The 144,179-nt window shown below is 38.7% G+C and overlaps 6 protein-coding genes across 17 annotated transcripts in view; 3 read left to right on the top strand and 3 right to left on the bottom strand.

Moving 5' to 3' along the window:
• The window catches only part of ppp1r12a (protein phosphatase 1, regulatory subunit 12A), a 55,053-nt gene extending 35,969 nt beyond the window's left edge, over nt 1-19,084 (bottom strand). For 4 of the 5 annotated variants that reach the window (XM_043236772.1, XM_043236770.1, XM_043236771.1 and 1 more), the window contains exon 1: nt 18,760-19,084. In XM_043236772.1, coding sequence (XP_043092707.1) covers nt 18,760-18,996 — 237 coding nt within the window. In that variant the 5' untranslated portion in view covers nt 18,997-19,084. The remainder of the gene's footprint in view (nt 1-18,759) is intronic. The other variant, XM_043236769.1, reaches the window with a different exon arrangement.
• A 20,707-nt stretch (nt 19,085-39,791) lies between these two features.
• Nucleotides 39,792-41,734, bottom strand: rps16 (ribosomal protein S16). The gene is made up of 6 exons (XM_043236210.1): nt 41,603-41,734; nt 41,462-41,513; nt 40,743-40,844; nt 40,209-40,305; nt 40,056-40,103; nt 39,792-39,982 (listed from the first exon to the last, which is right to left on the bottom strand). The coding sequence occupies exons 2-6, from the start codon at nt 41,507-41,509 to the stop codon at nt 39,837-39,839; spliced, it is 441 nt and encodes a 146-aa protein (XP_043092145.1). The 5' UTR covers nt 41,510-41,513; nt 41,603-41,734; the 3' UTR covers nt 39,792-39,836.
• A 26,394-nt stretch (nt 41,735-68,128) lies between these two features.
• On the top strand, nt 68,129-70,189 carry myf6 (myogenic factor 6). The gene is made up of 3 exons (XM_043236205.1): nt 68,129-68,685; nt 68,822-68,915; nt 69,315-70,189. Exons 1-3 carry the CDS (start codon nt 68,176-68,178, stop codon nt 69,428-69,430), a joined length of 720 nt encoding a protein of 239 aa, XP_043092140.1. The 5' UTR covers nt 68,129-68,175; the 3' UTR covers nt 69,431-70,189.
• A 4,851-nt stretch (nt 70,190-75,040) lies between these two features.
• Nucleotides 75,041-77,952, top strand: myf5 (myogenic factor 5). Its single transcript, XM_043237576.1, has 3 exons — nt 75,041-75,624; nt 77,083-77,158; nt 77,255-77,952. The coding sequence occupies exons 1-3, from the start codon at nt 75,172-75,174 to the stop codon at nt 77,446-77,448; spliced, it is 723 nt and encodes a 240-aa protein (XP_043093511.1). The 5' UTR covers nt 75,041-75,171; the 3' UTR covers nt 77,449-77,952.
• Nucleotides 77,953-81,836: 3,884 nt separating this feature from the next.
• lin7a (lin-7 homolog A (C. elegans)) lies at nt 81,837-119,758 on the bottom strand. Of its 2 annotated transcripts, none has more exons than XM_043237566.1 (6): nt 119,606-119,758; nt 103,561-103,679; nt 95,186-95,257; nt 89,457-89,666; nt 86,999-87,210; nt 81,837-83,720 (listed from the first exon to the last, which is right to left on the bottom strand). In XM_043237566.1, exons 1-6 carry the CDS (start codon nt 119,643-119,645, stop codon nt 83,696-83,698), a joined length of 678 nt encoding a protein of 225 aa, XP_043093501.1. In that variant the 5' UTR covers nt 119,646-119,758; the 3' UTR covers nt 81,837-83,695. The 2 variants fall into 2 exon arrangements, with proteins under 2 accessions (XP_043093501.1, XP_043093502.1); XM_043237567.1 differs by having other exon boundaries at nt 86,995-87,210; nt 119,606-119,757.
• A 9,867-nt stretch (nt 119,759-129,625) lies between these two features.
• acss3 (acyl-CoA synthetase short chain family member 3) overlaps nt 129,626-144,179 on the top strand; it is a 30,098-nt gene continuing 15,544 nt past the window's right edge. For 5 of the 7 annotated variants that reach the window (XR_006250736.1, XR_006250737.1, XM_043237631.1 and 2 more), the window contains exons 1-8: nt 129,626-130,144; nt 131,212-131,356; nt 131,515-131,703; nt 131,802-131,936; nt 132,866-133,006; nt 135,991-136,071; nt 136,652-136,747; nt 139,926-140,077. Coding sequence is in view for 5 of the 7 variants with exons in the window: in XM_043237631.1 (XP_043093566.1) it covers nt 129,744-130,144; nt 131,212-131,356; nt 131,515-131,703; nt 131,802-131,936; nt 132,866-133,006; nt 135,991-136,071; nt 136,652-136,747; nt 139,926-140,077 (1,340 nt within the window). In the remaining 2 variants the exon portion in view is untranslated. The remainder of the gene's footprint in view (nt 130,145-131,211; nt 131,357-131,514; nt 131,704-131,801; nt 131,937-132,865; nt 133,007-135,990; nt 136,072-136,651; nt 136,748-139,925; nt 140,078-144,179) is intronic. The other 2 variants (XM_043237633.1, XM_043237635.1) reach the window with 1 other exon arrangement.

Consider the following 144,179-nt stretch of genomic DNA (forward strand, 5'->3'; position numbering starts at 1 on the left):
TAGAGCTTGAGACAAAAGTCAATATTTGGAATGTTTTGACAGTGTTTGATATCTCAAGATATAAGTATTTGCTCTGAAATGTCAACTGTGTTTTTAATCAGTGAAGCCATCATTTAACCAAAGTATATGCAAGTTTCATTTAGTAACCGTTTTAAATCAAAAAGTCACAATTACACAATGTCATTCTCTAAATGAACACTAGGAAGATTGATATTAAATCAATAGTAATATTAACCAGCAAATAATCCCTGTGTAGTGAACAAAAAACTAATAAGTAAAAACCTTTTGAACTATCCTTTGAAAAATAGAGATGCTTTTTAAATCTACAATATTCGCCAAATTGGTGAATTATTACACTGTCATCAAAAAATAAAAAATAAGCTTGAACATCCGATGTATCGTCCGGTCCTAGTTTGAAGACCCGAGCACTTCCTCTTCACTGTATAATGACGATTATAATAAAAGTGGATGTGGACAATATAATCTAGTCTAAAAGGTCTACAAAAGCCACCCTGTTTTTCAGAAAATGCAGTTAGCATCTCTGACCCTGGACATAAGGGAACTTCCCATCACTAAGAGAACAGACACTAAGCCCCCATTTCCCATAAGGCACAGGATTCATAAGAACTGAAGATGCATTAGAAGGTTTGCAACCACTCAGGAAAGTGCATTTAAAACAGACGAGCGTTTTAAACCCTATTTAATCAAATACGCTACGATGTGAAAATCAGCAAGACATGGGCCTGCGATCGCGAGACAGGCCGCTAAAGTGCCACATTACAGCCAAAAAGAGGAAGCGATGCTTTAGAGTAGCACCGAACCCTAATGAAACCTGATGCTACGCAGACCGCCAACTTCTACAAGGCCGACCACATTGAATGTCAGTAAGTTAAAAGTGAAGTGTGTAATATGCAGAGACAGCTAAAAGTAAACCATTAGTAGGATGATTTCCCAGAAGAGTTTAAACACCGTGACGCTATCAAAACATCGTCCTGTTTGTTTGAGCATCATGACGAGCCTGACGCAGGCACACTGCCTCATTCAATACATTCATTTCAGAGAAGGACCAACGGAGGATGATGAAAGTTCTTGGAACACGTGTCTGAAAAATAACGATTAATACAAAGAAATTAACAGAAATAGAAAGGATAAGCTATTAATATAAATACTTGATGATAAACTGTTGCAATAGAAATAAAAAAGAATAAATATTTTTTCATCTCATAATGCAATCCGGTATAGTTACTCATGAAACAAAATTAGACAAATGTACTGAAATGAATGAATGAAAACGTATAAAATTATTTTTGCAATTCTGACTGAGCGTAGAGGCATCAGTAAATAAATGCTACACGTTTTTTTGTAATTCTGTAGACAGATGGTGGACGGTGGACATGGGATGATGATAAGTCCCTGACAAACTCCAAACAAGAAACCCCGCTCTGAATCTCAGAAACAGAAGATGGGTCACGACCCCCGCATCTCTTCAATTTGGACCAGACCATCAGCGCTGATTACAGAGCGTTATCTGTAGATTAACTTAATAAAGGCACAATAAAGGTTAAATATGGCTTAGATTACAGCTGAAACAATACGGTGCCCATCTTATGCGCCAGCCTAATCCTAAAACAACACGACGAAGCTCCGGCTGCAAGATCTGAAACATGCGACTGATGCGGAGGTGAAGCCCTGCTGGTCTCTATGGAAATAGGGATCGAAACGGAAAAAAAAAAAAAAAAAAGACATGTTTGGTCACGTTGGTCCTTTGTAACGAACATAAATAAATAAAAGACGAGAATTCATTTAAAGCACACCAGGGTTGTTCCAGCAGCCCCTGGAGACGGACTCTGCCGAGGGGGAGATGAAAAGAAAGTCTTACAGCTGAGGGCCGGAGGGGGTCCGACTTCTTTTGGAACTGTGTTTTTGAGCTCTTCAGTTCGGCTTAACCAGCACGATTCTCATGGCCCTTTATGGTCAAACTCTGAACACATGATTACGGACCCCTGAACATGGGGTAGAAGTCTATATGGACCAGTCGATGATGTCTCTCCATAATAGGTTAAAGCAACTGGAAGACCCTTAACCGTTGTCAAGCAATAACTGGCAAATAATAAAACGCATTATATACGCTCGTAAAATTATTCTAGGGTAAACCTCACAAAACCAGTCAAGGACCTGGCCCATACTTCAACCCTATATAAAAAGGAATAATATTTTACCATTATTTAACCATTTAAATGCAAAAAAAATAAAAATGCATTAAAGCAGCAAACCATTATTTAAACCAATAAATAAATCATTTTAAAATCAATATGATTAATAACAATGCATTTGTATTATTATTATTATTATTATTATTATGCACACACAGTGTGTTGTTTTATATATAATACATCTAACTTATGTATTTAAGTGTATAGAACTTTCATATTTTATAATTGGGATATTATTCATTTAAAAACAAATTCTAAAATAAAAATACACACAATATACACAATTTTTTATTTATTATGTATTCTCACAGCACAAAAAAAAATAATTTGGTAGCATAATATTTAGAACACTATAAAATATACATGGAAAGGTTAATTGTTTGCTAGCATGTCAAATTAACCAATTGAAGTCAAAAAGAAGGTAACGTAATGCTATAAATGGAGTGAGTAGAGGACGTCATTAAACTACAATTAACTCTATATCAACCATTACAAGACAAACCAAATGCATGTCTATTGCTTGCAGTTCAGAAAAGGGACACTGGGCTTTTTCCATACTTTAAAAGGAACTGTGACTTCAAACCACCACAGCAGAGGGGAACACAACCTCCTCCTCGTGTGTGTGTGTGTGTGTGTGTGTGTGTGTGTGTGTGTGTGTGTGTGTGTGTGTGTGTGTGTGTAGCTGCAAGCCCATGAGTGATTATCTCCCAAGTCATCACGTGAAGCGTTTGGATCTAACTATAGCAGCACTTCACTTCAAGGGGAGAAGACACTTGAAGCCCCCTCCCATCTCACTTCCTCTAGCAGCCCCTGTAGACTCTCAGCTGAAAAATCAGGACGCTTTCCCAATCCTGCAATTCTCTTTCACAATTCCTCCCTGGGCAAACAACAACCAAAGTAAATACATATTAAAAAGGTCATGTATGATGGAAAACAAAGACCTGCTGTACCATGTAAACATATTAACGCTGTGACAACACAGAATTCTCTCTCCAGTCTACCCAGACCATTTAAAGAAACCCAGTGGTTACAAAAATACTGAAGACGCAACCATGAGCACATTTAAGAAAATTAGGAAATAGTTTACCCAACAATGAAAATACATTCAGGCTATGTTCACACTTGGGGTCTTTTTTTGAAGCTGCCAGCATCTGTTTTACATTAGAAGCCTATGAAATAAACAGTGTTTTCAAAAAAGTCCTCTTTTTTTAAAAAAAAGCTCAAAGGCAGTTATGTCTGTGAAGGTAAACGGCTGAACTTGCAGATGAAGGGGCGGCAACATTACAATAAGATCCCCTTTCCATGTCACAGGGAAAGAAATCTGAAAAAAATGTTAAACTTCATTATACGGTTTATGGTTGTTGACGGCACGTGAACAGAAAAGGTGTGTGCTGCAGCTGGCAAAGTGATGAAGCCCAGAAGCCAGGGACGGTGTGAGAGCCAACTGTCCTTGGCATTCCCCTGCTGAAGTGGCCAACTATGTATCCTTCAAAGTAAGCTCAAGTGTGCATAAACTCCAGTTCTTTGTTTCTTGGTTAGAGCAGCAGCAAACGAGTAAGAAACTTCTCAGATGGGTAATGGAACAAACCAGATTTTGCAACAGGTTAAGTCATCTATATAGAACTTTAGGGATTGTTAACCTACGCAGAAAAATCCTGTGGTCGTGTCATAAAAACACACTTTTATGATATTTTTGTTGGTTGGCAGTCCCTGGTCATTATATGCTTAAGTCATATGGAAAAGAGGAAGACTTGGAGACTGCTAAAAATATTTTATTTTGAGTTTGATGGGATAAGAAAGATGACTTTTTACTATTAGCCTCAAAAAGAAAAGCATAACCGCCGGAGCACACTTGCTGACAGCCGGCAAGCCAGTATCCGTCTACTTCAAAACGATTGCTTTGTCCAAAAACTTACAATATCATCTCATTATATAATGACTATCAAAAGATATGGGCTTATTTGAAATGAAGCATGACATAATTTGCTTAGCAAGTTTCTTTACAAACAGCAAAAACAAAAAGCCTCAGCTGGTTGCTAAGATAGCTTTAGACTTCTCTGCAAATCATATGCAAACTCTCTTTTCATGGGCTGTCATATCTTCTAGCATGATGTTCTGGCTATTGCCGTCACAAAACTCATTATCTAGTTTTAAATGTTTATTACCACATGATAACCTCAGAGTATCTGTCACGAAGACCCAAACACAGTCCATCAATGGGCTGGTTCAAAATGCAAAATATCACATGCGACCAAATAAAAATCATAATGCTGCCTTTTTTATGAGCCTGCGCTAGCTCACGCAATAACAAAAGATAGGGAATACAGTCTAAGGTCTGATAACGCACTTGTTTTCTTTAAAGGGAAATCCGATCCACTCCCTTATAAAGCAACCCTAGCGACGATACTACAGTCCCGGACGTTACAACCGCCCCGCTCCCATCTCTCTTTCTCCCGCTGCGGAGGCCACCTAGCGAGGCTGCAGTCGGGCCAGGCTCTATCACACCACTGGAGAAATTCCCAGATAAGTAACACACCGCAGCTCTGAGCCCCGAGCCAGCCAAAGCACCGCCTCTTCTTGCTACATCATCGACGCACCAGCACACAGCCACTTCCACAAAAGGAATTCCTTCTTGTGGTGTGTGTGTGCGTGTGTGTGTGTGGAAAGAGAACGAAGCACAAAGAGAGAGAAAGAGTGCGCATGTGCAACAAAAACAAAAAAAATTTGCAGGACATTTGGACATTTTACTCTACATTCAAAAAATATATATTTATTATTAGTATCTATATTTGGTATTTGTCATTTTAATATTACATTTACTTTCATCTAACATTAATTTAAAGGGATATAGTCATATCTAGAATTAATCTGTTGTTGATACGTGCAAATAAAAATAACAGAGCTGAACAAAAATGAAAAAGGTCATTACTTACAGGTTAACAACCTAATAATTCTGAAATACTACAATGAACGTTGTGGTACTTTCCATGATGGTGGCAGAGAAGAAATCGTTAAATAACTTATTTTTGTTTTCTTCACACACAAAAAGTATTCTCGTAGCTTTGTAATATCATGGATAAATCTGTGATGTCAAATGGACTATTTTAATAAATGTCCTCACCATATTTCTGGGCCTCGGCCGTGAAGTACCCTTGCTGTCTATGGAGGGTCAGAGAGTGCTCAGATTTTAAAAAAAAAAAAAAAAAAAAAAAAATCTTAATTTGTGTTCAGAAGTTAAAAAGAAACTGTTACTGGTTTGGAACGTTATGAGGGTGAAATGAATGACAGGATGCTCATTTTTGGCTGAACCTTCCAATTAAACCATAGATTAAAACACCAGGCTCCAACTCAAAATGATAAAAATAAATAAATAAAAATTATTTATTGGTTTGAAATGGCTATCTTAAAATTGGTGCATTTCTAAACTTTACAGCAACACAGCAAAAAACATGAAACAGATTAAATAGATACACAATGAAACTTACTAAAATGGTTATCAAATATTATAAAACAATGATTAACAATTGAAATGATTTACTCATAGTAAAGACAATCAGAGGTCAAATATGACAATGAATAGAAGGTATCATGCACACACTTGACGCCTTTCACCCAGAGATGTGCGAGACGCCATGAGAAAAACAAAACAAAAACAAAAAAACAGCTACTGTTCTACTGCAGGAGGCCATAGAGAGGGTTACAGCTGGACTTGAAAGGAGGGAAGCGAGAGAAAGAGAGGGAGAAAAAGCCTTACTTTGCCTCACCAGCCACTGACGACCATATATGGCCCTGGGATTCCCATGGAAAAAGAGACGGCAGAGTAGAGGTAGAGGGAAAATAAGGAAGAGATTGTAAGTATACGTTGCACTTCGGCTTACACCCAGCAGCCAAAACTATACCGGCCAGCGAGAGCCAAGTTTGCTTCTATGAGCTTTGGCCATAGAGGGGCTTGCTGGCTGGTATTAAGTCTAAACCGGCAGGGTAAACAGTACACTTGTATAATGCTGTAGCCTCTTGATGCCCCTCTCCTGGCATTTAGACTATGGCAACAAAAAAAACCAGACTATCTGCAACAATGCCATTTCTCTAGAAGTGTCAAGGGCCATTCACACAGACAGCGCTTAAGAATGCTTCCACACTATTTGTGAGGGCCGTTCAGAGGACGTTCAAACAAAGCCTTGGCCGCAGAGTAAAGGGTACAATCCATTTGGGTAGGGACAGGACAGTCCTCGTATTTCTTTCCCATACTGCAGTTCCAATCCTTTTTTAGAAAACCAGATCCAAAAACAAACTGGTTCTCAATTGCAAACCACGTGTCTGAGGAGTGATTCCTACATAAACTCTAAACCCAACTCCATCAGGTGGTAGATGGCATGAAGGTCAGGTTTTTAGGGCTTGCAGTATTGTGAGCTCCTATGATCTGTCATGCTCCAAGGAGTTGTTTAATTACACAATCCTGAAAGACGAGGGTTAAGAGATGCTGAGGGCCAGCTGCCTGTGTGGCTTCCTCCACAAACGGAGCTACTGGCGATAACGACAGGACATAGATCACAGGGAGGAAGAAGGCTATGAAAGAGAGAAAGCAAGCAAGAGAAAGGTGGTTTTTAATGTTTCGTGTGTAAACATTAGGAAGGATGCAGAAGTTCTGGGAGTGTAGATGAGTGCATTTTGCATGCATTATTAACTATTTGACATGACGATGGGAATGTGTAGGGTACATTTTGAAGGATCATGGTTACAAGTGGAAATCTCATTGGTTAGTGGATGCCTAAATCAGAGTTCTTTGCATCCCAAATTAAAATGTCTTTAACTTTTGTTTGACATACACAGAGTCACCTTTGTAAACTTTGTAAATCTTTTTTTCTTGATGTTGGGGGTATTGAACTCTGTAGGGTGGGGATTTTCAACTCTGGCCCTCAAGGTCCACTTTGCTGTTTTGAATTTAGCTCCAACCCTAATCAAACAGGAACGTGGGGCTTGAGGGCCAAAAGTTAAGAACCCCTGCTGTAGGGTTTAGCTCTAACCCTTGGTGAACACATCTGAATCAAAAAGTCTTCAATCCTACCAGAATCACCCAGACAAGTGTTTGAAAATTTAAGAACTAAACTAAGTATTAAAAGTGGGGCAGGACTGTACATCCTAGCAAAACACCCTTCCCAATTGAATCAAGTGTGTAGGCACAGAGATGATGCAAGTCTGGTACAACAGTGTTGATGCATGCAAGGTTGGTAATTAACAGCCAGCTCTAAGGGTGGATGAAGATCACTTGTAACGCCTTGGTGAGGAAACGAAAAAATAAACACTCACTTCCTGTTGCACTCTGACAAAGGGTTTTCAACACCCTTTTCCACTCTCTCAACTGACCCCCCACCCCACCCCCTTTCCACCCGTTACTGTCTGATAAGCCCAGACTCCAACAAATGGCTAAAGAACACACCTAATAAACGCACACAAACAAGAAACAAAAGCTCGGGAGAAGGTCAGATCCAGCTGACCTTCGCCCCAAGTGACTGCCGCTGAACTGTAGAAATTTGTGTACGTGTTTTCCCTCATCCACTTGTATTTCTCATCTCCAATCTGTGAAAAACCCAAACAAGCATTCCGACATCTGGTGACTGCAAACTACAAGCTCTAAACATTTGATTGGCTCCATCTGGACAAGAGTGCAATTCACGATCACGTCAGCCAGAATTGACGTTCCACGCCCACACACGCTGACAGTACATTTATAAGACGTTGACCGCTGCTGACGTTCCTCTTTGTGACTCAACCATTGCATGCCTACCTTTGCAAGTGTGACCCTGATTCATAATGATAAGCGTAGAGTAAGGGTGACTACATGAGTATATCATCATCTAACAGAGTTTGAGAAGGTACAACAGCATAGTTAACAGGATCACTGTTATGTGTTGGTCATTTCCACTTCTAATTTTTTATTTTTTTAGCAGTGTAATTCAAATTAAACCCAAAACTTACACAGATGTCGTCACAACATGCATACAGTCTTGACTTGGGAATGTGCCAGAATGATCAACCATCATTCTAGGGAATGAGTAAGTTAACGCAATAAACTTCAAAAGAATAATGCTAACACTGAGCTAGTAGAGCTAGAGAAAAAACATCTGAAGCATGCATAAAACCATCCTCCGAGAAGTAGGCTAAGCACTAAATTCATCCCCTTCAGCCATCAATGCACCACAGTTAACAAACTGGCATTTGCTTTAAAGCAACATTTCTATTATTACTATTCATACTAAAAATAAAATATTTGCTTTGAATCCTCTACTGGTCCTCTAATATTACACCTTAATGCAAATACACTGCTGAAGTAAATGTAAATCAAAGTTTTGCACTGAAACTGAGAATTACATGAGAATTCTGTGCTTTTATGCAGCTTTAAAAGTGATCTATATAAAGACGAGTTCCTGTGATGCAACAAGGACATTTCGGTCTTGAGTGTGGCGTAAGCAGCACATCTAAAGCTGTCGGTTTCTCACTGTTTAAAGAGACATGTGGCACATCGTTACAGTCCTCTGCAAACAGTTAATCCCATTCTTGTAAATAAGCCGCTCCGATTCAGCTCTTTGAAAGTGGTTCCTCACTTCCCAAAAAAGTTTGTTTGAGCAGTTCTATAAACACATTAGACGAGTAAATTTCAGGTAGAACATTCTTTCTCAGAAGCGCTCATTTAAATGTGATTCTTGAGAGTTTTTTTTTTTTTTTAGAAGATCTTCACTACAATATCAAAACAAACACGCAATAAATTAGGTTAATTCCAACAGACGGCTTTACCAAATGTATTCCTGATGGGTTGAGTGAAGCAAACATACTGAAAGTACAAGCCATGCGGAAACCTACTAGCTTTCACAAATGACTAGAGGCTTGCCTATTTAAGTTGGCTGGTTTAAAGGCTCACCTGACCCCCAACTGGATACTTCTCAAGTTGGATTTTCACACGAGATGCATTCTTGCTCTCAAAAACACAGCTGTTAAACACATCAAAACATTAACTAGTCATCGCATGACCAGTCAACCACTGTGACCGAAAGTTTAACCTCAAAAATAGTAGCAGCTTTTTACTGTGTATAACAGTTAAAGACATTCCACTTTGGTCACTTTCAAACACATAGCAGGACCACAGACTTAAACTACAAGCAGTTAAGAATTCATGCATGTTATTTATCACCACCTTGCAGACCTCTCTCCAGCCACCCTTGTGAGGGGAAGAAAAACTAAAAAAATAAAAGCGAGAGAGAGACAGGCATGCGAAGGAAAACCTATGCTGATGTCATTCCACTTGGACCCAGAGCAGAGGACATGCCTCACATCTGACGGCTGAGTTGAGAGGTTCCTCTGCTTTTTCTGCGAACTTCCCTGGAATCCAGTAGAGTGAAACACTTGGGCTCGAAAATCGACCAATATATCCTTATATAGTTTTGAAGGGACAGCCACTCCGCAGCACTTCCGACTCACTTAGTCCCAATTTGCTCACTTGCTTTCATTCACTCCTTCCCTATGTAGCGAATAGCGAATAACGGTATGAGGGGGTGAACTAGAGCTAGAGAACCAGTATAAATGTGACATTCATATGGAAACTCACTGGGTTCACAGGAAAGACATTTAACTCCATTCTGAACTAAAATGCACTGAGTTGAAACCACTTAGTGATTCTTGTCCTATAAATGTCTCATTACGGTTCACAGAGAAGCATCATTGACATTAAAAAAAAATGCCCCGATTAATCAAACAAAAAGCCAATCGCAGAACGGCACACACTTGTTACTGATTGGAGAGTGCTGGCAATCAATGGCACGAAAGTTAAGAATGGCATAAGTGTGTTCGAGGACTACAAGGTGGGCTTCAGGCTCTAAAACATTCCTTAAAAATTCTTGCACATCAGCAATCTTCAAGTAAACCAGTTTGAACCTGCAGTGACGCTTGTCTGAAATTGTTCACCTGCTCCGCCATATAGTCATCTAGACCGATGGAGGAGATTCCAGAGTTTGGTGACCGCGCATAGGAAATAATTGTCTATAAATCATATTAAAATCACAGAAGAATATCTACCTCTAAATAAGATCATTAAAAACATTTTATTATTCAGTCCTACAGCCAAACCATTTTGGAATCAAAGAAAGACATTTGCAGACATTCACACAGAATGTGTTCCTGTGGTATTTTTTTGGTTTATATACACAGTCACATTTCACCATTTTATTACTTGTGCACCACTTTTGTAAGACGTGGGAATTGACATTACCAGCACAACTGGAAATCGTTTAGAATCCAAAATTACAAAACCAACGATGGGCTTCACAGTTTTTGTTGTCATTTTTTTGACCCCACTGCAAAACCCAAATGGCATGGAAGACAAGTAAACGTGTTTAGAGACAACAGATGACAACGCCATAGCTCTAGTTCTTCAACAGACTTCCTGCCCTTGATTATGGGTTCCTTTCAAATATACAACTGAAAATATCTCAACACCGCCTGCTTGACAGGGCCAAACCTGCTTATTACAAACTGTAAAACATGAACTGTTGGCGTTCTGGTTTCTAATATTAGCATGTCAATCAAGCATTGCACAGACCTTGATGACTACACAACGCCACAGTGACGGCCAAGTATCATTTTATTTCCTGCTTAGCATAATATTTCATAGGAAAAAGGCCAACTCAATAAAACCCCAAATGCTACCCTCTCATTAAATTGACCTGCACCATACTGATCCGTCTTGACAACCTCCTCCCACTTTCCGTAAACCATGAATAATTGACTGACATGCAAATTACATGTCCATTACATATGCATGAGAAACCTGGTGATGGGATGGACACCATCAAAAACCAATTTAAAAACAATTGACATGAATTATTTAAGACAAGATGGCATCATAGCACTTTGCACTTACTGGACCAGAAAACACCAAAATGAACGGCATTACAATTCAATAAACCACCCACTGCGTTAAATTAAATCCATAAATTATTTCATACCTTTAACACAAAACCACTGACCTGTCTTCAGCTTTTACAGTGTCTCGTAATAACCTCAATTCCTTAGTTATGGTTCTGTCAAAGCCAAAACACATGCGCTGACGCCAGTTCTTGGCTCATGGCAAAGCGTGATCTTGCAACAACCAAGAGGAAATAAGGGCCCACACACTTAATTTATGTCAGGACTAATTTCCTTTAGGCTGAAGCTTATACACTGACAAAAGAGAAAACATGACTCCATCACCCTTTTACATAACGTTACTATAAACGTCACCAGCCAAACTGATATTATGATTTAAGCTAACCCAAATGGCAATGGAAGTGGAAATAAAGAGAAATCTGAAAGCATGGTCAAATAATGTCTACTATGTTTTGGAAGACAGAACAAGAATTTAATAGCTCAATTTAAAAAAATAAATAAAAATAAAAAGATTATTATTAGGATTAGGAATATTTTAAGGTCCAATTCTCACTATTTACTAGTTGCTTATTGGCAATGCATATTACTAGCATATTAGCTATTTATTAGTACATATAAAACACATTCATGTTTTTTTTTGTGTAAGATCCCTTAGTCCCACCTTAAAAATACCTTACCCAAACTTAAGTGCCTTAAGCATAAAAGTGTTCTTAGTTAACAGTGAAAAACAGCCCCTAAACCAAACTATCCTCTTTTGGTAAGATTTAAGAAAAACCTGTAAAATCTGGTTGTTCACACTGGAGTTTACAATTCACAAGAACCAACTCAAAGCTCATTTTGCAACCATAAAGTAAACTAAAATAATAATAAAAACTTATTCCACATGGTGGTAATTGTTTTTAAAAAAAGGCTATACTAAAAGTAAGAAGCATATTATAATAATAATATTATACTGGAAAATATAGCTAAATAAAAAACAAAACAATGGTTTCACGCTGAAACCTGCACACATATATTCAAGTTAAAAGAAACCGTTCACAATTTCATAAATCACTTTGAAACATAAAATCAAAATTAAATTAATATTCCAAAATTGTACAGCTCGGGTGTTAAAAATTGGGGTTGAAATGTAAGGTTTTCATAAGGGATGAGCCCTTAACTCCTTTTAGAGAACGGGTAATGAACAGAGAATCACATCTCCCCGTTTCCCAGGAAAGCAAGCTAATTTAAGGCCAATTTAAGTCCAAATTACCTTGACCTGGTTTTAGATTTCAGGCCATAATACAAAGCATCTCCTGCTTAGATCACACTGTCCTCTGTTAAATCTTTCTTTTACAATATGAGCTAATGGGGATTTAAACGTATTCAAGTATATATCACGAGAACCTGACAGCCAGTGTTCAAAATAGTCTGCTTTCTGGCTTCATGTAAAAGTATTCCACGTGCGTGTCACCTCATGAAGTTCTGAAGAAAACAAACAGATCCATCTTGGCATAATAAATAAACTTGGCAGAAGCTGTCAAATACGACGACATTAAATGAACAACGCAAGTTCTCTTTAGTTTTGATCGTTTCGAATCACTCACACAAGAATGACTGGGCTGTCCGTGCTGACTCACAGCATAAAGAATAAAACGAGACCTCGCAAACAAAGGTTCACAACAAAAAGAAGAATCCTGAGGAGTGTTTCTTTCAGTATCTACACCAGGTATCAGCTCCGACATGCCAACTGGGCGGCTTAAGACACAGCTGGGAATCTCGGGATCCACAATGCATGCTGAGATAATCGTGTTGCAGTACTATGACTATGAGCGATGATGGAGACGTTAAAAGAATAGCTCACCCGAACGTGAAAATTATGTCATTATTTACACCCACTAATGTTGTTACAAACCCATATGCCTTTCTTTCAACCACAAAAAAAGAACATTTAAATAACAATGCTAGGTCTACAGAGGAATCAAAGCAGTCCAATTGAGACTTGAATGCTTTAAAGTATATAACTGAAACGGCATACTAGTTAGCTTCGACATTCTTCAAACAAATAAACTTTAAAATGCTCTATACATCCCAACTCAATTTCTGTGGCGTCTCTAATGTATGTACGCCTCAGTAAGCTGCACACTACTCATTTCATCATGTTTTTAACCTACTATACTACATATTCAGATGCTAAACGATTCTTCTAAACTGTTTTTTTTAAATGATAAACCAAAACGGAGCGAGTTGAACATATCAATCTGATATATGAACAAATCATTTGAACTGGTTTTGTTAATCAGACTAATTATTTCAAATCAGATATAACTCGATCCAAATGAAACTGACCGAAAATAATCACTTTATTTAGAGTTCATGTAAAGTCTTTAATCGGTTTCCAAATTCAGTCCGATTGAACACAAAAATTGTGCATGTAGACTATATAGACTACTAGCTATTGATACTCACTTCTCTCGTGAACTTGCCATGGAAGACTTCATTTTCGTTTTTTGTTTGAATTTTTCCATTACGTCACCATTTACTCACCCTCGAGTAATTCAGACCAGGCTATTTTGGATTACCGCTGGGTCACCGTCGCCTTCGACCGGCTTACGTCACTTCTTTGTACCCACGGTCGGTGCAAATGCCACCCTTTAAACGGTACAGAAAAACGGTTCGCGCAAAATCGTCCCAGTACTTTACGTACAGTACTTTTAGTTCTGGAACTAATTTTAGTTTTTGGGTGAACCATTACTTTAAATTATTGAAGACTGCTTCCATGTTGTACAAAATTTCTACGTTCCGGTTTAAGTCAGCAGTGCAAAAGTAAATGACCGTTTTTGTTTAATGGACGAACACAGCAACAGAAATGTAATCAGATCACACAGTCTAAGACATGCAGTTTCATCTGAGGTAATACCATTTCCTTAAGTGGCTGCATCTCATCCTCAACTCGCAAATTATCACGCCATCTCTATGCATCACCTCTTCAAAACACCGCTGAAACTATTGTTCCAGAGAAAAACAAAAACACACACTCACGCAACAATACGCAGACCGTCACATCCATTACAGAATGACACATTAAAAAACAAATGAACGAGAGAAAATGCATTATTGTTTGCCTAATGGGCTGCTTAATTATGCCTCATCATGTGCCTCTGTTTGCGAGTAAAAAGCTGTGACTGTGGAGGTGGAGGCTGTTTTGGCTGAGGGCGTGAGTGACAGCTGAGGAATTCTGGGTCTGCCATGGTTTCCAAAGAGAGACACGACAGGAATGCAGGCACAGGACGACCAGTCGCAACCCTTCCCGCAACCACATGTCTTCACCTACCTTCTTACTGAAACCTACCTAAGCTCTGACCTCACCGATGACAGCGCTGCAGAAGATTCCACCGGTGCAGTAAATGATGTGCCTCAGACTTACACGGCGGCCGCCTACACACCAGCTCGAGCAGATTGCACGCACGTAAAGCTTAAATTTAAAAAGATATTGTCGTTATGAAACACTCATCCTTGGAAAACGTTAAGGAACAGTCTTTCATACACCAACGCTTCAGGCCTCGGGCGTAATCTGCTGTTTCTCGCCTCTAGTTGCATACCACCTCCACAAAGTTGTTGAGCCACTAGATAAATTATACCATTTTCTGGTTAACTGGAATGATTATATACGCGCACATGAAAGACGCACCGTATTTCTGTCATCACTCCTATATGGGTAAACTGCATGACAATATATCAAACCAAATCACATTTCACCCCAAAATATAAAGGATATTTTAAACCTATTAAATCAATACATTGACAGAAAAACTTATTTGTAAATAAATTTATATGCTATATTTCAATATTATATTAATGTTATAAAGGTTGGAAAACACCCTTAATGTATAAAATATACCGTCATACATTGGTCTAAAAATTACTACATTAATGCAAAAACAGTTGTTGTAGAAAACAAGCTAATCTTTACACAAATACTACATTTATGTATGAAATTATTTAGAAATACATTTTCCTTTTTTTAATGTCACAACGCAGTGGCTGTAAAAACGGTCTTCATTTTCTTGGTGCAAAAACTACTTGAGTTTTGGGGTGACGTGTTCGCAAGGTTCACTCATTTACGGATCATTTCTACAGATCTTCACAAAGCATTTTCTGCATTTAAAGGGCACATCAAATTCAAAAGGCAAAACTGCGTGACGGCAACTATGCCACCGAAAACTCTCTCTCAAAATAAAAAGTTCTGATTTGAAACATCAATCTGCTCAACAGACAACAGAAGCCCACGCCAGGTTTCTTAACTGTAAGATTGAGCAGCGCAGAATGTGGGTTGACTGGGTGCTAAAGTTAGCGTTCTTGCACTTGCCTGCAGGCCAGTCTGCACGTGATATTTATAACCCTAGCCGTACTGCTACTACAGTGACTGGAACCGGCACACCGTGTCCCTCCCTGGATAAACACAGCAGAGCGCTGAAAGCGAGGCCACTACCTGCCGAATGGGGACGAATCGCACGATTAGCTAGCTTCGAGCGCCAGTCGCGTGCTTTTCATCTTCAACAAAGCATCAATTAATATGCTGCAATTAATACGAAAATGAGCAGCAAACGCATCATTTCGCGTGAGCGAAAACGATTATTACACAAACCTAATTGCAGCTCAGTCAAAACATCGCCGTGAGTAAACTACACTACGTAGGGGACGCAGCTGTCTACTCCCTCCTCCTCCTCCTCCTAGAGCCCGCGTGTGAAATTAGGGTTATGCCGGGAGAGCCCAGGGTGACCAAAACACTGCCTGAACCAACTATGGCAGACATATTGACGTCATATAAACAAAGTGACTCCAATCTTATACGTCTCTGAAGCGAAGCCGAAGTCTAAAGTTACAAAACTAAAAGGGGATGGGTGAACTGGTGAAGGCCTGCAGTGCAGCACTCTCGTGCATTTAAACAGGGGAACGCAATAAAAGTGTAATTAATCATGCTGTACTACCAAAATTGAGCAACATCCAGCCAAGCAGCTCGTTAAATCCTCAGGTTTTTCCAATATGTAGCAAAACAAGAAAAAAGCCACTTCAGTTTTCGTAATATAAAAAACTGGAAAAGCAAACACGTCACATGTGAGATCATCAAATTGCTCGATGACAGCTCATCGCCGAGATATGTGATGACATAAACCGTGCCGAACACACTTTTACGCAAATCATTTAGTATAAAAATTCATGAATGGAGTTGTCAAAGCTTTTAGAAGTCTATACAGTATTTGACGACTTCTTATAAACCAACCAACAAACAAGTTATTTAAATAGCTTTTTAACTAAGCGACCCCGGGCCACGAATGTGGCGTAGACACGTGTACATTTAGCGATTTTAAGATATACACTTCATCTGAAAGCTGAATGAAGAAGCTTTGCATTGTATGGTTTGTGAGGACAATATTTTGCTGAGGTACAATTTAAAATCAGGCGCAAAAAAAAAAAAAAGTATAATATATTTGATATCCTAACGATTTTTGGCAAAGACGAAAAATCGATAAATTTGTCAATACAATGTATTTTTGGCTATTGCTATAATTATACCCCAACACTGAAGAGTTTTGTTGTCCAGGGTCACATATTTTATATCTTTTTACATTAATAAATCATGACTTATTTGAATGCCCCCACACACATCTATTGATAAAGCACAGATGTAAGCTACAGGTTAGATTTGACGGCAGCAACAAAACGCAGAGAGCGTCGTCTCTTCTGCCAAGTGTCGCAACCGATTCCCCTCGTCAGAACAGACCGGTCGGTGACCCATTTTTGTTGAACACGCCAATTCTCGTTTATTGATGCAATCGTCAAACCAAGGACCATTTCAAGAGCTGCTAGAAGATGCACACCGTTTGTATACAAAAAGCCTCCGGCGCAACTCAACCTGTGCGTCTTTTTTTTTAGCGAGATCAGCATGTTTAAAAGAAAATACCATTGGCTATGAACTCACTGCCTGCTGGTCACATGCTAAAACTCTCCGTTCCCTCACACGTCCACATGCATAAACACACAGCAGACCCAGTAGAGAAAGGAGCCTCTCCAGTCATGGTTAGGTCTCAAGAGCTGCATCCAAATTCTTTCCTCCCCCTGTCTGAACACCGGCCCAAAAAAAGGCAAGTGCTTTTAAATGCACGAGCCTGTACAGACAATCTCCGGCAGTCCCTTACAGACCCTGAAGACTTGTTGCAGGGCTTTAGACATTATGTTTTTTTACGTCACATGCCTCTTAGTCCAGCTCAAAATGCATGATGCTTAGAGTAGACTTTCTACAACAGCTACTTTGATGCTCTTTGACTTCGAGTGACTCGGTGAGCATTGCTTTGCAATGGTTTACCTTTAAAACGTCTAAATAAACACGTGTATGTCCAAAAACGTGGTTTAAGCAGAAGTCTCACTACATTTTAAGGCAATACACGTGCATTAGCGGGTAAAGGTGAAGCATAAAATGTAGTTTTACACCATCTTTCGTATGCTCCTACACAAATTCAGTCGTTAAACTGGCTGTTTGCAACCACGCTTCTATCTTTGCCACGCGTACTCCTTTTTTGTGTTGTTTTGCAACCATTAACGGAAAAACTAAACTAAAGCGACGCATCTTTTACAGACGTCTACAGCTAACCCGAGGAAGCTACGTCTTAAAGCGACAGCGCACCAAAAATTAATGGAAATTGCGTCGGGATTTACTTGAATTCGTTGTGCACCGACTTAGTCTCCCGTGCGGATCGCCAACGTAGATGACAATAACAATTTTAAGAAACTGACAGCGCAAGTCGCCATTGTGTGGAAGAGACGCTTTCGAAAGCGAACGGCGACTGGAGCTGTCATTCGGCCAAATATCACCTTTGCGGTCTCGCACGAGCAAATAAGTTGCGCGAGTTCGTTACAACGCGAGAAAACGCATCACGGCAGCGTTTCAGCTTCTTCGAACCGACGGGGCGCGCGACTTTGACCTTTCTCGCGTTCGCCGGCGGTCCCGTTTTATATAATAATTCACCCTGCCACGCAGAACCCGTATAACCGAGTCTGCCCCCCCCCCATAAACGCCGCATTTTCAGTCAACAACCCCAAACGCGACATACGTGTCAACTAGGTAGCCTCTTTCCAAACACTCAGCCGTGCTAACTGGTTGCTATGCGCTTCGACAACGCGATTTCAACGGCGACCGGAGAATCAAATCACATTTACGGAGTGGGCTCCGTGACTCCACGCGTAACAAACCCCACGCACATTCACCCGACGGGTCTATAAACAGTTTCAACTGTTACCGTGCTGTATATCCACTCACACTTAGCGGCTAACAGGCTAACCAGCGGCTAACACACACACACACACCCGAGAATCAGTCAGACAGTCCTCTTCCTGCGCTCACAAACTCATTTACGCACAAACACGATTAATCCGGCTCCGTCGATCCCGCACAGCCCGCACAAAAAGCTAACATCCGTTTCAATCAGTGCCCGATTAGCTTCGGGGGCTAAGTGGTTCCGCAAAACGGCCCGACGAAGATGGTGAAGATGATGATGGTGGTCGGTGTCGGTGTCCGGCGGAGTAAACACAGCCGGGCAGCCGACAAACCGTCCTCGGACACGGATCCGCCGCCGAGCCGCTCTCCACTCACCTGGTGCAGGGCGGTGAGTCCGTCTACGTTGGCGTAGTTGATGTCCGCGCCGCGGTCGAGCATTCGCAGCACCTCCTCCGTATCCCCGCTGGAGCAGGCAGCCAGAAACACGGCGCCATCGTCGAACTTCACCTTCGTCTTCTTCTTCTTCAGGATGGGCGGCTCGAGGTCCGTCTCCGAGCCTATCCAACGCTTCAACTGTTCGTTCCTTTTCTGCTTGGCGTCCGCCATCTTCATCCCCTCTAGCCTGGCGCTTCTTATCTGTCTCGGATGGAAGATATACTTTATACTGCCACTATCCCGACACAGCGCGCTGGGGCGTGGGAGGGGACGGCGCGGGAGGGGGGGGGGTTTGGTTAGGCTGAAAACCTGCTCGACGCCGAAATATCGCGAGAGCTCGCGGGCGACGTCAGCCCCGGATCTGCAGCATAACGTCATCTTCGTGGGGCAGCGGAGAGAAAACGCACAGAGGTGTTTGTCCGAGGTCGACGGAGAGCACGGGCAAGCGAAAGCACAGAGTATTGAATGAAAAAATATCAATTAAATTAAATTAACAGTAAATAACGAAACACCTGCAGTAGAGTATGTTACTGCACGCAAACAAAAATGGATGTGTGTATGCAAAAGTAATTGCAGGGGTGGGAAATGCCATCGGATATGTCTGCTCATCAACCTAAGGTCTTTAAAACACCTTTACGACTCAAACGAAAAGCCCTGCAGTTAACAGAGTGAGCTCTTTCGCTTGTGTCAGTTGTGATTTATTTAATATTTTAATAAACTAATATTGCATTTAATAGAAATATTACATGGCATTGGCACGCACACACACACACACACACACACACACACACACACACACACACATATATATATATATATATATATATATATATATATATAATGCATGTTATGCACTAAAGAAAATAATACAAACTGAATTTATTATTATTAATAGTACATTCATAGCAAATAATCAGTATAATCTATAAGTTATTAGGATATTTGAATTTGATCCTTTCTGGGCATATGCTCAGAAAGTAAAAATTATATTCATATTAAATATTCATGGCACAGATTGCAATATCAAAACTGCTTACTGTTCAATTCTACTTCTTTCATATTTAATGTGCCCACAGATTGCACCCTAATGGCGCGTCCTTTTATGTTTTTTTTTTTTTTTAATATATCATGGGGAGCAGAACATTGCTTTTGGGGAAGAAGGTGTTCGATTGCAATAACAAAAATTACCGACTACTTAAAAAGCGGATGATTAACAGAAACGGGCTACTTAAAAAGCTAATTTTATCCCTGGAAGGCTTCTAAAAGTATCCTCATCTGGGTAATTGAGTTGACTGGGGTGGTCCCGCTCTACCGGGCTGGTAAAGAGTGTTATTTTTCTTTTGGCACTGTGGTGCGTTATTGTTGGCACAGGCCCATGTATGTGTGGTTTGTGCAGGTTGCGGGTAGCTGGCAGGCTAGTTCAGATGTTTGCCATCTCTCTTACTAACTATAATCATCGTGATGAGCTTTATGACTTGAAGTGTCAATGTAATTGCCCGACTAATTGAAGCGGGAGGCGATCCAAGTGTGTACATCATTACAGATTTGTGCGACGATTTAGAATAGCATAAAACTTGGTTTATTAAGGTACAAGCTAACTTATAGACACGCTGTTTAATCAGAAAAGCGTGTAAATTAGTTTTTTGTAAATATGGGTTAAGTATAATTAATGCGGCTAACTTACTTGCTATCGATAATCAGCAAGTTAGGAGTTTACTGAGGAAAAAGTATGAATGCATGTTGCCCTAATCTAAAGTGTTACCAGAGATTTTCTCTGCCGCTGTGTTTTCATTTGGACTTTTTAAGACAGAAGTCTTTCTTTAATGGATTTCAACGCAATCGGTGCATGAATCAGCTGCTGGCAAGTCTGTGTGTGTGTGTTGATCTTTATAGTTGATTAGAAAATCATCTCTGGGCCAGAAACGCATGCCAAGATACACTCTCCCTGGGTGCTGGATACGTCAGGTCCATTAGATTTACTGGTGCACCAAAATCAACCGACTATTCGAGAACCGTAAGGACTCGTGCCTGGGATGTCGGTCATTTAAATTTCATTTAAATTATCTATAATGCAATATGAAATGTGATGAAACTCGGACAAAGACGGTTGGTCATTACAGAGGCTCACGTTTTTTAGCCATTAGATCATGCCTAAAGCTTAACAGTAAAGCCAAAGCAATGTTGTTTTTTTTTATTGTACAACAAACTATCTCATTGTTTCCAATAAACCATCATTCAAAAGAACAATCCAGCGAATTTAACCACACAAAGAGTAGACCTGGCCTCTGCTGTTGAGCAGGTGGAGAACTCAACTGTGATATCCATCTGCGCTGACGCTCTGCCAGTCTTTTCCGTCCTCCGTTCTGATCAATGAGCCCAGATTTAAAGGAACATTCCGGTTTGAATGTAAGTTATTAGCTGCATTTGTGGTCTAATGTTCTTTACGACAGAAACGCATCACAGAAAGATTTCTACATCTCCCCGTTCTTCTCCTGATGCAGTTGTTTGGGTGTATAACCTTGCGAAAATGTGCACTGTATTTACGTAACAGGCCGATTAATCAGCAGTATCTGGGAGTAGGCCTAATGTATAACAGTGCAAACGCTGTCTGCTCACTGCATTTGATTGTTTACTGGTGCGTTGACTCACAAAATGAGTCAAACTCACAATACAATCCATTATGATGCACATCTCTCTGGGTTTTCAGTAGTTTTGATCAGATGAACATCCACGACTTAAACTGCATTTCCAATGCCTAATGCATTGACTTTTTTCCTTCTGAAAAGGGCACACGTTTGTGCTATTGTGTGACGGGAACAACCAATCAAAAAGTGTGATGAAAACATCCACACAAGGTTCAAAGGTTAAAAAAAAATGACGATCTGAGAAGTAGATTGGAACAGTATTCATGTGATTATATTGCTTAAAAACAAGATTAGCCTGAAAATGTGAATCCTGAAACAGGCAGGGATTATCGGCATGTCATTGTCTCTGTCTGGTCAAGCGAGATACTGTAAGTTCAGTGTTTTTTCAGTGCACACAGGTAATATTATTAACCAGAGCATAATAAATATACATGCAGAAACACTGAAAAAAATAATAATGGCTATTCTTTTAGATTCTATTAACGTCCCATACTGATTTGATGCTCAAGAAACAATAAATATGATCAATGTTGAAAACAGTTTTGGTGCTAAATATTTTCCAGGATTCTTTAAGTGTTCAAAAGTTTCTTTCACACTCCAAACTTTTCGACGTGTAGTGTATGTATGCATGTGTTGCCCGGTTATAGCGCTACAGTTACGAATGTATGCTTGGCTGAATGGAAAACTCCCTTTCTAATTCTTCCTCTGTATTCCCATTGTTGTGTTGAGCTTTCTTGTAACACAGCTTTAAAAACCTGACCGCATCGGAAAGACCGTCTCATCGCTCTTTGTTTAGCAGGCAGCTGTGTTTTCCACTCACCTCTCTGTCGCTTAGATAAGACTCTGTAACTGTTTCTGTCGAGGGTAAACATTGTTTGATGGTGTATTTGGAATGGAGTTTTCTCAAAATCCCTCCCCTACTGATTGACTGTAAAGCCCAATAAAATGTAGCCTGCTTCAGGATCCACATGGCCGTGTACCAAGGCTTGTTATAAGAGATCATGGCTAAAGCAAATATCACTATTATTACCGTCTACTCTTACAACTACTAGTAACTCTGTTACACTGCAAGGTATAACTCACCACACACCATTTCATCAAAGCATGTGGCTTGAGCGCTATTAGGGTGCAGTTGACCTTTTGCAAGGAGTTTGACCGACGGGCAATACGACCAATCATAATGCAGACCCTGCCATTTACGTCCAACGAACAAACTAGATAGGAGAGTAGGTTAATGTAGGTGGACTTGTAAATATGGCTTGTACTGAAGTCTGGAATTAAATACCATCTGATGCTCATTCATGTTTATTTCATGCTATAATCAGAACTTTAGAAGCATGGAGTATTTATGCAGATTTGTAATTATTCGGCAACAACACAAATATAGACCACCCATTATCTGAAGGATCCTGGTGTTAAATGGTGAATAAGATGCTATGGATTTTTGCTCCATCTATGTTTGTGAACCCAGGCCGCCATTGTGTTATGTTGCTCCTGGGACACAATTTCACTTTTAGCTGGTCTAGAGTGTTTTACTATCACTCTGATGTAACCTGCCTTTGATAATGGCATTATACACAAAGATGCCAACGGTTCATTCTAACCTTCTAGTCCAGTCAGTGTGATGCCCATGATTTCATTTTTTTTTAAGGAACATCAGATGAAAAATTCATTTACATGGAGTTTGCATATAATTGCTTAAGACTTGATGATACACTGGGCAGTTTTGAGCAATGGTGCAGGGCAATTTTGGAAATGTTGCCTTCAATGAGCAACCAGGTGAGTTTTATTTTGATGGTAAGCTGTGACCAAATGCACAAATAAATAAATAAATAAATAAAGAGAGGGGTGGGGTGAGGAGTAGCTCATTAATACTTAAAGAGCCATGACGTTTTTTGACAAGGCAAAAAAGTGTTTTTTAACCAAAGTATGTTGCAGATATTTCATAAAGACCCTAAAGAACTTGTGTGAAAAATTGGAATCCAATGTTATATTTACTAGACCATTTCCAATCAACCCAAACATTAGCTCTCCTAAAGAAGAAGCTGCCACATCATTTGCGAAGTCTATATACTGTTGAAGTGTCTTGGAAAAAAATATGTTAGTCATGCACAGTCACATGTATATAGACAAGGAAATACGCATAAATCACCTGATCACTGTATTTATATATATGCGTAGGCTTTGTTCAGTTACTGAAAGTTCTGCTTCTCGCTAATATTAGCATCCTGATCTGGAAATGTCACGACATTGCAGCTGTGAGTTCAGCTGTCCATTTGTTTATGTGCATTTTTTGGCTCAAGTTCCTCAAGACACTTTGATTCAGTTTGGGTTGCCTTCTCATATTTGAAACATCTCGCTTTTAGACTAGGATATGTTTCTAAGTGAAATACACTTGATGGGATTCAGTTTTAAAACCAAGCAGCTGTCTGATGGTAAACATGGCAAAACAACACTATGAATTTAGTCTTGAGGAATTTGTGTGAAGAAATATTTGACCCATCTTTCATTATTGCATGCATTCCTCCTAAAATGACTGGAATTTGGGTGTGAAAATACCCTCAGGGTTTGGAAAAGTTGTGATTTGTCTGTCCAGACCAATGCGCAGAAAATAGCACATGGGCTTAATGAAACTGAAAAATCACTCTCGGACAGTAGGTGGCGCTTATGGAAAAGCAGAAATACAGAAGTTACCGCAGTTAGTATGGTACACAAAGTGTTATTATGGAGAAGAAATTGAGTCAGACAATATTTCAGTGTTTTCAGGCAGCCGTTCAGATTTTCGCTGTGGTCTTCTTTAAACAACCATAAGAGTACAGAGACAAGAGAGCCAATAAAATCAGTGCGACATATAAGAAATATTATTTTACGACCGACAACCGAATAATATTTCCAACTTGACAAAATGATGGTAAGCACATGTCGCAGAGGGTATCTTTGCATTTTGCTCGGAATTGAAGTGCTTGATGAAGATCGCCATGCAGACTGTATGCTATCAGCTAATCTGTATGGAGCCATCAGTGCTAACCGCTATCTCACTGGCTAGGTCTTTGCCAAAATGACCTCAGAGGCCAAGGGAACGCTAGAACACGAGTGAATGAGTGATCAAGCGTTGATCCCCACTCAGACAACAGCTGAGTCTTAACCCAGGCCAGAAATAGGGTCCCTTTCTTCACTTGACAGCATTTAAAGCTACAGTACAATTAATGACAGTCTCTAGAGACTAAATAAACACTGCCACCCAAATAGTCTTCAATTGTCTTGCAACGTTCAGTGTGTACTTGAAATGAAGCTGAGATAAAGTCATCGTTCTAAAGAAGTCTCTGATCTGTTAAGTATGCTGTTTTTTATGCATACCCTTTTAATAGTATAAACCATTTGATGACTAAACTTATCAACTTAGGGGGTGTATACCTATCTTTAATCGTAGGCATTAGTTCCCGCTAAAACTAATTCAGGTCTCTTCCGTTAACCACCTTGTGAATCCACGTCCCTGAGGCATTGCTGTGATATTGTGGACAAATTGATTACTGCAAAAAAATTAAATGAGCATGTGTGCAATGTATGCAAAGTATATTTCTGTGGCCCTGATTTTTTTTGTCACACATGCACACTATATTTTACAGTATGCGTACTTACATGTACTCACAATGTACCAACAGTGTACTTCCTTAGGAAAGTACTGCTAATTTAAAATAACTACATGGGTTAAGTTTACGTTTATGGGTAGATTTAGGGTTAGTAACTAGTTGTTACCTAGTTATTGTAATTCCTACATTAAGCAGCTATTATGTACATGAGAAGCAGGAAGCGCTAACCTGAGTTTGTTTTGCAATCAGTTGTTCCACAATCTCTTGTGTGATAATATTGAAAATATCAAAGAGGTTTTATTAGCTTTAACATCTTGAGAAAAATAGCACAGTTGCCGGGCAAAGATTAAACTTTCTAGAATAAATGTGTCGGCTGCCTGCATTTAACAAAGTATACTTTTGAGAGGCGTTGTGTATACTTTGTAACACAAAACGTTAGCAAAGCCTGCTACGCTAAGATCAGAAACATACTCTATGCTAGTAAATAAAGTTAGCGTGCAATATAGTGAAAAGCAATATAGGCAACTTACCGTAACAATAAATATATTAGCACACGCTAACACACACAATAATATTCTGTTTATTATAAGCACGCACTACAGTTAAGCCCTACAGTTACAATTCTGATGGGCTGTGAACGGTTTCATCATTCATCAAACATCCAACAGTATCGTTCTGTAATGTGTCGTAATCATTCTTGGTGTGAACATCCCTTTAACAGTAGCAAACCTCAATACTCAGGAGAGCTATAGAGTTACCCTAAAGCATCCAGCTAGCAAGCTGTAAACATTTTGTCAGCTTAGCTAACTTTAAAGTGATAGTTTACCTAAAAATGAAAACACTGTCGTCATTCACTCACCCTCACGCTGTACCAAAGCTATAGCCATTTTCCAAACCCAAAGAACACAAATACACGTGGTCTGAGTAAATGATGACAGAATGAACATTTTTGGACGTACTGACTGAGTTTATGGCAACGCTGACTTCAATTACATAACGGCAGTGTAAGGTGTTTTAAATCAAACCCTAGAAGCTAGAAGTGTTTCCATTCATGTATCTGTATAAAGTATGCTTCATACTGAACTCGGCAGCCACACGTTTTTCTCAAGGTGGCAGAAATACAAGTGACAGCCTAATGCGGACACGGATAGGATAACCTTATTTCATCGAGACGTGAGCTAATTATAGTGTATATCCAGAGGAGAGCGGACAGCAGTAATAGACTCGCACTGCAAGGCCCGAATGAGTCTCTTTTAAGTTTTAGAGTTTAGTTTTTTGCTAGGCTTCTCTCCAGTGAGGCTGGTTTTGCCGGTGAATGATGGTGTTAACAGAACCGACATGTTCTGCACATTTCTGATGAGGAAGCACTTATGCCCACTCATCACCATGGTTACCGTGGCTTGCACAAACACTTTCGAGGGTGCAGTGGGCAAAATGTGAACCAGCTACATCTATCATCCTCTCCATTTGCAATCGCTGGTGTGTTCACTCGAACGGTGCAGGCAAAGACAGCAGCAGTTTGTGAAGTCTAACGAGCTTCTGCTTAAGGGCGCCTCAGACGTCAACAATAGCCATTTTGCGCATTAGCGTATTCCTGTGTTATCGGCTTGGGATGATAAGTGGCACCAATGCAGCGTGTTTTGAGTCCCTCTCGCTGAAGAGCTCTTGAGCTCTTCTGATTGCCGCTGCTTATCTCAAGCGAAGAGAGACGGCCATTTCGATGGATGTTTGGTAAAAAAAAAGCTCTTTCCGGCTTCGGTCAGTGTTGTTTCAGGGGTCAGTCTGTATTTAAGTACAACCTGCAAATAAAATGCATATATGTTGCTAATCAGTAGGTGTACAATGCAAAATGTAGTCAAGGGCAGAATAAGGTCACACTAAGAAGCGAAGAGTCAAAGGTCAAGAGGTCGCAGGAAAACCAGGTGTCACAGATCACTGGTGACAGTAGTTAAACAGATCACATTTACCTGGTTTATAACCTGGAGACCTTATGGCTTAGTACTACAAAAAGGAAAAATTATTTTAATAAATGAATAAAATATTATGACTGACATATATATTTTCTGTGTTGTTTATCTTACACGAATTAGTATCACAATAACAGACCTGTATTATAAAAAAATATCTAATTTAGTATAATATTTTAATACAAATTTTGGTTAAATGAATTAAAAAAAAATATATATATATATATATATATATATATATATATATATATATATATAGTACAATAATTTATTATTAAGAAATTGTACAGAAAAAAGAAACTGTAGGACTTTCTGTTAAGAGTTTAAAAAAATATTATTTTACATATAAAAATTCACATTACAGAATGAATGGTTGCACTTTTAGATCTATTTACCTTTATACTAGGGCTCCTAAACAAAAGATATTATTACACTAACCTGCGAACTTTATTTGGAATATGCATCAGACGATCACTGAGCAGACAGCGGGCATGCCGTCTGAGCCTGAGATTCTCTGTGGTTAGGTTAGTAGGTTAGATATTTTACTCACTACACTTGATTACTGTAACAGGTTTCCAGTTTTAAACAGGAAACGCGTGTGTGACTTTTCTGCATAATAGCACTACCCTCCTACTCTAACTGCAGACAATAATAGAAAAAAAACTCTTCCCTTATTTTACACCAGAGTTCCTGTCATTCTAGAGCTGACTTTCACTCACACATTTGGGCTGAGCTTGTGGTGAAGTAACGACATTTGCCCCAATAAACTCCTAATTGTTGCTTATTATTAGTTGGCAAGGCAGTTGTTATATTTAGGTATTGGGATTATGGATATAGAATATAAGCATGCAGTTTATGTGATTTATAAGCCCTAAAGTGTTACCTAAGTACTACTAATTTTTAGGTAACATACTAAAGTCTGTCCACACCAAGGATGATTATGGTAATGATAAAGATAGTTTTAAAACTAGCTGTACTGATAGCGACACAGAGGAAAGATTTGGTCGGAATCACATTCATAAATCATAAAACCAATCAAAAAATGCAGAACTTTACAGAAGCAGATGATGCACTAAAGTAATAAACAATGTTGAAGATAATACAGTCTAAACACTTCCAAAACCATTGGTCTAGTGTTAGAACAAAACGATCTGGACTCCAACCTGACGATTTTAGCAGCCGAGATCAAACCGAGAGGTATATGTCACAGTAAAGAAGTTTTAGGACAGAGTTTAAATATAGAGTCACTTGAATAAAGTAGGTCAAGGTTGGCTGCGGTGGAAATTGCACAGAGAGTCTCATAAGTTGAATCACGACTCGAAAAGCTGAAGCGAAATGAAATCAAACATAATAAAATGAAAGTTCAGTAATAAATGAAAAAGCATACGCGCTTATGTAGCTGTTAAGTGCGATGGCAATTTTAATCGAGCCGATCGGCCAATCGGTTCTCAGATCTGCGATTGTATCTCGTCGCACCGCATTTTTGCTTTCAGCGTGAACAGACATATCGCTTGCTGCTGGAAGCCTGTCCCGTCGTGCCTGGTTAGGTCACAGAGAAAAAGGTCATCCGGGCCGTTAACAGTGGGCAGAAGAGTTCACGGCTTGTGTGTCTGCTGCAGACTGACGCCTCTCAATCTGCAGTGGAATCTATCAGCGGCCCGCGACAAGTTCTGATCTGCTCCTGACTGCGGGATTGTGCGCCTGTGTGTGTGACATGGCACTCGCAGAACCAGTCATTGTGCTGCTCCTCGGGCACTTCCACTGTCAGCACATCGTAAATCAGACGCGCTAACAAACGCAACCCCACAGATGCCAAACAAAATATACAAACACACGCATACACCACACCGTATAAGTGGAAGTATACGAGGCAACCATGTAATTATACATGCTATATACCCCAACAGCAAAAACGAAGATAACAAACATAAATACCACAAATAACTGACATAATGCAGGAGACGTTTAAACGCAGGCTTCACCTTCACTCTTTTACAAAACCATTTTTTCCAGAAGAGAGTTTAATTAGCTTTGCATTAGTATTGTAAGCTGTAGCATTTTTGTAGTTTTTCACCAGATAGCGATCAATTCATTTTTTTATGGATATTAAGTGTTTATTTTTGTAAAACATTCAAACTAATTTTGTAATTTAATTGAAGAAACATTATGCTTGTGAGTCATTGCTTTGTAATTTCATGAATTAGGTTGTCCAGCTGATTGCATGCTTGCTAAATAAAACAATAAATCAATAAAAAATACATAAAAATATTTCTGACCCCGGACATTTAAATTGCAATTGATTTGATTTGTTAAATTATTACATTATTTAACCAAATAGTGAAAATGCATATACTGATCTATGCCAGTGTATTATTTAGTGTTTCTTTCATTAATGACATCGTAATAAATAAAAACAAGCACAAATTATGACAAATGCATTTCACATATCAGACGGGAACTGCAATAGCAGTTTTGTGCTATAAGCTTTCTTAGAAAAGGTTGTTGTTTTTTTCTGAAGATGACTAGATGGGCTTTTGTTTCTTTGAGTACCATAAATAACTATCCTCTTATCAGAAAAATGGTATGTTTATCACAAACTAATAACAGTTTTTAAAAACAGTATGTCTCCGCGTCCGCCCTACAGCCGGAAGAAAAGAGCAAACTGTACTCGTGAGGAACCCCGTAATGGTGGAAAAAATGAGAAAACCACTAATAAACACAAACAAACATGACATGAGAAGCTGGCCCAAAGAGCAGCCCAAGATAAACATTCAGATATATTTTGAGAGGTGCTATGACATCATCACGACAACCTCCAGCGGCGGGCAGCGGCTAAAAATAGCAGAAACGTCAAGGCGCTGGTACATATATGTCCATGAGCGAAGTCCGGCATTCCAGAGATAACAGCAGATGGCTAGCAGATTCTGCCCTCTTCACGGGAAACAATAACAGTCCGCACACGCACTCTTTTAGACAAGAGCATCGTAAGGCCCAAGGTGCAATTGCTCCCAGACACAGAAAAGCACACGTGTCCTCCAGACTGCTTTTATTGTGTATATGAAGCACTATCTGAAATTCAGCTCCAACGTCCTGGTGGAAAAAGTGTGTCAGAATTTTGAAAGCTCTAGCTTAGCAACCGTAGCCTTGTTATGGACAGACCCTTTTATGGTGACTAAAAGTGTTGGTCACAGTTGAACTACAGTTAAAGACTCCATTTTCATCTGTTGACTTATAAACTTGAAACAGGAAGTTGAGGGGAACATCGGAGGTCTTTTCTTTTTCTCCGTAAAAAAGAATTAGCATTTTACAGATAATTTAATTAGAGGAAAATAAATTTTAAATAAAGTGCCACAGGAAGTTACAGTTTAGAATTTTCGAAATGGGTTTTGGTTAAACGCCTGATATAACACAATCTCGTGATATCTTCATGTTTTATTTTTTGAATCTTCAAAATAGAACCTTTTCTGGTCAAATTGGAAGCTTTTCATCATCAACAGCTCATATTACCTGTGGGGTCCCTCAGGGTTCCGTTCTAGGACCATTGCTTTTTTCATTATATAGCTTTCCTCCTTTGTTGTATTTTATTTTGTTAATTGTGTGCCACTTTAGTGTACTCTGTGCTTTTTAAGGTGCTCAGAATTATTATTTTGGCTTTTTTTGAACACTCGAACACAAGGAACATCCAAATTTTAGAGGTAAAACTTTACCTTTTGCTGTCTCAAAATAAGCATACAACTAACAAGCTAACAAGTGGCTACATGAGTCTAGGGACTGCGGACGTTGATGAGGACATTAAAAATAATTATACCAAACAGGAAAGCTCAGGCTTTTACAGCTTCGTTATGTTTATATGTGTGCTCTTGCAAATGGTTCCAGCTTGCTTGTATTAAAATATGGCACATTAAATAAGTTAAAAGGGGTGGGTTTAGCCAGAACTGTTAACAGAGTATGTCTTCTCAACCTTGGTTACTAACAGGCTAACTATTCTACGTGCAAGATTCATTAAACACCTGGATGCTGTGTATTTGATTCATTTATTATTTGCACAGCCACATGTAACTGGGACTTCTGCATTTTTGGTTGAAAGTCTTGTTTTCTCGTCATTCACCTTTCAGAGCTGTGATATATCTGTTCTATGGAGATTTCCTAACTGTGCTGTTCTGTTCTTTTGCAATCACGGGGAAGTCATTTCACTTCCCTAATATAAAAGAGCACCTGCTGACCCTGGTCCAGTGGTGCTGCGATATGCTTGAGCTGCAGTTACTTATGGCTTTATTAATGACATGCTCTTCCTGAGCTCAATCCAAAGCTGCAAATGAGCCAGAACCTCTGTGTGAGTCACTCTATTGAGCACAAAACTTCCCCTCAAAATGAAATCCTCTCATCGTTTAGTCACCTTCAATTCAAAACCTAAATGACTTTTGTTCTGTGGAACACAAAAGCAGAAAGAAAGTTGATATGCAAGCTTTAAAATACAAAGCACCTCGGGACATGTCCATTAAAAAAAAAAAAAAAAAAATAAATAAATAAATAAATAAATAAATAAAATATATATATATATATATATATATATATATATATATATATATATATATATATATATATATTATGATTTTTTTTACATGTACTCACAAAAGTTTGTGTTGTCCCATTCATAAAGCACAAATGCAACCTGCAGACCTATTTACATATAATTTTGCTCACATGTCATGTTTTGTATTGTTTTTTTTCCCCTTGGCTCCATATTAAAGTGACTGAAATTGTGACGTAACAAATTCAGTGTAATGATGGACCAATTTTATGATACTAGTCTGGATCAGCATTATCAAAAGAAAACATTGCTCAAGTAGATATATCTCTTGTCTTTCTGCCACTAATGGACCGCTACAGTTCTTTTGCGACCAGGGCCATCTGTGTGTGTGTGTGTGTGTGTGTGTGTGTGTGTGGTAACGCACCTCCTCTCCCGTAAGTCATCATATCATGAGATTCTCTGATGTCCATGATAAGCTTTCTCAAAGCTTACAGGGCCTCTCCTCAGTGAAAAAAAGAGGGAGAGAGCGAGAAAGAGGAAGGGAAAAAAGACAGTCGACATCATCCATCCTGGCCTTTTAAGGAGAGCTCCTGCGGAGTCTATGAGGAGCTGGCCCAGTTTCACACAAGCTCGCTATAATTACTGAAAAAGGGATATGCTGCGTAAAACAAACAGCTGAAAAGCGAATTTCAAATGCACATGTTTTCACGCAACAATTCCACATCTAAAATTCTCAAGTTTCTGATAGTTGCACGATTTTAGAGGATTAGTTCATATATAGGTTTGAAGTAACAAAATTTAAGTACATGTAAAGACAGATATTTTCTTTATATTTAAAATAATAATTTAAAAAATGATATTAAAAGATGCAACGTGCAATAACTTGCAGCAGCAAAATAACTGTAGTAACGGTAAATGTCTGTAAAAATCTTTTCTGTTCTGTTTCTGTCTCACATTCAGTTCTTGCACACGTAAACCAGGTGTCACATGACATGTAGGAAACAACAGTGCGACAGTGGGTTGGCTTTTGTGCAATTGAAGGCAGTCAAACATTATGAATCATAATGTTTCCACAGGTCACCCATCAGATCTAGAGAACTGACTCATATGATTTGAACAGCAATAATATATAAGCTAGTCACTAAATCACATATATACACATCCCACTTGAATACTTGATTCAGGTTTTGTCAAAAAATGTGTATATTTACGGCACATCATTTCTGGCATGAAACTCTATATTGTGCAGTCCCATAGGTTCTAACACAATCCGACCTAATGACGTAATTATCCACAGGTGCAGCTGATTGTTTTTTTTTTTCTTTTCTATGAGCTGCTGCTCAACATACTTGAGTCGCAGCTTTTATCAGAAACCCTCCACCTCCCCAGCTCCACCTGTATAAATCTGCCACAGGGTCAATTCTTGTATGTTTGGTATGGGGGTATTAGATGCTATATGTAAAGCAGCAGTATTTCTTACATGCTCAGTGTAGCTGATCTGTTCCACCAAGACCACGTACAGTACCATGCTAAACTCTCTGACTCGTCATGACAGAAATAAGGGTACTTTCATGATCGGTGAGAACCCCAAAAATTCACGTACGCACAAAAGGTTCCAGTTTAAAAGCACCATAATAGGGATGCCAAGGACTTGAATGCTTGTACGTTCTAATGAAAACTTTTCTCCATGCAACTGCACAGCTGCCACATGATTTTTGGTCAAGCAAGTTGAACTCAATAACCTGGTGTAGAGGACAGCTGCTTTGGTTGGCAGCGATGTGTCAAGTGCAAACATAAAATAACCAAATTAACAAAGGGGCTAAGTCTGGCTCATTGCGAGAACCCCGTCTGAGACTCGACAGAAGCGCAGAGCAATATTTACTGCTGTTCCACGTTGGACGAGGATTATTTTGTGTTAACTCTGATCCCTATTTGAAAAATCCTAAATCAAAGGAGCTTTTAGATTGTTTGTTTTACATTTAGTTCTTACAAGCAGTGCATGTCACATGTCCTATTGAGCTGAATTAGAAAGTGAACAAAAACAGCTGTTCATTCACTCACTTGTGTATGATGCAAAACTATTAGTACAGTGCTCATAGTACAGGGATTTGAACAAACCACCAAATGTAAGTGTTATTAAAAGCATGAAATGAAAATCTCCCTTTCTATTTTCTCAATGCATCTTATTGGTTGTTTATTGTGAAGGATCAAAAGTCTGACCTTGTAATCAAACTGTCATAACATGGTCTATCCTTGCACACTGAGTGAGAATTCATTGCAAAAATATCTCAAAAGAATACAAAATAATGACTTTACAAAAGAATGATTTTGTTCTCTTTTCTACTCTTAAAACAGAAAAAGAAGGAGGAAATATTGGGTCCATCTAATCCAGAGAGTTTCCCCTCTTTATTAAGGAGCTGCAGTGTTATCTTGAGAGATTCAAAGTTTACTTCAGGATGTCAGTGGATCGGTTTGATGCTTTGGTAGTCATACTGGAGTCGCATTAAAAAAAGACCACAAATTTCCATGAACTCAGTGTACCAGTGGATCAACTTGTCTGATGCCATTCTGGATTTTGGTGTTTTCTTGTACTGTGGCTCAGAATCGTTGAAACAGCTCTTAAAATGCTTGCTACAGATGCAAAAAATGCAGAAAATCCCATTTTTTATGAGAGAGGGAAATCTTTGGAGGCAATGTGTGAATTTGAGATTGCATTTATTTTTTAACATGCATAAAACAGGGTCCAAGGATGTCCCCACAATAACAGCCCGGTGTGAAAAACTGTTTGGTCTATGTACCGCAAAATGTAAATTTTTTCTAACACTTACAACATTTAGTTGATTCAGTTACGCGCTTGTCATCCGAGTTTTAAACATGACGGGGGTTTGGCATCACAGCATCTTTGTTTCTAGGTAAAACATTAAAGAACGCAACACACATTTCTCCTAGAAGTTCTGAAAAATTCAACCAATTCGAAGAAGACATCCATTTTGTGTGCCGTATGCATCAGCCGTTCAGCCAACGGTCCATCTGAGGCTAAGTAAGCAACCACCAACCAGAAACGACCTAAAAAAAACCTAAATAAACGGCTTAATAAAACCACGTACAACACTTTAGCAAACAAATCACTGGAAACCACCCACAACACATTCATTTGAAAATGTAAGGCAACTATACATGTGTTTATCTGTGAGCACTATAAACAAAACGTTCCCGTTTAATTAAAAATAGATCACTGTCTATTAGAAGTTCATGCTTTTGAACTTTGTACAGAGTCACTGGGAGATATATCGAGGCAGGACCTGTTGCTATACCCATTACTTCTGTTGGCAGGCAAACAGCAATTCACAATTATTCGCACCATCTCTCTATCTTCTCTCTGGGATGTCGCTTTTCTGCAAAATAAGCGATGCCCAAACAGTGCTTTCCTGTTGCCATGCCAACAGCAGCACTGTATCCCTCACTAAATTGAGCCCCCACCTCCGCACTTGGCAAACCTTCGAACGCAGAGAGAAACTTCAATTACTTTTCCTCCCGCCGCAGTACCTATTACGGTCAAACGAGACGACATGGCAGGCCTAGGAAAGCGCCTGGGCGAGCGTAAATCTGCACCCATCGTCTAGCGCAGTGACAGTGAGGGGTCACCGGGTCGGCCCTTCAGGTGATGTGTTTCCATAGCGCTGTGCACACAGAGGAAAAGACCATATATGGTTAGTTCTTTATTTATGACATTCTCCTGCCTTTTACTAGGTGACCGTTTAACTGCGGAGCATGAAACGGCGTACCGCGCGAGCTCACTTCTGTAGGTGGCGAGCAAATGACTTCACTGTTTACGCTTCTGCAAATGTCTCCTTTTGTCCATGTATGAACTGGGTCAGATATATGATGATTGTGCAGAACCTAGGAGCTTGACGTAGCCTCAGAAATAGCATAATGAGACAGGTCTGAGGTCTGGAGATCGTTCGGAGAGAGGCTGACAGGGACGGCGCACTTGCAGCAACAGGCCATGTGGGTTTTGTAACAAGTTATGTTATATTGTACTACTAGAATACTGTCAGAATGCACTGTATATCGCCTAATAAGTTTTAAAATAGTTTGTAAAAGAGTATTGGGGATGCAGTGGTTTTGTAGTATGGCACAGTGTTACATTTTTCTGCACATCATTCTCATGGCAATCTGAAAGACCTTTTGGCAAATTGGTGGGTAACTCTTACAAATTTGTAAATGCCCTATTGACATTAGTGACAGCAATTAATAACAGTCCAAAATCTCCACCTCAACCCGATCTCAGCAGAAAACTAGTTTAAATTATTCTACAGTATCAAACAGTCATGGAGGTAATGTGTGAAAAGAAACTGTAATCATACCTGTATGGCCACAGTTTCGCAACGATAACCACTTGGAAAGGGGTTTTATGACACCACAGATCAGCTGTGGTTAAATTACTGAAGTAAGCAGGAGGCATGATTGTGTAATAGTGGTATTAGACAGTGTTTTTGAAGGAATTTGTTGAATGAATGAATCACTGACTTAGTCATGAAGGTAGTGGTTGAATGGCATGCTACCCTATTATTACCACTACTGCCCTATCTTTATATTTAAAAAACAGCATTTTGGGCTGTTCACGCCATGGATGACAACTCTAACTGTACACTTTAATTCTATTCTAATTCCATTTCTATAGATTGATAGAATAGAACGGAAGTCCACACAGGGAAACAAAATCATTGGAATTATTTTTTCATCCGTGCGATGAACATTACAAACATTGCAGTCAATCAGAATCATTCTGGCTTTAAAAAAAATTCGCATTTACATCGGCAAATGTCGCATTACAAAGTTTTCATTCACTGACGTGGATGCTAATACAGTTATCATTATAGCTATCCTGATTTTCTTTTCTAAATGACTTAAGAAAGTCATTTTTATTGACTTCATTTCACTTTATCTAACTTATGTTGGGTAAGGTGTCCTTGTTGCATGTACATACTATTATAATAACGATAAATGATTGTAATTACATGCAAGTAACCCCACCTGTATAGTAAGTACATGAAGTTATTAATATTTATCAGTAGCCAGTAACTCTTGGGTAAGCACACTTTAAGTACTGTACAACAACGTGTAACCATATCCAATAATGCGTCAATGCTGTTGATATCACTTCTTTCACGCTGTAAAATGAAGTTTATGTGCAATGCATTGTGGGATACAGTATTCCACACAGTAAGCTCTGTACAGCATATTTTGTCAGCTGGATTAAGTCAGCCGGTCTGGCCATTATCAGCCACAAATCTTATGTCTCTTGAAGTTGCACTGTAGTAAGCAAGTGATGCAAATGAAGCCCAGAGCTGACTAAACCAGACACACACCTCTCAAGTACTCAAATGAAAGCTCTATCTGTGATGTAAATGGTTTGAAATCAATACTTAAGCCTAGTGCTTTGCTTAATCTCTCAATAAACACGCAGGGGCTGCTTTAGTAAACACGAGCGTGTGTATTCGTCCGACAAGATGGCTGTTACAACGATCGCCAACAAAACTGAGATACACAAGCCTTGATAAGAGGCAGAGAGATATTAGATACAGATAAAAACACAGCGAGGAAGCAGAGCGGGGGCGGGAGGCGATGGAGCGCCGGAGGAGGATGATTCTCAGAACAGATATTGACGAAAAGCAGATGCAAAGACACAGAGAGAGCTGCAAGGATATATCTTACACTAACCTCAGTAGACCAGTTTAAGTACACTCACACAGCATGTGTGTGCGTCTTTGTGTGTTATGTTGACTTAAGAGTTAATAGTATATTAATAGTTGCAATTAATAGTATATTAATAGTTAATATTAAGAACAAATGTATGACAATAGTCTATATGACAAAGATGACACTGCGAAGCAGAAAGAAGCAAGACCTACCAAGTCATCTCTTAATATTTTCTTTTAGGAACATCATACTAGCATCCAAAACCCAACATATGGTGGTCTCTCTCTCTCTCTGTTTAACTAAGAGATAATACCATGGAATCTTTCCTCGAGTTTGGCTCGGTCTGTTTTGGTCCATGCACTTCCTCTGTCCCGTGCGAACAGCAGCAGAGTTCTCATGTCTTTGTCCAGGAAGCTCAGCAGCGGTGGTGAATCGTTTGCTCTCTGTGGTTAAGTCTGACCTCGGGTCAGGACTGCCTCCGTCTGAAACTCATCAGCAACATGAGGAGTTTATACTGCATGCAGCTATCAACACAAACTAGTTCTTGCATCCATATTAAGTTATCCACTAGGTCTGTGCAATATTTCAATATCCGTGTTTCCATCCTCTATTTTTATCCATGCAGTTTTTGGGATATCACATAAAAAAGGTGCACGATTTATTGTTTGATAAAAGATGCACATTGACAACGATGGAAACACTCAAATTCTTCAAAAAAAAATGCCTTGACTTAAAAGATTGCGTTGTATTAAAACCAGTTTTAATACAATGGTTATATAGACCTATACTGTAAAACAATGTGTAACCATATATCTGGCAACCCAATCCAATAATGCGTCAATGCTACATCCTACAATTGCTTCAAAACCAGTTTTAATACAATTTTTATATAGACCTATATTTGTTACTCAAAAGCAATAAAACCTGTGTAGAACCACGTAGTTAGCCAACGTTTAAGTTGCAATCTTTAATTATGATTAATCATGATTTTTTTCACATTTGCACACATATCTCACACACAAACACGTGCCCATGCACAGTTAGTGAATGAAACCCAGTCTTTGTTCATTTTCTTTCTGAACTCAAGCCCTACCCTAAGCGCAGGTGACCAGTTCACATTTTTTGGGATAGCATCACAGGATCAAACTCATGCACTTTCTCACTCCATGTTTAGTATCAGGTTAATATCTTCCTAACAACACATTTCATCGACATGACTCAGTCTGTAATGGAATGCAAGCAGCATCTTCAGGCAAAGTAGCAGGATGCAAATGTTAGCCGAGAGCTGGGAGACGGTGTCTTAGCCATCTGCGTCCACTTGGTGATCCAGCTGCCAGTAATGGATCAATAGCAGCCATTTACCCTAAGTGAAGCAGATCGGAGCGGGCCGTGCACAGCAAGCCTGCTCTTATTTCATTAGCTCTCGCTCCCTTACCTCACCCAGAACCACAGATCAGCTGCTGAATCACATCGAGGATATAATGGTGAGGATTAAAAGCAACAAAACAACTATGCATGCTTCTTTAATCTGGATGTATAGGTGTTACATTTCCTCCCTTGTGATCACATTTATGCTTTGCCTGTCCTTCAGGAAATTTCAGTATATCAGTCTACGGACTTCTTGGTTGACCTGAACTATCTAGATTTCTCCAGTATTTGTGGGACAGAACAGCATCAAAAGCTTCAATACTGGCATGTTCGGGTTTGGCTCCCTCTAGTGAATGTAAAACACACATTGCTTTAAACTGCATTGAAGGTAATTCGATAAATCTCACTGGATTACACACTGAACATTGTAACCTCCTCACATGACTGGCGCGGCACGAAATTTACAAAAAAAAAAAAAAAAGTTTATTCAGAGAATATTATTTTGTAGTCAGTATAATATCAGAATTAAATGGCTAATTTGCCATTTAAAAAACACTTCTACTCACTTAATTCCAAATTTCTTGTAAAATTATACTACATTGTTTAAAAGTTAAATGTATGCCCTCTTGTGTTGGACACTACAGGAAACTTTTAAGGTAGCGTCCTTCACCAGTAGATAGCGCTATTAAAACCAAAAACCATATTCTTTGGAGTATATTTAAAGCTTGGTGCTCTGCCAAAAAGTTGAATTTAGAAACACCGTCTTTAATATACATTTCTATCAATCTTCAGTAGTATTACGCTAACATGGTTCAGTATTAAGCATGCTGTCTTGCACATGTAGTTCACATCTATATCCTACATATCAGTGAATATAAGCCATAATTGGACTATAATCCATGAAAACAAATCAGTCAACACTTAAGATTAATTTTAAACTAGCATATAATTACAGAAACGGTCAACCACTTGACCAGTCGTTTTATTTTCTGTATGTTTTACCAATCATTTCAAACGGGTATAAGCTAAATAACTAGACTGAAGTGAAGCTGGTGTGTAAATAAGAGTTTATATATTACACAACTTGTGGACCCATTTGAAATCAAAAGCAATAAGAGGTTGAAGAGAGAACTCATCACAACCAAGAACACGACTCAAGACCACGGGATGTTTTCCCCCTCGGATTTATTATACGAAAATGTACAGAGAGATTTTAACGGTAGGACTTCTGGTAGCGGGCGCGAGCTCCAGGTCCACCAAACTTCTTGGACTCGCAGCGGCGGGGATCGGCGACCAGCAGGGTCCTATCGTACTGAATCAAGATATCCTTGATCTCTTTCTTGGAGGCCTCATCCACATCTAAGAAACGGAGAGTTATTGAAGTTACGTACGTTTATGTCTTTAATAAATGACCAAAATGATAGACACTTACATTTCTGGTAATAGGCAACCAGGGCTTTGGAGATGGCCTGACGGATGGCTGCAAGAAGAATAAAACACGATAATACACTGTGGCCTATAGGACACCGTTAACCATTTCTTTCATGATAGAAAACAATGAAAAGCCAGTGGCTGTGTAACTAACCGTAAATCTGTGCAACGTGTCCACCACCCTTCACGCGAACTCTGATGTCAACGCCAGCAAAGCGCTCCTTGCCCAACAGCAGAAGAGGCTCCAGCAGCTTTAGGAAACAAAACCGTATTCTTTTAGTAGATGTCAGAACAAAACCTCCATCCCAAAGAACTTAAAGTCAGCATGTGAAAGAAACTGCGACCGACACGGTTGTGTCCTACACCGGAGTAGAAGAACTTTTCAAACAGAGAAAAAGAAATAACTGTAGGGCAAGTCTTGGTTTCGATTGGATCTGGTGCATTCTACCACTGAGGAGATGTTTTCAATAAAATAAAGCTTTCAAATTTGTTTTCGTTCCACTACAAATATTACAGCGTTAAGAGTTTATTAACTGATAAACTTCTTCACCAGTTTAAACCCTTGCGAGATAAATGCTCTTAAAACACACCTATGCTTTCCACAGGTGAAAAGTAACAATCTACGTTTGTGTGTGAACTCAACACAGCCAGAGATCTGAATGAACGTGTATTTCTGTAATAACTGTACCTTGTACTGCAGAGTGGCAGGCTCGATCATCTCAAGAGGTCTTCCGTTGACTTTGATGAGTCCATTTCCCCTCTTGCAGTGGGCAACAGCAGTGGCTGTTTTCTGTTGACAGTGAACAGAAAAAACACAGATCAGCCAACACATCTCCATAAATCAGAAACAATATAAACTAATGGCACGTGTTAATCTACGTGACAAAGTTGTTTCTTCTACAAGACACCGCCAAAACGAACGTGCTCATAACTACATAAAAAGGTAGGTTTTCAATCTCGTTACTGTAAATTATTTCCCGTGACCAGGATAGCTATAACGTTACCAGACACACATACAGGCTAACAGTTAGCATTACACACAAGAGGGCCATCCCCAAAATATTTATCGATATCAACAAGTTCGCAACACAAAACATGACGGTCAGATGCAGAAACTACTGTTTTATATTGATTTAAGTAGTACATGTAAGCGTTGCAGTTCCCCACGTGTCAGCAGACGACCGTTACCAACACGGTATTAATCACTCAATTCATCTAAACGAAACACTGGCTCGTTGTCAGTCTTGCGCACATGGAATTGTTTATGACATATAAATGTTACGTTTATTACATAAACTACATTAAACGTCGGCATCTCAGTAACTGTACAACTGCATACATCTGTTAGCATGGCCGGCTAACGCTGCCGCGCGACAGCGCGTGAGAAATAAGTCTTCGAACACTCACTTTACGTCCAAAAACCTGGACAGACTGTAGGGGACCTTTAGCCGGCATGGTTCTGGAATAAAAACGGAACAATAATCGTTTAATCTAGGCACAGGCGATGTCTAAAATAGTATATTAGGGAGAAGCGCTCGAGGGACAAACCTTTCAGTGCGCGAGCGCTATTCGGAGAGGCCGCACAAGGGTTTCCTGAGCGGAGAAGCAGGGGCGCTGTCGTAAAAGCATCCGCGATAGAGTGTTTACGACACTTAAAGCTGCTAAGATTATGTATGTGTGTGTGTGTGTGTGTGTGTGTGTGTGTGTGTGTGTGTGTGTGTGTATATATATATATATATATATATATATATATATATATATATATATATATATATATATATATATATAATCTTTAGGTCTTTATTCGCAATGATGAAAAAAAAAGCTTCACAAATGAAGCAAACAAAACCATGAATATTGGCATAAATGTAAAAAAAAAAAAAAAAATGGGTTGAAACAGATGTCAAAAAGAGATCTAATCATTTATATCACTATACGTATTGTTCATTACAGCGATGTTACCCAAACAAACACAAATGCACTAGATACTTTCACTTCTAGCATCTTTTCAAAGTCGGCCTCAGGTTTATAGAACAGCGAAAGCTCTTCGAATTTAATAATTATCCAACTAATTTCTGAAGTTAGTGTTTAAGAGAAGTACAAACAAAACAAAAACCGACAACAAAAGTGTTAGAAAAAGACCAGTTTTGACGTGACAGACTGAACAATAATAAACCTCCTCACTAGATGGCGCTCTGTTACAAGAATCACTCGCTTCAGAATCATTAGCGCAGAAGGAGGTCTGTCAGATTTAGGTCATAGCATGATTTTTGGTAAATTAAGAAACTACTTAAAAGCATTATAAAAGTTTCTTTTTGACAACCCAAGGGTTCTCAAATTTATTTGAAACAGATGCTCTTTCTTAAGGGAAACTTACTCTAGTGCGTTTGTGTAAAACAGCAGCATTATTAAAATGGATACACCCTTGTGAAAAAGAAGCTCACTTAACAGTGTACTTGTAGTGTTCTTTAAATATTACAAATAAAATGATAAAACACTTAACGTGCAGATAACAAATTATTAAATAAACAAACACAAATGTAGAGGTTACACTTTCGTGGTTGTTTCTTAGTAGCCTACTCTTTCAAAAAGTAATACAACCAAATGAGTATATTACTTCACAGTACATTTTAAATCATTGCTTTGCATAAAGCACAATAAATACATGATGTGCAAGTGTTTGCGATATAAGTATAACATAGGAAGATGTTAAGTTCTACTTAAGCGGGTCAGAAAAAGCACTCTTGAGTTCATTTAATTGCATTTAATATAGGCTACATATAAATTAATAATAATAAAAATGAAACTTTTCAATTAATTTTGAAAGTGTGTAAACACATTACATTCAGAAACTGAGTGTATCCTTTAAAAGTGTATCATTCGTGTAATAAGTACTCTTTACCTATGCAAATATATGCTATAGTCAAGTTGCATTTTTGAAAGTGTGTGTTAACTTCTTGTGTAAACCAGATGGATACAGGTTCGGTATGCCAGCGGGGTTTTGATTAGAGAACTTGAAATAACGAAGAGGTTAATCTCAAATGTACACTGATTATTTATTCACATGAAGTGTATAGAACCCCATACATATGGTCATTCTCAACAAAAAATGCCTTTTAAGTATCTTTAAGTGGACATGTGTTCAGTTTTTGTAGTTTTATTCGTTTACTTATAAATTTGGTCCTAATCAATGAAAACAAATCCCTGTAAGCGATCATTAGTTTACAGTTTACTGCCTCGGTGTGCTAATTTACAAGAGAAACTTGATTATCTCAGTTCATCCTTACAAAAAAACCCCCACTTTCACTAGTAACTCATCAATCTTTTGTTCTTTTCAGATATGAAAGCTGTTATATGTCTGTGTGTGTGTGCACTCGAGCGTGCACTGCTGCCTTGACAGACGAAAGCAAAGTGGATCTAACTAACAGTCAGGGAGAACAGGAAGGCCCAGGAGCACAGCAAGACAAGGAGACAGTCTTCAGACTGAGAAAGTGATGTCTGGCAGCTTCTTTGATCAGTACACACCAAAAACAGCAGTTTCATCTGTAACATTTGCAGTGAACTGACTCTGAGACGCTGAACAATTAGTCATCTATCTATCTATCTATCTATCTATCTATCTATCTATCTATCTATCTATCTATCTATCTATCTATCTATCTATCTATCTATCTATCTATCTATCTATCTATCTATCTGTCCCCTCCATCTACACCGCATCTTCCTACTTTCGCACCTCTCTTTAGCTCTCCAGCCGCTAATTACCCAAACACCAAAGCTGCAGAGTCAGGATGCATTTTGTCATCCCATCTCTCTCCCTCCACCTTAACGCCCTCTGTTAGCAGCGGTGCTTTGAAGAGGCTGGTGAGATTTGCATTTCACACTTACCGAGGGTACCTTTTGCCCTGTTTATGCTGAGGCGTGTTTGTGGAGATGTGTAACAATAAGCAAAGGGCGTTAATTAGCGGAGAAGGAAGTGTGTGTGAGAGGGCTAGCTGAACAGTAGCAGCAGCCGGGCAGATGTTGGGTCTATTGTGGGGGAAATGGAGCTCACTTGGGCGACACGCTGCTGTTTGTTTTGCGATGAGATAATGAGGACTCCTGCCAGACCACTTTTACACCAGGCTGTCGCTATCCAGCACACAAACACTCACTCAGGGTCTTCCTTTCGCTCGCTCTTTGGCTATAACACACTCAGCAGATGTGCCATCACAACTTTGGCACTTCAAGTGTGAATATGCCGAATATGGTTTCGTTTCAAAGCTCATGTGTAAAATCTCTCTTGGTCAGAGTATAATACGGGCTGGCTTGCAGCGTGGATCATATTTATCTTGTTCACGTGACGCATACATTGCTGTAAAGTGAAGGTCTGGTTTGCTCGTCACGGTGCTTGTTAATAACACCTCTTTTGATCACTGAAGTGTACCATTGTAAAGTCTGGTTTGATCGTTCCTCTTGATGGTGATTGCTTTAGTAGGTTAGTTAGTTGCTCTCAGAGATCTATGAAGCTCGTTCGAAACAGCCACCATTTGTATTCAAAACCCTTTTGTTTTTAATTCACTTCAGTAGGTCAAAACTCTCTAGCAGCTTCCCATTTTCGTGTTACATAAAAATGGTGTAAGATGATGAAGAGTTGTGGCTTAAGCGGTAGGAATGATCTGGGCTCATCCCTAGAATATATCAATGGAAGTTAATTAGATAGAAATCTGAGAAATGGAGGAGGGGTAGGGCTGGTTTTGTTGGTTTTGATAAAATTACATGAACTACTATAAGAATGCTAACAGATGCTAATGGAGACCCTGCTGGAAAAGGTGGTTTGCTGGTGTTATCTGGTTTAAGATGGTCTTGCTGGTCTTCCAGCTTTTTACAAGATGTTTAACTTCTCAGATTTGAATTGCCCAAAAAAAGACTAGGTTAGCTAGTCTGGGAGACTATCTAGTAGATTAAAAGGTGCTTCACAAAGCCATATGATGGATCCTCAAATGCAGCCTGTGTGTTTTGCTTCAAGAGAGCAACCATACATTTGGTTTGTGCTTTACTTTCTGTATTTTGTATTCATTTATTCATTCAGTTTTTTCATTGATTTATTCAGTTTTATTTTTAAGAGTTTAGCGTTTAAGCCAGGCTCTCCCAAATTTGAATCGGTCCTAAATTGATCAATTAAGAACATGATTTGGGGATTTTCATTTGGCCATTTTTAAAAAAAGCAAATATTGATCATTTTAGCGAATCCAGTTGTATTTTATTTTGGTTCTCAGCATTTTCTGGTACAATTTTATATTTTGTGCCATCGAGATTAGTTCCACATTTTCAAATCAAGGATTCGGTTGAGAGCTCAGGTCTGGAAAGAGACTAGGCTGGAAAAAGAGAGCATTGCGGTGCCAAAAACTCACAGATTTGTCTTTATTTATATGTAGTCAGACAGTGAGATCAAGTTATTGACCCAGTGTAAGTTAGTCATGCTCACTGTGGCCAGCATTGACTCATTCTCTATGCATTTAGCCCAGACTTGAACTAAAAGGGAATTAGTCCCACTAAAAAAAACCCTGCTGGACCTTTAGTCTTTAAAAGCAGCACACAGTTTCTCACACGTTCTGTAAAATCTCTTTTTCTCTCATTAAATTTGGCTGAGGTAAAAAAAAAATTCCACGGCTCTACACTATCTAAGCCGATCGGGATATACAGAGTTACTTGGAGCGGAATTTTAGACCAATTATATTTTGAAGCACATAGCCCATACCCAGTACAATGATACAGACAGAAATTAAGAGATCTTTTGCATTGGAAAACACTCTGAGAGGGTCAGGATTAGTATTAGTACATGAGTGAACGTGGCCTTGGAAGGTGGCTGAAGAAGGTCAGGGCAGGTGAGATGTCATGGGTGGAAAGGTGAGGGTCAGCTCCTCTACAAAACCCGCAACCGACACCTGATCTTCAGCCTGAGTTCACAGGGCGTACGATTCTGTTCCCTTGGGACGGAGGCTGAGTGATCAAAACACACACATCTCAGCGAGGTCAACTGGATTCTAATACAACGCCGAAACAGACATACAATGCCAAACTCTACAAAAGAAAAAACACAACCGAGAGCTAAAGCCTAGCAACCTTTGTCCAGTATGGTCAGATATGACCTTACTAAGTGGTGGAATATTTATTAGCTTATGCTCAGATATTCGCATATACTTTGTACTTTGATATATCAATTTACTTCACGGTAAAACCTTTAATTTGACGGGCTTGATAAGTGTGTTGGGAAAAGTAGTCACGGAAGTGTGCTCTTATTAAGTGGCCGCTTATGTCAGTAATAGATTAATCTGCAACTGCAAGTTTGTTTTCACAAAAATTCTTAGGTTTGAGGTACACTACACACTGAACATCGATCGAGCTTACATCTTTCCCTTTGGTTTACATCAGTTTACAAAAACATGATTTGCTATTTGCTAATGCTAGTCAGTTTTAAGAGATCATAACATTTAAATAAAGTGTGGATATGCTAATATCTTCAACCATGTTCTTTCTCTGTCTCTGTCAGTCTTTAGGTGTTCAGTAGCACATATACTTCTTTACGTTGTGCACCATCTTGGGTCATCCTGTCACAAGTGGTCAGCTGAGACACATCACTGTTTACACCTGGTAGTAACATGGGTCTCAAATATGTCTCCTGTGAATACTTGTGATCAGATTTCTCTAAGTGTAGGGTTTCACGGTTCCATGCATCACGCACCTCGTCACGATGTCTTTGCATACTCCACGTTGTGTACATTTTTTAGGCCTGATTTTCTGTAATCCGTGTAAATCTATTTTAAAAAGCATCTTTTATGGTTAATATGCATGTGGCATTTATGATGCTTTCATCCCATACTATTAGGAAACAACTTTTTTTAACGAACTAGTGAGGGAAATAAATACACACACATTGATTTGTGTATCACTGTCAGGTTCTGGAGCGCCATAGCTTTAACTTTAATTAACCAGCTGATCGAGCTAATCAAGTCCTTAGCTAAAAACTAAATGTATGCGTGTTGGATCAGAACCAGTGTTGCCAACTGTTTCCAATGAAAGCAGCCAAAACTGGTAGTCATAATGGCAAATTCACTGATTTGTATGAAGATGAGTATAGATTAGAGGGAACTTAGATAAGGTTTGTCCAAGTAGTTGTCCATACATTTAGAAAAAAACAAAATAGCTCAATTGGCAACATTGATCAGAAGACATTTTCATTTAAATCTAAACCAGCATGGATTTCACACTACAATATAATGTGGTCACAGGCATTTATCACAACATTTAATCACTGTATATGGGTTGAAGGATCTAGTCACACAATATTTTGGACCAAAACGTTACAATATAAACAGGATCATAAATGGCACTAAAACCGAAGTAGAAAAAAAGGTTCTATTTACTGAAAGGTTCTTTGGGAACCCAAAAATGGTTCTTTAGTAGCATCACTGCAAAACCCATTCTTATGAAAGCGTTATTTTTTAAGAGTGAAACAGTCATCTGTGGATGAAGCGCTTGCAGAAACGACGCCTATTCATGAGCGAAGCCATAACACACTCTTCTGTCTGCGCCACGTTATAGGACGATGTATAGATGGAAGGAAAGCGTGGGGCCCGGGGGTTTTCGAGGAGGTGTTAAAAATAATGACATATCCAGATCTGCTGGCAACACTCTGCCCTGTAATTTTAATGGTTCTGTGCCGGTCGTGTCAAGAGGAGTACACGAACCAATCCCTCGCTCTCCGGGGAATAGTTAGACCAGAAACCCCCTCGCACACAGAACAATGCAAAGAGTCATCACACACTCACACACAGCCAAGGTCAAAAACAAAACCTCACACACATACGCACGCTTACATTCCTTCGGCAAGGGATGGGAGCGTGACAATCGGGAAACAACGGCTGTTAGTTACAGAAAATGAATTAGGACTTGGGCTGGGGAGAAGAGAGGGGTAGAGGAAGTGCTGGGATTACTAGCTGGACTGCAGAGTGAGCAGAGGACCGCTTTCACCCAGTAAACTGCCCAAATTTATAAGACCTCTGGGGCCGTGTTGATACCCCATCCCTGCCCTGCACCTCCAGAACTGCTGATTTAAAAATAATCTTAAATCAACCACTGACAGGCATCAGAAATACCACAGCCAGGTCAGGGAAGTCACTAAATCCAGCTCCGCATTCCACCTGCGTGTTGTTTTTAAACCTTTTATATAAAATATTGTAAAATATCGTGTATTTGTATTCTGAAGAAAACGCAAATTTGCATGCATTTGTATAATCCATTCATACATGCTGCTCATGTCCCACTGACTGACTGGTTTAGGGGTGCTTTTGCTTAATAAAAACATGCGTTTCTGTACAAATATATGTTATATTATATAATATATTTTCATCAACAAGATTATTGGCCAAAGAAACAATAAATGTTATTACTGTTCTTGTTATAATGTAGGTAAAACAAAAAAAAAGTTGTTAAAATATAAATCATATTTTTCACCATTTCACCAAAGCAACTTACAATCAGATTTCACTGAAGATATACAATTTATCATTTGCCATATTTACCATTGTCAGTATAATGGGGAAAAAACCTGACCTTGCAAAACGCCCTAATATTTGACATTCACATGAAGTATGTTTACATATAGTCCACAAGACAAAATTATAGTTAAATGAATGAAAATGAGCAATCAGCCTGCTGTTCTACAGATACATCCTCAGGGTCCCACAAATTCATTGGTTTCCCAGGATTTTTGTGTATTTGATCCCTTTCTAATGTCTGTGTGATCCATTTTTTAACCTGAGGACAACTGAGGGACTCTCACTGATGCTCCAGAAGAAAAAAAAACACACATTAAGAACACTTTTGAACGGAATGAAGATTTTACTTATTTTTCCATGAATCATTTTTTTTGCCTTTTAGGCTACAGAAGAAACTTGTGTTTCAAAAGATAAAATAAGTTCAATTTATTCTGAACTTCAAAATAAACGCATCATTTCCTTCTAGAGCATCAATGAGTGTTTGAACTTTCTGTAATAGTCAACTCAGTTGTCCTCAGTGTGAAAAGATGCATCAAAAAAGCATGCAGTCATTGCTAGAAAGGGTTTAAATGCATAAAAATGTGTGGGACCTAAATAACTTTTCTATAAAACAGCGGCCGGTTTAGCTGTTCAGGACAAACAAAGGACTCACGAGCAACTGTCACAAAAAAGCAAAAAACTAAAGTTGTAAATCAGCTTACAAAATATGCAAGCCAATGGAAACTTTTGAATGGGGTCATGTTTATAAAATCAACTCTAATTTTCTCTTGCGTACTAAATCTTCTTTGATTGATGTGAATAGTTTTATTCAGGTCAGTACTAAATAAAAAACATGCATTTTGTATGATCCCCTTTAACATTTCGATATAATCGAATTAAAGTATTTATTGCGGTTGACAAAAACAAAGCACTCCAAAAAGTCGATTTTTTTTATTGGATGGTGTCCCGTGCATGCATGCATAAATCTAGTGGAATACGGCACACTCTGTACTCCATTGTGCCAGAAAAAAACTTCCCATTCTCATTTTTCCACCCGCATTCGCTACTGTTGGGCTGATGTATTGGTTTGGACGGCTGCAGCCCATCCAGTTCCGGATGTGCTGCTGGGCCCACTCTGATCTCTACTGCTCCCGCTAGGCCTCTTTTACAGCAACAGGAAATGCTGCCTGCCATGGGGTCACGACCCACTCATTTTGACATATGCGTCAAGTGCAGCCCACCCTACCGACATAGAAGGTTTCCGGTCCGTGCAAGGTGTGGAATGATAGTCAGGGAAGGAAACGGAGGGCAGACGGAGCTAAGACAGAAGAGAGAGGCAGAATATGAAGTGAGCGAACACATCTGTCAGACATCAGCTGGCTTTAATACAGACCGTCCATAGAGACACTACTGTAAGACCCAGAAATCTGTGTCTGCTTCAATGGGCTCGACGTTACGGGGGACAGAAGCAAAAGATATGAGCTTTTATGGGTAATTAGATGAAGCAATTTATGGCTAAATTACTACTATATACATTGAAATCAGTATGTTTAAAAAACAAACTGACCAATAAATAAATGAATCAGTTTTAAATGTCAATTGATTTTATTATGAGTGAATGAAGTTGCACACTTAAAATCATTATAGTACAATTTTTCATAATCATTTTTGACAAATTAGAAGGAATTATATTTTCGAGAGTGTTCTTTAAGGGATATTTTTCCTAAAATGTACATTTCGTCATCATTCGCTCCATTTTATGTTAAGACTTTGGTTCATTTCCAAAAGACAAATTATTTTTAATGAAACCTCAGAGGTTTGTGTTCATTTTTACAGTGCTTTCAGGGCTTTTTTGCTTATACCTGGGCTATTAATGGAGAGACAGAAACATCTTAGGTTTCATTAAAAATATCCTAAATAGTTTTCTAAAGATCAACCAAAGTTTTGGTTTGGAACAGCGATGAGAGACAGTAAATGATGGCATAATTTTGGGTGACCTATACCTTTAACCATCTCCCAGACGTACTTCACAGAGAAACTTGTATTTATTTTGAAGATATCCATATTGAAAATACATTTTTGAGAGTGTCTGATGTACAGTTTTACTCATGTGTGTGTAGTGGCATGCGAGCCAGTGGAAATGAGGAAATAAGCAGTGTTGCACAAAGCCTAGTTTTTTAACAAACGAGCCAGGGTTTCTCAACTGGATTTATGCCTTTCCAGCACTGGTATTTGTCCCTCTGCCAGCTGTTTTCTCTTTCTGAGGTAAATCCCAATAAATCAAAGTGAGCTAATCTGCTGAGAAAAATGCACCCTTGCCCGTCGGAGGGCTAACTTTTCCTCCATTGGTTACAGGACATGAATCACATGAAAGATCAACACTTTGTAATGGCAGGCGAGCGGTTCTGCTGTTACTAAATGTTGGCACAACTTTGTTTTAAACCCAACAAAAGATTTTGAAATACTTTCGGTGTGTCAGGACAGCATGTTCATTTGATTAAATGTAGTCTATTTATTAGAGTAATATATACATTTTAATGACAATTATATTTCCACAATTCCCAGTAGTCTGTAATACAAAAATGCAATTGTCAATACTGTTTTGTCATATATTTTCTATTATTTTAAATATTCTATAATAAAATGTTTTATATATATAGAAAAGAAAATTAAAAATGATAATACTATTAATAATAATGAAAAACATCATTATCCTAGCATTTCCATTGTTTAAATAAAGATTTCCCTACCCACTGATCTGATGGGATCATTCAATTATATATGAGTCCTTTTCCACGTCAACAATAACAATACATCAGGATTTAGTCTCAGATGCGTCTCTATCTCAGCTCACTTAGGGGTCATCCTGCTCATCTGTGAGGGGTAAGATGATCTGATCGTTATGTCATTTGTCATGTAACCCAAGGCCTCCAACCGTAATAATAAGGTTCATTTAGTCATAAGACAGACTGACCTGCAAAATGCAGATTATAATTTATACCTAATAAACTGTCAGATTTGACCATATATCTCTAAAAATAAGACATTCCCAGAGCTAACGCTTACGGGTGCACGACCTGTGTATTCATAGGATTAGGGTTTGGTATCATGTGACGTCGTTTTAGGGTTTCAGCATGTTCTTCTGCATATTTATTAATTGTAGATCAATTTTAAAATATTCAAGAAATTAAAATAAATCATCTTTGGGATGTCCTACAGAATATTTTTTATTAAGAATATATATCATATTATATTAAATTTAAAAATGGACAATCTTTCAAGTGTAAGCAGACTTTGTGACAGTCTGCCTTTAAGAATTCAACCATATTTTTAGGCCGTATCACGTTATTGAAACGTTACTATGGATTTGACCTTGTGAGACTCGCTGAGACCATTTGATAGCCTATGGAGGCTTTGTGTGAGGAGGAGATGACCTTAATAGAGGGTCGGGATCCCGAGACTGACCTCACCATGACCTCTGTTTGTTTTTACAGGTTTTGTGCTCTCCTTTGAAACCTAGCCCAAGAAACCAGCCCCCTTCATTAGGTCCTATACCTAAACGTGGCGCAGTCTTACCATTGGGGTCGACAATGTAGCAAACACAAATAAAATACGCCTTTAGTTGTTTTAGCGCCTGATTCTCTTAAAGAATTTTGCAAACGAGTTAATGGCACAACCGAGCCCACAAAATCCGAAATGGCACAGTCTTGCGGGCAGGTTTGGAAGCTACCCACCTATCTAGGCTGCCTATTCGCCTGTTATTTAAGGACTGAGTAAGATGTGGGTGAGTTACACCGTCCTCTTGCCCTTTTGAGTCATCTCTGAAGCCCCAGTGCTCCTGACTCCCTCAGGAGACAGATATTGAGGTACAAAGGTTTAGAGAAACCTACCTAACAACAACCACTTCACCCTTTCATCATCTTTATTTACGCATGATGTATGAAGTGTGAAATGACCTATGTTAGTGATTGCATTCAAGATGGTGAGTCTCTGGGAAAAAACCTTTTTTCTTTCAGTCGGTTCTCTGGCAGTTGATGCAACATGCCTGAAACTCTTTTCACACAGCTGAAATAAAAACGAAGAGAACTTTGGCTTCATCCAGCTTTTATGTCTTTATGTTTTAGATCATGAAATCTTTCGGCAGCCTGTGTGTGGACAGATGAAACCATTTTTTTTCTTTTGGTGACAATGTTTGATGTATCATTGCTACTCAGCTCCTCCCTGTGAAAATCTCCAGAACACTCTCAGAAGCCTTGATTTATATAAGCACGTATACATGCATCGTGATTTATATTTGGTAATATTTTATGAATGTTTTAGACCTATGCATACAGGAGTAACCGCCAAGTACTCTTTAGAAATATAGCCGCGTAGCTCATTTTTATCACAAAGCAAAAATAAAAGTTGCTGTAACTAGTAGTTTAAGTTAACAGTAACAAAAACTGCATTACTTTGCTTTATTGTTTAAAAATGAAAATTCGGTCATTGTTTACTCACCCTCATGTCATTCCAAACCTTGAAGACCTTTGTTCATCTTCAGACACCAATTAAGCTATTTTTGATGAATTCCCGAGATCTTTCTGACACATTTAAGGTCCAGAAAGATAGTAAGGACATCTTTAAAATAATCCATGAGACACTGGACGGTTCAACCGTGAAATTATGAAGCTATAAGAATAATTTTTGTGACAAAGAAAACAAAAATGACGACTTTATTAACCATGGTAGCATTACTCTTGTGAATGTGCGTTGAAGACTGATTTATAGCTGTACTCAAGCGCATAACGAATGAATGGGTGTCTCAGATCATGCAACTTTTCATGCACTTTTCCATTTTACGTTGAAAAAAGAACACGTGGCGGTCTGTTTGTCCAAAACATAGACATTTGGGCCGGTTTACACCATTTAGAAGACCCTCGCATGCACACAGCATCATACTGACAACCATTCAGAATACCTTAACGTTGCAGTTGTATTCTTGGACTTTTTGCGCAATCCTTCATTGCATATTTGCTATCGACCGCCCACTCTGAAGCATTTGGGTATCAGAAGACCAATCGGGGCATCTCGCCAAACTCTGTGAGGAGCGTGACCAGATGAGCAAATCCATAGGAATGCTCCTCAGAACAAGCCGTGCATGGTGCTCTGCACAATTTGTCCCTTTGCACTATCTACTGGGATGCGAACATATCCGTATCCTTCTGCTGTAGCAGGGTTCCTCAAATTTTACCCTGGAGGTCCAATGCATTGCAGAGTTTAGCTCCAACCTTGATTAAAACTCACCTACCTGTGATTTTCTAATGATCCTGAAGACACTGATTAGCATGCACTGATTAGAGTTAAAGCTAAACTCTGGAAAATGGATCTCGAGGTCCAGATTTGAGGATCACTGTACCATAGCATTCTGCTATAATGTTCGCACCCTGCTGTTTGCTTTTTAAAGCATTCTGCATTGCGATAAATGTCGTTGGCAGTGTTATTGCTGAGTTGGATGTCTGCTTCATGACATAATCAGCAACGTCCTCTCAGTTTACACTTACAGAGAGCACAGTGGGTCTCAGCACAAACTGTTCGGCAGCAAAACAATGGCAAATGCTATAGATTTGCGGGTTCTCAGTGATGGTGGGCATGATGATGATTGGGAAGCAGCATCCGTAGCGGCTCTGAAACACTAAAGTTACAGCGCCCCACTGTGTTACACGGTGGGTGGGATAGAGATAAAACAAAGTGGAATCTGCCGCTTTGTTTTCGCTAGCTATTTGTGACCTGTTTTCAGGGTTAATGACCCAAGGTTTTTGTTACCTAGAAAGAAAATCTTGCAAACCAAAATATGCAATGATGATGGGAGGATTTGAAACATCTTTATATATTCTAAGTTTGCTTTTTGTTATTTTTGAGAAGCATTTATGAAACTTTTTCGCGTGTAAATTCATGAGGTGTGAATATATCCATTGGAGGTCTCACAAATCAAGCGTTGACTTCGTGTGTGGTGTTTTGTCCCCCATCTGTCCCCCATGCCCTGCATGGAGAGGGTCAGTGGTGATCCAAGATGAGGGCTGTCCTGTCCTCACCCAGACTGTCTTCACCTCCATTACACAGTGTGAAACAACAAATTAACCAGAGGCTCTCCAAATGACACCCAAAACCAGCACGAGCTTGAAAAGAAAAAAACCTTTTGCCCTTCTGTGTGGTCTGATTTTTTTTTTTGTAGCACAGTAGCTTTCATTGTGTTTGTGTGGAAAAAACAGTATGACAAACATGCATTTTTTATGTTTTATTTTGGCCTTTTTCATGGGAACCATATCCAAATATGTACACAGGCCCTAAAAAGTATGTTAATGCTTTAAAATATCAAACCAAATGGTACTACGAAAGCACAAGCACACTTTTCAAACAAAATGTTTCACTATAAAGATTATATATGTGGATACTTAAAGTAATGCAACACATCAGTCCCCATATCAGGTGACTTGATTACCGTTTGTTTAACCACAGTTTTCTATAATGGTTAAACTATGGTTAGTGTAGCAAAACCGAGGCTGATTTGTCATTACAATGGTTCAACTACTGTACAATAACTATGTTTTGGTTTTATTTGCAGTAAAATGATTGATTTTCATAAGGGTAGTTAACTTGCTGAAGTACACCTGTGATTATTGTTTGCTTGCTGCTTTGTTTCACGCGATCCAGATATTGCAATGCCATTTATATAAGTGCGTCAAATACTCTTTTGTAAAGTTTATGTTCAAAGTTTACTATTAACTACCTTACTAACTATTAATAAGCAGCAAATTAAACATTTATTGAGGGGAAAAGTCGTAGTTAATAGTTAACAAGTGTTACCTATTCTAAAAATTATTTACTGAGCACCTATAAGATTAAACAGCAAGGTACACCCCATTATCAGCTCAATTTTGTGCCTGAAATTGTTATATATTGCTATATATTATCAGTTCCACTTTGGAAAATGGCTTATATGTGCGTTCCCGTATATTCTGTGAAAAGACATAAATAAAGAGATGGTATTGTGGGGCAGTGTTATAAGAATGTGTGCGTAAAATGAAGGTGAGGTGACTGTAGGAATGGGGGGAGAGTATGTGCTCAGATTCCGGGGCCTCGCTACCGTTACACACATAAATCAGTAGAGCGTGACTAAATCCCCAGTAACAGGAGCCGGAGCTGTGGTCCCCCCGGACCCCGCAGCGCACATCAGTGTGTGAGCACGCTGAACCCTCAGCCCCTGCCTCCAACCTCAGCACACACAGCTAACCCAAACACTGAGGTCAGACGTGGACCCCGCTCGCGGAGCACAAACACCCACTGACACCGGGACCTAGACTCCGATAAAGCCATTAAAGCCATTAGAGACAGACATCACCTGAAATCTGCACTGGGGACCCACTGTGAGATCCAATGACGGATGAGAGGTTAAGAACCAAAGACACGCTAAGAAGAAAAGCAAACATTGATGTTCATTGTCTCCGAGCTTGGTTGTATTTTACCCATGCATCATCAAATGCAATGAAGCATTCAAATTTTGGTAACACCGGGACCAATTCTCACACATATTCTGCATAAACGTTTTCTACACGTTTTTCTAATACCCAATACCTAAACTGAACATCTACCTTACTAACTATTAATAAGCAATAATTAGGGGTGTGGCAGTTAGTTAAAAACTGGACCTTAAAAGAAAGTGTGACCCAAAACCTGTACATAACTCATCCCACATTTTTAAACAGTTAAAGAAGTGCGTAGTTAACACTTTATTTTAGGGTCTCTTAACTAGCTGCTTATAAGTTTGCATATTACTAGAATATAAAGCCATTTATTAGTAGTAATATTAATACCTTATTTTACATTACTTTATTCAACATCCATAACAACTGCCTTACTAACTATTAATAAGCAGCATATTTTGAATTTATGGAGGAAAAAAATATATTAAATAAGTGTTAATATTAAATAAGTGTTCCCTATTCTAAAGTGCTACCGTTTAATTTTTTTTGCATACATTTTACACCTGTTAAACATACACTGGAAACACCTTTTATTTTAGGGAACACATATTCAATATTAGCTATTAATAGCTTTCCCTCAACAACCAATAAGCTAATATGCATGCTAAGCAACTAGTTACTAGTGGACAGAGTTTGTCATTTTAAAGTTTTAACCTTACGATGAGATGCAAGAAACCTGTAAAAGGTGTAAGTAATCTTTCAGAACATCTTAGCAACTGCATAGTAAGACATTAAAAGCACCCAGAACTTCTTAGCAACCCAACAGCAAGACTTCGGCATGCACCCTGGAAAACCTTAGTATCATGCCAACAGCTTCTACGTTTGCAATGGCTTTTCCACTGTAGGCTGACAGGTGTAATATTAAAATTTATCTTTTCTTACTCTTGGCAGTATTGTAGTCTAGATTCTCGTTTTCCTTCCCATCATTCCACGCTGTGACTACACCTATGTCATATAATACCTCGTAACACTTAACCTCACAGTAACACTGCAATCTTTACTGCGTCTGAGCAGGTGGGCTTGACCACCAAGACACCAGGAGTTAAAATGCGATGTGTTCATGTTAGAGTAAACAGCTGATCTCTCTCGTCCAAGTCATCAACATGTTTGTTGTTTGTTTTCAGCCTTGTTTACAAGAACCACCCCGGTAGTACATGGACGAGGTCCAACCACGCTGCCGTCGTAGGAATCCATAGAATGCGGGCTGCAGTTGGCACTGACAGATAATCGTTGCTCTCACACCCCTCAACTTACACTCATCCCCAACACACACACACACACACACACCACCCAATCCATAATCTAGGTTTACACAGTAAATTTAGACTCCAGTAAACCTGTTGAGAATAATTCACATATTGTCAAAATTAAGAACCACGGGATACTCTTACAATTGTAAATTCCCTCACCTGAATGGCTGGACATAAAGAAGATCCTGTTTGTCACCATTATGGAGACTGGTTGGACAACTCGGATTTCATTTATGGCCAAGACCAGACACATACATTGCTGAACAGACAGGCACTGCAGCCTGACGGCCAGCTCGCGGCACTTTATCAACGCAATTGATATATATGCACCTTCTCAACAAGCATTCTTGTGGATGACACCGTAGGGCTCCAGAGAATGGGAGAACTAATATGACGTATGCTTAGCTTGCAACCCAAACTCTTTGCTGTGGACATAAATGATATCTCAAACTGACGAGCTGTCGGAAAAGTGTTTTAGGCGGGCATACACCCAGAACCCCTCAGCAACGACCCCTGCACAGCAATGGATAGCCTCTTGGAGTGTATCATTTGATGTAGGCATACATCCAGGACTCTGCATCAACAACCTAACACAGCAACGCATCTGAGCTGCAATACAGTGGACTGTGCATGAAACATAAGAGCTGTTGGCTCATGGGGACCCCTGGTAAATCTGAGCTGGGATATGTCCTGATCCCATTCCCTGACTCATCTCCATTCTCTTATAAAAAAAAAGCCTAAATACCTAGCAATCCCCTGGACATGTAACTCGGAATCACATCTGAAGAATGAAGAACACTAGCAGGAGTAAAATATAAACGTATGTGTATGTAAAAGCAAATGCATTACTTTTGGAGGTCAGTAGGGTTTTTTTCCGCACCATTCTAGTCAGTGGTGTTATTCCTAGACAAACAGTTTCTCAGTTAAATATATATATATATTTAATCAAATTAATTTTATAGTTTTCATAGACATTGAAAGTATTATTTAACTTTTGAGTTATGTATTTTTCATCGACTCAACTTAAAAAAATATAGATGTTAAATCATCACCCTAATTTTAATTGGATGAGTGAAATTTTTTTAAAATAGTTAATAATGTAATTAAACCTGCATCAGTTGAATGAAGTGATTTATTTTTCATTGGCTCAAGTTAAAAAATATATAGATGTGAAATTATTACACTAAATTGACGATGACATTTTTTAATTAGTTAAATCTATATCAGTTGTTTTAATGTTTCAACTGCTGAAACTATTAAGACAAAAATAAACAAATAAATAGCATTTTTTAATTGCAACATTGCATTTTTCTGTTTTATTTTAATTCAATTCAAATTTTTATTTAAGAACACAACAAAACGTGTGTTTTTGTTTTTATTATCTGAAATCATTTCCCCCTAAAACATGAAAAAACTAGTTTGACAAACATAACAGTCTATATCAGAATAACAACAAACGTTGCACTCCGAGTTCACAATATTGACGTTACTACATACTCAGCTTTTCTGAGGTTGAAGGCATTACCTTCTGAATAAAATATAAAGTGTTTTTCGTATACTTAGTCCAGGGGTAGGCAAGAATCCGTCTTGACAGAAGGCCTGAGATCAGTCGCTTCATACATTGCAAGTTTCCTTCCAAGATGAGTCCCGCTCTAGATGGGTTGAGCTGTGGACTTTCTTGATCAATGCCAAAGATTCTTACTGGAGTCTGTCTTGTCAGCTTTATCCCAACAGAGGAAGAAACAGATCGACAAAGACATTACCAAGTCAGTTAGAGAATGCTGTCGTCAAATCAAGATCATATGCTGTGTTCATGCCATGTTCTACTTAAAGCTGTTTATGTCCTTGGACCGGGAACTGTGTGTTTCTATGGCAACACTATCAATGCCTAAATGAATCTGCAGCAGTCAGGTACATTGGTCATGTGGAAGCTCTCAGAAAATTCCCAGATTACCTATGAGTTTACAAAGACATCAATTATTTTTCCAGATTGGAATCTTTACGTACCTGGTTTACTGTAAAAAGAGCTGGTCTTTGAAGTGTCATCTGGTTGCTTGTCGTCAAAAACGTTTTTGTGAAAGGCAAACATTAAAGTCACAGTGTTTATAAGGGCATCTGACTTATTAGGGTTTCATTCATTTTCAGTGTACCTTTAAAATAGATATTCTGCATGGCCATATCCTACATCCCTAATCCTACCCAATACCTTAATTGAACAGCTTATTAACTAATGATAACTAATAAGCAGCAAATTATAAGTTTATTGAGGCAAATGTTGTAGTTAATGGTTTGTTATTAGCGACACTTAAAATAAAGTGTGACTAAATATTTAAGTGTGAAAAAATATTCCCACTGGTGAGAATCTGAACTGGGTCATCCCACTCTCCACTCAGCTCTCTGATAACTCCCAAAAACAACAAAAAACCCCTAGAAATAAGTTACAATCCTCTGTACCTAAGAATCACATATGTAGAGGAACACCAAGAAAAAGACACAACATTACAGTTCCAACTGTGTAAAGAGGTCATTTGAGGCAGAGTTAGTATGTGCATTTTTGAATTCATTTCATGACTTGCTGAGTAGGTCCCCTGTGCCATTGTGGAACAAGAGAAGTTCTAGTGTTTTGTTTAATGTCCACACTGCATTATGGGACATGACTGTATATTTTACCCACTGGGGTTTTGCGGAGATAACTTTCAACAAGCCATTAGGCCAAAGCTGCTTTATGTTATTCCAACGGCATAAAGCAGACAGACCTAATAACCCATGCCAGCAGTGGCTGGTCTCTTCATAATCTCACTCTACAACCCTGTCATTCATCAATATCCTTTTAGTTTCTTTTGGAAGCGACAAATGTGTCCCTCAGATGTCTGTTGTTGTTTCTGTTCCATTACTTAATTCTGGTAATCTTTGTTATAACACAGATTTGGTGTACTGAGTTACCATTTTTCCACACTGCTCATATTAGGAGACTGTTCCCTGCATTGCTGTTATGGGAATGGTCACACTCTGGTAGCTAATTGGTTTTATGGTGCTTTATCGTCAGTTGAATCATACGCTCCCTGAGGCGAGCAAGATTCTAATGATCTTTTACAGGGTTTTACATCAAAGAACAAGCATAGAAGAAAGGCCAAATGATTTGGTTGCATGAATTGTTTTGTTGGAAGTCATTGAGGGGGATATGGTGAATATCAGTTTTGCCAAAGATGTAAGAGAACACAGTAGACAGGATGCAGACTGGATAAGGGTCATTGGTCAGGGAGTTGTTGACACTAGCGGAAGTAAGGTCAAGGAAACAGCTGACTATACTATCAACAAACTTAATGAAGGTGGAAAGGTAGGTAGAAACCACCCCCCATTAATAGTTATACTCCATAATTTCATACTTTCCCACTTGCTAATTGGAAACCATGCTTATGTTATTCCAGCAAGGACTTTAGCTCTATCCATCCCTCGCTGATAGTTTCTTTTGGCCTCTAATCTGATGTGAGGTCATCGTAAGTTAGCTGGCCATTGAGACGCTAACCTCGCTCTAGCGCTAACTGATGCACTTCAGCCGTTGTGCCTTTGAACCAACCCCCTTCAAAGCCCTAACCCATCAGGAAAATGCAGATGCCATCATTATTTTCCTGGCTAGCTTTGAAACCCAAACCCCCTCATCTCTGACCTGCACATCGGAGCCTGGTGATGATGACAGTGAGAGATGGCGTCTGTTTGCTTTGCTTTAGTGTAGTGGAGCTTCTCTCTGGGCCTTTGAGCCAGATCCGGGGCTAGTTTCAGCCACTGGAGGCTAAAGCGTAAAGGAGGAGATGCTATCGTGCCAAGGAATGGAGCCAGAATGGTCATCAGGGACCCGAGTCCTGGATGGGTAGGAGAAGGCCAGGGGGACCGTGTTTGTGCAGGCTTAAGTCCGAAGGGTAGAGAAAAGGGTCAGGCTTTGCACTGTGACTAGAGATAGCCTCTGAAGAAACACTATATCAGGAACTGATTAAGCTCCTAATGCCTCTTGAAGGACAAAGGGTTTGACAACGCTGAAATGTAGCCAAGGCCTTTCTGGATAAATAAAAGATGGCAGCACTCAAGCAGGTTCTGGCTGAAATTCTAGTCTGTTTTCAGTTCGTGCCACTTTCAACTACAGTAGCTAAGAGAGAAAACTTTTTGTGGAGAAAATGAGATGTCATTTGAGCATAGACATGATGCTTACTTGGCTTACTTTTCAAGAACAATAATCATATCTCAGAGTCCACTTAAACCATTTAGTGTCTATTTTCTGAAGGCACCTACAGGATGACTATGATGTAGATGTCCTAGAGCGTTGAAGGGTTTGGATTAGTTATGGTAGCTGTTAATATCTTGTCTGTTTCCTGATTGTACATATGCTGAATGACCTTGTTTCCACTTCATCATGGCAAATTGGGCCAGAGCTATATTTTACTCATAGGGGGACTTGACCTTTAACCTTGCGGGTGAACGAGGTCACAACCCAGGTGGGGCATTGTCATCACTGCCGTGACGTGGCAACTTAACCTCCAATTGGCCGGTTGGATTTCCAGGTGTGAACAGAGCTAATATATGACTTGTCCGTCATGCTAAATGAACATTTCTCTGAAATCAGCCCGTCAACTTTGGAGCCTCCAGATGATGAGTTTGACCTGAAAGCTGACTGTTTGGAGTTCATGGTTCGGCTTGACTCAGTGTCCCTTTATAGCTGTGTGTGTCATCAGTGATGCAGTGATGCAACATCCATGACTCATTATTAACCAAGTACTCCAAAGTTACAATAATGAATCACATCGGATGAGAGACAGCGATTATGATTGATGAACAGAGATTTGAAAAGTGGAAAGTTCCTAGTATAGTAACAAAATTACAGTTAGATGAAAAACATGTTGAAAACAGTTGAGTATGTTGCTATTTAGCATGCCTTTGTCTAGCCGCATGAACATATCCCAAATGTTAGCCAATACCTAAACTGAACAACTACCTTACTAACTATTAATGAGCAGCACATTAGGAGTTCATTGAGGCAAAATTTGTAGCTAACATAAATGGTGACAAATACTTATCAAGTCAAGTCAAGCCAAGTCAAGTCACCTATATGTATATAGTGCCTGTAACAACGAAGATTGTGTCAAAGCACTTTAACTTATCGAATAGGAAAATAGTTTGTCAATGATTTAAAATGACAATATTAAACATTCAGTTTTTAGTTAGAGGCAATCAGTTATGTAATCAAGTACCCTAGCTTAAAGCTGCAGACTGTAATTTTTTGCGCTTAAAATTTATATAAGTATGTACACCATGAATCCATTTTCCAAACCTTGTTGTTGGCATGTCCTGAATCACTACGGTACACTTATAATAGTTGTATATATTCAGAGTATTTAGACTGGTGCGGGTAGGTACTACTGCGGAGAAGCCCAGCATGATTCATCATAGATATAATCTGAGAGAAGTAGCTCTGGCTAAAATGTTATTCTGCAAGAGCAACTAAAGTTACAGACTGCAGCTTTAAGAAAGACCCCTAAATTTCCACATTAGCATTATCCTCACTGGGAGTATTGTCATGAGTATTTATATCTCGACTGCAATGCAGAAAAAGGACACTATCTCTGAGCATATTATAAGTGTTACATAATGGAAAGTTGCCATAAAACACAGTGGTGCCAGTACATATTTTGACAATGTTAATGCCAGATCCCAACTCAAATAGAAATGTATGGGTTTATTTTTTATCATCTTAAATATGCTCATCTAGCATACATTTATTTGGACTGTATTAACGATAAATTAATACAATTTGTGACTCAAAAATAGTTTTGCACTTTACAAGCTCCTCCAAAGTTAAAACAGTTTTTAATTAAAATCATCAGTATTTCAGAAATGTAGCGTATTTCTAATGTTTAGATGAGCATTTCAATACGTGAGGTACCCTATTCCTGGGATGCAGGTCAGATAGACTCTCATCTCCGCCACAAATGTAGATGAGCTCTCTAACAACACATCCCTAGAGCTTTATGCCCCTTGGCAGGATATCCCATGATTCTCTCTGACAGCTGAAGCACCAGCTCCTTGACACGTGGAGAGATTTATCAGCAGAGGCGTGACACTCTGGAGTCCTCTGGAGAGACGTACATGAGAACGGAGGAACAAACAGCGTTCTCTTTTCAATGCGAATCGCTTCAATGAACGGATGGAAATTGATCCCAGTGATCTGTAAAGAAAAATGGTGGGATTTGGATGTTAAAATGCTTTAATGTGAAAAATAATCTTAAGTAGGTTAGTTCATCCAAAAACAGAAAGCTACTCACCCTCATGTTACTAAACTAATGTTAAAGAATCAACTGCTGGAAAACATGACATTGATTTCCCAGTTATACATTATTCAGTGGGTGGCCACATTTAGAGACCCAAGGCCTCTTTAAAGACTACTGCCAACAATTTTAGTTTGTGGTTGCTAAAACCAAAAAAAAGAGTGTGAATCAGCACAGTGACCTCCATCACTTTCTCCATTAAGCAACCCAGAGATGCCATGAGAAAATAAAGAAATGTCATATTCAGCATTTCTGTCTTAACCGGTGGGTTATTTCTATATTTAATTAATTATATGGTTTAGAGACACATACAGGGTCCTACACATGAGACATGTTTTTTTAAAAGGTGAATTTGTGGCAACGATAGATAGATAGATAGATAGATAGATAGATAGATAGATAGATAGATAGATAGATAGATAGATAGATAGATAGATAGATAGATAGATAGATAGAATAAAACAAAAGCATTCTCCAGCAGTCAAATACATAGATATCCCTCAGAATAGGTAGTTCTAAGAAATATGTGGAAAGCTGCCAGTGTGGGATTATATGTTCTCATCCATCAGTCGTGGGCATCTGTGGGGAAGTTCTTGGCATATATTTGAGTGCCCTTAATATATGCTCATGGTGTGCTGTGTGAATTCTACTACAAAGTTTTTCCCAGAAAAAATGCCCATTCTTAGGTTTTGGAGATCAGACATTCTACTCCATCTGCACTTTATTGTCCCATAGGCCTTTTCAACTTCAATTTCGCATTTGTTACATTCATTAATGCAAAGAGATGAGATTACACGAGAAAGGGAAGCAGGATCCTTAACTGGGCTCCAAATTCATGTCACTCAAGTAACTTGGCACACTGCCCATAGTTATGGCTCCAGTGATGCAATCTTTAATATCTTTCCGCACTTACAATTAGTAAACAATTCCCATGCATAGTAAATGCATTACATGAAATAAGCTGAAAGAAGCAGCCACGCTTCTTTACTAACAAACCATATGATATTTTGCCCCAATAAAATACTAATTCGCTGCTTAGCAATTGTTAGTAAGGTGGTCATACAGTTTAGTATTGGGTAGGATTAGAATATGGTCGTTCTGATTATGTGCTATATAAGTACTAATAAACAGATAATATTTTATTAACAGGCATTCTAATGAGTAACTAGTTAATTGGGAGAATTGGTCCATATAATAAAATGTTAACAAAGAAGCTTAGGAACAGGTTTTAACTGGATCTATTCACAGGAAACTAATAAAGCCCAAATATATCCCCACATCCTAACCCGGCAATAAACAAAAGGAATCAGCCCGTATCACACTACACGGAGGAATTCACAGAATGCTAAATATGTTTATGGCCACACATTTTATGCGACTAGCTCGTTACAACAATAGGATGTGGTTACAAGAATGGATATGAATTAAGATGACTTCTTTGGATTGCCTGTTAAAAACAATGCCAAAACGTTCAGATAGCAACTTCAAAATGAACTGGTTTGGCATGAAAAAGCTATTAAATGTGAATTTAAAAGGAAATAATATTTACCTTGGGATACACGTATCTAGTTTCCATTGGTCATATTCATTAGCGTTCCCACTTTATATTATGTGGCCTTAACTACACATATAATGTAATCCTTTGATACAATGCACTTATTGTGTACATACCTGTTTTTACATTGTACTGAAATTGAAATACATCTGTAATTGATTTCTGTAATTCATTTTTATAATTACACCGTCGATCCACCCTTACCCGCGTCCCATCTCAATAGCGGCAAAAGCTTTTTACAATGCAATATAAACACTCATTGCACTTTTACACTGTACTAATTTATTTATGTAAGTACATAGTGTTTAAGGTCACCTGGTATCAAGTAGGACCTAATCAACTAGTGAAAAAATACAAATGTGTTGAAAGCGAAGTACAACCCAAGGACATGTCACCAAAAACTGGGACATCTAGTCTCCCTAAATGACACAAATCCTTTGTAATAACTCAAAGGGCCCGGTAACATATTAGAATCACTTTCATTTGTACCTGTGTTTTCAAATAACACTTTTCAAAAGTTGAAAAGCAATGAAAGGCATTCATCGCTCTTGGGCACATGGTCTCTGTGGCTAATCCCTTGAGATCAAGTGAACATGCGTGGGCTGCTCTTCCTATGAAAAGCCTTGTAAAAGAAAACTATGTTCCTTCCCTGAGTGCTGAATGACCAGCTGATGGTCTTTTGGACACTGGCAATGAAGGCGTGCTGATTAGATATGCTCTGTAAAGCTTGATTGAAGACAGCAGTCGGGATGTTGGAAATGGTACAAATATAACGATTCTTATACGGAGCCGTATGCACAGATACACACGTTCGGGAATAAAAAATAACACGTAAGGAGCATTTTGGTATCGTTACGTGGTATGCGGTGGAGAATGGACATCAGCGATCAGTGCAGAAGAGATTTATGACCCAGTATTCAGCCTGTAGGCCGTAAACTTTATCGGTCACAGGGTGACGGAGGATGTGTCCACTATGATAGATGGCACCTGAATGATTTAACCCTTTGCAAAAGCATGAAACATGTTGACGTATAGCAAGTTTCAGCACTTGCTCAGGGGTAAACAAGCACACTTATCCATCATAGGCTATTTATCTTATTCCTTACGAATGCAATACGCTTGCTTCAAGGCGATCAGGTGGATCGATATCAAGTACAAAGCATGAAGGGTGTTTATTTTTGCCTTGTCGTCGCATTTGCTCTGTTTGTACATTTAGGAACTATATGCGGTAGTCTAAGAGCAATATGAGCCGTCAGCAACCTGCACCCTTCAATAAAGCATCTCGCACGGATCTTGCACAAAAAACGTCAGAGGACACATAACACTTCGGAAGGGCCTTTCATGTGTTTATGGATTTAAGATAAATGGTTCTTATAGCTATTTTTACTTCACATGTGTGAGCTTTTCAAAAGCCATTTTGCCCGCACGCATTCCAGGCTATTTTTATGGGGCATGAAAACAAGACTCTCGTCTTCAGCATCCAGCGTTTCTCTGTGTTTCAGAAACTAAGCCTGTTTTTATGAAGTCGGCCCACAATTCAATTCGCAGTATAGATGTTATCTCGTGCAGTTTTCTTGGTAAATGACTTATATCGAATCACTTTATTGTCACTGGATTTATTGTCGCATACACGAGAGTGAGCCAGCCATGTATTGATAGAACCGCTCAAACTTCAAGCTTATGGGTGTGTGTGTAATGCTAATATCTTAGGTTTCTTTGGATGAAAATATCTTCTGAATGTATATTTAAAAAGTACAGAATGCACTAGACCTTTTTGGATATGCAAAAAATAAGTGAGTTCGTATATGTACTGTACAAATAATGCATATGTGGAGTAATTCGCATTGGAAAAAGTGGCAAATATTACATCGAGGAGGCTTGTTCTTGCTCTTTATACACAAATACTTTGGTTAAAGAAAAAGAGTACTGACTATAGTGGGGCATGTTGTCACACTTTATGAAGTAGGTTGTCACAATTGGAAATGAGGCTCAAAAAACACCTAAAACTTTAATTAAACAATATTTTAAAGTCAAACAGTTGACAGTAGCCATTGACGTTCACAGTATAACCATTTTTAACAGCATATTTGTGCTCAACAGGATAAAAGGGCGTCCCTTAATATGCAAATAATGTTTAAAATGTAGGGTGCTTTACAATAAAAGTGATCATTTATGATGCATTTTTTACTTGAATAAAATCAGCTAATATAGATATATTAAGATATTTTACCTACACGCACACACACACACACACACACACACACACACACACACACAAAACATTGCTGAACATTTATACAGTTATTACCCTGGAAAAGTGACTCAGATCATTGGACACATGCTGACAAAAGTGATGCATGCCGTCACGTAATAGAAATGACATTACTGCAGTGGAAACCTGCTGTTTATACAGAGAGAATAGTGTTGTAGAAATGATATGCAATTTATAGCAAAGTACAGAGGACAGAAATTTGCATTAAATTTATTATAAGAATTACTTACTTTTCAACCAGTAGAACATAGGACATTAGAATAAGTAAAACTTGTTAACTATTAATTTTCCCTCAACAAACCCCTAACTTGCTTCTTGTTAATACTTAGTAAGGTAGTTTTTAAGTTTAGGTGTGGGGTAGGAATAGATACATAAGGTCATGTGGAAAAAGGCATTAATATTATATCATATTCTAATAATATGCATGCTATTCAGCAACTAATAGGTGTAAGGTAAAACTAAAGTGTTATATAGTAGCATGCACATTGTTTAAGGCGTACTCTAATGTAAAGCGTCCCTTTTATTTCTCACTCCGACTTCTTTGGTCCTGAAGGCCTACTGAAACGAGTCTGAAGCCCTGCAACAGCTAAGCGCTGGATAGAATTTCACATTCTATATTTAAGTCCCCTGACTTGTGTCACAGGGCTATTTAAATGCCAACAGTCTTACTGTCAAAACAGCCTACAACAACATGATGGACCTGTTTGAGACCAACACTTATTTTTTCAACGATTTACGTTATCTCGAGGCGGACCATGGGACCTTGGACATGCCTGCAGTGTCCCCGCTCTACGACGGGAACGACAGCCCTCTGTCTCCGGGACAGGATCCGGTCCCGTCCGAGACGGGGTGCGAGAGCAGCGGGGAGGAACACGTCCTCGCGCCCCCGGGGCTGCAGCCTCACTGCGAGGGTCAGTGTCTTATGTGGGCTTGTAAGATCTGTAAAAGAAAATCCGCGCCGACCGACCGCCGAAAGGCCGCCACTCTGAGAGAAAGGAGGCGGCTTAAAAAGATCAACGAAGCGTTTGAAGCGTTAAAGAAAAAGACGGTGCCCAATCCGAACCAGAGGCTGCCCAAAGTGGAGATTTTACGCAGCGCGATAAACTACATCGAGAAACTTCAGGACCTGTTGCACACGCTGGACGAGCAAGAGCAGAACTCTAACAGTGATCCTTACACGTACAGCGCGAAAGAAAATCACGTAAGAACCCGACGGGTCCACGCGCTCCGGCGGCGGCTGGGTCCACGCGGTGCCGCGTGTCTGTATCAATGTTGCTTTTGTGCTAAAATTACATTAAGAGCCGTATTAATGCTTTCCATCACGATTGCCTGTTCAGGTGGCTCCCAATGAGTATCACTGGAAAAAGACCTGCCAAAACTGGCAGGGGATTCCAGATCATTCCAACTCCCATATGACCGGTCACCGAGAAGGTTGGTACACAGACGCGACGTTCGTGGGTTTAACACAGAGGAGTTTAGTCGTTAAGGGCTATAGTTGTTGTTTGCCGATGTGTCGTGCGTTGGTGGTGTGCGTAATGGCCTGCGCGTAGTTTTTGCATGAACAAAGACAAAACTGCATCGTGTTGGCGTAAACCTGAATGATCTCAAAAACCATGCTTTCCAGAAACTAATTTGAAATGCATCTGTGCATAGTTATATTTGTGTACGTCTTTTTTGCGCGTGATGGAATTCCCCGCGCGTTGCGTGCGACTGTCATGTGTTTATTTCTGAAATCTCTTGTCTGTGCACATTAAGTGTAGTATTCCCTGTCGTGTCCCCCCCACGTGTTTTTCCTCGACGCGACTGATGCGCGTAATGTGTGTGTTCCAGAAACCTCGGTGGAGTCTTCAACGTCCAGCAGCCTTCGTCGCCTCTCCTCGATCGTTGACAGCATTTCCACTGAAGAGACGAAAGCTCGCTGTCCCGACCAGATCACCGAAAAGTGAAACTCGAGCATCCACCTCACATTTCCTACGTGTACTTATTTCCATGAGCTGGTGTGAATGTTCTAAACGTAACAGGCAACACTTGCGATAACTTTTTACGCAGTCAGCGTTAAATAACCCAGGTCACGTTCAATTAGAAAAAATCATATGCGTGAAAACACGTTTCTATCGACATTTCTGTATCTTCGTAGCATTTCTTGGCTTTCCGAATGTAGCTGTGATTTGATCTGTTATGAGCACTGTGTAATTAATTGTGACCCTGGAGCGCAAAACCAGTCAGAAGCAGCACAGGTATGTTTGTAGACATCTTTTGCACTCTCTAAATTTGCACATTTTTAAATAGCTGTACATTGTCCTATCCCGACAAACCAATTCAAATACATTTTCGGCTTTCAGATGATGCCTCAATCTCAAAAAAATGACACTCATGACTGATGTTATGCTCCAGGATCACAAATAATGTATTTATTATGTATTATGAAGTGTTCCCGTGTAATATTTAGTTGTTGTTTTCTTTCTTTCTCTTCATAAATGACCATTCAGTGTAGTTGCTGCAGCTAATTCCAGGTTGATTTCAGGGTCATTAACATCAGCAAAATGATTCGTGCCAATTTATGTAGTCTTTCTAAAAATGTACATATTTTGTAATATATATTGCTGTTACTTAAATTATTTTCTAAATTAACAAGAAAAAAACGAAGCACTTGATCACTACAGGATATCTTTCCAACATTAAACACGAAAAACATCGAACATGTACTCTGCATTTTTTTTATTTGTATCTGCATTATTTATGATTATTTTTCAAATATTAGTAAAATTATATATTTTTCAATTGCTGGGGATTTAAGGTTTTGATATGCCCGCGTCTTACAATGTTAAAACATGCCTGCCTTTTATTATAAAATTGAATCGTGGCATTAAACAATTAAGTCGTTCAACTTTAGTAGGGTTTAAATGAATTTAGCATCTATGTTCGCTCGGCGTCCTGGTTCGGTTGAATCTATTTTGAGTCGTAACATTAACTTAAAGGTCCCGAGCTGAAGGTAACAGGCATCCACGGCCCGCAAGGATGGCCAGGCACCAAATGTCCTCATTAAACCCATTGAATTAAGAGTCTCTGTATTCCCCCACCAGCCTTGACCAGTCCCAGATTTACGAGTATTAACGGAGTGTAAAGTATGACCGGCCCTGAAATAGCCCTGGCCTTTCCCGTTAGTTCCAGCTGGCCGTGCAGGACTTGGGATTGGCTGCAACGAAAGCCGCCGTATCTGTCTCATGATCTGAAGTGGAAGGTTGGTCGGGGGGAAAATATTGCAAAGCCGCAAGCAGCGTGACAGCTATCACAGTGTCGCAGGCCCGCGAGGGTTTTCCCTTCGGATGGAGCGTTGGGTTGCATCGCATTTAGTGGTGGGCTTTAATTTGCGAGTGTGAATGCGCGTGAGCTTGGCAGTTATCCATCGGCAGAGCTGATCTCTGCGGCGTTTCCATCTCTCACAGCGCGCTGTCTGTCAGGACCGGCTCTCTGATCTTTCCATTTAACACACTGCCACCTTTGACCTCATCACAGACACGAGTTAACTTATGTACTCAAGCTCTCGAATGACTCGGAATGAGCAGCGACCTGCGCAGCGCACATCTGGGAAACAACCTCCTGATATAATAATCAAACAATAGGCTTTTGCACTATGTCTTTTATTAAGCGCACCATAAAAACGGAGCCTGCTGGCCTGACGCGTGATTGTTTATTCGACGCGGTGGTGTATGACTTATTAGTTAATTGCACATTTTAATTTGTTTTCGTTTCGATTTTAATGGGTCTATTTGCATTTGCAGCATTTCAGCCCTGATGAAGGTACTATGCCAAAAAGCATTGACGAAATAAACAATATTATTTTTATTCCGTTTCCTGTATTTGGGCTTGTCTTTTTCGCAACTGCTGCGGTTATGGTTTTAAAAGGAAATATTGAACATTTTGCTGTTGCAAAACACTGGGGTCAATAAGATTTTTTAAATGTTTTTGAGAGCCAGTATATAGTATACAGTATACTACAGAATACGGTTTTATTGTAAAATGTGATTGCAATTTAAAATAACCGTTTTTATATGCAAATATATTTCAGAATTAATATTATTCCTGTGATGCAAAGACAAAATCAGTGTCACGCGATCCTTCGAAAATCATTCAGATATGTTGATTTGCTGCTTATGAAACACTTCCCATGCTTAATATGTTTGTCACAACTTATTCTTTTTTTTGAACATTTTGTAATCAGCATATTTTTTTATAGGAACGCATCGGTATGTTTCTGATTACGATCATAATACGTCTTGTAAAAACAAAGCTAAATCCTCTGCGTTGGCGACTACACACTAGAAGTAATTGTCTGATAAGTTATATGGTATTAAGAGCAGGGCACTTCAAAGAGATTCATTGCTCTCTTTTTAGTGAGCCAGACTGTAACCAGATACCTCTGTCTACAGTGTTGTTTTAATAGTATCTCAGATGTAGAGATGGCGCAGTTTTATTTAGTTTTTTATTAGCCACGATGCCCGACTCCTTTAGCAGACAGAGAGAAATCACAATCGAAAGGTCTTGACAGATTTATTGCTTGATTTGCATACGAGCATACTAGGAAGCACATAACAACTACAAATGTGTCATTAGTTTTCATCAAAGGGAGACACAGTGAATGTGATTATAGCATCTTGCCATCTGGGAATCATCCCAGAGGAACATTTTATTGCTCAGAGGCCTCCAGAGACTTTAAAACGAAAACTACAATCAGATACAAATTGTACAATGTAACATACACAATCTATCTATCTATCTATCTATCTATCTATCTATCTAATCTATCTATCTATCTATCTATCTATCTATCTATCTATCCTACCAGCCCAGTCTCATGAAAATGTGTATATAAAGTACGCAAAATAAAAATTTATATTGATGCGCAAAAATGGACTTTGGCGTACATATGACACGCACGTGATAGACGTGCATATAATACGCGGTCTTCGCGTGCACGTAAGACATTTGTTAGCGTGCATATGATACGCAGTTTTCGAGTAAACATGACACGCATCTACACCACAACCCTAAAGCATAAAAAAGTCGTTTTTATTCGACGTAGCATTTTTCGTTTATATCCGGCGTACTGTTTATACGCACGTTCCCACCTTACGGTTATTTTGCACCATTCAGGTTTAAGCGACGCTGTATGGAGTAAAACAGAGGGGAACGCTCGTAAGATACACAGCCAAAGCTGAACTGTGGGATTCAAGATGAAGAAAACGCATTGCTTTGGATCTCCAGTTATGGAGCCATTCTGATGTCCCACATCACTGGAGCTGAGGAAACACTTCCTCTAGCTGCCAGACAAATGCTGTTGCCAATCACACCATCTGACCACGTGATCAAATATGATACTGTCATTGCTGATGGAAAAAGTGCAGCCAATGGCTGGTCTTGGCAAGCCAAAGAGGGATGGAGAAGAAACGAGTGGGTGGACGAACGGCGCGTCTTTTCACTGTTTTCCTTTAGATTTATTCACTCTTTCTAATGTCATGGATATGTTCGACGTGCACGACGGGGAGTTTGAACTGCACTCTTACAAACTCTCAAGAGACGATAAAACTAAGGGCCCGCACAGTGAAAGAAACACGAACGCTCACCCTCTGCCCTACACTTAACACAGTCCCTGACCCTTGACGACAGCCCTCGGAAAAGCCCCGAAGTTCCCCCGAGACGCCGCACTGTTCCCGAATCTCAATCGTCCCGGCCGTCTCCGGACCCTTGCGCGGTCGCCATATGCTTACGCAATCTGAGTGGGACTCAGTTATCCACCGCTGTCGGGTTTTCTCGTTGTCCGCGTTGTTAACAAATCAGTTGTCTTTGATCTGCGCGACAGCTAAGCGGCATTATCCCCGGCCGATGTCTTCTTCAGCTGTGCGCAATACAAACCGCACCGGCTCTTCGTGTTTTCTTAGGTGCGCGCGGTTCCCAGACGCTGGAGAGGCCAAACGTTTTAGCACGTTGTGAGAAATATCCGCATTGTATCTTTATTAGCTGTCAACACTGATGGCTCGAGTAATGACCTCTATACAGCAATAGACGGTGATTTTAAGACACTTCATCAGTGTTACGGTTATAATAAAAATGTGTGTGTGTGTGTGTGTGTGTTTATAGCTTAACTGCCTTTATGCACCATTTGTAAGTGCTCATAAATCGAATCGTTTCGTTTAAAAAAATGTTATGCAACAGGTTGCTATGAAAATAAACGTAGGCTACTCAAATGTCAAATATCATCAACAATGCAGTATGTATTATACAGAGAATACAGCCTCGAAATGAATTTGTAAATATTTCTGATTGTGTGTGATTACTGACATTTTACATAGACACACACTGAAATAGTTATTAATTGAATTAATTTTTTTTAAGGCAAATGGTTGCAATGCATTTATTTTAGTTACATTTAAATAAATACATTTAGTTGACTAACAGTCTAAATTTTATCTATGCAAACCTACCTTTAAAAAAATATGTGCATATACATTTTTTTAGTGCACACACAGACGCACGCACACCGGTTTCCGTCTTTTATGGGGACATTCCATATAATGTTTTTTTTTATAGTACAAGCTGTGTTTCTATCCCCTACCATAACTCTAACCCAAAACACCTCACAGAAAGCTTTCTGTGTGATATATAAGCTTGCATCAAAAAAATGTCATCACAAATTTACTGGTATTACTATACTTGTGGGGACATTTGGTAGTGAATACCAGTACATGCACACAAAACACACACACTTAAATACCAAAAGAACTGATGATAATTATTGAAATATTTTTTTTTTTTACCTATAGTATAGAAAACATATACCATAATTGAAAAACAACACGTGTATATGAAAACATACAAAAACAATGTAGCGGAGATCTCGCCACACAGTTGCTAATGAGCTACTTAGAAATTTAATGAGCTTTAACTTAACTAACGCAGACACGCTATTTCTGACACCTTCATCCACGGTCCGGATCTTGAGTTGTGTATCTGCGTGAGTGTGTGTCTCTGAAATGCTACACCAGCCCTTACAGCTGGGCCGCATCTGCAACGCTGCTCTTTCCTCAAGCGTAAAATTAGCCAGCAAACTCTTAAACATGGAGTCGTTCTTGACCGCTTCGTTTACAGACAATAGAAGTTGCATGTATTTCTTTGGTTTTGTATTTTAATGCATCTTCACTAAAATGTAGCTCATCTCTTCGACTTTCAGGGGGCCTCGCGCATATGTATATCTGAGGGGTTTAACTATACGTAAAGACTTTTAATAATCGATACAAGTTCTTGGACACAGCTGAAGACAAAATGGCTGTAGCTGAAAATCTCGAAGTTTTCCAATTAAAGTGCAAAAAACCCTAAAGTAAGTAAAGTAAGAGCTAAAGTAGACATTTAAAGAGTAAGGAGTTTCTTCACATGTATGTTTATTGATGATAATTCCCTGTCACACTGTGGAACTGAGTGAGAAACCACCCCTCTGCACAGATGTGGGAAACTCAGTAGGGGTGTTGGGTTTGGGTGGTGAAGAAGGGGGGTCGCTGAGCCCTGTCTTGGCCAATGGGGCATGGTCATTAGGGCTGACCAGAGCGGGCCCCGGCATATAAGAAGGGCCGTATGGCACCAGAGAAACCACATCACTCACTGATCACCTACGACCACACAAACCCAAACAATCATGGACGTATTCTCTACATCCCAGATCTTCTACGATAGCGCTTGCGCCTCGTCGCCTGAAGCTTTGGAGTTCGGTCCCGGAGGTGAACTGGCCGGGTCTGAAGAGGACGAGCACGTCCGGGCCCCCGGGGCCCCGCACCAGCCGGGTCACTGCCTTCAGTGGGCCTGCAAAGCTTGTAAGCGCAAAGCCAGCACGGTGGACCGCCGGAGAGCCGCCACTATGAGGGAGCGCCGCAGGCTGAAGAAGGTGAACCACGCGTTCGAGGCACTACGCCGCTGCACCTCAGCGAACCCCAGTCAGCGTCTTCCCAAGGTGGAGATCCTGAGGAACGCCATCCAGTACATCGAAAGCCTTCAGGAGCTCCTCAGGGAACAGGTGGAGAACTACTACAGCCTGCCTATGGAAAGCAGCTCTGAGCCCGCCAGCCCTTCCTCGAGCTGTTCTGATAGCATGGTAAATATGACTTTCTTACTCTTTGAGTCAGTCTGTGGGGTTCAGATTGATTGACATCATACCGAAGATCTGTCAAAACTCAAATGCTCCTGCTTCCTCTCCTAGAGGGACGTTTCTAAAGGTCAGGGCTCAAATGCATGACAAAATCCATTGGAATGTGTATCTTTCCATCTTAGAGATTTCCATCTTATTGTAAGGGCCTTGTCCTTGTCGGTCTATGTTTTCGTCTTTATGTTTTATCTCGAAAAGCACACAGAGCATCTATCCATCAAATGGAGTCAGTGATGCCTGGGTCTCAGCGTGACAACAATAAATTGCTGCCCACATCTGGCTCTTTTTATACGCTAAGATATAAGCTTACTGCTGTTTGTCAGGGAACGTCTACAGTACATGTGGCACATTGTAACATATAGGTTAGGCTTTGGACTAAATAATTAACTTTTTATTAAGCTTATTATCTTACCTGTGCTTCAATGCTGCATTATGTTTAATAAGCTATATGTATATATATATATACAGTTTATTGAAAACACCCAAATTGAAATGGTTTACTATGAGTCAAAACATGTTTGCTAATGACACTAAGATTCACTTTTATGTTCATACGATCATGACCGTATTCTTTAATTCGGGCCTTACAGTTTAGGCTTGCTAATTTATACTGGTGCAAAATTAGAGAGGTCTTCTAAACTCAGTTGTTCCTAATTAGCTCTGCTACAAATAGTAATTGAGACGTTACCACGTCAAGCACATTTTTTAATTTAACTGTTTTTTGTTAATTAACCTTTATGTAGAAGACCCACTGGGGTTAAATTCTCTATTGCGTAAACGACATTGCTATTCACTTCGGAGACGTTGAGCCATTAGTTGACAAAGAACAAGACTTTCCAGATCGTGATTGTCCTGAGCGAGTTAGTTTGTAAACTTTTAATAAGATAGTACATTCGTCGAGATTAAAATGCCTTTTACAAGTGTGACCCGGCTAAGAAGGCTACAGAAGTCAAACAGCAATGCTATAAACAACGTGAGATGTTGGTTCCTCAGTAAAGGGTTTAAGAATATAGGATATAGTAATGGCTTTCCCACTGGACTCTTTATAACCCAATAAAGCCTCGGTAAATCCAGCAAACAGAGACTGGCAGGAAAGTGACGGCCGCGCCGCATTCCTGACTGCCTGCATGAGCTGCGCTGCTGCCAGGATTTTCTGCAGATTTACTCAGAGAAAGTGTCATCTTGCACAAACTGGTGTGGCTTCCACTGACTCAATCAATTCGCCACGCCTGAATCCCAGCATAGCGTGGGAGTCCCTCGCCAAGTAACCGGTTTGTGAAAGAAAGAGACACAGTGAAGCGCTCGGACCCTGCAGTCGTAGAGGAAGCGATCGATGCATGTATATGTAATAAGACGTGCAATGCTTTATATTTATGTTTGCTGATGGAACTGTGTTTTTCACTTTAGGTTGACTGCAACAGTCCTGTATGGCCTCAGATGAATCCAAACTTTGGGAACAACTACAACTTCGAAGCACAAAATGGTAAGAAACAAGATCATTTAATTTTTTTTCCCCGTTCTCCATGTCACATATTGTTTGTCACCGATTACACCGTTTCCTCTTTCTTTACGAATGCAGCTAGCGCAATGGACAGAGCTCCCGGAGCGTCCAGTTTGCAGTGTTTGTCCAGCATCGTGGACAGGCTGTCCTCTGTAGATACAGGAGTTGCAATGGGAATGAGGAACATGGTTGCTCTCTCTCCAACTGGAAGTGATTCCCAGTGCAGTTCTCCAGAAAGTCCCAGCAACAGACCGGTCTACCACGTCCTGTGAGAGGGAGCGAGACGCTCTGCGGCACCCGTTCACGTTGCATGTTCATTTATGAAGTCTTTCGGATCGTTTGATAATGCTTTCAGATACCAATAAGAATGTAGTCATTGCAAACCTCCATGCATCACAGTGACAACGATTTGCCTTCAAAATCACGGCTGAAATGCGAAACAAAGGCTTGGTTATAATATGTGACCATGCTTTAAAAAAGCCGTACTATGCATAAAAAATATGTCACACAGTGGATGTTTTTTACCATGTTGACTGGCTGTACAGCTGTACTGCATCGAAACTGGTTTTATTTAATCATTGAGGTACTGTATTGTAATATTAGCCAACTTAATGTTATCCACGACCTACCATCATTTGTGTTGTAAATAAGATTGTACATAATTTAAATAACTGTTATTGTATTCGCGTAATGTCGTTTCTGTCGTATTTAATGAACATTCTTGCATAAAGTGACTTTTTTTCCCAATAATAAATTTCAAAAGTTGTATTTAATGATACCATTTGTCACTATCTGACTTGAAACGAGGAATTAAATCCTCGGGTGCTTTTTGCAACGCGTCTCAGTAAATATTGACTGCAGCTTGGTCCCAATCATACGCCATTTGTCAGCTGCTGGGAAATCATGGGTGTCGGAGGAGGACAGTTGATAGTGTGATGAGCTGGATGTTGAAAAAGAGAGAGAAAGAGAGGAAGTGAGCTCTGCGTGCCTGTTTGCTTAATGTAACAAATGCTACACATCATTCACACCTTCTTAATACCATTGTCATGAACAAATGGCCACATGCTGACACTTCAAGGTGCTGCTTGTGCGTGTGTGTGTGTGTGTGTGTGTGTGTGTAAGAGAGAACATTTGCACACAAGAACATTAGTCGCATTAGTTTAGTTTCATTTATAGCTCATGTGGGATAAGATGTTTCAGTGGTTCATCTATATGCAACCTATGCAATATTCAAAATATATTATTAATATAATATATTAATTATATTATAAGTACCCAGAGACTGAAATGCCATACATTTAAATAATTAATGAAAAAAAAACATTTATAATGTGAATTTTTGATTTTATCTGTACATGCTATTGCTATACAGTAAAAAAAACCCAAAATGATCAGACTTCAAGTGGTGATGTAAGATTATATTTAAATAAACAGTAAAACAAGGAAAATACATCTTTAACTTAAAATTCCAGATTTTTAAACCTGCGAAAAGTCAATTAAATTGAATACAATTAAAACAAGTAAAATACAACAATGGATCATCCTCATTTTTATAAAAAGTGTTATGTGGCTGTATGGCAGATATAAGTTTAATACGCATTGAGCTATTTGCAGTAACATATTTTGATCTTTTCAGTCATTCCTGCTCGCTTCTTCCTTTATTTATGCTCTTGTTAGTGAATCAAATAGAGACACACTTAACCTTGAAGTGAAAAAAAATAGCTAGAATCCTCATTAAAGCGTACTTTCACATGTTAAAAGGTGCCAATTCAGACGTGGAGCCAATTTTGCTCTTGTAAAGAGATTCGGTAATGCATTAGAGGATCTTTCACTGAGAGTCTTTCAAACACTTTAAGTACAGTAGATTCAATTTCAGTAAGCAATCCTGTCGCCCACCTGGCTGTAACTCCGAATGCAATGCAGGAAATATCCATGGCTAAAGCTCTACTATAATCCATTAAATGACTCATATATTGGATTTATTATTAACCCTTTAAAAGATTTGAACCTCCATGGATCGAATAGCATAGTAGACTCCGACTGCACATGCAAGCCAACAAAGTCTTTTTTTTCCTCACTTTTTTACTTTTAGTGTGCATTTTATTGTTTTTAAGTCATTTACTGTATTGGATCTTAATCTTTTGACAAAAAAATATACCAAACATAGGAAACAGTTCATTGTTCATTTAACCATAGTTCACTGAACCTACCTTGACCTTCTTTTTCTTTTGCACTAGTAACAATGCACTAGTAACCTTTGGCCACCAGAGTGCAGTACTTTCTCAGATGCATTTACAAAGCTAGATAACTGACTCCCTATGTATGTGCTGTCAGCTGTAAAATGCAAATACTACTACTACTACTACTACTACTACTACTACTTCTAATAATAATAATACTGCAAATTGTAGTTTTTTCAGTTAAGATTTTTTTTTATCTTTTATTAGTGTGACATCTGTTAACTAGTGATAAGCAGAGATCAACAGGTTATCTGAAGCAGCGATTCTTCACCTGTCCTTGAGTTGATGAATGAGCCTAGCCCATGTATCACTTATTCATCACTTATTTTACATCTTTTTTTTTTTTTTATAGAAGAGAGAAAAATATTCTTCTGATCCCTTGACGTAGGGCTAAATGGGTAATTAATACAAGAAGGAATAATCTTTAATTAAAAGTAGACAAAACAGCTATATCAGTTGATCAGTTGCAGATTGCCTGTCTTTCAGCGGCAGAGACTCTTGCGGCAGAACCGAGTCATTGAATCACTCAAACAAATGATTCTTTTTGCGATTCATTAACGAAACGCTCGGCCTCTTGGACTCAACGGTTGACTTCGCTGTTGGCTTCGTCTGTCTTTATTGGCATATTTTGTCTTAAATGTAAGTTTCTCTATCTGTTCTGTTGCTTCACGAGTCCGCGAAAATGCTTTTTGAAATTAACCAACCGTTGACTAAACTAAACTAAGTTTACGTTACAGTTGCCGATTCAAAACGGCTGCACGGTTGCCAAATATTGGGAAATATTGCTTAAATGCAGGCTAAAAATACTAGTAATATGATGTGATTTAAAGGACGATTTGTTTTCTGGTCTTTTTCGCTTTTAGGAAGACCATTTTGTTTTCAGTAATACATTTCTATTAGATAGTAGCCTAACATTCACGGACTGATCCTGTCATGCTGGCTGGTTTTTAGGCTAGGTTTGACTCTAAAAACACTTTTGCCAAACGCTGTCTATCTAATAAAACTTAATTGATTTATAGGCCTATAAATAAACAACTTTATTTCCTAATTTACTGAGATTTCCGGGTTACAAGACAGTTCAGACATGTATGCATGTGCGTGTGTTTGGTATTTATGTATTGTCTTATTCAACAAATTTGTTGGAAATAAATACATTTCAGGTATATAGCTCTGAATTACAATTCACCAAACCTATGCAGTTCTGAGTGCAAATCCAGTTTGATTGAGCTGATTTGGGCCTACTTTTCACAGCGATAAAGAAAATATTTTAAAAAGGTCTTCTAGCTATTGGTTTTTCCAATGGATTTAATCAGTTGTGGATCTGTTTTGTCTTTTGGTACAGGTTTTGAGAGATTAAAAAGCACGTTTGATAACTGATTGTCATTGCCCTTATCCTGGTGCCCTTTTCCATAAACGTCTTTTCCGTGTAGCTTTGTTGGTCAAAATGTTATTTCAAAAAACATATACAGTGGAAATGTAGGAAAACGTACATTATTACTTTTAAAATCCAACGATAATGCTCATTAGAAAACAGGACGACAGCTAATTCTACCACTAATGAGATGCTGGGTTAATCAACATTAATCATATTGTTTAGGTGAGTGAAAATGTATCTGATGTAACTTAATAAGCCTGCAATTCAGTCACTGGCGATTGAAAGCTAAAGATAAATATTATTTGTTTCCTAACATGAAATTCAGTCACATACACAAGTGTTGGATTCACGTTGGACTGTTAGGGGGCTAATTGAATATCCTGAAATTGTCATATTAAAGAGAAACTTTTTTTTTTAATTCCATTTTCATATCAGATAGCAAGAGCATAAAAAACCACAGAAATCCCAATTTTAAAGAAGATAATGGTGGAAATTTCAGGGCCTGCAGTTATCATTTACAATCCCTTTTACATAAAGATCAAGCTTCTTCATTAGTCTCGCTGTCAGGTTCATCTATAGCAATGTGACATGGGCAGTTGGGTTGTCTATCAGTCCATTAGATGCCTGATGAGCGCAAAAGCTGGTCATGTCTGTGGATGGAATTGAATACTCTCCCATCTTTTCTTACTTTTGCATCTGTTTACGTATGTAAAACTTTTTCTGAAGACATGGCTCAAATCCCAATGAACTAAGAAAGCAGGTTACGTCATTATTCAAGTAGGCGATGATAACCGAGTGGCTTTTTGTGTCTATGGAATGATTCTTTTAATTGATCACTTTTGATTCACTCAGGAACCATGCACCACTAACACCAAGAAACAAAGTCTGCTGTGGTCTTGGCTTGAAGAGCTGCTGCTAACACGCTGTGTGTTTAAAAGGTACGTTTTGTTGTTTATCGAATGTGTTTATTAATTATTTCAATATGCGGTTGCAGAGGTGTTCTAAGTAGACTGTTCAAGGAGTGGTTCAAACAAAGATTCGAAGCTTTTGCACACACGCACATATATTTATTTATACAAATATAATATGTATAACAATTGCATATCACTTGGTTTTTTTTTTTTTCCGCTGTATAATAATATCAGCTTGTCCAGCCTCAAAAATGCAAGTCATTAATAAGAAAGTCTGTAAGTAAACATACAAAAGGGAAGAGAATCAGTTGAAATGAATCGATTGACAATCAAGGAACAAATCACCTTCACGGCTGTTTGGAGTGATTTTGTCTATAGGATGACACGCTTACATGTTACCCACAGTCTGAGATTACTCATAAACCAACCAACAAAGGAACTAATTTAAGTATCTACCAGTCCTACGTCAGGAAAACCATTAAATCAAATTACAATAACACAGATACAATATTACCTTTGATTACTGGTGGTCTTAAACTACTTGCTGATTTACAGTTTTGCTTCTATAAGACTTTAACTAACAGTACGACTACAGCACTGCAATGGATAGACGGTTTGCCAGCTTTTGACAGTTTGTGTTGAGGCAATGAGGCTGTGAAATAAAAACGCAATTTCATAAAGAAAAACGAAATGCAGTGGCTTAATGCTTGCTTTTTAAACTGATTGTCGAAACGGGACAACGTTACGATGGTTCTAGTGAATGAGGCGGGTCGGTCGTGTGAAATATAACAATAAATAACACCACAATTGATAATCTTTAAAACCTCTGAGATAATAAACTTGAAAATAGAACTTTAAAATAACAAAATACTATGTAATGATTTGCTTCCGTTTGTAGATATCATGTATCTGTGTTTGACATTCCATTTGTCCTCATAGTAAATCATTTTACAATATTCGTCTGAACTTAAATAGAATATTTCTGAATTAGAATTCATTTCAGTAGTGACATCACGCCATAAAACCCCATCGAAACTCTACAGCTCTCACGAATGCATGACTTGTTAAAGGTGTAGTGTGTCATTGCTGTGCCAAAAACACAACTTTCCAAAACTATTGGTTTTCGAACGCGAAGTCCTGTCTCGAACTCGAACTTAATTAGGGTATAAGTGAAATCTGAGAAAGTATTTGCAAAAATGACACACTTTACCTTTAAATGTCTGCTGATACAATATGCCAAATGTACAAGATAATCTCTGTCAATGGCACTGTGATACATTGATCTCGTAAGAACATTTTGTGCAAATGATGTTTATGCTTTAGTCTGACTTATGTCACATGGTGCATAAGATACAGTTTTGTAGCAACTTTACCTTCATACGATTCATTTCCGTGCCTAAAATTGACTTTTTAACCATAATTTGACAGTAGGATGTGACAAAACAAGTGTTATTGCTAAATCTAGTTTCTTTACAAAATATTCCTTGCTACAATATGGTATAAAATACCTCAGTGGTTTCCAATCAAGGACGACTGACATAAAAAGCGCTGTCTATTCACGGAGACCCCAGCACCAAAAGAACCTTTCGGAAAGTTACTGTACAGCGCTGTGGCAACATAAATATAACGAGAGTAAAAACAAATCATTGAATGCTTAAGAAGAAATACATGTTGAGAAAACACATTATCACAAAACTACAAGAGGGACTTTTAAAGAGGGTCACAACTTGCGATTGGTTCCAGACAACTGAAATATGAACAAGTAAGTGTAAAACCATGTACTTAGTGCTAGCCTTTCCTTTATTCCATCATGTACATTTTTCCAAGCACCAATTTGGAACACAGATCATGGAGTTTTCAACCTTTTTGAGTTGTAGGTAGTTGACTAAAAGAGGATAGTCTTCACTGGAGAACAGTAAGGGTCCTCTTTTGAGATCTCTCGGACCTCCTTACATCACGACTGTGAGAGTATGCCAGTCTCACCCAGTGTCCTCTACTTTTTCTTCTTTTGGAACAGCCTGTGAAAGACCAGAAGGACAAAAGCTGAGAGACAAGTTGAAAGGGGCGAAAAAAATGTGGCTATTTACTTTATAACACACATTGTAGCAGGCTGGACTTGAACCTTTGACCCAGTGTGGCCACTTTGGTCCAGTGTTTCAAGGGTAAGTAGCAGCGTCGTAGGCAAGACTATCTAATTTGAGTCAATTCCAGGCAGAGAACTGAGTACTATCGGATGAATGTGATTCAAGAGACTGAAAGAGTAAAGGACAAGACCAAGACCACACAAATATGGTTGGATTTGAGACTCCAGTACTGCAACACAAAGAAAGTCCAAAGTTGAGATGTTTCATTTTTGCACAAAAGGTGGCATTGCATGTACCCTTCGCAGTCAAGGCTTTTCCTGAATGCATTATGACAAACCCTGAAGGCTTGAATATATTGTACGTTTTTGCTGATAAAGTTCCGTATTTATTTCCTGGCATGTTATATAAAGATCAGCTGCTTTTTTGGCACATTTCATATTATTTTTGCTATGTGCTTTGTATTTATTTCACAGAGCTCTTTTCGCAAATCAGCCTTCTTTTTTAAGCAAGGAAAAACACATTTGAATGGTTCCTACTGGTTATATTTAGAGTAGGGTCTACATCAGTTCCTCAACATTCGTAACTCCAAGGTCCCCCATTTCTAAAGTCAATACATGCAGACCTCTAAAACCCCCAACAAACTAAGATATTTTCTCTTGTACTTCTGCTGAAATAGCAAAAGCACAAATCTTGATAACACCTTAATTTAGGGTCTCTTAATTAGTTGCTTATTAGCATGCCTATTACAGAATATTAGCCATTTAGTAATTAAGCACATATTAATGGCTTATTCTACATGACCTTATTCTACATCTCTAATCCAACTCAGTACCTAATCTTAACAACTAAGCACCAAATTAGGAATTTATTGAGGGAAAATAGTAAATAATTGACCTATTTTAAAGTGTTAAGTATACTTGTCTGCATTTCATTTATTGAAGAGTAAAAACACAAGCACTTAATTTGTACAAATTCTAGATTTTTTTTTTCCAGAGTTGAAAAAAAGCCTCAGCTGTGCATGCAAATTTCCGAGAGTTTTGTTTGGAAGATATTGAATTCCGTCCCTCGTCCCTCATCTACTATTGGACAACTAGTCTTATTTGTTTTTGTGTGTGTGTTTGGTGTGGTTTAGTTTTGGCAGAGTGCTCTCTGGTCACTGCGGCTTTGCTGTTTAGTCGGCATGCCAGTCTTGATAGGGGATGATCTGGGCTCAGCTCTCTCCCCATGATCCTCTTGCCCAGACATAATGTCCTCAAAATACTCACAGCTCACAAGCACATATGATTTTACAGCCAAGGATTTAGCCACAAGCAAGAGATACATAAGGCATTTCAATTGGCCTTTGGTGATAAGTGTACAGAGGCCGGCGCCTCTGTTAGAAGTGTATCCACACGGACGTGCTTTTGAGTCGGCTCTGCTTATAGCTTCATTTTAGGCTTGGCTTGTTTCTATCGCGAGGTTACAACGCTGCCAACTATACTGCTGCTCAGAGCTAAGTATAAGTGGTGTGAGGAGGCAATGAGGCGAGAGATGGGCCGAGTATTATTAATACAAGGAGATGTGCTTTGGTCTGTCTGGAAAAGACTAATAGAATTCTCTCAGATTGCATTTGCATAGACGAAAGAAGTCTTGAGGAAATGAGAGTGCTGTTATTTCAGAACAGTGATAAAGGAAGTGATAAAGGATGACATACTTTCTTTTTTAATACAGAAGGGGAGACATTGTTTTAGAAGCTACTATGGGATGTGACAATGACATATTAATTAGCACCGAATTGAAAAAGCCTGTGTGTAATAGTACATAAATAATGTACTGTATATATTTAAATTAATTTAAATGATGATTTCCCTTCATGTTGTTCCAAACCTATATGAAAATGTCTTTTTTCCTTCTGTTTAACACTAAAGGAGATGTTTAGAATATTAATGCTCCACTTTCACAATAGAAGTGAATGGATTTTAATAAGCTAGAATCTTAAAAGTAGTTTATGTGATGTTTTTCAAGTCTTCTGAAGCCATATGAGCGCTTGTGATGGCTAGACTGAAATGTCAGTTATTTTCAGTTTTTAAAAACCACCTTGTCCTTCATAGCTCTGACCTCATTCACTATTTCGATGTACTTTCAGAAATGGTGTGCCAGGACAAAGTTGATGTCAAATACTACTGGTTCTCGTCTTTTTTTCTTTTTTTTTCTCGTTTTAACCCCCTTATTATTTACTTGTTACTTATTTGTTGAATGGAAAATAGCTGCAAAACGTCATAGTCATAGAAGTTTGAGTAACACGAGATTGAGTAAATTTGACATTTTCTTTGTTGGTTGAGTCTTTATTATAGTCTTATATGAAGGGGTAGTTTAATAAAAACTTATTTAATCAAGCTTTATATTAAGGTGCAATTCTCAATATTTACAAACCATTAACTATGACGTTTGCCTCAATAAACTCTTAATTTGCTGCTTATTAATATTTATTTATTTATTGGATTGGGGATGTAGAATAATATGTGCTTTATAAGTACTAATTAACAGCCAATATGTTTTGTCTTCATTTATTCAATCTCATGTGTCTCAAACCTGATGCCGTTTTATGTGGAACACAAAAGAATATACGTTTTTAAACCATATTGGACCCCAGTGACATTTATTTGAATGCATACATATTCCATATTTCCTCTCTTATGTTCCACAGCAGAAAGAATCTCATACATATTATTTAGAACAACATAACAGTGAATAAATGATGCCAGACCTTTTTGGATAAACTATCCCTTTAATGTAAAGCATTAGCAAAGCAAATAGCCCCATCAGTGAGATTTGCAGACTAAATAAGCTTGTAAATAAAATAATAATTGATTTCCCATCTAAATAGTTCTTAATTTAGCCTTTCAAGTCCCTTAAGTGTGATCCTTCAATGTCTGGACAACTGCCTGATAAGCGAATCCCACTTATTGAGCTCAATCTGTGATGTCATCAGCACTGCTTGCCAGCTGCTTCACTTGATTCATTATTTTCGAATTATGACATAACAGCTGAGTTTCAGACACAATAGTGAATGGTGGTCTGTTTTCAGTTGCACTGAAACGTTCCACTGGAGACAGGCAGCATGTAGTACCGTATCTCCGACAGACCTCAAGGAGTGACGGGGCAGCTGAGCTCTCCTCGAACTGCCCTGCTGAGGTCCTGTTACCCTTAAAGCAATGAAAAGCCTCACCTACGACATGTGGTTCTGCTGGGCGGCCAGGTTTTGCTGCTGCTGTTGCTGCATGAGGAGCTGCTGCTGCTGGCGTCTGCGGGCGGTGCGGAGCTTCTCAAACCTCGCCTCCATCTCCTCTAGGACTTTAGGGGTGTAACGCACCACCAGTTTGACGCTGTCCTTGGCCGCTTTCAATAGCTCCACTGCCTTTTCGTGGTGTTCGCCCTCGACGCTCTAAGAAAAATAATAAATTTCAGAGCAATCTGTGGTCGTTCATGTCATTTCATTCAAAGAACCAAATGTGCATCTCTAAATGTAGTAGTTTGCTGATGACCGCTGCAACTTTACTGCATCCAAACTCAAAGCTTTGTCAGTTCAAAACTGCACTAGAAAATGCTCCACGGTGATGAACATTCAATTACATTTAGGCACAAAAGAGCCATTAATTTCTTTTTAGCTAAGGAACCGTAACATGTTTGGTTTAATGAGAAATTGGTTCTCAAATGCTGTCACGAAACGCTTTTCTGTTATAGTCTTTGGTGCAAATGAAATCAAATGGAAAAGTCTTCTGTCATCTTTGAGCGAGAAAACAGTGGACATTAGTTTCTATAAACTCAAATTACTCCTTCATGTAATAGAATTGTAACAAACTTGAATGATGGCAGAGAAAAGAGAAAAGCAACTGGCTTCAAAAGGCTTGCACTGCAGCAGTGCTTTTAAGAGCAGACAGCTTTCTTACTGAAAGATTGATTCGGATTCAGTCAAAGATTCATTTTCATCTTGCTCCAGTCTGACACATTTACGGTGAATTATGAAAACATAAAGTGTTTTGACATCTGATACAGTCCTGCTGTACGTTTTCTGTCTTGTATGTCCGGTTTTATTATTTTAAAATGCCAAGCTTAGCCTAAAATAAAATGAAAGATTAGAAGATTCAATCTCTAATGGATTTGAGCTGCAAAAAATTGATTTATTAGCGTATTACGCCATGATGCAATCAGCCTTGTAGTCTGTTAGAAATGTTTGTTCGTTGAGATCAATGTAAAAACCCTTCTGCCGTAATAATCTCACTTCAGCCAAAAATGATCTGTATCGATTAAAAAGCCCTCTAGCATGAAGGCATCTTATGTGACGGCTCTACACAGCTGAAAAATTCATCCCTTGATAGTTCACTCAAAATAAAAAATCTAGTTTTCCAAACCTGTAAGACTGACTTTCTTTCCTTACACAAAAAAAGATATTTTGAAGAATGTTGGCAAACAAACAGTTGACTGTTGCCATCGTCTTATTTTATACATACTTGTTCCAAATGCATGTTTGGAACAACTTATTATACCGTAGAATTGAATTTTGGGGTGAACTATCTCCTTTAAGTTTTTTTCCCACCTGTCAACCTGTCAACATCAATCATGTAAAAAAAAAAAAAAAGACTCTTGATGTTCACAGATGAAGATCCTTCCTTTGTACATTTAGTGAGTTATGAGCTGACAGGTGATTCCTCCTATGCAGTAACCTTTTGTGCCCCCATCATATAAATACATTTAATGTTTTTGACTCTTCTAAAGCCAAAAAATAACAAACAATAAAATATGTTTTTACATATTTAGGAAACATGGTATGTTTACATAGCCGTTTCTCTTGAAAAATAATGCTATAGCCAATAATTCTACTAAAAGTGCATTCTAGGGCAAAATGCCTTTGTTTTTGCAGTACCCATTTCAACCACTAGCGGTCCATCTTACATGGAGCCATTTCCCTGGCTTCTAATTTGGTCAATTTGAAACTTTTTAAGAAATGAATGCTTATACAGGTTTTCCCTCTGCCCTTTAAATTAGCAAAAAAATCTTACTTTATGGATAGTTCACATAAGTCCTGTTGTTACAAACAAAGAAGATGTTTTGAAGAACATTTGACAGACCAATTTCTTTTTGTTAAAAAATAATTTAAGACAATGGGGTCAACTGTTTAATTACAGTTTATGTTTATCAAAAAAACAAAGCAAAAACGGTTTGGATCGAATAGAAATAGAGTAATGAAATGAAATAATTTTCATTTTTGTGTGAAATATTTCAGTAATGTGACCATTCTATAGAAAGATTATGTTTGATAACCACAAGTATCAGTATTTACAATGCATTGATATATTTTGCAATGTTTGGTGTGTTAGATTGGTTTTTCCCATTCCATATATATATACACACACAATATACACACATTTTTTTTTCAATAACCTAACTTCAGTTAAGTTCACAACCTTTTGCTTTCTTTCCATCCTGTTAGGATGCATAATTGGATGGAACCTATTAATTTTCTTTTGCAATTTGCAAATAGCCACATTTTAATTAGTAAAGTTTAATTGGTTGAGCTTGTGCCTTTTCACAGAAATGCGTTCTTAAAATACACACATGCATATTCCTTTTACAGAGCTACAGAATACAAAAGGTCCTGCGTGCGTAACAGGAACAGCCTTGGCAACTCACCACTCCATTGACGGACAGTAGTTGGTCGCCTCTCTTAAGACCCCCATGCCTCTCAGCCACGCCCCCTGGGATGATGCGGGAGATGTAGATTGGTGAGTTCTGTTCTTTTCCACCCATCACATTGAAGCCAAGCCCCTCATCTGTCTTGGGCAGCTCCACCACTCGCGGATGAGAATGACCCTCACTTGCTGCAAATGCAGCCACTGTGGCCTTGTATAAAAAAAAGAGTTCAAAATATCAGTGAATGTGAAACATTATTGCTAGACCAGTAAATTGTCAAGGCGGATTATTGCTTTTATAAAAGAGTTATCACACAATAAAAACAATTACAACTAAAAACACATGCATTTTTGAAGCATGTTCGTTAAATGCAGTCCTTCTCCTGACAGCAACGTAAACGACAAGAGAATGTTCTGAACGTGCCTCTCATCTAATGGAGCTTAAATAAAAATAGAGAATAGCAGAGAATAGCTAATCATCCGCTGTCATTTTTTTAACACCGCCATCTATAATATATCTGCTTATCTTTCAGCATGAGAAAATGTCTGTTTTCTATCTTTTAATTTCAAAGCGGACAGATTCGCGGCACAGCATGAGATTTCAAGCATCATTACAGTGTGAACTGATATACGGTTATAAACATATTTGAACCAGAAAAGACTTATATTGTGGTACTATTAAACCATTGCTCTTTTTGACTGAAAATCCTAACCATTTCAACACAGCAACATTGGTTTAACCAGTGGAGTCACATAAAGTACTTTATCTTTAAAACATAACGGCATTGATGGTTTTGTGAGCAATTGTGCATTACGTATTGGCTAATATATATAAACCTGTTTCGAGCACTTAAAAACCATAACAGCTGACATTACAAAGGATCTTCTTTGCATTCAGGACAGCAATTTTTATTAGCTGATGGCATGAGACCGTGTTCTCTTGCAACACTTGAAGGTGGATTGATATGCAAGAACCGTCAGCCTCAATATACACTTTTGATGCTACATTCTTACGGCTCCATTTTGGTTTTATAGAGGCTTTACCTCAGTATTAGCAAAAGGAGATGTCCGCATACTTTTGGCCAGGTAGTACAAATCCCACAGCCTGTGAGACTTTGTCAACATGTTATGTTTGTGCTGTAAATTCAGCAGAAAAAGGAACTGCATCCGATAACCTGCACGGCTGCCTGCACTGTCGTCTGAATTCCTCAGACTTCAGAGCTTGTTAGCCAAGCACAACCACCAGGAGACAGAGAATGTGAAGGAAGACAAAAGCACTTCCTGCTGATCCACACTGTAGCTACAGGTGCAGCACGGCGGGGGCCCCACTCATTATTAAGGCATTCACACACGGGAAACAGTGAGAAAAAAAAAAACGCCAAGGATTTTTGGAGACTTTGCAAGGCGCCAGATTCCCAAATGGCAAACCAAGCAGTTTTCTGATCTCCGAAACTGAAAGAACAGCACCTTCCCAGTCTGAGTGTTTCGTGTCACACTGAAAGAAATGCTGTTCGAGAGTGTTCTGCATGCAAGACACCCTCTTCCTAGTTCCTCGACCTTCACAGCTACATCCTCTCTTGAGGGAAAAAAAGAAGTATACCTAGACATATAACAAGCGTTTCTGGAGCCTGGGCTGTTTCATTTGCTTCATTAAATTGCAAATCATAAGGTTGCTGATAATTAAGAAATGTATTGTTTAACATTTACATTCCGTCCACAACAACTAACACTGTATTCAGATTTATACAATTGATAAGTACATTGCATTCCCTGTTAATACAATCCACGACCTTGACTCTACTTTGAGTCACTGGAATGCAGGACGTCCACTAAAAGACTGAAAATCGCCTTTATTTACACACTCTGGTGTCATCTCTTGTTTTTTTTCCATTTAAAGTTGAAGAATCTTCATGTGACCCCATCAAGTATCCAGCTGCATGAGCATTTTTCTGAATTTCTTGTCTTATTTTCCACTACAACATATGTAACAACATATGGGTTGTCACAAGGGTATAGTAAAAATGACACAATTGTTAGTTGGGTGAACTATCCATTTAATGCCACTTGAAGGAGTTGTAGGACATCAGATAACCCAGAAGTACTTGCGTTATTCTGAGCAATGGCCCATTGAAGCTCATTGTGCACCTTACAAATTGCGTCTTAAATAATTACACTGTCTTCACAAAGAATGTCCAATGGTAATGAATATTGGCTTTTAACATTTACATCAGCAATGCACTTGGCGTATGGAAAAAATGCATGCCGGAGTAGCCGACTGAAGCTCATTGACAATTGCTGCAGGGGATCCCAAAGGATAACTGGGTCTTTTAGAGCTGTTCTTCATCCTATTTATGTGCCATCGATTGAAAACTGTCCCAACGGCACTCAGATGCAAGCTGCTCACACATGCTAATTGCCCTTTTGCTAGTGATTTGAGTCCAGTATGCTTTCTGAAACCTATAGTAACTTTTCAAAGTGACCAAGCGAGCGGCTTTGAGGCACTCTCAAGACTTTTGTAATTTACATTCTGCATTAGAACTTTAATTGATATGCTAATTCTGCTCATCTGGTGAGACCTGCTTGCCGAGCATACTAATTACACTAAGTACTGCTGTTTTCTGTATAATTGCCATTGTATAGTTCCATATTATTAAAGCACCGCTCAAACGAGTCACACTGTTGGTTAAAAGTATTGCTTTGTTTTCATTATGTTGAAGTCAAAAGCCTATATGTCACAGAGAATAACTGCGCCGGCGTCTAAAAAGTAGCAAGCGTCATTAAAAATGTATTATAACACTGAATCAATGACAAAAACTTTAAGTCATAAAAAATTCTGAAAACGAATGCTGTGCACGAACTGCCAACCAATCAAGAGCTTAGGCAGTGGAAAGTCGTTTTAGATCATAAAACCGTTAATGCCAAAATATGTCACCTCTAAAACTTGTCCTTCAGCGATGATAGGATGAGGGTCTAATTAAATATTAAGGTCATAAATTTGTTTTTCATTTTATTTCCCCCCGTAGGCCAGCTTATAATGTTAGTCAAGGTTGTTTTGCACTCAAAAACTCATAATTGACCCTTCGTTAAGCTCCACCCTACCTGGTTGCTGATGTTCGTTAGCACGAGCTTTAAAAATGTCCTAGAGGAATGAATGCGAGATTTTCAGCATGCTTTTTAGTAAAATGCGCTCACAATTTGAGTAGATGATATCCTTAAGCGAGCTGGAACGAAGTGTGACATTGTAATGCATCTGCCACTTTCTTAATGAAATTGATAAATTATTCAATAACATCGTTACTTCTGCTTTTTAAAAAAACAACGTTATGAGGAGCCAGGAACAGCACAATGCTTCTCCACACGTTTTACTCTCATGGCGCCCTCATGTGCATCTGGAAAACTTGAACTGTAATTATTACGAAATGTAACGCATGCAAATTTAATCATTATGACATGTTTGTGACATAAAGCAGTGAAAGTCAAATGATAAATTTCACACTTGTCGACTATCAAGCTGTTCCAGACCTTTAAAATGTCTAATACACCGCAAGTAAAATTAAAATGATTGGCACAATCATTCATTACAAATTCACTACAGATCTGTTTCCTATATATATAATATATGTAGATTATAGATATATGATAGTATGTTTATCATAGATCAGTGTTTCCACACATCCCTTTAAACACACCGCAACTCAGTTTCCCACTTTGTTTGGTCATTCATGTGCGTAATTCAAAATTATGATATTTCCGACTGCACTTGACGTGCACATTATTCTTAGTTATACACCAACTCTAATAAAACATCTCCTGGCTTTAATGAATCGTGTCCATCCTGCTTCCTTCTTAGCACTTTAATCAGCGATGTAGAAAAGTGGGTGGTCATGATCAACAAAGGTCTCGTAATTTGTTAGTAAGTATGATAAGGGATGTAGAATATGGTCATGCAGAATATTTGCTCTATAAGCAGCCATTATGTAAGAACATGCATGCTAATAGTGAGAAGCGGTCCCCTATACTAAAGCGTTACCTTTGATTTCTTATAATCTGACTACTTAAAACACAATCATTAGCGTATATCAGGAGACATTTTAACATTCCGGATATTGAAATGCAAAGGACGCCCTCAATAACTAGGAAAGTCTTCACTCGGATTTGCATAATTAATAGACTATTACACTGAGCGCAAGCCTAATTGGGATCAAAACACAATTAAAACAACACCCACAAGTGCAGCCTATTGAGCTGTTTAAAAAAGGTATTGCAGGGTATAGCTCAGCGTCCTTTGTAGCATCCAAGCATGCTTTCTGTCTCTCTTCGCTCTTTGTGTCTAACGCCGTTGCTTGTGCACGGGTCTGCTGGTCTATGCACCCATGCGGAGAGAGACGGTGGGTGGAACTCTCTGGACGGCGGTGTGGCCTTTCACTGACAGGGCTCTCACATTCGGCCGATTGGTGCATGTGCCTGTGTGTGCTTAAGTAACATAGTTTCATATTCAGGCAGTTGGTGGGGCGCTTGAATGACTAGTCGATTAATTGGTCTTAAAGAGCCTTCTATAATTAGGCTAGTTTCAGGATCGGCCAATCAGGGTCAAAATTCCTTTCATCTTTTATTCCAAAAAACAGAGCAAGAATGAAATGGAACAGGAGCCTCAAGACATGTTTTAAAAGTAAAACTTTTTTTTACACGTTAACAGCCTCGGTGCCTTAGTAAAAAAGTAACACATTTATTTCTTGCTAATTACAGTTTAAATCTGTCATCATATTTACTGACATGTTACTCGAGACTTTAAAAAAAATTAATTTGAGATTTGGAACGACATGAGGGTGAGTAATTAATGACTTTGGGTGAAATAGATTTTTGGGTGAACTATTAGTTCTAATTTAGCAGAACTGAAGTACACCAGATTAGTATACTGAAAGTAGAATTGCAGGGTATTTTTTATTAATATAAATGTGACATAAATATGTAGATGTATTTGTAGTATAATTAGCTGAAATAAATGCATTTCTTCTGATACATTTTAGTATATATATTTTTTTCACTAGGGAGATCAAAGGGTAAAAGTTTAAAAAGTGTTACGGAAGTGTATATATAATAACTTGCATGTTTGATTATATAACTAAATACAGCTCTTATATGCGAAAAATTTTGAATGTGCTGGAATTAAGAGAGTTATTTGCAATCTTTGGCCTATTCTTTTATTCATATCTGTCTAACGCACCTGCCTGCAACCATTCAGGTGTGCAAAGTGTCTACTCCTGAAAATATAATTAAAGTCAATCCGAAATATCTGCAAGCTGCAGTGACTGATAGATCGACCGATAGATTGAAAAAAAAGGCTTGGGATTGTGTAGTGTGGCTGAAATTCTCCCACTAAAGATTCAGCGAGGCATTTCTGCTCGTCCAGTACTCAGCAATTCTATTTCCCCCCTTCCCCTCTCGTTTTTACGTCTCCTCTCTTTCTCACAAGAGTGCACTCTTCACACAGTATGAATCTAAATGAACGCCGTTTCATTCAGCAACAGCGTCTGAAGAGCAACTGCCAAGTGTTTGCATGCAGGTCTGGCTAATTGCTGACTGTGTTTATCAAATCAAGACAGTTTGCAGGGAAACACATTTAAAAGTGTTCTTATTTAATGGGTTCCATCTTATTGCTCAGTAGACACAGGTTATATATTATATGTGTAGTACAGGTGCGTTAGTGTAGGTGATTTTTTTCAGACCTACCTTAGCTGTGGCACGTGCTTGATACTCTGGACAGCCATTCACTGTTATTGTTTCATGCATATATTGGTATACCTGTTAAAATAAAGAGAGCAAAAAACCTGTTTTAGTTCTTCTACATTAATCAAAATGATGAAAAAACATCGATAAATAGCAGCGAGGCATTACAAATTGAAGTCAGACAGTTTATTTGCAGAATGTGTAATAGAGTGCAGATAATCTGCGGTCATTCAGTGGCATTAATGTAATTAAAAAGAAAAGCATGGTTCGGTGTTTTATCTTGTTCTAATATAAAAGCCCAAAACAAAGCTTGATTTAAGATTCTGAAAAGAAATCCGTTGAAACGCAGTAATGTCGCAAAACAAGACCACGTTGCATTTCTTTTAGGTCAACGACTGTCATGGCAGTTATGTGGTCTAGCTAAATAAATGATAGCATCTGGTTTCAAGGTCATATTAGCATAACTTTGGTGAAGTTTTGTTGGTAAAGAAAGTCCACTGTCAGTAGTGCAGCGTTGTATAAAGCCCCGCAGAGGTAACCTCTAAATCAAGAAGCTTTATAATTGTAGTAGCAGTGAATTTCACGTGCAGGAATTTGCGAGCGGAAGTGCTTTGGCTATTCCTAAAAACTAAATTCCTCATTGTGCGGATTCCTATTGAGATTTTACCATACAAAGGTGAATGTTCAGTTTTACCCATTTACTCACCCTCGTGTCATTCCAGACATATATGCGTTTCTTTGTTGTGTTGAACAGATATTTTGAAGAAAAGAACTTCAAACTAAAGAAATATACACAGATCAAGCACTATGTCTGTGAAGTTTTATGTGGGAGGACAACAAGGGAAGGACTTTTCCCACTGGAAGCATTGTTTTTTAGATTATGATGGGGTCTTTGTCTTATAAACACACAGCTTTTTATATCCAAAGATGTTAGATGAGTGATTGGACTGGAAGTGTGGATTATTAAGATGTTTTCATCAGCTGTTCGGACTCTTATTCTGACGGCACCCATTCACTACAGAGGATCCATCGTTGAATGTGTTAAAATGATACATTTCTCCAAATCTGTTCCAATGAAGAAACAAACTCTATCGTTAAAGGCCTGAAACGGATTAACTTTTAATGTAATATCCATTTATACTATTCCTTTAATAGCACAAAAAATGCCTGAGATCTCTTGTGTGATAATGTTTGTTTCTAGAATAATAAATGTGAATAAAAAGTACCCACTGTGTCTGCAGTGTAGTGTGCAAATATACAGCCCCAATGAGAATTAAAAAAAAAAGCTCTACTTGACCAAAAACAGTTTATGATTATTTTTATGTAAATTATTTTTAGATTCACGCTTCACGCGGTTTCAACCTTCACACTTTTTTTCCAATAGTTTGTAAAGAGAGCTTAATCCAGTTCCAGCCACAGACTCCTTTCAAAAACGCAACACATGCAACGTCTTTCATCAGCGGCTCTATATTTTCACGAGCAGGTGCGTGTACAGGGCACCATATCTGCATTCACACCACCCAGGGACGAGACTATTAGCTTGGGGTCCTTTGAGGATTTGAAGAACCTATGTTTATCTCATTAACCAGCGCTTCTGAAACACAGCTGGTGCTACAGGAAGCTCCAGCGCTCTCTCCCCTAAATAACAAGTTTCTCTTTAATCTGTCCTCCTGCACCTTGGGCAGAATCTTTAGCTGTTTTACTAACCTCCTACTGAGAGATTAGTGTGATAAAAAACCTTCTCTTTCTGTGCCTGTTGCTCTGCCGACTGACTTTAAACCACACTTTAAATCTTCTCAAAAGGCAGGAACCGTTAGCCTTCAGAAATGGCTTGGGAAAAGTGAAGTCAGTGTTAAAGAATAGTGGCGTCCACGCCACATTGACAGCCAATCAGAATCAATCCTGCTATTTAAAGCGGCAGACGCGCTTGAGCTTATGATAAACGGACAATATCGTTTGCTGGTGTGGACGCAAATATAGTTATCGTTATCTTTATAGTTATCGTGCTTGGTGTGAACGGGCCTTAAGTGCCTACAATTAAAAAAACGTATTATGTTGCTAAGTAGAGGTGACTTTCTACATTTTAAATAGGTTTTACATTGACACAAGTGTTGTGAAGTTTGAAAAGTCGGTAAACATTAACTTTCTTTATCGTGGAACAACTGAGTAGCATTTTATATGATAATCTAATAATGGTTTTAAATCATAATCATACATAGTTACATCCTTTTTTAACTTCTTATGCTTAGGTTAGTGCCAATGAAGAAACTTGTGTGAAGGATCGATGCAATCGGACTGAAAAAATGAGAAGATTTCTGACCTAGGTAAACCTTTGAGAAGCCGCACTTGTGTGCATGTGTGCGTCCCAGTGGATATAGGATTGCGTGTCTTGCAATTGCATCTTGGAAATGCATGAATATCAATAAAGGTCAGGCTATTTCAGTGTGTAATTTATACGCGCTCGACAAAAACAGCTAGTGGTTGAAGTGCAAATCAGATTTATTTTAGTTTTGAACTAACTAATAAGCAAGTAAATTGAAGCTATAAAACAAAGCAGGCTCTTAAAACCATACTTTCCGTTTGCGATGCTGATTATCCAGCTGACTGTTGCTTATCAACATCTATTTACGATTCGAGATTAAGAAAAGCTTGGGAGCTATTTTTCGCTGCGCTTTATTTAAAGCATTTTAATTTAAGGTTGGTATTTCGATTTATAATAAGGCAGGCAGCATGGGTAATAGTGTTTTAGTTAACCTCTCTTTTATGTATATATGTATTTCATTTGAGCCTTTTTCTAATCTTGTTTTCTATCTACTCTTTTATTTAATTATTTTTATTTTTAATTATTTCATGCTCTCTTATTCAAAATATTTTCAATGTATCACAAAATAAAAAAAAAATCTTAAATTTGATTAAAAATACAGTAAAAGCGGTAACATTATGAAACATATATGTGATACATTGAAAATATTTTGAATAGAGCATGAAATAATTAAAAATGAAAATAAATAAAAGATTAAACTAAAATTAATACTTTGTTTTAGATATTATAAAAAATATTTTATATTAAAAATGTGCTCTTTATAGAATTTTCATCATCCCAGTATAAAAAAAATAAAATTTTAAGGATTCAAATTCAAATTCATTTATGATATATTACATTAAGTACCTCATGGTAGTATATGTTATTATTAAGTATTCATATTACTGAAAATGCAATTTTGATCATCAAGAGAACTTGTGGAACAAAAAAGTGTCTGAATTGATGGTAACACTTTAGAGCAGGGAACACTTATTCAATATTAACTTATAAATAACTATAATATAACAATAAATAACTCATTTGCTGCTTATTATAAGGTAGTTGTTAAGTTAAGGTATTAGGGATGTACAACAAGTCATGTCTCATATGCGCTTAATTATCGCTAGATCTATTGCTAGAGTGTTACTGACTCGTCACGAAAGAATAATGTGTTCTTTGTCGTTCTTCCAGCTTTTCTGTGTCTAGCTACAATGAAGTCTCAGCTCAGCTCAGTCTTATTGTCTCCTATGTCTCGAGGGATCACTCTGTTTCCTCTCAGCTCACTGGTGTTCGCTTGGCTTTTATTAACCTAGATCTGTTTTACCTCCAGTGAGATCAACACACACACACACACACACACACACACACACACACAGAGGTGTATCACTCTGACTCCTCACTACTCTGACCGATGGAAAAAACCCATCACGCAGTGAGGTACTTGTGTGTAACCATGGCGCCTTGTCTATAAAGAGAAATACGATTTCGGTTTGAAACCATGTTCTCCCTCCTCTGTGTTAAATCTCTCCATCTTCTTTCACTGCCCAGAGTCAGTCAAGCAGTTCGGCGAAGCCTTATTCACAGCAGAGCTTCTCATTTGCAGATCCATCCCACCAAGCACAAAGAGGCTATTCCACATAAACACACACACAATTAATAAGGACAGAGGCTGACATCTCTGACCCCGTAGCAGCGGCGTAGGCATTGATTGACTGAGCTCTCGGTTGATAATGGCTCCGTTGTTGTATTCCTCGGAGAGCTGCATGTGAAATCATACACATGTTTGCGGTTGCGATGGTCTCTCTGACAGACCGGGCTGTGGGAAATCATTCGCACAACATAAAAACATCTGCATTCTCCTTGCTGGAAGAGGTCATTGTAGGTCAGCCCAGTTGTTTTTCTGACATTCAACAGATACCAGTATCTACTTTTCTCACAGCGGTCGATTAGGACTGGGTGAAAATATAGGACGGTCGTGGTCTTGAATAGGTCAAAAATCATTTGGTTACATCAGGAAGTGGTTCATGATGAAAAAACGGCTGAAAATGTATAATTAAGCCTTATTGGCAACTTTGATTACCACAGATAATAGTGTAGTATTTATAAATTTGCCCAAAAAATTCATTAATTTAGTACATTTTATAGTCCGTCAGTGTTCACCTTTTAAATTTTGTATATTTTATAATTTATTTTAAAAATTTAATTTGTATATTGTATGTGTTTTAAAACACACTTCAACTATTTATTTTACGTACACCTGTAATATTTATACAAATAAAAACACCTGCATTTATAGTTCTGTGAAGAACATTTTTTGAATGTTTATTGTGAAAAGTAAATACGCACGTAATTATATAGTGTCGATTTATACTGGTCTAATCGAAAATCACGGTTTCTGGTTTAAACTTTTCTAAAAGCATATAACCTAAAGATGAAAACTATTTTGTTAAGATATTAGCTTTTTGATGTGCAGAACACATACTGGCTAGCTTGCAAAAATGATTATGAGTTTTATGAAAAAAAATGCATATGTCAGAATAAACAATTAGGATCTTTTGACGTTGTAAATGAGAATTGAATTCAGGCCATATGTATCTAACATTAAGGGTCAGATTTACTAAACAGGGCAAATTAGCATGAGAGAGCAATCTCATAAAAGCACCAACGAGAGTATAATGTTCTGCGGCTGAAATGGAGCCGGCTCATTTCCATAATGACCAACACAATCTACCAAGAGCACAGCAAATGATAATCATGCGTATGTAATCAACAACACAAGCACTAAATGATTAAGACATTTTTGGGGCGTTAAATAATGCTGCGAAACCAGTAAATTGATTACCGCAGACCTCAGGAAATAACATTGCATGATTTATTTAAATTCTCCCTCCTCCCATAAATCCTGCACGTGAAAGGGAAGCCCACAAATGCATATACAATGAAGTCAGCAACAATAACAACTGTGTCCATCACTCATTATTCACCGCGTTCCTTCAGTAGATACCGACAGCAGTTTTTTAATGCTCTGGTGAATCTGGCCCTAGCCAAGTGCAGTGTATTTCCTGTGCTAATCATAGAGCTAAAGTTGTACTGAATCCGAAGGCTTTGAGGACTCGTGAAAGAGGATGCACAAGTGATTTCGAGAAGGTATGTTTTGGCCACCGTGTCTTCAGTAGTCCTTGCTTTGCCGATGATTTCACATGGCTAAGTGAGCCCGATGACTCATCAGAATAGACTGGAGCGAGACCTCTTGTCATTAGGTACCATAGTTACCGATAGTCTTGATCATGACGCGCTCTGTTTGTGGCTTCTGTGGGAGTTATTTAGATTGAGGACGTTCTCACGGCGTATTTTGTCACACTGACATTGTCCCCGCCGCGCAGAGCCTTGCTGTTGGCGCTGTAAATTGAGTCGACGTTGTGACACGCGAGTGTCCTTTCACACCCTCATTATGGGAATGTAAGAGACAGATTGCGCCATATGATACCTCGCGCAATTGCCAGGCCTTGAAATGAGCTCATAGGGCATCCATGCGCGGCTCGCTGAAACTCGGGCCTGATGGATGCTGGGAGGGTGAATTGATGCCCTACCCAATTTTTTTATTTTTTTTTTACCAGACTAAACGTTCTCTTTGATTGATGAGAAACTTCGCTACAAAATGAAACTGTACTTAACGATTCATCTGTTGTGTCATCTGCTGGGTAGCAACCTATAAGCTGAATCTCATATCCAGTCTGAGGCATGTCTCTACAGATGTTCCACGTCCGGTTTTGGCACGTTTCCTCATGCATAGATATAGCCACATTAATCTCAGCCACAGACTGCACATAAGCAAACCATTTATGGACCATCTGATGCGTTTTACACACGAAAAGGGGTTTTCAAAACCACAGGCTCCAATTTCTATGGCCCATGGCTTCAAAGAAGGTTTAAATAAATGAATGAATAGTGAATGAATAAAAATACAAAAATATGTCTATTAGAAAGCAATCTAGAACTCGGAACTATAATCTATAATTAAATGATACCATTCCACGACGATAACAAAGCATAAAGAAATGCAACCCGAAATGTCACATGAAAACAAATAATGAATCCAACTGATTAAAAACGTAATAAAAAAGTTATATTTTATATTTTTGTCTTTTTTGGGAATATAAATACAAAACTAAAGGCTAATGTTAACAGGATAATAACTAAAACTATAAAGTTTTAATAATAGTTTTTAGTAGAGGAGTCCACACCACACCTATATATTTGTTTTCAGCTGACGAACGATAAAAACACTGACATTCAGTCAGTATCCCCCAACTTTAAAGAGCTTTAGCATTTAAAAGCAGTAGAAGCACACTAATAATAAACGCTAATATAGTTATCATTCTTTATAGCTACCCCTTTTTGTGTGAACACGCTTGCACTGGGCTTTTTCACTCGTGTTGAAATGCAAAATCAAGTATTATTTTCTATATTTGTTTTCCGAGTATCTTTTTCATTGTTTTTTTTTGTCTCGATATTTAGCTGGTCACAAACCTCCCATACCGTTTCAAAATAAACAAGCTGATGATTATACGTGCTCAGTTCACTGGTGACAGGAAGCACAGCTGTGGCGTCATACCGAAAGGCAGCATATAATCATCCTTGTAATAATTAATTAAATAAACTAATGAATTAACATAATGGGTTTCTTTTCTCGCCCTGTGTTGCACAGCTCGCACATGCACACACTTCTCCCAGGATAAAACCGGCTCAAGCTCAAGCCATAGTACTAAAAATGTGTCTGCCTGTGAGATAAAGTAGTTGTTTTGTAGTTGTTTACTAGCGCTGTTCCGGTGTTTGAGCATGGAAATGGACGAAGAAGACATCTTAAAGTGGTGAGGATGTTGCCCCGGTGCTACACTTAAAAACCGCGGTGGCCCAGGTCAACCTCATTCTCCGAGCAAATGCATTTCTGCAAGTTTACAGCAGGAGCAGAGTAAAGTAGGCAGCAGTCGCCACTATCTCTGCCTGACAGACGCGCTCCTGTCATCACACCCTCAACACACGTCTGTCACGAGCGTCACATTCAGAGGACGCTGAGATTCCAGCCCATAATTGATGATCCTCGGCCTATATCTACCACAGATGCTCAGATGCTTCATCTGCAATAAAATGCAAAAGTGTCTGCCAGCTTTTTTTTTTTTTTTTTTTTTTATATGTCCTTGATTCTGGAAGGACACCCCCTTTCATTTTCTCCATAGGCAGTTTTAAAAATTCTAAGCAACGAAGCAAACTAATTAGATCCAAGAATCACAACGTTACAACAATCGATGTGAAGAAATATGAAAAGCAGGAAAAAGGAAAGGCTACACTTAAATACTTTCAAATTGAATGAACTACTTATCACATGAATCATTTATATTCATTATATAAATTATTATATAGTAAGTATATATTATGTAAACTCAACTTTTTGGATTTGATTAATCGTGATTAATTGCTTGACAGCACTAATAAAACAATATACGGTATTTAAGTTTTTGTAGATAATTGATACGCTATAATAAATATATAACGTGTTTTGTGTTATTTATATTTTTTAATTTGTATTATTGTTTATACTGTTATTTATTATTGTTTAAAGCCTTTACATATATATTTTCAATTCTCATTTTATTTTTTTTTATATATATTAGTTTTAATAATTGTGTGTTTATTTATTTTTAAAGTTTTATTACAGTTTTAGCATTTCAGATTAAATTGACATATGCATTTATTCATTCATTAAATCACATTTTAGTTTTCTTTTTCAATTTTATTCAGCTACTCACCTTATATATATATATATATATATATATATATATATATATATATATATATATATATATGTTAAAAAAAAAAAAAAAAAAAAATATATATATATATATATATATATATATATATATATATATATATATAATTTTTTTTTAACATATATATTTTAGTTAAGAGTAACAATTTTGATATATCTACACACACACAACTTATTAATTTGAAAGTTGATGTTCGGTTTCAGAAGATATCTTTTTTAGGTGAGAGCAACACACAATGTAGGTCTCACCTCTCTAATGGCCGTGCAGAACTCGCTCTGTAGAACCTTCTTCAGGGATTGCAGCTTGTGACCCGGGACGTCACCTGACTCCTGTAATTTTTCCAGCAGCTCAATCGCCCTGGCAACATCTGAGATGGAAAGAGAGAAAGAAAACACAGATGTGTTTGAGTAACAGAGGAGTAACCCTTTGATTCAGAGTGAGAGGGAGAGAGGCAGAGAGAGGGTAAAGTTTGCAGTAAAGGGCAGAGAGATGGTGGAGCTGCAGCGAATCGATTGCTGGGATAATGGAAATAGACTCGCTGGAGGCCAGAGGGGCCACTGAAAGCAATCAGTGCTCTCTTTACATGAAGCAAAAGACACATCACACTGCTGTAGCTCCTCTGTTCAGCAGACCTACAGGGCACACATACACTGGGGTCAGTCTGGCTTGTTTCAACAGTATGTGTCTGGGTCTGTATGATCCAGCCTGTCTAATCAAGAACTTCACACACACATACACACACATATATATACATATATGCTTAGAGAGAGCTGTTCATTAGCATTCTCACTCATCTCAATGGTTCAACTGGCACATTTATTGAGTATATGTATTTGCAAAGGGCTGCTTTTTGCTGCTTGCATGTAACAAAATTGGAGGGATGTGAAAATACAGACCCACGAGAGAGCTGCTACTAATTTTACGGTAACCGCTTTGGAAGACTTTCATTATATATAAACACTTTACACGTTCTTCAAATATCTTCATTTGTGTTCTGCAAAACAAAGGATCTCGTTCGACTTTAGACCAACAGGAGGGAGAGTTAATGACGACAGATTTTTGGGTGAACTATCTTTTTTTTAAGCCAAGTTTAGCTAAAAACCGCTTAAATAGGCTTGGATAAAACACGGCAACAAAAATATTGAGGAAACGAAGGGATATTTAATATAAGATGGAACGGGGGAAAAGGCATAGCTTAAAGAATGTTATTTTCACTATTTCTATACTGTATCACTGCAAATATATATATATATATATATATATATATATATATATATATATATATATATATATAATATAGAATATTGATTGAGCAGTATATTTTGCAGGAAAACAAATCCCAAAATCATATAAATATATAATGTGGCTAGGGGAGCGTTTCTCCTCACACTCGACCTCCGGTATTGATGCAAATCCTTCAGCAGAAGTAATAGGTTCTGCATGATATTTAGGTTGCTACTTGTCCAAAACAACCCCTTTAGCAAGGTTTGTACTTAAACTACCCCATGATTTACTGACCTTCAAGTTTTTCTTTCAGACAAGTACAGTCGAAGTTATATTAAAAAATGTCCCGATTCTTTCCTGCTTTATAACGGCAGTGAATGTCTGTTGATAATCAATAGTCCGGGAGTCCGATAAAGTGCATTCACCCATCATAAAAAGTGCTCCACACAGCTCCGGGGGGTTAATAAAGCCCTTTGTAGCGAACCAAGGTCGTTTTGTTAGAAAAATATTCATATTTGAAACTTTATAAACTGTAATCTCTAATTTTGCGAACTGTTTCAGCAGATGATGTAGGACATGGGATGAACATGGAAACACAAAGAGCAAAATAAAACACCGGTCACAAATTAGAAAGAAAAATATATATTTCAATAAAAGCCAAGAGGAGACTGACTTTTCTTTCAGCTCTTGCAAGACTAGCATATTCTCATCAACTATCTTGTTCTGGAACACGACTATCTCTTTAGCTAGTGGAAGAGATTACAGTTTATAAAGTTTTAAATATGGATTTTTATATATAGTAGCAGTAGCAGTTATTGCTGCCTTCATAGTAAAACTTTCTTTAAATTCACCCTCCTTTAAAACAAAAGTGCTACAACCATCAAAGCATCACCTTTATAAAAAATCCACCACCTTTGACAATGAATTTTTGTCAACGTGTGAATGCCTGCTGTAAACCTTTCTCCTGTTATTAAGCATAGGCCTATATATCTTAAGGTCTAGTATGTTGTTAAAGATGGGAGTGTTACCGATGGTCGAGCTTCTGGTCACATTTAGTGCTCTGTAGGACTCGGCGTGATTTGTTTTTTGTCTCTAGGCGGGCATGCGGCTAATTGTGCTCGTTCATCTTTGGACCTTGAAAAATTATCCCCGTTTTACATAACGCGCAACTCCGGGAGTGAAAAATTAGACAAATCCTACCAACCTTTCTAACAAATTGACAAAAACAAGAGTCTCTCTGTCCCGTAGTAGCCTTCATTAGATAATAACTTTGTTTGAACACAGACAGCAAAGCAAAGTGGGCCAGACCCTGGCAGGAACTAATAAAACCGAACCCAGCGAGACCAGAAGAGCAGACACAAAAGCTATTACAGCCTGTGGGCTCATGGGACAACAACAGATGCAACAATCTGAGCAAAACCTCTCGCAGTTTGAGGGCCTTTCTGTCAGTCACGTCGAGAGGAGACTTGCAACCTTTTTGCTCAAACCTCAAATGGGCGGTTTGGTGTAGTTTCCGTTAATATGTCACGTTGCACTGAATTTGAAAGCTTTGCTGATAAAACGATGGATCCAAATTAAAGCTCTTCTGTTATTAAAGCAGCTTAGATTCTATCAAAACCTGTGAGCTAGATCCATAACTGAGCAGTGTCCTGGCATGTCCCACTTGGCTCTGGCACAGAGCTGTCAGAAGAATGTCAGCATGACATAAATCACTCTGTTGCCACCGCACTTCAGTAAAAATTGATGACTGATGCTTTTTGGTGAAAAATTAACACAGACGAGGGCATAAACTGGGCCCTCTGCATGCATTAGATTAGTGGTATTGTAAACTCAAACTACTGAAAAGCTTTTGTATTGAGTGAAATTAAGCCAAAGTCAAATAAAATGTAACATACATAATTATCTCGAAGCATATACTGAAACTGAAATAAAACCAATTTAAAGCTAGATATGCATAAATGAATAAAAGCTAGAAAAAAATGCTTTAATTCTTCATGAATGATACTAAAATTACACAGAATTTTTTATAAATATGTGGAATAACCTATTTTTTTCTGCTCATTAAGACTGGTCATAACTTAACTGGTCTACTGAGATTGAAAGTAAGACAAATTATTCCTTACTGTAATAGCTGTGTACTGTAATGCTTGCTATGCATCTGGTCTAGTTGATTCCTAACTTGTGGGACCGCAAACATTGAAGCAGTGTATGAAAATGCATTGCCGATATCTTGTTCTGTGGAAAAAATAACTGTAATGGCATCCTTTTGGATTGAGACAAGAGTGACTAATAATTAGTGCTGTTATATGATTAATCATCATTAATCGCATCCAAAATAACCGTTTTCGTTCACACAATATATGTGTGTTTAATGTGGATATTTTGCATATATAAAGAAACACACATACAATTCATATTTTGTATATAAACATGTATTTGCATGTTTATATTCATATAAATTATATATTTTAAAATATAACACATTGGTCTTAAATATATACATGAATGTGCGTGTTTTAATACATTTCTAATAATGTGTTTTATTTATGAGGCTTTTAAAGGCACTCAGTGACGCTTTGCAAAAGATAAAAATGACGAATGCACTACAATTAAACCAAAAACAGTTTGAGTTTTGGAGAAGGAGTCTTTGTATGGAGGAAGAAAAGGTCTTTGAAAGACATCCATTGTGAGACAGGGAGCCAGCGAAGCTTTTGAAGGACAGTGGTGATGTGGTCATGCAGCCGGGTTCGGGATGTACTAGAGTGTATATATTAAGGACTCTGGATGATGCGTCATAAAAAATGCAGCTGTAATAGACAATTCTGGATGTAATAAAGGCATGAATCAATCCAGAAAAATAAATCTTTTCAGAGCAGAAGATGGGAGTGAATTGTGAATGATCACAGATAACACATAACATAACGTCACAAAGCATTACCTGCAGTCAATTTGAAACGGTTACAGCACATTTCCCACTTGGTGCAGGTTTCACTCGAAAGTAAATGTCTAAGTTCAGTGGATCACACACACACGCGGCGGGTTTAATGTTAGAAGTGCCATTTTGTCACACCTTGGAAGTGAATTCCTCTTTTCCTTTTATTTCATGTTCTATGTCCAGCTCACCTCAAGTGCATTACAGGATGGACACTTACGCAAGGCAACTGAAGGCATATCATATACAGCTCTTTGTAACAGACGTCCTGTCAGGAGTGTGCGTGTAATGATGCTTTAAGAAGTCGCTCTAGGTTTTGGGACGGAGCCACAGGATCAATAGTAGACTTCATAATACTGACATTGTAATTAGAGCATGTGCTCAGAATAAAGGTCTGCACTATTTCACCCAAATCTGCCGACTTTGATCTCTGGCCTTGCAACCGATCCAATCACCAACATAGGCTCACTGGAACAATATTCAAAACTTATATACTATTCATTGCAGCTGAAATAAACACGAGAGTCATTAATTTACATTTGAGCACAGATTAACAATTCATTTGTGTGGTTTCTTGCACAGTACCGTGACGTCAAAACCACTTTTACCATAGCGCGTGATTTATAATATACATTTATTTTTCATTTTTCATTTGCTTTAATTAACACTATCGGTTCGGTTTTTATGGTGGCATGTTATTTTCAAACGTTATAGCGCATTAACTTTTAGCATCGCTCACTGCACATTTCATTTCCGAACTGCTGTTAGACTTAACAGCCAATCGAATAAAATGTCGCCAGATTCACATTCCGATAAAACCAAACATACACGGCACTGAACGTCTCACTTTTGTGAAATGTCCAAGAAGCAGCACAACGTTAGCCAGTCCGCTCTGTTTTCCCAACAACAGAGTGCATGACACCAGATTAGTGAAGGTGACCTCTGCAGTCATGTCCTGTGGCAGCTTTCACAGATCCACATATGTACAGGCAGCGCCACAGCATGTGACGAGCGTTACTTCATTTATCCTGTGCTGAAGCTCCATCATTACCGGCTGAGGATGGACTGGAGTCGTGTATGGGGTAATGAGCCGTCTTGAACATGCTGGTGTCCTTTCAGACAGCGCAGGAAACTGTGCGAACGCTCCTTTTCACATTTATGTCTCATTACCGGGGGGTCAGAGGAGGACCACGGATGATCTTCTTCTGCTTCTCACTTCCTGTCTCTCTCTGTGACTCATACTTGTCTTGAACCAGATGTTTCTGTCTCGGTGATGTCTCTTGCTCATTATTTTAGAAAGCCTTTGTATTTAAGCTGCTTCAAAGATGAACCTTGAGATGGCACAAATGTGTTGTGTCATACGCAGCACCTAAGTCCTTCCTTCCTGTTTATAGTGATTTTGTGATCTATGGGTGTCACTTTCTATTAAAATGCGGTAGGAGCAGTTGGGAGATATGCTGCGCACAGATGTGCTGATTATGATGTTCAGGGATATTTTGGTGAATAGCACATATAATTTAACATGTTACTGGTTCAATAAATACTGCCGTATGACGTATTGATCTAGAAATCGGCTCTCTAAGGGAGCATTTTCCAAGTAAGAATGAAACCGTAACATTATCATAATGATTAGAAATGTCCAAAATCATGTTTATTTATTTAGAAGAATCCCTGCCGTTTTTTTCTTTCAGTTTTTCTCTGTAAACACGCACAAGACTTCATAAACACAAGAACGCATTGTGTACGAATAACCTATTAATTTAATTGGGAAGAAAAAGTCCTCATTAATTCACTGTAACTTGCTTTTTGTATATTCTTTAGCTGGATGAATTTAGACCTTAGTCAGGGTAGTGGCGTGCGTTAATGTTTGACAAGAATGAAAACAAGGCTGTGATGGATAGAAGTACAAGGTGTTCAATAGATTTTACTGTTGCTTAACAACATTCCAGCTGCTCAGACAAAAACTCTCAGTCGATATAAAACAGTCGTCCAAAGTATGCTGTGTTTTATAAAATTCAAAGGACCTTAAATACAGTGCATACCACGGTAACGTCTGTATGACCTCATGTATCAATATAAGTAATGAACGCAATGAGCGCAGATCTGAACGCACAAATCAACACATCACGTGGTTAGGTGTGATCCATCAAACATTCACCAATTTCATTGTACTGATAATTATACATATGATAAAAAGATTTGGATATTATACTGTTATATAAACAAATCATGTTTCAATATCCACACAAAACATCATGCTTTACATTACTTTAAATTACAAGTTTGACGTAGAAATGACTGTCTGAAAGGATTTTCTGTTGTACGTTCGTTTCGTAAATGAGGTCCTGTAACTCTATCCCTCTCAGCCTTGTGTTAAATTCAGTTTGGCGCCTCACCTGACTGACGTTTGAAAGTGTCAATGATTTTGACCAATTCAATCAAGAATCCAGTTGTGTCCAGGGATTTTGTAGGTCACATGATAATTACGTAGATCAGCAGGTGACTGTTAAGTATATAGTAGTAATGAATGTGCTTTGAATTCAAGGTTTTTTGGGGGTTTGAGATCAGCGCATGAATATAAATATTTGTTTGGGAACATATCTGTTGTGAAAAAGGTGATAAATCGGAGCATGCCTGAGAACTGTGTGTGGGAGCTGATTCGCTTTGTGCCACTGACGTCAACTGCAGCAACCACCCAGCAACACATTCAAATATCAGATTCACTCAGTGTTCATCACTAAATGAGTACTCGCGCTTGACCATTTGAGATGTTCTCTCTGTGATATGTGTTAAATATATCCGCGCCATTAGCAGGGATTTCGAAAAGTGGTGGAGACATAATCTGCTTTGACAAAAAAAGCATCGTAACTGTTCCCAAAGTTTCTTTTAATCGCATATTTAAGGCCACTGCAAGCAACTTGCATAAAATGTCCCTACTTTCTGACATGAATGCCTCTGTAAACCTAAAAGATGGTATAAGGAAGCACCCGCCCCTTTTTTAGCTAGTCAGAAAACACCTTTTAGAGAAATTGGTTTGCTGGGATGAAGGGCCTTAAGAGAGAGGGTGTGCGGTTGAAGGTGTTATCTAATTGTAGCGGAAGTTAGCAAATCACTTACAGCACCTTTAACTATATTGAGCTGAAACTCTATAACCTCAGGGAAGGAAATGATGTCTAATGTCTTATTAACTGTCTAAAGATCAATCACCATAATGCCATTTAGTGGGCAAAGTTATTTATACAAAATAAATGGACTGGTTAATGCATTTGTGGAGATTGTTAATGACTATATCTTCGAGGGAACACGAAACAACATTTCGAAGATAAATTCATCCATTAACAAAGTTATAAGACGAAAAAAGCCTCTAAAAGCATTTGAAGCCGCCGCATCATGCGCCGCTTTTACAGATAAGATTAATTCTCTATGGCGCCTCGAGTTTTTTTCCAGCTTTCAGAGAGCAGCCAAACTAGGCTTGTTTTATTAGTACAGGTCTCATCCCGATACAGCCTTTCCTCGCACATCTGAGTGACACATGGCATCATTTAGCAGGAAAAGGAAACATCGTAGCGCACATTGTTATTCCAAGAGCTAAATATGCGGGATTCAGATTTGCATGGTGGCAGCTCACGGCCCTGTGTCGATCTAACTTGGGATTTATGTCGCATCTACTAGCTGGCTCGCTAACAGGACATTTAAAGGGCCTGATGAACACACTCCAGGTTTGTGATTGGTACATTCAACTACATTACCATGGAGACCGGTAAGTGCAGCGGAGGGGGCTGCAAATGCGTTGGCAATGGAGTGGAAGAGTACACTATTATGTATCTCTTCTCGTAACGTGCGCTCTTCCAACAAGAAATAAGCCAGAGCGATTGCGTAATTTTGCGCCTTTAAATGTAAAACCCACATGGGGATGCCTGCCCACATGGCTGTGTGAGTAAGCACGGGGAGGGCAAAGATAGAGATGGAGAGCATTCAGCCTTCCAGTGTACAGAACGTGTATGTGACCCGGCTCTCCATTCAAACCAAGGTAGCCTTCAGCGTCGCAGCTAATGGTGCAGGGGCCAGCATGATCCCATTTTCTCCACAAACACACTGTGGATTCAGACAACACACTGAAAACACTGCTTAAATCAACCGTAGCATTTAGATCATGAAGAAAAAAACGTCTCTGACGTCAACAGTTTTTGTATTCTAAAGAAGCTGTATGTTTTTTCATCTTGGTTTCAAAAGGATTCTGATGGTATACGTGCATCTCATTAGGTGAATGGCTTCTGTTTCTTTCCTGCGCTTCTTCTCAAACATCTGTTTCGGGACTTTGCAAGTCAACAGAAAATGCTTTAAACGGAATTAATAATGTGACGTTACATTATTTTGATATTCGTCCAGTTTTTTGCAGGAATCATGCTTAGACTGTCTTTTGCCGCTGAACTAGGTTATTCTATCGTGGTAAGTTTAGATCAATTTCTGACAAAAGAATACAAACTCAGCAACAGTTTCAACAAAGCATTAAATAATTTGTGAGACAACTCCAAGCTTCTCACAGCGAACACACATTTTTTCCAGTTTTAGAGGGTGATTTAATGATTAATGTTTGATTTGTTGTGTCACAAACTTGACTCTTTTTTCCTAGACAGCTCCAGCTCATGGATAACAAATAGAGGCTCCTTCTGAGATTATTTTCCAGAGAAAAGACAAAGGTATAAGACTCATGTCTCTTCTCAACAATTCCTCAAACCGTGCTCAGATTTGCCAATACAGCAATCTGCAATCAAACACTGGAGATTTCATCACTCTTCCTGAGAATTAAATGAAACTTTTAGCCCTTCTGAAAAAAACATACAAGCTTGTTTGCTAGTCTTAGGCTGGCCACATACTAAGATAAGATTTTAAGACCCGAATGATGAGGGGGCGTGGCCTGATTCATGGCTTTTCACAAATAACGTTATATGGGTTGTCATTACTAATGCTATTATGGGTGTCATTACAATTATTGAACTGCTCCTATCACCAAACTTAAATCATAAAAATATCATGCATGTTTGCTATGTAGAGAGATATTTCCCCCAAAAGTGAAAATGTCATTTGTCATTAATTACTCACCCTGATGTCGTTCCAAATTTGTAAGACCTTCCTTCATCTTTGTTTTTTGTTTTTTCATCCTTCAACAAAACGCGCTCCAAAATCCATGAGTTCCCACAATTAACAAGTGTGTGGTCTCACAGTGTTTTTAAGGGCAATACGGTTCAAATCAGCTAAAAGTGTCTGTCTGCATTCCCCCGTGATTTGAAGAATTGAAAATCATCTAGTGTGTGCCAGGTCAGGTTGGTCTATTGGCTGGATATAGAGGGGTTTTAAGAACTTTTCAGCTGCTCATCTGGCCGTCCAGCTAAACAGCAGCCAGGTTGTGAGAATTGTTGAATTTTAAACCAGCTCGAACCAGTTAAGTCCAGAAAACCAGCTAGTTAATGTTGATTTGTTTAGTTTTGTTTATATAGGCATCGGCTGTTGGTTTGATTTTAAGATGTGGTTGTTGCATATTAAAATTAGGATACATGAGCGTGAGTTTACAGGTTGGGGTTTAAGCAGATTAAATGATTGGAGAAGTATTCCATATATCCAACTCTGATTTAAGAGGTCAAAACATTTAAAAAATAAAACAAACAATACATAATTCTCAATAAGATCTATAACTTAGGGTCAATTCTTATTTCATGTTGACTCAACTGAAAATTCTGTTAGGTCTCATGAGCTTTGAATGAGAAAGAAACCTTCACTCTGGGGACCCTCTTACACTCTCCACTATAATTCATTATGAGCATTTAAATTTTAAAGTGGCTGACAGCAGACCAGGTTTTGCATTGCAATTTATATTCAATATTCACAGCACAGTATTCTAGAATTAATTTACATGATTATTAATTACTTTATAGCTATATGAACCCATTAGCTTGATAAGGACGAACAAGTGAATATAAATTCATCTCGGTATATGTATACTGCATCAGACAAAACCCTGTAAAGTTAAAGACAAAACGGGAGTTTTCAAACCAAATCGACCTTTTAAATAAAAAAACTGGTCTGATAATACAATATTTTTAAAGGTAGAGGAAACCACAGTCTAATACCTGCAACAGACAAAGAAACCTCAACACTGCAAATCAAGTGCGGAGAGACGCAGTTTGTCTAGAGGAGTGACCACATCTCTGCAGAGACTCAGTGTTGTCTTTCAAGCGAGACTAAAACTCATATCTCTCAGCACTGTGGAGGTTTCCTTTTCTTTAATAACAAGGACATCAATCTCCGCGGCAAGATTGTGGCGAGCGTATACACAGCAAGCCCACAATTCAATATCGAGGACTGAGTCCATAGCAAATGATTTTTCTGCGTTGAACACACAGTCGAGGGTGTGACTGGGCATAGTATTTGAATGAGTATTTCCCTGCTGTCACATAATCTGCTCTGTCTATACAGCGCAATATCACTTGCACATGTAACCTAACTGCACGGAGCCGAGGGTCTCGTGGGTCAATATCACAACAACGATAAAGCTAATGTTCCATTCGACGCCAAGAGTTGGGAAAGTCTTTCTCCAGCAGTTTCCAAAACTGCAATGACGTCACGAGAACGCGAGATTCACGCTTAATGACATCAATGAGTCAACGTTCCCGTTTGACGGTAAATGCATATAAAGCCTGTTTAGCAAATTTGCATAGACAGCTGTGTAAAACAAGTTAAATGAACCTCTTTGCTAATCTCCATACACCTGCAAATGTTTGCATTGCGTAGCATCGTGTATAGGAGCTGTGTGCCAGGAGACGTCCTTGTTGACGGCTGAACACCTGCAGTGCGAATAGGAGCCAAAATGTCCCTCTTTACGTGTCATTTTATCATTTTAAATGGAACGCAGTGTAACATAGAAAAAAAAAAGAGCTGTACCAAACAAGAAAGTCTGATGTTTGCAGAAACAATCTAGGATTATAATGTATTTAGAATAGTTGGGTTTAAAGTTAGCATGAAATGGCAACTGGTGTAATCTGGCATATTTACAAATGAAATAATTTAATAAGTCTTTTCTTTTCTTTGATTGTGACTTACATCTGAGTGTAAAAGTAGAGCAAATTCCATCTTCCCAGGTAAAGAAAACACTTCCTTAATGTACTTTGTAATGTACTAAACGCTCTATTTCCATGCACTGATTTTGTACTTAATATATTAAAAATCATTCTTCAGTGCTTCTTAAGATAAAGATCTTCTAAGTGTACTTAACTGTGCTATTTTGGGACATAATGAATATGAAAAATGTGCTTTTAACTGATAACTGAAGAATAATTTTTAGCATATTAAGTACAGTATTAGTGTGTGAAAATATATGCTTTTTCAAATGATTTGGTGCAGTGATTATGGAATTGTAATGCGGTCAGGATCTGTTTGGAACTACTTTAGCCATGTGTTTCCTGAACAATAATCCACACTTTAGAATGTTCATCAACCAATCAGATTCCAGCATTTAACAGTCCTCAAAAAGAACAGGGCAAATTGATTTGTGCACAAAAAGACCATTAACATGTACCGAGTAAAAGTAAACAGGGTCCGTTTTAATTTCATGTTGACTGTAAGCTGTTTTACTAAAATTCAATTTCTCGTCCATGACATTACACTGTTTGGTTTCTAGAGCTACGAGCTTCAACACTGACATCATGGTCAGCCAAGACGCTTCTCCACTATGTTTCACACATTCCTAACGGATTTCTTGAGGATTGCATTGTCTTCGCCATTTTACACGCCAGAATGAATTGCCTGAGAGAGTGCTAGCCATCTGCCGCTCTCCAGATTCAGGCGGCCGTCCTTTACGGGTCAGGCAAGCCTGAGGAAAACGATGGCTCTCCGGACAGCGGGCCTGCCAAAACAGCAGGAGCTGCAGCGGTACCCTTCTCTGGCGTCCGGCTCATATCCCAGGACCTCGCTTTATCAAACCCTGTGAATTATCAGTAATTGGCCCGACTGTGACATTCCCCGACTGCAAAGGGCACATAAATCACCTCGCAGTATAATAGCTCAGACGGCAAGCTATGCAAGTCCTGCACAAATGACCTCACAGAGCGCTTGTCCCCTGATGTCTGACTGATACCACTGTCTGTCTTTCTAGACTCTCTCTTTTTCATACACACAATTACTGGTGACACAGACGGTCTTGTTCGGATAAAAATAGTCTTAGATATGATCCCTTGATCTCATTCTCAGGCCGGTCTGGGCTTTTATCTTCGAATGGACAGACTAAAGTGGACAGAAAATGTTCAGAAACGCTTTTGCCTAGAGCGAAGATTATATCACTGCTATTTTGCGCGATATAATTCATCGGTGCATTATACAAGTTATATAACCATCTTATAGTGGGCAATAGTCTCGTACCAGAGAATCGCTTTCATGACTGTCTTGATATTGTTTGGGGTCTATTTTCTCTGAAAATCTTCCAAAAGAAGTTTGTTCAAATTCGAGGATGTCAAAGAGGATCCCTTAATGTTTTATTTAGCAAAGGCACTCGGATGAATTTCGTCTTTCTGAAAAAGAGGACTTTAACAAAACAAAAATCAATACGACACGAGTCTTCCAAGATCTTGAAAACAAATGGATTCATTTTGTGCAAGGTTAATGCATCAGTGGTATGAAGCGAGGACGGAACGTGACCAAAACAAAAACAGGCCGGCGTTAGCCTAATAAGAAAATAACCTTCTGTGTTATCTAGTTCAAAAATAATGCTTTTGCGCAAAAGAGGAAAATCTATTAAATTGGACAATTGTTTGAGAGGAACATGTCAAGCAGCGCTAATCACAGAGAACCAGATGTTTGCATCCCACATAATTATATTGACATTTTCGATAGACAAGGAATTGGAGGCGCATTCAATCGCGTTTATATTTCTGATTTTACTGATTTGATTAGCTTGACTTATAAGGTACACCGGTATTGGCGTCACACGAGTGATTTAGTGACGTCCGCATATAAACACAGCAGCGATTCCCTCAAACTGTCTTTCAATATGTGTACGGAATGCAGGAAATGTTTATTTTCCCATGGTGTACCGTAATGTATGCGTTCTCTGAAGACCGCAAGGTCAGAATAAAGAGGCAAGCTGCATATAAAAATAGCGTATCATCTGTGTAGATACTTCTTTTGTTAAAGAACCGGCTTAAATTGCAACCATTTAAAAATTATGTTCTATAGAGTATAAATGTGCTACGCCTGCTGTTGTCAATGTCACTTGACAGTGTAACTTTATTTCCATTCATAAATCCTCTCTCGTAGCTTCATCGAATGCACACTCAAAAAGCACGGTGGAAGTAGTAGGTCATTCATTTTAGGGCGGATTAACACCAAATGTTGCATTATTGGCTTGAAAGATACTAGTGCTGTCAGATTATTAAACATGAGTAATCTCATTTGATTACACAATATATTTACGTGTACTGCGTGTATTTATTATATATATAAATGCACACACGTACAGTTTAGATTTTGAAAATATTTCATATACATTTATATTTTAGATTATGTATTTAATATATGTATATATGCGTGTATATATTTAAGAAACACATTTTACTTAAACATATACATGCATGTGTTTGTATTTTTATATATACGTAATGTACACATGCACATATTGTGTAAACAAAAACTTGTGCTTAATCATTTGACAGTTCGGGAATAGGCATATTTGGATGCAGCTATATATTTTGCAAGCTTTTGCTCTGTATGTACATTAGTTTCAGCAGTTGGCCCACAACTGGGCCGAACCATGTGCGAAGCTCATAATATGACCCTTCCATCCAGTGAAGCGAAGCTAGCTAGTAGACTCCAAAATCATATTCCCTGATTTCAGTCTCTCTTTCTGAGTAAGTCTAACACAGCTAAGTTTTCCAAACGCAAGCATTTCGTCCTTATCTAAGCTCTGGGTTAGAGTTTCTAGACTCCATGCTGCACACGCGTCGACAAAGTATCTTATTGATTTTAGTTTGCTAGGTTAGCATTCCTACGACACCTGCACATGTCCTAGATTAAACCCTGAATGCTGTCACAGCGAGCGGTGCTTATCTTTGAGCATCTGTTAGTTAAATACAATAGCAGGAAAACCTCATAACCTTCATTTAACCGGCCGCACCCGAAATGAAGGGACACGCAAGGTTATTTCGTCTATGATCAAATTATAGCTACAATTCCAGCTCCTCGCCATGCCTGTTTAACCTCAAGCATAGCAGGCTTATTGCGAGAGATGTTGAATAATGCGAGGCCTGTGGTGTTTTGAATTTCTGCTGTCATAAATCTGTCTGTTTAAATGTGCTATCATTAAGCATTACAATTACTTGGGGTTCCTGGCAATGCTTAAAATATGTCACCAAAATAAATCTGTTTCCACTTAAATTTAATAGCTTCTGGAGGTTCTGTTTAAATAAAATAAATGAATAGGAACTACCGGGGCCCCTTTGTAGTTTATCCAGAATGGTTTTCTAGTGTAAAACGCAGGTGGTTGTTTTCAAAAGTCGCGCTTCCAGGGCCGTCTGGAAAAACGATTGGGCAGCTCACCCCCGTAGACCCAGCAATGTGAAGATTTGTTTACTGAACCCTTCTTTAGCCCACATGAAATCTACAAGAAAACTACAATTCGTGAGAACGCATTTTAATGCAGTGGGTTCCTATTAGCTCTAAGTATATTGCATTGGAGAAAGCTACAAATCAAACCATATCGAGCGACATGACAAACTCCTTTTTATTAATGCTCTAAATGGATGAATGGGTTGTCAAAGTCACCATTGTATTACTTGTAGTTCAAACTGTATCTTTAATTATAACAAGCCTAGTTTTCAATCATGGGACAGAGACTAATTTTCATTTCAAGTTCATTTAAATGAATCATTTTCAGCGATTCTTCTGTGTCATTATTACATGTTTATGTAGGCAAACCAGATTCGGTTAATAGATAATATCATTACTGTGAGGTTAAATATCCGTTTACACGTACATTAAACTATTTCACTATTAAAAATTTGCCGTTTTTTTTTACAAAAAGCTGTTTATTAAACCACCTTGTGTTCGCTACGTGTTGATAAACCCGTCTTGCAACCAATCAATAAGCAGTATGTTTGATTTTTTTACATTTTGTCTTAAGTTCTGCTCTTACTATCAGTTCACTCGTTAATTCTCGGTTCAACGAGTCAGGGGGATATTTCGAGAAGCGCTGGAATCGAATCGTTCAGAACGAATCGCTGTGTGTGAGTCGGTTCAGTTGATTCATCGCAAAGATTCGACTCGAAACAACAATTCGTTCACCAATCGGACATCGCTACTAGTTTTGAAGCGATATACAGTTTCCACGTATCCACAGCGCGTCGCGCGCACATGCCAGAGGTGTCTCCTTTCTCTAAAAATATCTCTCCATCGCTTTGCTTGGGGGACGCTTTAAATGGTTTGAGTTTCCTTAGGCTACTATTTGACCCGCTGTATAACCGTTCGTGAACGAAACGCGATTTAAACGCGCATCGGCCCGCATTGTTGCGCTCCGGCCGCTCGGGTAATAAAGACACGACAAGGTTACAACCACAAGGCAAGCTTTTATCCACATGACATTTCTTCTGTCGGCTGTAATGTAGGAAGCATCGCGCGTACAGTAGATCGTCCGAGCGCTTCGTTGTGATCTAATCCGGTTTTATTTCATCGAAGTATACAAGCAACTCCGTCTCGAATCCAGTTTCGCACGCCGAGAAGTTCTGTAAAGTGAAATAAGAGCAAAAAGCGCACAGCGCCGCTTCGAGCATCGGCAAAGTGCATGTAGGAAACGAGTGCCTAAAGTGCTTTATTAAAATAAACCGCATACACAATGAACATCGCGCACACACACGCCAACGGACCCCGAAGCGCAGAGCTTGTTCTGTGCATCACCGTCACCATCACCACCATACACCTGACGGACACGAGCAGAACCGAGCGGGCAACATCACCAAAACATCAACAGCGCGCGAGCCAAGTCCGACAACGCAATGAAAAATACACGCGTAAAAAAATAAAATAAAAATCCGAACCGCGCTCGAGCTTCGCTTCAGCGGCGAGGACAGAATGAAGGCGCGTCTGGCGGTACTCACCTCGCTCCAGGGTGAGCGGTTGGACTGTCACTGTCGCCATGACTGTGCTGTGTTATTATCAGAGAGAGATAGAGAGAGAGGGAGAGGGAGAGGGAGACCGGAGCTGCGGCATCAGCGCGCGCTGTGGCGGCGGCGGCGGAGAGAGCGAGCGAGCGAGCGCGGATTGGAGCCTGTGCGGATGAGGGGAGTGGTTGGGAGGGGAACGGGATTATTTACCGCTCGCTGGTGTAGCGGACGATTTTGAATGGGATAAATCAGATGGGGATGCAGCGTGCTTGAGAAGCGTTGGTTTTTATCAGGGTTTTGGAACCGAAGTGGTTGTTTATTCGGACACGTCCAGCATTTATCTCACTGTAGTTTGGAAGTACAATTTGAGCAAAGCTGTGCTTTTTAGACAGGCATGCAGTGGGTGTGTAGCTGTCAGCTGATAAATTTAAGCACACTATTAGATTAAGCGGTTAATTTTGTTAAGTCTGTGGTGTGTGTGAAGGCCGCTAGCGAAACACGGTCAATTCAAAGTTTATGAATCATTTTCGGTCCCAAATACGTACCAGTTTTACTTGTATGAAGAATTTTTCTCATTAACAGTACATACATGAACTGTAATATCTGGCACCCACTAGTAAAAGGATATCAAAAACGGTGTATTCTGTCTGAATAAATGTTGGTTTAACTGTAATGCGGACGTTTACGGTGTATATTTTATTTTAGAATATGAACGAATAGCGAAGAACATTCTCGTGATCGTTAAACTTGGGATAAATCAGACTTTTCACATTTAAATGTAAAATTCGAACCTTTATTGAAGGCGGAAGAAGTTATTTAAAATGTTATGTTTATGGGAGAAGTAATGTTTCAATAAAGAATTTGTACGGTGGTCGCGTGTACTGTAAATTTTATACATTTAAAATTTAGATGTAAAATGCTTACTGAACCAGAAATAAATCCAGCGTTTAAAATCCACATACAATAAGACCTTAGTTGCAACGCTTGTCGAACGTGGTCATTGGTTAAATTGGAAATATAAGTTATATTTTTAATGGTTGTTGAACAATGCATAATAGCAATGCTTAGGCTCATCAAACGTGCGAAAAGTGCATTTCTAATGCTCGTCGAATGCTGTGCAGATCAACAAATCTTTACATTTAATTAAATTAATACGTCTGATTATGACGGAGCAGTTTAATTTCAGTTTCGTGCAGCTGTTTTACGTTCATGGCTTTTCGAGACGCGCGCGAGACTCACGGTGTCGTATTTGTTAGTTTGACCAAATATCAGACATTTGCACTGAAATACGAAATAAGAATCAAATGCTTTGAATGGAGCCGTATTAGATCTCCCCAGCAGCAGTAGTGATTAGAACCGTTCTGACGGGGGTTTACATTAATCTCCACGAATATGCCCTAGTCCCGAACCCCTGCGCAGGGCTAAACGCAAGCCGCTGAGGCCAATCCCGTGCGCGACCTGTGACCTTGGCAAAGCACTAGAAAGCGTGGCACCTACCACTAATTTGCTCCCTGCGGTATGAATGCGAGGCCTGTATTTCAGATTGTTTGGCGTCTGCTGTTCAACTGTGCAGTAAAAGCAATTACAAGCACCAGGCAAGACCTTGGCGGCTTTTCTCCAGTTTATTACATGCTTTCGTAATTATGAACATCGCACATTATTTAGGACGTTAACAGGCCACTTGAGAGAGGTTTAGACTTGAATAGATTGATCCGTTATTAGATAGCGCTTTGCATTGTTGAATGTTTCAGGTCAGCTGTACCTTTAAGAAAATCGAAACGCTTCATAGTTATAAGAAATAACAACGCTGATGGATTGCTCTGTCAGTCCTCCAGCTGCAGACAGATGTGCAGTGGTAGTAACTAATGGGATGGACGGAGGGCTTAAAGCCAGAGAGAAAGAGGCCACAGGGAGATTATGCTCTAACGGCCATATGGGACACAGCCTCTGGAAAACATTCTGCCAGAAAAAAGCCCAATGAACAGAATGCCATGGGAAGCTTTCCCGATGAGAATGAATTGATTTCTGAATGGATGCGCTGATTTGAGAGCGAACCGGCAGGGAGGTTTGAGAGCGAACGGGAGGAGAGCGCTTTAAGGTTACGCGAACGCGTGTGCTGTGTGTAGCTGGCGTGAGCGTAACAACTCTGATTCATATTTCTTTGAAACGTGTTATTTTAGGCCTGTATGTAGGTCAGGGTTCAGCAAATTTCAGAATTTGAAAATTAGCACTCAGAATAGACGCAAGACGGGGCGAGGAATCATAAACATTATTCCTTGATAATAAGCGTTTGAGATATTTTTTTTAAAGATATATATATATATATATATATATATATATATATATATATATATATATATATATATATATATGACAACGTTCTGTTCATCAAAGAAAACGGGAAAAAGTTGTATGTTACAGCATAATAATAAAATGTGTTTTTTTTTTAAACAGTAAATCAGAATATTAGAATTATTTCTGAAGGATCGTGACTGGATTAAAAATGCAGCTTTGAAATCAGGGGTGAATTGTATTTTGTAGAAAACAGCTGTTTTGCTGTACTGTGGATCGAATAAATAAAAAGCTTGGTGAGCTGAAGATACTTCTTTAAGAATATTAAACATCTTACTGTCTCAAAACCTTGATAGATAGATAGATATATAGATAGATAGAGAGATAGATAGATAGATAGATAGATAGATAGATAGATAGATAGATATATAGATAGATAATATTTAGCCTCACTTCTTTGCAAAAACAATCTGTCCCATGCTTTTGAGAGACTTATAATGTTTCTGCAAAATGTAGCAGGTCTAAGATGTTTTTCTTAGCACCCTGCCCCATAGCCCAGACACATGAAGAATAATTCCTGCAGCTTCTTTAATGTTGCTGTAAACCTCTTGAAAGCTTTCCTGACCAGTTTTCATCTTTTCATCAAAGTAACGTGACGATCATGGTCTTCGCAGTGTTTCACGGTACATCTAATGCCTTGGAAGTTCTTCTCCTCGCTGATAACTTTTAACAATGACACCCCTCCGATGCTTTAGAAGCTCTCTGCTTTCCGTGGATGTTGCTTTAAGCTGCGACTGAGTACATGTCAGGTAAAGCCCACAGAACAGATCAACTTATTTCAGTTTAACCAGAGGCACTTAAAATGATGGCAGGTGTGTACTGACTACTATTTATTTCATTCTGAATACAGAGTTTTAACAGGGTGCGCACACTTACGCAACCACATTCTTTCCTTTTTTTATTTTTACTTCACTTTTCCTAAAAGATTTCAGTTTAATTCAGTTGTACAGGTTATAGTTTACAATAAAAGTTTTATATCTTGGTGTGTAGACTTTGTATACCCACACAGTGTATGTTTTCCTATATATAACGTTTTTATATAAAAATAAAATATATTTTACTATAATTTACAAAGTTATGTTTAATATTATATGTAAAAATATAATTTTAGATACATTTTAAAATATTTAATATATTTAATAAATATTTAATATATTTATATATATATATAATATATATATATATATATATATATTCAAAATATTTAAATAAATGAACACTAATAAGAATTTAAAAGTGCATTAATTTGTGTGAATTTTTGCTGCCCACACTAAACACTTACAATTCTTACAATTCTGCATCCTGTTTCCTACCTCAAGTCAAATGCTTTTCAAATTCAATGATTTAATTAAAACCTGAATGGCGCACAATTGTACGGATGTGGGTGTAAAGCAACAAATGAGGACTCAGTTTAATCTGTGGCCTTTAGCAAAGATGCCACCTTTTTTTTCCCTCCCTGCCTGCCTTATTTCGGCACGCTTTCAACGGAAGACTCAAAGGAAGAGCGGCCTTATTATTCAGCGTAGAAACACTGCGGTTCTTTCGATGTATCTGCGCTTTCCTCAAGAAAGCAGCATCTAGTCATTTGGCTGTCAGGAAGTTTTGGAACATGACGCCACATCCCCGTAGGACGCCTTTCAAACGGAGTCGCGTTCGGTGCAAGGACAGCGCATCGGGAGATGAAAGTGGCTTGAAGGGGGCAGATACAAGACGGCAACATACGCGCACTTGAGAGACGGCTCGCTTTTGTTATTTTTCCCTCGTTTAGCGCGGCAGAGGCAGACGTTGTTGTCTGATTCATGATGAATGGAAGTGTACGTGTCGCTTTGACGCGTCTTAGAAAACACACCAAACAACGCGGCGCTGTGATATTCGGATATGTCAAACATGGCCCGCTTCTGTGCACTTTTTAGTGGTGTTTGTTAAAGCAAGAGTCACTTTCACCGTTCCTCGTGTTTTGGGTTAAGCATTTGAACAGACATTTATCGTGAAATTATTTTAGCTCGTTTTTTTAGTTTTCCCCTGCCGCAAAATGTAACGGGTCGTTCCGAGCAATTGAGAGTTTCATTGAAAGTGACTTCGCTACACAGCGGACCTTTTTTGATCGTGAGGTTTAATATATGCGACGATACCTTGAGGTCGCTAAATAATAACAGCCGTTTAACCCGAGGCCCTCAATTAATCATTTATTTGATCAGCGCTTAAGATACTGCGCAGCACAAAAACAAAAACAATGATTGGAAACATTTTTACTGCTCAGATGATGTGTGGGTTTTTAGGAGAACACGTTTACGATACGACAAGCTTTTTTTTTAATACTGAAGTGATTTTTTATGGCGATCGAAACCGTTACGCCAACTTGCATTGAACACAGAATATTCCTTGAATATAGCCAAACACATTACTTATCAGCCCAGCCCTGCGGTGACTAAAGCGTCGCTAAATTATTTAGCAAAGATTACTGCAGCATGTGCAAGAAAATACCCTTTCAGACTCCCTTTGCCAAAAAGTAGTGTACATTTAAGATTGTTTTATTAAGTAAAGGTCAAGTATACTTTATGTAGCAAGTATGTAAATATCAGTGTACTTAGTATGTTATTTCATACTAAATTTGCCCACTTTCTAGTATAGAAAAGCATACTTTTAAGTATACTTTAAGTTTAAAAATCTTAAACTTTGAGTATGCTAGTTACATCAGTCCTTTAGCTTGTACTTCAACTATACTAAAAGATTAGTAAATACCTGTAGTAGCATTTTAAGTACACTTTGATATATAGTCTAAGTCAACTACTAGTTTTATACTGCACATATAATATAGGTTTCTTTTGTACTTTGCATCATACTTTAAGTATACTACTATGTCCCAATATAGGTATTAATGTGTGTGTATATTGTTATAAATATCTGAACATAAATAAACATCAACAGGGTATCTGCTTGTAAGCAAACCTTTTATTCTTACTTCATGCATTCTTTAAAAAAACACTTGAATGTGTGTATAATGAATAAATAACATAAACAACATTTTGAAGAAAAAGCTGAAAAATCTATGGATTGGATTCAGAAGGATATTCAAAACGTAGGCGTACACTCATTATTACCTCTTCATCGGCTGGCATTTAATCCCATAATGTTACACAGATGACTGTGTTAGATTAATGCTTCTTCTTTTTTTATAATTCTGTACAGAAGATGTGTAATAGCGCCCCGTATATCAATGAAAACACAGATTTTAGGAGCACAAGTATGGCACTAACATAAGTCAAGTATACTTAAATATCATTTTAACTATATTTCTGAGAAGTATACGTTGTAGTTTAAAAGAAGTATACTAATAGCATTTAATATTTCCATTTTCATGTTTAATTCTTTGTTTTGCTTGCCATCTCTTCGTAATTTGCAGTTGTTGAGTAAAAACCATTTCAGAGTGTACAATCATGTCTGTGTTTCACTATCAGTCCTCGGCCGTCTCTTAAGCATTTCCGCTTATCTTTCTCTCTCACTATGTCAGACTCAGACCGAAACCCATGCAAGAGCGGCTGTACATCGGCTTCAGCTGCACTCATTAAATTGGCACTTATCAAATCTCTTACATAATGCACCATGAGCGTCTTTACATCGGAGTAAGATCACTGACATCCTCCCACGTTCACGTCGGGGCAGCAGACAGCATAAAAAGCCAGACAGAGCAGAAATAAATATTTACAGTCCAACAATGGCTGAGCTATTACTCCCAGAGAAAGAAAGAGTTATGGCAGTATGAAAAGCCCTGTTTTAGAAAGTCCTCCTACTGACAAATTGGCCCTGTGAGCAAGTTGTTGGGCATTAAGTTCTAAGGCTCGATTCTTGCCCAGAATCCTGCAACACAGGGAGGAAATTAATTGAAGATGTGCAGTTGGTGTGATGTGCTTCTTGAATGCAGATCAGGGATGAAGACACGCAGAGAGAGACTATTGAGAATGCAAAAGCTAAAACAAATACATGCAAATGGAGATCAGCGCGTTGAGGCGAATGCCAGATACCAGGCAGGAAAGATTAATTTGGTCATTCAGCACAAGATGATGTTGTTTAAAAAGGGTTATAAGAAATGGAATTTTACCTTGATCTTTTGAGATAAAAGACATTTGTAACGTCTTTATTTACTGAACTTCTGATCTCACACACTCCTTACTATTTGTTCGGAAACTTCTTCCGCCCACAGAGAAAAAGGAGAAGAGCTGGACAGATGCTGTTATTCGTGAAGAACCAGAAGAAATAAAGAAGAGGCTGGATGGGGGGGAGCATGTAGTGTAGTTTTTGGCCTGGCATGCATAATACAGTGTTTTTGGTCATTTTTGTGGATCCTTGTGAATGGGATCATTTTGACAATGTTGTCGTTGTTACGTGAAAACATCTCAAATGAACAAACATTTTCATTTTTAGTACTAGATCGTTGCGCTGTTTCTGGCTCCCTGTAGCACCTACAGCTCCGCATGCGCGTGTATAAATATAGAAAGTTTGGTTTAACGGCTTTTGTGATTATGTCAGTCTGATCTTAACGGTTTGTCTGGCACAGTTCAAGTTTTTTATGACTAGAGCTTACCGATATCTCAAAATGTTACAGTATTTTGTTAGCTCAATCAAAAAAAAAAAAAAAAAAAAAAAAAAAAAAAAAAAAAAGGATTTGCGAAACAGAAAAGTTCAAGTTCTTTAAAGTATGTCTGTTTATGTACTCAATACTTGGCTGGGACTCCTCTCCCCAACTCCATCATCAGTGAGGAGAGTCTGTGGCACTGCTCGGGCACTAGGCACTATTGAGTCTTCGGCTCATCTGTATTCATGTTTCTCATCTTTCTGCTGAAAATATCCCATAGATTCCACACAGGCCTCAGGGCAGGCATGTTGGCACAGTAATATCATGGTCAGCAATTGTAACTGCAGGTGCTAAAGTCCTGCCCGGAAAAGGAAATCAGCATCTCCATAAAGCTTTTCAGCAAATGGAAGCATAAAGCGCTCCAAAATCTCCTTGTGGGTGGCTGCAATGACTTTGGACTTGATAAAACACAATGGAGACACCGGCAGACATTACAGCACCCCAAATCATCACTGACCTCAGAAACCTCACACTAGACTCCAAGCTGCTAGCGTTCTGCGCCCCTCCAGTCTTCCTCCGGACTCTAGACCTTGATTTCCGAATGAAATGCAAAATTGACTCTTATCTGAAAAGAGGACTTTGCAGTAGCCCAGTTATTTTTCTCTTCAGCCCAGGTAAGATGCTTCTGGAGTTGTTTTTGCTTCAGAAGTGTCTTTGTAGCACTATCTGAAGACGTCTTGGTCTCATCCCTGCTGCTTGTGCACCTTTTCCTATCCAGTTTCTACTCTAATTTCCAGTCAGTGTTGCACGTAATATGCTTTGATACGGCACTCTGTGAACAGCCACCCCTTCTGCGACTTACCCTTTTTGTGGAGGGTGTCAATAACCGGTCTCCTGGACCACCGCCAAGTCAGCAGTCTTGGACAAAAACATTCACTACCTACATCACAAGTGTACCTCAGGGACGCTATATATAAACTAATACTAGAAATGGATGATGCGCCCTATATATACATTTTCAGCCGAATCCGCAACGTTGTTATTTCTTCACCAGCACCAGTAACAGTTGGTTACATCATTGCTTTGCACCCGAAAAGAATAAAAAGTCACCAATCTGGTAATGTGCATCATACGGCAAGATATATTTATCTTATTCAGCTCTATTAAATCCTGAGCAATTCACTTCGTAATCTGTGTACAGACAATCTGCCACACAGGACTAGGACCACTTAGCATTAATCGCCTCAGCCACTCTAATAGAAAACATTGCACAAGCGATTTGTAAATCACATCATCCCTTAACTGCCAGCAAGATTGATGAATGACTCAATCACAGTGTCCAGGTTGCACAGTTAAAATGGGACTGCAGTCAGCAATCAGAGAGGGCTACGGACACAGGCATTACTGACTGAAGCGGCTGCTAGTTTTGTGAGAGCCGGGGAGAAACCGTTTAATAGCGTCTAAAACTAATAGTTCTCTCGAAAATGTAAATACCGTTACCATTGACTTATTCTCGTGTGTTTCTGAACCGGTGTGAATTTCTTTCTTCTGTGGAACGCAAAAGAAGGTATTTTGCAGAATTACCAAGCTGTTCTTTAGCATTGTGGAAGCAGACAATGGGAATAAATGCATTACATTGAATGGAATACCCTTTGACTTGTTATTTTTAACTGATTGCGTACATTATGTAGAATACTGGATAGAAAAAAGTTTGTGGACATTTTATTTAATCTTAAAACACAACAAACTATACTAATACAGGTTAAAGAAAACTATACAGACAAATCTTTTATATTAACATTACACTGAACCCTATTTTACAGACTTAGATTGTGTCCCACAATGCAGTGCACTTAATTAATTTCGAACTGTATCTAATAGATACTAGATTAGACTTGTGATTAGGTTGTGTTTTATTATTATTTAACACTTTATTTTTCACATACTTTTTCTGGAAGAAATACTATGCAGTATATAACGAGGTCAGACCCCAGACAAAAAGATAATGTAGATTATACCTTTATAGAGATTGTTCGTTTATTAATCGGCATGCCTTTTATCTGATAGTATTAGCAATGAATATCCAGACTCTATTAGGTTCCCTTCCTATTTAATTTAGTATTATTCAAACACCCGAAGGCAAACCACAGGTGTGTATAGATGTTTTACAGCACGGGTTGGATTGACCCCAATTTATTGCTTTTATTACCATGGGCCCTCATTAACCAGGCAACATGCTTTTCCAATGCAATCTCTTTCTGTTATTGATTTGAGCGTAAGCCAAAAAAAATAAAAATCATTTTCAATAATCAGTCCCCAAACAAACCTGAAGGAGAAATGTATATATTTTTTATTTCTTCAGCTCGCTTGCTTACGTCATTTCAAGAAAAGTTTGTGGCGTTGCATTTTTCAGGGTTTAAGGCAAAGCTGCTTTTGGAACAATATTCATGAAATGCATCGTATAGGAGCCAACAGCGCAGAAAAGACTGTCAGGATATCGCAATGTAAATATTAAACATGTTATAAAATAATTACACAACAGGCTTTTGAGTAACATTTTTTTGTATCTATACATCATATTTGCATTGCATTACGCATTTTGCCACAATACTCTTTAGCACTTAAATAATTCTCATTGATTTACAATGCTATCAAAATATAATACTTTAAGGCCGTGTAAATATCAGAAACTGTACCAAATTCCATATTTTCCCTAAGTTTGGCCTCCGAATAAAACAGCGTATGAGCTCCATATTCTTCTGTGTAATGTATGAGCCATAAAAGTCTGATGTATCTAGTTTAATACTTCACAAATACAGCATGCAAACCTCTGCATCCGCATCTTTTTTCATATTTCATATGTGCAGTTTTACAGGTTTTGCTGTTCTTAAACTAAAACATGTCGCTGCCTTCATATCTGAGGGTCATTCGCATTAAAAGGTTTGAAAACTCCCGGTCTGGGCTGTTTTCACAAAAGCATTTATAAGCATTGCTTAACATTGTGTTTCATAAATCATGCAAGGGACCTCAGAAAGCCCCAACGTTACGTAACGATCACATCGCGCGGGATTGCGGAATCTTGGAGTGGCCTCTGGCTGTGGTCTGAAGTATTGAATCGTTGCGCGGCCATTTTTGAGTCGAGAAATTCGCAGCTCGCTCGCGTCGGCAAACGCTGGAGCTGAAACGACGCGATAACGAACGGAAAACATGCGTCTTTACCAAACCACGCGCTTAAAACGCGCCTGGGCCGGAAAGGTAACGGCGTGCAGGGTTAAGGAAAGTTACAAAACAGCGAGTGCCGCGGGTTCCAGGTGTTTGTTGGGTCTGAAGTTTGCACGCACAGGTGTGTCTGGACCGCGTTACCTGCACAAGGTAAAGACGGATATCTGGAATGGGTGCAAACCGCTGGTTTATGCGCCAGGCTTGACTTTTGGCACGTACGGGCGACATTTTATTCGTGCGTTTTCGTCCAAATACGCGTATGAAGAGGCGTTTGGCCTGGCACGTGACCGCCCCGAGAAGTTCTGGAGCGAGGCGGCGAAAGGTATCACTTGGTTTGAAGAGTGGAGACAGACTCTGGATGATACGGATACTGTGTTTCCAAAATGGTAAGTACAGCTTATAAATGAGGTGGCATTGACATATTGGCTTTTTGCAGTCGTTTGAAGCGAAAGCAGGGGTCTCGTGTTGTTTTTAAAGGGACAGCGGCGGTCAATGACAGCCTCAGTCGCTATTCGCTTTCATCTCGTGGAAGGAGAAAGTAATGAAAGCGAATGGTGACTGCGGTTCCTGGCATTCTGCGTAACAAGTTTTGAGTTTCACTGAAGAGAGAGAGAGAGAGAGTCGAGGGTGAAGTGTCGGAGTGTTTGTAAAATCAGCGAGAGTAAACGGTGACACTACTTTAATATTCATGGATAACTTTTTTTGTACTCCTTTCAAGTTAACGCGCCCACGCGATGCAACTCAATGACTTTTTTGACGCATGCGTGTCTAAACCAATCACAAACAGCGCGGAAGAAACGCGTAGAATGTGAGCCAAGTCTTTTAGGGATTTATTTTTGTTTGTTTACTGATCTTGGTAATATTTAAAGTGTCATCTAATACACATTTGAGACCGGTTTATTAATATTATTTTAGGAGTTGCACATAGTAGCTTTGCATTGATGGTAAACCCCGCTGTTATTTCTTAGTATCTGTGGTTAACCGGTTAATATTGAGTGAATGAGAAGGTGTGAGGTTCGTCAGGATTCCCTCCATTCTGTCATCTGACACATGCATTGATGCCTATTTCGCATTTGAAATAAAATGACTGCCTTCTAGAGCCTCGGAGGGTGGACATGTTAAACGTCTATGAATGTAAAAATCCCATTTTCGCAGAGGCTTTGGTGGAAAGCTGCGTTACCTATGGTTCTGCAAAAGCAGCTAACACCAAAAAGATCTCTTGCGCTTACCTTCTCCCATAAAAAGCACCAGTTTCCCCAAGCTCAGATATTAGCGCATGCAATATTTGGCACAAAAACAGCTTCTGGAACCAAGGCCGCTGGACAGGCAGTGTTACACTTTATTGAAATAAATGAGTAGTACGTGATGCTAAATGTAATTAATAATTTTCATCATGATTAAGGTATGCTCGTAGGAGTGTTACTTTTAGTAGAACTATCTGTTTTTGTTACAGGTTTGTTGGCGGAAAGCTGAACATGTGTTATAATGCTGTCGACCGGCACGTGGAGAACGGAAGAGGCGATCAAGCGGCAGTCATTCATGACAGTCCGGTTACTGGCACTAAACAGCTCATCACGTACAGAGAAGCGCAGGAGCAGGTAAAACACAAAAAAATCACATTTTCAATAGTGTAGCAATGTTCAAAGGTACCGTACCGTTTTACCAAACTCTGATTATTTCAGTAGCAATTTACAAGATTTGAAATCGCATGGATCAGAAAGACTGGCTTAAAATTTAGCGTCTACGTTTTCCGTAGGTGTCCAGGTTGGCGGGTGTCCTGGTGAGGCACGGTGTGAAGAAGGGTGACCTGGTGGTGATTTACATGCCTATGATCCCTCAGGCCATGTTCGCCATGCTGGCGTGTGCCCGTATTGGTGCCACCCACAGTCTCATATTCGGAGGGTTTGCCTCCAAAGAGCTCTCTGTCCGCATTGACCATGCTAAGGTAAACCGGTGTGTAAATGAATAACAAAAAACCTATTTTTATAAATGCATATATCTGCTGAGATCGCGAAATCCTCTTTCATCGTCTCCCCCCCGCAGCCCAAGTTGCTGGTGACAGCATCATTTGGCATCGAGCCGGGCAGAAGAGTGGAGTACATTCCCCTGGTGCAGAAAGCTCTGGAGCTCAGCAGTCACAAACCACACAAAGTCCTCATCTACAGCCGTCCCAGCATGGTGAGCTCCCAGAAACCCCACGGCACCTGGGTGCCACTCTCATTATCAAACTGGCACACTTTCCGCCGCCTATTAACTGTTAAAAGAGAAGATAATGCAGTGAGAGAATAAAAATGCAAATGCGGTCTCCTTTCCAAAAGAGAGTACCTCAAAATTCAACCTTGACGTCCTTATTCTCAAGGAGGCTGGCACTTAACCAATATCAATCACCGTAGGAGGAACTTAGTCATTTTTATAGCTGCAATAACATACCGCTCAAAAAAGTATTAGGAAATCAAGCGTTCAGCGTTTCGAAGAGTCTTGTTTTAGTGTCTCTTAAATGAGTTTTCTCGTGTTGTGACATCTAGAATCAGGATGTTGATTTCGCGACGCAGGGAATTACTTAAGTTTCATCCTGCGTTGTCATGGAAACTGTTAGCAAATAGCTTCTTGATTTTTATTTTTTTCCCAGCGGTTTGGGATACAGGATAAATCCCGCATGGTCGGTGAAGACGAACACATCTTGGAAATATTTGCGTTTAAAGCATAAGCGAGGGGAGATTTTGCACCAGAAGAGCGTTATTTCTACGCGGCAGGATCTAATTTACAGAAGATTTGAAAGTATGCAGAACTGCTTGATTGGAGTTAACGCAACAAATACCAAAAAACACACTGATTCAGCAAAACCTGTGCTTTTTGAGACTTGTTGCAGCAGTGAAACCCATAGAAAGGTATTAAAAAAAGAGGAAGACATACAGATTTCTACAGTTTTAGATTGCATTGATTGCATATAATATAATCGAAGCCATCGAGAACAGAAACTTTTTGGTTGCCAAAGTTCTTCCACAAAAGAAAGAAACTCATACGTGTTTGGAACTGCATGATAACTGAATATTAAGGAAATCAATCGTTATTCATCCTGTTCCTGAGCGCTAGTGTTTTTCCCAAAGGAAAAGGTGTCTATGCGTCCTGACCTGAGTTTGGACTGGGAGGAGGAAATGGCCACCGCCCGTCCTCACGACTGTGTGTCCGTCCCCGCTCGTCATCCTCTGTACGTCCTGTACACCTCCGGCACTACTGGCGCTCCTAAGGTAAAATCTTCTTCATGACAGTACACGGAGATGAAGCACGGAGCTTAGAGGGAATGGATGAAATTGTTTACTGTGGAATAGATCTATTCTGTCAGGGGCTTTGTTTATTGCATAGCGTGTTAGGTAGAGACTGTGAGCAATACGCCTTTATGAACTCTCCTGTGTATTCAAGATAAGAAGAAAAGTGCTCGTTTTTAGCCTGCAGCTGTGATGCTGCGTGATGCTTTGAAGGCTTTTTGCTGAAAACGAAAAAACAAAGAAGACCAAAAATGGTACTGCCATATGGTTTGGTTTTGGATTTGGAAGTACAGTGTAGAAATATTCGGTTTGTTTTCAGATTAAATTTAAATGGTCCTGTATTACTAAAACATCAGCAAAAGGAAGTCTTTACACCAGTAAAAACTTACATTTAAATAATAAATTATGTTATTATTATTTTAATCTAGCAATCTATATAATCTAACAATTCTTGGTAACTTAAAAAATATAAGTAAATGACTATTAAAAATAAAGTGAAGCTGAAATAAAATATTTAACTTCAGATGTTATTAGATGAAATATTAGATACTAGACACACCATATTAGATTAATATTATATTAATATAATATATATTCTAATAGTGTTTTTTTTTGTTGTGTTAGCTGAACTGTAACTTTTAGATTTACATTTCTACATTTCTGTACCTTTAAACCACATACCATCCAGATACTAAGGTGTTTCAGATTAAATGTAAATAACCATATATTATTAACTTCATCAACAGGCACTAATTAGTAAATAGTATATTAACCAACCTGCATGCATTCATTTAAGCTTTTTAAGTCTTTTTCAATCTGATGATGAGCAAAAAGTAAAATATAGTTTAAAATAATAGTTTTTCAATGCTTGACAATAAAAAAGAACTTTATATCTTTACAAAAAACATTTTTTTTTTTTTTTCCTGGGAAATAATTGAAGTGGTATAATTTTCAAATGACATCTGCCCTGTTCCTTAAAATGCTGCTGACTACAGCAAGACAGTGTACAAAAACAATGAACTCGTAATGTAAGGTATCATGTTCATTATGTGAATACTTGCTGATCAAATTCATTGAAAAGAAACCCTGAAAGCGCCTCTCTTTGCTCTTCCTGCAAATTACCGTAATTATTTTAATAAGCAGTATTTTCGTCGCAGCTGTCTTGACTGGGTGTTTTCAAGCTGCGGGTGGTTACATTTTAAATATCCAGTGTCAAGTTAAAAAAAAAACTTAATCATTGTAAAACTTTTTTTTTTTTTTTTATGACCAGCTAGATAGATAATTGCAAATATTGTGGATATTTGATTACCATATATTAACCACCCCTTAATCTTTAACTAGTAGTGGCAACGACATCCGGACAATTGGTCATTTTCAAAGCCTGTTTGCCATTCTGCTTGTTTGCACCATTATGGTTCCACACCCAAGTAACATTTAATTTTCTCCATTTGATATTGTCCAGGAGGTGAACAGCACCTTGAAATTTACATTAGCATGCCTCGGGTGCTGTTCAATCCTTAACAACTCACTTTTATATGTACTCTGACCGAAAAGAGGCGAGGCAAGAGAATAGAGTACAAGGAGCACAGGAGGAAGTTACAAGCCCGAAGGCAGAACACGGCTCTCCACTGACCCAGACTCCAGCCAGTATGAAATATCTGGCCCAAGGCAACGATTCCCTGTACATAAACCTCTTGCTAATAGGCCGTCCTCGCTCACACACACCCCTCAGATTTATGTGTTTGGCACACAGGATCTAATTACCTTCTTACAGCTCAAAATGTGTCCCTCAGTGTCAACCCTCAGCCTGTTTTGCTAATGATTTACTCACAGCAGGGACAGCATGAATTGTTATATGAATAATGGAAGTTAATTTCGTTACACTTTGACGTAATTCTTTTTCGTGCTGAACTTGGGTGAATGCAATAAAATAAACGATTGTCGTTAACAGATATTCGGTAGAATAATTTAAACGAATAATAAAAAATGTAATTAAGGCTAACTGTGTTGCCGTGATTTTAAAGTAGTTTTTTGTTCTCTGATTAATGTGCTACTTATTATAATTACAGTATAATTATGTTTTGTTTTGGTAGAAAGAAACTTTATTGGACAAGGACACATCTAAAGTTCTCTCATTTAAAACTCTAAATGGCATGGTCCATAGGTAGAGCTCAGTTTGACATAATGCCATTATCATATTAACATATTAATGCCGTTATCGCATGAGGTTGCTGCTCAACAGTCAAGTGCCTCAGAAACCCTCCTCCTTCCCCAGCTCCACCTGTATAGATCATCTATGGGTGGTTCATGCATGCTATGGGGGTTGTTTCATACGTTATATGTGCAAAAGGATTTCTTATATGTTTGTTGCTTGTTGTCATTGCAGAAATTAAATTCATCATAAATATTAAGATATAAAAATATATACCCCTGGTTTCATGTACAAGGCTTAAGCCTACTCCTGGACTAAAATGTAAGTGTGAGGTGTTTAAGCAGAAATAAACTAATGCTGACTCATCTTAAAATATATCAGTGCCTTTGTTTTGTCTCAAGATGCACCCCCTTTAGTGTGTGTTTTTTTTGTGGTTTTTTTCTAGGCATGTTTATAAAAATGACTTAAATGTCTTAATTGAACTATGGTCTAATCCTGATTTAGTCTAACCTCTGTCTGTAAAAAAACTGGGTCATATTGTCCTTTTTCTATTCATGGGATTTGTAAGCCAGCCATCTCAGTATCACGTTTGGCGTTAATATTAGAATATTATGGAATAATTATGTGTGTTAAAGTGTGGCTTAATGCATTGCTGCACAATGGAGGCATTGTAAAATTCACATTTCATGCACAGTTGCGTGAAAAAAAAAAAATCCATGAATTACATGTTATTAAGGGATTACAATTTAAACTGCAAATTGCTAATATTAAAAAGCAATTACAATGTTTTTCTTTTCCCTTTTGCTCTCATCAGGGTGTAGTCAGAGATTCAGGAGGATATGCTGTGATGTTAAACTGGACTATGTCTAATGTTTACGGACTGGCTCCTGGCGAGGTAGGTCATGATCTGATTGGTCAATTAAATTGTCCTCTGTGTTTTGAGGAAAGAGATTTGGTGTACTTTGACAGCACTTCTTCCCCAGTCGAAAAAAGTGTGTTGATAAAGCTTTGGTTAAAAAGCTGAATTAAATGGCACGTAAAGAACATACTGGGAAAATGGTATGGCACTTTCCGCTCTGCTTTCCCGTCTGTCGGACTGAAATGTAGGTGAATGAACGGATGGAAGCTGATCGTGTGAATTTGCCTGCAAAATTCAGCCAAAATGTCACTAATTTGATGGCGCCTTTGGAAAGTGAATTTTAAACGCATTTTGTTTGTTTTAGTGTAATCTTGCTTGACCCGGTCAAAATAGAGCTAAACTCTGGAATTGAGTTTGAGACCACTTTTTTAATGAATTAGTGGCAAAAACTTTGTTTATGTAAAAGATACGCATATATTACAAGTATCTTTGTTCACAGAATAGCGCCGGGTTGGAACAACAATGAAATAGTGATAAATGTGTGACATGACCCCTTGGAAAAAAAAATGTTTCACGCGGTCTCGCTCCGTTTAACCTACACATCTCTCTCTGTCAGGTCTGGTGGGCAGCGTCTGACCTCGGCTGGGTGGTGGGCCACTCATATATCTGCTACGGACCACTTCTACACGGCAACACCACTGTGCTCTATGAGGTACGGGACAAAAACGTGCGAGTGTGTGTGTGTGTCACAGCGTTTGACCTGTGTAGCGCATCAGCTAACACTCAATTATCTGCTATTGCGGTTTACCGGATCCTGACGCTCATGCCGAACTGAGGTCTCTAAGTCTGTACTGTGAATTTTTTTTTTTTTTTTTTGAGGCTCTAGCGGTCTTTTCTCTCGGGGATTGAATGCAAGGATGAATGAATCTCTACAGCAAACTTCCTGAATCAGTGGCTCAGTTTAAGTTTGTTGTGCATTCGATTTGCTGTTGCTGTTCATAAGCTTTTGCACTGTAACGGAGCAGCTCTCATAGTTTTAAACTTGTTCTGCTCACTGAGATCACAGCGTGAATACTAAAATGATTTGCACTCGATGGGAGGCGATCAGAGTGTGTTTGGTTTCTTGTCAAGGTGAATTCAGCATTGCCGTCGCCTCCGCTGATTAGATGTGTTGTCTCGCTCCACGGGAGAAAATGGAAGATGCTCACAGAATTTATTAGTTTGCGGTAATGGAAGTTTGATTTCAACAGAGCTCTCATACAGTGTCAATATTCATTTCAGAAAGCCTCCAGTCTCTTTTAATTAATGTCTTTTGTAATTATGCACATCCATGGTACATTCAAGACTATTAGTTTTATTCTGTCAACATGCCAAACCTGATTTTATTTATTAAGCAGTGGCCTTTGCTTGATGCTAGTAAACCTAAATATAATGATGCCCTTGGTTTTTAAAATATTCATACTGTGTAACTAAATTGTGTTGTTGTAGTAGTAGTAGTAGCAAAAATAATAATAATAATAATACAGAGACAGCAATTATTTTGGCATTTTAAGTTTCTTCCATACAGGCCAAAAGAATTGAATGTCTTGGAAATGTTTATCATTATTCCAAAATATTATTAATCATGTAAGGGATAATGTACATATAGCTGGTTGTTATTGCAAAATAAATCCCAGACAGAGATCAGTAACCCAGCGTGAAGCAAAATGTGTCAATAATTGGGCACAAAGTTGAAATATTTTAGTAGCTCAAAACGTTACTGCAAAGAAAAAGCGAATTTGAGGTTAGACTAACTGTCAGCTTAAAAAAAAAGTGTCTATTTAAGGAATTTGCACCATATTAGGCTATGTTCACATTTGGTGTCTTTTTTTGAAGCTGTGAGCGTCTTTTTCCAAAAGTTCCAAAAAGTCCTCAGTGCTTTTTAAAACGCCACCGCCGGTGTCTTTTCCCACAGCTCAGAACATAGAGTTAAACGTAAAAATTCGACAGCTTTTTTTTTTGTAACGAGCACTACCAGTGGGGTTTTTTTTTTTGTTTTTTTTTAAATATAGTAAAGACACCAAGTGTGATGCCACGACCTCAGGCAGCTTTTCACCACATGAATATTGGGGACGTGCGATATTGATTTGCGAATTTTTAAAATCCTTATACAGTGTATAGATCAATCATTTTAGCAACTAGACAAACACTTCAACAATATTATCTTAGGCTTAATACTATAATTCCTACTATTAGAGTCTTGTGGTTACAGTCATTAACTGAGATTGAAGATGATGGTAGAGAGCATGTCTATAATGTGATACAAGAGACAAGACATGGCCTTAAATACCTGGAGAGAAGTTAGTATACAGCGTTGCTATTGATGATGGTCATTATTGGTGAATGACTGACCTCAAAATCAGAATAAAGCATTAAGTTTAGGTATTGGGTAGGTTTAGCGATGCAGAATATACGCATTTTAAGTACTAATAAACAGCAAATACCTTCATGTCATACCAAATTTGTAAAGATATTTTGAAAAAGTGTTTCACATAAAATGAAAGTTAACGGGACCCGATGTTGTTTGGAACCCTTCTTGTCGTCTTTTGTGTTGCAAACAACAGTCATACCAATTTGAAACCAAATGAGAATGATCATTTTCAGGATAGGGGGCTTTTACTTTCTAAGCAACCAGGCATCATACTGTTTTTCTCCTGGTGAAATAAAACGGGCAAAAAAACAACAATAGTATTCAGACTGTGGGCTGTTTTAACTTGGGCCAGTAAGTATCCAGATCACACTACCAGTAAACAATCAGCTCCCTAGCAATAACCGTAAACAGAAAAAAATTGGAAAACAGCAAATAACATGAATTGAACTAAACGTGACATTTTTAAGTTGAAAGACTTTAGCATTTTCTTGCAAAATGCGCTCTAGTAATCTTTTTATGGAAGCAGAAAATAAGCCATTTTTCCCCCAAGTGTAGTGTTGGATCAAAAGAAGTGATTCAGTTGGAAAAAACAAAACAAACATTAAATGCCTGCCAATTACTGATTGACACCGACGTGCCACGGATGCAGATTCTTGTTTTGTACAATGCAAATCGAGTACAAACCTGTTTTCTTGTTCAGTTAAACAATTATTCCTTGCAAGACGTTTTTATTTTTTCGTACCCCTCACTTTATTTATTTAGAAATCAATCAGCCGATCTTTTTGTTTCTATAACAACCCTCAAATGTCACAATAATTATTAGTTTTCTTCGTTCAAAGCTCGCCTGAGATGCATCCAAGCAGTTCTCGAAACTTTGAAATAGATTGGCCATTTTTCACCCGAAATGCTCACAGTTCTGTTCTAGAAACGAGACGCGAGATCCATGTGCGATCCGTTTGATTTGTCCCCGCTAATATGAAGTCATTGTTTAGTTTTGAGAGCGTTCTCTCAGAGAAGCGTGGCAGAAACATGAATATTTGAACAGCTCAGTGTTGTGAAGCGCTACTTGAGTGTGCAATCTCTCTGCAACAGTATTATTCTGTTTCTTTGCCATACGTTTGGCCCATCTGCCACCCAGGCACCTTTCCAAGCCGCTCTCCATTTCAAACGCATCCTTGATTTAATATTCACTCCCCAACCGCTGCAAATGCCCATGCTGATCCAGTCTGACACGGGAAGACTTATGTACACTTCCAAAATTTTGGCGAAATTGCAACAAAGGGCTGCACAAAACATCAAACTTTAGCGTCTTCTGTAGGAAAAACCAATGCCGCAATTTTCTCTGAGACTTTTTCATCGGCAAGAAGGGAAATCATTTTTTATCCAAGAGGAATATTAACCAATTTTACGTGTTTTATTTTTAAGATATCGGGCTTTCGTTTATGCATTTGGATGCTTTAAGCAGTTGTTGTTTCCGCAGGGCAAACCTGTGGGGACCCCGGACCCCGGGGCCTTTTTCCGTGTGATGTCGGAGCATGGGACGGCCTCCATGTTTACCGCTCCCACTGCTATCAGAGCCATTCGTCAACAAGACCCTCAGGCACAACACGGGAAACGGTACCCACTCAGCAGGTAACCCCAAATCTGTACCTGTTCACATAATGGCTAACAACCTCTAACATATGCAGCAAACCACCTAGAAAAAGCGGCTTCTCCTGAAAAATGATGACATGTTTATCGATATACAAATTCCCTCTTTATGTAAGACAGATTAAGATTTTGTATGTTTTTAAAGCAGTCTCTTTTGCATTTTTTTGATACATTGAAAATGGTAATATTGTCAAATATTATTCAAATTTATAATAGCTGTTTTCTATTTGAATACATTTAGAAATGTAATTTATTCTGACTTTTTTCTTCTTTTTTTTGCCATTAGTCTCACGTAATCCTCAGAAATCATTCTTATATGCTGATTTGCTGCTTCATTTTCATTATTTTTAAAACAAAAACAAACAAAAAAAAAAGCATAATTATTCCTTGGCTGCCAGAATATACAGTGGTTCCAAAAATGTTTTGGACAATTCAGTCACTCAGATGATCTAAATATCATTCCACTCAATAGATGATATCAAGTGGCAAGTGCTTTTTTTCAAGTGGTAACTTTTTTTCTTTCTTTTTTTCTCCTCATGAATTAAAATTGGCATATCTTTCATAGATGCTTTCTTCAAATTTACTTGAATATGTCCTAAGACTTTTTAATACATTTTAACTGTCTGTTGCTGTAAAATATGTAAAATATTGTGTGTTGTAATTGTGGCTGATGTGTCTAAATACTTTGGGGCCACTCTATACATTCTAGTAATAATAGTTTTGCTGCAATTTTATTGTTTTTATCCAACAAATGTGCACAATATTACACATTACTATTGCATTATTTGTTCCTTTGTTTTTCAAAAAGTGGTGAATTATCTATTGCGCAACAAGATTTTAGTCTGTATATTTCTATTCCACACAAGTCAGCTTTTTTTTTTTTTTTTTTTTTTTTTTTAAGTTAAATCATTTCCCTGCTTAGTTGGAGTTTAGGGAGCAACATTGTTTACACAAAAAAATAATATCTCTAAATACACGTTTTTTCATTATGTATTATGTCTGTTTACGCTGCTTTGTTTTGCCCCCCAAATAATTACTTTCTATAACAAAATACAGCAAATGCAGTCTATGGATCTTTTTGTAAATGCAATTATTGTTAAATGTCTTGACGCATAGACACTAAACGGCTCTAGTTTAATAGAAGTGCCATTGCAATGTTTATTCTGCTGTGGATTTTGCTTCAATGTTGCTGTTTGTGTGACAGTGCATTGGGAGAAAATGTGCAGTTACCATGGTGATAGTAACGGATGTGTTTCAATAAAGCAATATAGTGCTTCTATACATTTGGTTATGGCTTTGATTTAAAGTAGAGCACATCTGCATTATAGAGCAGCAATTCCTTTTGTTGCCTGCATTTAAATGATGCTCTGCCTGTGTCTAGTAATAACTATTCAGTGCCCGTTTAAAGGCTCAGTCGCATGGCCATTAATCATTTACATAAACGTCCGGTTAATAGATGGAATGAAAGCTCACACCCCAGAGAAAATAACCATTGATTTCCAACTGGAAAAGAATCTCATTCTTTCTCTTATCCCAGAAATGCACTTTCAACCTCAAAAAATTTTTAGCTTTGCAGTACAGCGTTATTTTGATTCCCTAACTAACCGTTACTTGCTGTGTTTTTTAAACGCATCCGATGTAGTGTTCTGCACTTTTACTTTTTACTATAGTTTTAACCACTCCATTCATCAAAAACGGGTTTTTTTTACAAAGCCTGCATTACATTATGGACACCAGTTAAATGTCATTTGGTGTCAGTACATTTTAATTTTTTTACAATTTAGTTTTTTGTGGTTATTTTATAGTTACACCTATTAGTTGCTTATTAGCATACATATTACTAGAATATTAGCCATTTTAGTGTCAGTTGAGCACATATTAATGCCTTATTCTACGTCTCTAATCCTACCCAGTCCCTGCTGGAAGTATCCATCAGAAGATGAGTACACTGTGGTCATAAAGGGATGGACATGGTCAGCAACAATACTCGGGTAGGCTGTGGCATTGACACAATGCTCAGTTGGTGCTATTGGGCCCAAAGTGTGCAAAGAAAATATCCCCCACACCATTGCACCACCAACAAGGCGGGATGGATCCATGCTATCTTGTTGTTGATGCCAAATTCTGACCCTACCATCCAAATGTCACAGCAGAAATCGAGACTCATCAGAGCAGGCAACGTTTTACCAATCTTCTATAATGAAATTTTGGTGAGCCTGTGCGAACTGTAGCCTCAGTTTGCTGTTCTTAGCTGACTGGAATTGGACCCGGTGTGGTCTTCTGTTGCTGTAGCCCATCCGCCACAAGGTTTGACATGTTGTGCATTCAGAGATGCTCTTCTGCATACCTCGGTTGTAACCAGTGGTTATTTGACTTATTGTTGCCTTTCTATCAGCTCGAACCAGTCTAGCCATTCTCCTCTGACCTCTGGCATCAACAAGGCATTTGCGCCCACAGATCTGCCGCTCACTGGATATTTTCTCTTTTTCGGACCATTGTCTGTAAACCCTAGAGATGGTTGTGAGTGAAAATCCCAGTAGATCAGCACCAACAACCATGCCATATCGTCTTGACCACGTCTACATGCCTAAATGCATTGAGTTGCTGCCATGTGATTGGCTGATTAGAAATTTGCGTTAACGAGCAGTTAGAAAGGTGTACCTAATAAAGTGGCTGGTGAGCGTGTTCTATATTTTCCTCATGTTACTTGTGCGTTATTTATTTTTTTCTTTTCATTTTTGCTGTAACACCATAGGACACAGGCCAATGTCAGCGATTTACCTTTGTCAAAATATAACACTAGACATAGTGGACCAAGCTGAAACAGAAAATATTGTAACATTATTACGGTCCAATAATAGCATAATAGGCTTTGTCATTTACTAGATGGTGCTCGTTTGCATTTTTTGACACCTCGTGAATATTTATGTTGCATGAAATCCACTTTTTTCCGTGCTTGGCTTATGCAAATCAAAGTAGCAATTATTATGTCTTTTTTCACTAGAAAAATAAACAGTCATCATTTCAAAATTGATGTATTTTTCTCTGGCTATACCAGCTATTATTATGCCATGCCTCTTCAAAATAACCCTTAATGAATATATATATATATAAGCGACTTTTATTTTTTGTAACCTAAATGACACGTAAGCACGCAAGACATTCAAAATACGAGACGGACGAAAGGGCAATTTAGCTCGACCCAAAAGAGCCGTGCGATGCGTGACTTTCACACAAAAGCACAGGCTCTCGCGTGTAACCTGCGGCTCTCAACATGGGTTTAAATGCGTGCCAGAGGGCACGACTCCACTCAATAGAATTTTCCAGCTCAGAGATTCAGCAGCGACGCCGTAAGATGTGGATCTGCTCTCTCACCAAGATCACAAGGCCGATGTTAAAGCGCACCTGCGGAAGGTCGCTGCATTAGAAATGCACACCTGGATTCCTGAATACACCCTCAGAGTAGTAAACACACACACTGATGCAAACGGATGACTTTGCTGCAGACGCAGAAGTCACACAATATAGTGAACGATGCCGTCTTGACATACATCAGTGCCTCTTTTTCATTAACTTTTTATTTTCCCCTTTAGAGGAACTGCAATCTGACTCATTCGTGACATTTTTGTGTCATTAAGGCTCCTTTCACACGGTACACATGACTGTAATAGCAAGTTTGTGTTTGCTTTCACTCTGACGGCGTTTCTGCGGCATGACTGTAAGGAAATTGCATAAATGCCCCTCGCACACCCGAATGGTTTCTGGCGGCGGAAGCGTAAAGTTTATGAATAGCGAGGGAAAAATCCTGTGTACGGCTTGCAAGAAAACCAATATTTAACGAATTAATGAATGAGTTGGGTGACCTTTGTCGAGCATAAAACGGCAGCGATTGTGCCTCTCAACACGGCAGGCAGGGAAGGTGTGTGCTAGCGAACAACCTCCAGCTTATTGTAATGCAGATCACACACATGTGACCTTGACTCCAAGTAATTGAATAGTTCCTGCATTGTTTGACCCTGGAGTGGAAGAGTGAAAGAAACCGTAATCCAAGTATTACCAGTGTTCGTTTCTTTCACTCTTAAAC

The sequence above is a fragment of the Puntigrus tetrazona genome, chromosome 4 (assembly GCF_018831695.1).
Source record: "Puntigrus tetrazona isolate hp1 chromosome 4, ASM1883169v1, whole genome shotgun sequence".
NCBI classification, from domain to species: domain Eukaryota; kingdom Metazoa; phylum Chordata; class Actinopteri; order Cypriniformes; family Cyprinidae; genus Puntigrus; species Puntigrus tetrazona.

What these genes read in the sequence shown, in the direction of transcription:
- myf6 (XM_043236205.1), top strand. Translation starts at nt 68,176, where the DNA reads ATGATGGACCTGTTTGAGACCAACACTTATTTTTTCAACGATTTACGT. An exon ending in ACAGCGCGAAAGAAAATCAC is followed by an intron (nt 68,686 to 68,821) that starts GTAAGAACCCGA and finishes TTGCCTGTTCAG; the next exon opens with GTGGCTCCCAATGAGTATCA. An exon ending in TATGACCGGTCACCGAGAAG is followed by an intron (nt 68,916 to 69,314) that starts GTTGGTACACAG and finishes TGTGTGTTCCAG; the next exon opens with AAACCTCGGTGGAGTCTTCA.
- rps16 (XM_043236210.1), bottom strand. Translation starts at nt 41,509, where the DNA reads ATGCCGGCTAAAGGTCCCCTACAGTCTGTCCAGGTTTTTGGACGTAAA. An exon ending in CTGCCACTCTGCAGTACAAG is followed by an intron (nt 40,306 to 40,742) that starts GTACAGTTATTA and finishes TGTTTCCTAAAG; the next exon opens with CTGCTGGAGCCTCTTCTGCT. An exon ending in ACACGTTGCACAGATTTACG is followed by an intron (nt 40,104 to 40,208) that starts GTTAGTTACACA and finishes TTCTTCTTGCAG; the next exon opens with CCATCCGTCAGGCCATCTCC.
- myf5 (XM_043237576.1), top strand. Translation starts at nt 75,172, where the DNA reads ATGGACGTATTCTCTACATCCCAGATCTTCTACGATAGCGCTTGCGCC. An exon ending in CGAGCTGTTCTGATAGCATG is followed by an intron (nt 75,625 to 77,082) that starts GTAAATATGACT and finishes TTTTCACTTTAG; the next exon opens with GTTGACTGCAACAGTCCTGT. An exon ending in CAACTTCGAAGCACAAAATG is followed by an intron (nt 77,159 to 77,254) that starts GTAAGAAACAAG and finishes TTACGAATGCAG; the next exon opens with CTAGCGCAATGGACAGAGCT.
- lin7a (XM_043237566.1), bottom strand. Translation starts at nt 119,645, where the DNA reads ATGGCGACAGTGACAGTCCAACCGCTCACCCTGGAGCGAG. An exon ending in ACCGCTCACCCTGGAGCGAG is followed by an intron (nt 103,680 to 119,605) that starts GTGAGTACCGCC and finishes TTTCCATCTCAG; the next exon opens with ATGTTGCCAGGGCGATTGAG. An exon ending in GCCCAGCAGAACCACATGTC is followed by an intron (nt 83,721 to 86,998) that starts GTAGGTGAGGCT and finishes GGTCTTTCACAG; the next exon opens with GCTGTTCCAAAAGAAGAAAA.